A 144179-nucleotide genomic window follows, 5' to 3' on the forward strand; every position below is an offset into this window, starting at 1 on the left:
AGAGCGCTTAGATCATTGATGCTTTTTATCCGTAACAATGGATAGTTACAATATACAAATAGATCTCTTAGAATCATTTTACATCAGACAAGCATTTACTTCTATATTTCCACACGAGATATGTTGTATATTGCTGTCAATCGTTTTACTTCAAAGGAGGTTTTTTACTTACTCGCTGTAACGTCATATGTTTACATGCAATGACGTCAGAGTAGTCAGCAATGTATCAATATGGCTTTATTCATCCTTTCTATATGGGTTTACACAGATATACATCACGTATGAGGCAACACTCTCGTTTAGAGTATGTCATAATATCAGAAGGTATGATGAAATGTAGTGGATTTTTTTCGTGGATTTTTTTCAAATCCCGACAATTAGGATACTTGAAAAATTGGCATGGGTACTCAAAATGTCAACAGATCTGAAACTTCAATGAAAGCCCATTACTGTTAGCATCAAAGGAACGGCTAAAGAGAGCCACTATAAAGAATTAAGTAGATAGGTATTGTTTGGGAGAATTTCGACGGATGTGACAATGTTAAGAGAATATTTCACAATGGGATCGTTGTTACGCACCACAGAATTGAAAGCATCGGATGAAAATTAGTCAAGCATGTATTCTCGGGCGGCTGTCAAAGCATGAACACTTTTGACATTTTATGTCTAATAATCGATCAACATTCTTCAACATGTTTTTTCTTGTTTATCACTTATACGTTGGGATATTATACAACTCAAGTTATATTACATTCGATTAGACTTTGAAAGTTCTATTCACGACATAAAAATTTGATGCATATATTCAATGTTATTTCCATTTAACAGCGATAAACTGACTTCAAAGAATCTTCATGAAATAATGAAGGCATTAAATAATTAAAGTTTAATGACATACAAATCAACCTTTTTCCAAAGTCATCGCCCCGCCCCCTCAACGCGATGGTGTGGTCCCTTCTTCGCACAAAACGTAAACATTGTTACACATTCAGTGACGTCATACTATTGTTATCAAAGGCACAATCGCACGGTACACTCGCCGTATAGCGGCCGCAACGATTCAATACTTTGCAGGCCGTTGTATAAGCCCTCTGTGTTGTGAAATATGCCGCCATAGTGTGTACTGTTAGCCATGAAAAATTAAAACGGAGCATTGCAGAGGAGAATATCATTTCGCACGCTGTATGATCAAAGAAATCACCGATGAATGAACATGGACCAATAAATGGAACAAAGACAGACACAACAATGGGCCAATCAGACACGTTCTCATACGGACCAGTCTAATTATCCGCAGTCAAACGCAACGCGAAAAACGCGGTAAGTTGGCCAATTGCTATTTAACACATGCGTGTTTGAGCAGTTCTTTCCAGCGAAAAACACTGTTAGACGAGCTAACTGCTTGACGTATATTACCCGTGTTAATTTAACACCCATCTCCTAATTGTAGCGATATAAACGCGCTAAGGAAAGGAATCTGAGGTATTTACCCCTCGCGTGATAATGAACTAGTCCAACTGTCAATCACGTAGGTCGACCCCGCCCCCTCGTCGTGTTGTGAGTGAATGTGGTGGTGGTGTTGACTGGTGTTGAGCGAGACACTCGTTCAGCAGGAACTTACCCTTCTCAAAGTGCGATTTTCGGACTACTTCAAGTTGAATGAGTGACTTTTTATACTGCAAAGTTTGATGGAAAAGTGTGACACAGATAGCTATGGGAAAACTTCAAAGTAGACATGGTGAGTTTTGGGGGGAGAGTTTATAGCCTGACCTCTCCCGTGCATGTTGTTCATCGATCGAGTGAGTGACCGACCGCCAGTGTCCGAGATTGGACACTCATGGCAGAGGTTAGGTCAAGTAAATTGCCATGCCGTTGTGTTGCATGTCCATGCTGTAGACGTAGACGACGTCCCTGCTTGGTTTTGTTGCTGAGTGTCTTTGTTTATATTTTTCATAATCACGCCTACTCCCATCCCTCGTCCGGTCCAGTTTGTCGGAGTGTCCGAGTTCCACGTGAAGGTACATGCATGTTATGTTTTTTTTTATCACACCTTGCCTTGAGTATCATATGCTATTTACCTAGCATGCAAAAGTATCTCTTATTCTTTAACTTATTTTGGTTTTAGAACTTTAGTGTTTGTAGGTCTTGTAACGTGCATGTGGAACAAGTGTATGATTTTGATAACGTTCCTTGTCTTACATGTTTGTGACAAGCATTCAGCTGTCGTTGACAGCGTTGAAGTTAACAATAATGAATTTCCAGAACACTTCACGTTCTTTTAAAGTTACAAGAATGAAAGGCACTACACTGTGTAAATATTGAACCGTGTTTTAGAACATGTAATGATTCTGTAAGATGGCAAAGCGTTTTTGATTTACCATTTGGAAGGTAAACACAACTCAGTCTGAAGTCATTTTCCTAGATCAATAGCTTTTAGCATTACTTTGGTCGAGTTGAGATAAACGAAACGTCAAAGCATTCCACGTTTTTTTTTATTGAACTTATTATATCGTTTCAGCTGAGTGCTTCTTTGTGAATGCTCACCTCAACAAAGCACTTGAGGAGCAAATTTGGAAGAAAAAGACCGGATTTAATCTTGCCAACTATAACATGGACGAGACTATATCAGTAAGTAAAGATTAAATGGACATACATACCCCCTTTCTAGCAGTAAATGTGTACAACATTGTGTGTTGACACTTAGTACACAAACTGTTCTACATTGTTTTAAAGAGCCCCCTGCTGTGTGCATGTGAATTGAAACATTGTTGTACAAGTTAGTCCGGGCGCTACATCAAAGGATCGGTCTTGAGCCATGAGGCACTGAGAGAAATAAGGGTGCCCCAAGTCCTTGCGTTTAAACTTTCAGCTTTCTACAAGACGTGATTTTTATCAGCGGGAGAGCCACTCAAGACTTGTTTACGAGTTTTCCATGGGGAAAACATATTTACAATATGAAGCAGAGGGGACAGTTTGGAGGTGAATGAGAAAGGAGGGAGACAGGTGCTTGGTTTGGGACTGTTATTGACGGAGATGGTGGGAGGGAGGGAGGGAGGCAGGCAGGCTAGCCTCTGCTTACAATACGCGGGGCAAGGCCGCCAACTGAAAAGCAAGCCAGCTATGTCTCGGCTAAATTACACAGCAGAAAGAAGGTAATAGGTGCCTGTTCTGTTTGATGTTGGATAGAAATCTGATCCAGGCCGGGAGAAACCTAGCCAGGCCACTGAGGTGTCGTTCTGCTTGGCTGGTCTCATCGATCAATACTCAGTCCCTAGTGCTAGGGGATGGAGTCAGGGAAGGCCAGATTAAGGGGTACAGGGGGATTAAGGGAGAGGGGGAATTAGTGGCAAGTAGTGTGTGTTTTAGGGGGAGGGAGAGAAGGGGGATACTCCGAAGCATACCACAGAAGGGGAAAGTTGAAGGGGATTTAGAAACGGACAGAACAGAGAAGGATTGGGATGAGTAATAAAGGATCTTGGATGGGGACAATTTTTGTAAAGAGCAGTGTGAGAATTGATTCGCTTCCAAAATCCTAGCAGGTCTTGCAAGATCTGAGAGCTTGTTTGAAAGGGATATTATCATGTCTTGAATAATGTGTCTCAACGTGATGCCACAGATTTTTTTATCAGTAGATGCTGTATTGATTCAGGATCTTCAGATGATTTGTCGGGCTGTAAAGGGTTTTTTTCTGTCTCAGTTTTAAGTTTGAAGTCTTCAAGTACATGAGGTTAAAACAGTCGTGAGATGACTCTGGTGATGAAGGGAATTAGCTGGTATAAGGGTAGGGTGTCAGGGTGGGTAGGGTGTAGGTGGGTAGGGTGGATGGGGGCGATAAGTGTAAGGGTAGGTCGGAGACAGGGAAAAATAGAGGAGTGAATAAGGAAATTGATTTTAGGTGTCGGAGATACGTTTGATGGGACAAAAAAAATGTAGTGGAGAAAAAACGTTTTGTAGTAATGGGGCGTCAGATGACTTGTTGGTGTGGCTACTGGGTAGAGTAAGACAAATGCATTCAGTATGTGACTGAAGGTTTAATAAAAAAATTAGCACATGTTGACCACTAAACAAACTTTTAGGATACAATGTTGAAAGAATGTGCACAGAAATAGATTCCAACATGAATAGACAAATGTGACATGAGGTAGTGTATTATGTCCGAGGCGAGAAGTAATGTTTAAAAGGCGAATATGTTGGCTTAAGGGGCTTAAGTTTTTTAGTTTGTAAGGCTTATCATGTACGAGATGCAGAGTTGAGCGTGTACGTGGCTGGCTGTATAAGAACAGAGAGGTGTGTGCGGGAGGTGTGTTGTGAGTGAGTGACAGACGAGGGGAGATACCACACACAAGAGGCAAACAAGAAATCAGTGGTGAAAATATGGAGACCGAGATAAGACTGAGTGAGAAATAGTTTCATGTGGCTCCCATTTTAAAAAAATGGCGATCAGATGAATGACAAATAGTGGAAACCCATGGAAGAAAGCTGGTTATCTTCAGATTATTGTGTGACTTGCATTTGGAAGAGGGAATTAACTTCGTGTCAGAAATATCTATTGAATTAAAAAAAGAACTAATTTAATCAAAGTCATGCAATTTTTTCTAAACAAACTATCTAAACGCTTATCTTTGAATATAAAAAACAAGCTTTAACGAAAATGTCGAATATTGAAAAAAACATTGATTCAGGTATGTGAATGACAGCCAGTGGGATAAAAACATCCATCGATTGGAAATAGAACCGTTTTTTATGTATCTCAGATTGATAAAATAGAGTTTTTTTGGTCATGGATTGTCAAAGTTTGTTCAATTTCCTGGAAAGCGTGGTCCAAAATTGTTTCTCGTTAAAGCTTGTGGTTGCATTAGTGTTGTAACAATGGTGCTCGCACCCTGTCAGTAGTGCTGTAGTAGCAGGGCCTTCCAACATCATTAGGTCAATTCTCCTGTAATGGCTCCGTTTTGTGTCAGTTTGACGGACAAATTGACCCATTAATGGATTTTGTTACTGAGAGATAATTAGGCAATTATTTTCTGAACTTTTATGAACTGCGCATTGTCTTTTCCTTGTGTTGTGGGTGATTCACACCTTATAGTGTTGGTGGTAGTGTGTGCCATTTAATAGCTCTCTATTTGTTTGGCTACTAGTAAATGTTAAATCTCAATTTAATCAAGCTGTTATATACTTCAAAGGCAAAAGTACCACATAGGACACAAATAGTTGACTCAGTTGTCAAATAGGAACATTATATCCAAGATTAAGATTATTTTGTTCTCATACAACTTGCAACGTCTTCAATTAATTTGGCGAGGTAATGTAAGCTACAGTGTTGGTTAAAAGCTTTGCTTGAGTTTGACTCTCCACATGGGAACAATGTGTGAAGACCATTCATTGTGAGGAACCATCCTGACAATTAATTTTATGTCTTGATGCACCGGGACTCTGGCGCCTTGTACAGCGACATCCTTTGACCAGACAAACATCTCTCTGTTAGGATTCCTTGCACTGACACAATTGCCTCTTATAAAACCCCGAGAATCCGACGTTGCATATGGGTGACTGGACAAAACTAGCACAATGTGAAGTCTAGTGACCAAGACTAATTTGATAAATGTATTTAGAAGCCATTATGCTGGTCAGCCGAGGGGGGGCTCCCGTTATAGCTGAATGACACGGGGTGGCCTGGAGGCAAATAGCATTCCAGTGGGCTGTAGGAGGTAGGGAATGGGTTGAGAAATGCAAATCGGTGTGTTCCGATTGTGTGTCAGATGGGACAATGTGACAATCACGGAGGTATTAGTGAAGACGTTCACTGAACCGTAAGCTCCCTGTGCATATAAACCACTTCGTTTTATCTGGAATAAGCAATCGATGTTACAGGATTGAGCTGTGTATTCTTGTTAAAGGAATACTGGGTTGTTTTTTGACATTGTTTTTGAAATGATTATTGCCGTAGCTTTCTTCCCATACAATAATACTGTGTTTCGCCAAACATCTAAGGCCTATGTCACTTTCAGCTTTCCTCCAACATTAAACTAACTCGACTTGATGTAACTGAAATGCTATTTATAGCAGCATAAAACCAGATTCACTCACTTGCTCTTTCCCAATATTAAGACTCTTGGCAATTTGTGTCCGAAATTGGCAAATGTGTTGATTAAAGAACATGGTTCAAGTTGAAACTGATAAAACATGGTTTGAACAACTTTAATTTAATCATTCAAATTGTGTTTTCAAAATGCAACAAAAGGTTTCAAACAAATTAGTATTGAAACATGTCACAGTTTTCACACTTCAAATTTTACAACCAGTCTGGTTTTGACACAAAATTAATTATAGACCAGAGACGCCTTTTGATGTATACATCTGTTCACAGCTTGAACAATAAATGCAAAAATTAGATAATTGATTTTTGCAAGTTAGATAAATGAGAGGATAGCATGATGTCATATTTATTGTGGGGGTTATTGATTAACATGTGGTTATTAGAGTCATATAGCACACTCAAAGGTTTATAGGTATGGCTTGAAATAACACTTACTAGATACAGCTAAATCTTATTCACCAAAATCTGTCTTTCCAAGTTGTTGAACTGTTACATTGTTTTTTCAAAGGTGGCTGTATAGGGATTCCAGATTAGAATTGGTCCCCAGCAACTTATGTGAATTGTAACGGGTGACCAAATGGTCTGTGACTTGGATGATGGGATGTAATTAAACTGGACGATGTGGGTCGTTGTTCATAATATTGATCACTGGGTTGTCTGGTCCAGACTTGATTATTTACTGGCCGCCATTATATATTTCTGAATGCAGCGTTAAACAAACGAACAAACAAATACCCTGCAGTCCATATACAGTGGAACTCCATTAATCTGGTCGGTAGGATTCCTAGTGAAATTGTCCAGGTTGTCAAATTTCCGGATTACCTGTTTTATTAATTTCGGTATTGTGTACATATTATGTCCTTTGTATTCATGCAAGTTTTCCCAGTGGTAATCGTCCGAAGGGAGAGGTTCCAGATTAATCAGGTCAAGACTAAGAAGGGTTTACAGTTTTGTAAGTTTTGAAACTTATTAACTTTGATGAATATCTTCGAAATCATGCTGTCTAGACTGGAGTTTTACCTGACAATTAAACAGAATTGAAACAACATCAGTTGTAACTGTTGTTGACCGTTTATGACAATATTTGATGAGTAAGAATTTTTTTGAAAATTAGAAACAATATGAATTTGATTGATAAAGGGAGTAACCATCACCCATCACAACTTATTACATTTGTAATGATTATTCCCTTTGAAGTGCCACACCTCAAATTGAAGGCATCATTTTCCTGCAATTCTTTTGGCTACTTGAAATTGTATTGTTAATTTTCCTGTTTAGGCGGGGCCCCATCTAGCCTATTCAAACCTCAAGCCAGTAATGAATACGTCGATCTGAGGCTATATGATTTAATTATCTGAGAAATAATTGCCTAGCTAATGACACTCATATAAACATGTTGCCATTAATTCTGGTCCTAACTACCTAATATAAGTTGTTGGGGGTTCAAAAGAAATCACACATTTATGTTAATTGTCTGAGATAAAATAACTATTCTCTACCATTTACTTATATTCTGTGGCAGTTTGATATACGAGCCTGATTTAAGAATTGGTGATAAAACATGGGGTTAAGTAGTTAGCCACACAAGTGTTCGTCTCGAGTTCAAAGGGAAGGTTTGAGTTGGGGGGGAGGCTGGGTTTCACTAGTGAAAGAAGAGGACCCTTTCAACTTGTCCACACACACTAGGTGTGGAGTGCGGTTGGCTTGTCTGTGCAGAGTACAGAGTACTAAACATCTAGGTCAGCTGTTATGATAGGTTTTTGTTCTTAAAAGTATGTACCTAGAACTGTCATGTTCATATGTCTTGTATGTGACTCTTTTGTTAGGGTGGGTGTTTACTATTTATGCTACTTTCAGCAATGTATCAGCAATATTTCAGCAATCTTTTAGCACTATCTCAGCAATGTTTCAGCAATATTTCAACAATGTTTCAGCGATATATGTGCTGTGTTTTTAGTAATGTTTCAGCAATATATCAGCAGTGTTTCAGGAATATATCAGCAGTGTTTCAGCAATATTTTAGCAATATATCATCAATGTTTCAGCAAGATATATCAGCAGTGTTTCAGCAAGTTTTTAGCAATATTTCTGCAATATATCAGCAGTTTCAACAATTTTTTTAGCAATATTTCAGCAATATATCAGCAGTGTTTCAGTAATTTCTAAGCAATATTTCTGCAATAAATATGAGCAGCGTTTAAGCCATTTTATTTGCAATATTTCAGCAATTTATGAGCTATGTATCAGCAATGTATCAGAAATATTTCTGCAATGTTTCATGGAGCGGGATGCCAAGAATGGGCTTCACACATTGTATCCTTGTGGAGACTGGAACCCAGGCTTTTTGTGGTGGCAAGCTAAAGCTTTATCCACTAACCTACCCCTCTTTCCAATCTTTAACAGGAAAGACGCAGAACGAGGCTGTAGAACTTAAATATGAAAGCTACTATGAAACCACAGTCAAACCCTTTTTAGAAACATAGCGTGATACGAAGCAATGTCAAATCCAGCCCACTCACTCGTTTGTTAAAAAATGGAGTGAAATATTTGTCTTGGGAATAACTGCTCGAAGGCTTCACAGAAAGAACAACCCATGTCTCCGCTGGTGTTGTATCTTGGCTATGCTGTGCCCCACGTTGGCGTTACCTCACTATTCATAAACATGGTAAAAACCCACTCACTACCTCAACCATGGACATAAACCTAAAAATCAATTATCGGTCACTTTCACATTTTGTGGAATATTTGTTGCTTGACTCACACTGACTCACACTGACCGACTTCAGCTGACCAATATGTTTGACCACGTCTGAGTGTGTATTGACCAGCATGACCATCACATACGGTCAACATTAGGAACCACCGTCCCCAGCCCCTCCACCTGTTTGCAGACCTCGACATTGTACTGCCATTACGTATTATGACCACACAGACTGGTCCAAGGGACCTCGACATCATGCAGCCATTACGTATACCACACAGACTGATCGACGAGTACTGAGAGCTATTGTGACCATCTCATACTTTATCTAAGGATACTGAAGCTCTCTCAAGTAAACTCAACTATTGTCATAAGGCCAAACAAAAAAATACTGCTAACCAAATCTTAACCAAAATCGTGTAATATGGCTGGAATATTGCTAAAAGCATCATTTACTGTTTTCACTCACTCACTCACTCACTAATATCTTTTTGAGTGCTCGCATAACAAAGGCATGCTTCCTGTACGATGATTTTACTTTCAATGCTACATGAGGGAAAAGTGGTTGACTTTGACCATCCTCTTTTAGCAGGGAATATTTGATGTGGAGTTTTACAGTACTTTCCTTCATTTCCTGACCCAGCCCTTTCAAGGGTGGCGACACTTAACACATTGTAGGAAATAGGGTGTATTCCCACAGCTTCACATGCTTACACAATAGTAGGAATGTCAAGCCCTCTCTTCACAAGTTGGGCTGACCTCGAGGGGGACCTAATAATGAACGTTTAGTCAGACCTTTCTGGTTAGCAATGTACACGTTAAAAAGTCTTTCACAATAAAGTTTCCCGTTTTTCAAATACTAAGAGTCAATTATCTGTTTTTCACGCCGATCTTGTTATTGACATTTTCTCTATAACAAGATTGTCAGGATCGTATAAACTAGCGTGATGTTGGAATTAATGTGCCATTTCGGGTCTTAATGAACCCGATTGATTTTTGTCGTGTTCACTTCAGACGAAGAATGTTTTCTTGTGGGTGCAAACTTGTTATCATGTGGGCATCAGGTCCATGGTATTCCTGCTGCACAAGACCTGTCTTGCCCAAAGTCCCCATCTATTGGTTGGTCTTGTCAGCTTACTGTGGGTCGTAATTTTACATGTCAGTGAGTCAAATCTGTTCAAAATGGCCACGGTTTCATTCAAGCAACCTGAAACCTGTACTCGGTGAACTGTTGTGTTTTTATGACTTGCATTAATTAGAAGGTTATCTTTTGTTCTTAGACTGTCAGGAGAATTAATTATTTTATTTACATGGTTTTTCAAGATGAGGATGACTGAATAACTGTGGCACAACCAAACGACAAATAAATAAACTTTGAGATGTTGTAGTATCAGTGGGAACAGTTTGGACTGACTTCTGGACTTGAAAGAATAGGTTTTTGAGGAAGGAAACAGTGATTATGTATTCTCAAATTATTCATTAATAATGCTCAAAAGCGTTACATTACTATTAGACTCGTGAAGATCCAGGTTAGAATAGGTCTTCAGCTGCCCATGCTGGCTGTAAAAGGCGACTGTGCTTGTCTTCTGAGGCGACCAAAGGGGTGGATCAGGTGGTCAGGCTTGCTGACTTGGTTGATGCATGTTATCTTATACCAATCGATGCTCATGATATCCATCACTGGAATGTCTGGTCTAGACCTGATTATTTACAGACCGCCATCATGTAGCTGGAATATTGCTCAGCGCAGTTTAAACCACGAACATTATTTCCCCAGTCAATGGATCAGAGTGCTCTACATTTTCATTCTCAGCTCCCTGGGGAGTATACAACCCAAGACGCCTTTGAGGTACCCATTCACTGCTGGGTGAAAAGAGGCATGTTTCGAACAAAGTCACTTGCCTAAGGAGACACTATATGTAACAGTGCGGGGCAGGACAGAAGCTTGAGAAGCTCTAAGGGTAGAGTGAGTGAGTGAGTTGGGTTTAACGCCGCTTTTAACATTATTCCAGTTATATCGCGGCGTGTCAGCTTAATGTGGGAGGAAAGCCCGAAGTGATGCAGGTCTCAGACGTTTACCACTTCGGTGAAACCCACGAGCACGGGTATGGTGCTGACAAACCTAGAAACATAATCGGGGCGAACTGGGATTCGAACCCACAATCATTGGTTTCTGGCGTGCCCAAGGGACGCAACTCTGCACAGCGAATCGCGGCGCCTTAGACGACTGGGCCACCCGTGCCCCCTCTAAGGGTAGACCGTGGTAGACAGGGCAGATATTGCTGTGTGTCGATAGGGGTCATGTAGATATGCCCTCACCTATGTTCAGTTGTCTGTCAGATGGCATATTGCATGCCATTGACACTTGGGGATAATCCCACACATTGTGCAAAACTACTTTTTTATTGACACACATGTTCCTGGTAAGGGGCAGACTGTTTGATCATATTTTGAGGGGTGGGATATTTAAAAAAAAGAAAAGAAATCCAGAACAAAGAGCAAAATATACTAATAAAAAGAAGTTAGCACGGTTTGGACAATCTGATTAACAACGTAGTATGAAAGAATCGGTGGTCCTTATCTTCTTTTGAGTAGTATGGATTTTTGATAGGCTCCTCCTATCACAGACCATTCGTCTGGAGACTAAAAAAGTAGAATTTGTGTAAATGCGGAAAAGGAATGTTTTAGGCTTGTGGTTAGATAAGTGATGGATAAGAAACACAATAGTGGAAGATCTTTTGTAGTGGAGGTAAAAAGAGACGAGGTTGACTTAACAGCAATAATACATTTCTGAGCATGTAGCAATGCGTTCTATGTTATTGCCACTGCGCTTTGGTGTCCTTGCAGTGATGAACACAGCATAAAAACAGATCACGCACACAGGTAAAAAAGTGATTATTTGTGAATTGTGCGCTCGGAATCCAGGTTGTGGCCGCAGGAGCACGGATCAATTGTAGGAGTCAGAAGGCTGCCTTGCCCGGTGATTTCATTTGATTTGACTCACGATTGCAGAGCAGAAATGACGATATCGCTATTGCACAAAACACTGATCACATTGCCTGGTTGTGCAGGGACTAACAGCAAACATGGCAGCAGGACAAAATAAGACTTGTAATGATATCTGATACGTTTGAAGGTTGAGCTTCCTATTTAGCTTGGAATGATAGCACGGTATGGCTAGTTTAATGTTGTATTTAGAGTGCAATTTGTGTTAAAAGTTTGTCTACAGCATGAATTCAAAGCAAGGGGATTATGTAATTAGGAGTTCATTTATTCTGTTTCTCAATGGAACATTACTTGTGGACCGATTTCAAATTAACCCATCTTTTCATGTTTTAATTCCAAAACTGCCCAATAAATTGAACTCAAGTGCTTAAAGTATCCAGATAGTTTTTGATCAAGCTTATTTTCTTTTCATGTCTTTTATCCCTCCCTCTTTTGCATACTCCCCTAACCATGATAACCTTTCATAGTCTTGATTGTCAATCAGAATCGAATCCAAACTTGTGTCTTTAAGAAGTTAGTGTTTCAGATTTCTTTGAAATAATCCTTAATATTTGATAGCTTTTGCTATGATGGACTTTCTTTAAATATTTCCTTTGAAATATCAAATTAATACAAATACAAAGCAATTGTTTATTTTGTAATCTTTGTAAAATCAATTGGTTTTTGATACATTAGGTTTGTTCAATGAGAGTTTATCAAAAAGCAAATGATTATTTACTTTGTATTGTTCTTTGTTCCACTCGATCTGTCTTGTGATGGCTTTTTAATCATTGTGACGGCTTTCTTTAGAAAGATATTCCATAATTAGCTCAAGGATTAAACCTTTATGTTTCTTTGTGAGAAGAATCTAATATATGATATCGGTATACATCTTAGGCTTTCTTCCACAAGCTATCTGACTAAAATAAACAAAGAACTGGTAATAAATAAAATAGAAATAAAGACTTATACATGTTCCACCTACACGTTTTACTCAAATAATCCTATGACTCTATTCATGACTCATGTTCTTTTGCAACTTATAGGATAATATTAATGCATTTGACAACTCAGAAATGAAAATATTCCATAAAAGTGTGAAACTGATTTCTTCTTTTATTAATTTAACCGCAGACATTTGAAAAAATATAAATTACCCAAAGAATTATTGTTCCCAATCATTAGAATTCTGGGTAGGTATGTAGGTCCCCAGCAATGCATGCTTGTCGCAAGAGACGACTAAATGGATTGGGTGGTTAGATTTGGTGACTTGGTTGATTGCATGCAATCAAATCCTTGAGTTGATTGATGCCAAAGATGTTAATCACTGGATTGCCTGGTCCAGATTCAATTATTTACAGATATCGTCATTTGGTATGACTATTGCTGAGTGTGACGTTTAACAACAGACAACAATCCTACTAGGGTATGGGCAAGCTGCTCTGTGTTAAAGGATGTCTCAACATCACGAATACAGCATGTATCTCACCTTACAGTCTTGTTTAATATTGGTTGTGGAGTTTTCAAATTAAATTGAAAGATTAATATGTCGTTAATCATGTTAGATCTTTTAAATCTTTTCTTGTGAAGAACCCTAGTGAGAGACCTTGAAATAACTGCAAGAGTGCTTAGTCCCCTTTCTTTCAAACAAACTGATATTACGGGTTGTAGCAATTGTAGCGCTAAGATGATCGTAACTCCATACTTTAACATGGACTTACGACTGTCTTAGTGCTACAGTTGGTTTGTGGAAGGGGGCCCTCTATGGGTCAGTTCAGTGTTGTTGGTCAACCAAGCCAAGTGACAAAAAGTTGTTTGGACAGAAATGTGATAGATTGTTTGAACACTGTATGTATTTCATCGTTAGTCTAAGTGCTTTCTTTCCAATGGCATTGAAAACGGTGGGATGGGCTGGTGAGAGGATATGCCGGTTTGTATCATGCAACACATGTGATAGACTAAATGTGATGTACTCGTTTACACCATGCTTTCGAACTAAATGAAAGGAAAAGAATAATTCAAGTTTCAAATGCCTTTCCTTTCTTGAGAAGTTTGATTGTTACTTGAAAACTTGAAAACTTGAAAAAGAAATGTTCTTTTCTTTCAAAACGGAACTAATGACTTTTGCCAAACAGTCTATTTTCCAATTTGTAAAATTTAATTATCAGTAAAAGCCTGGAGCCTTCTGGTGATTGTTACAGGAATGTAATTAGTTACAACATTGTCAAGAAGGTTGAGGAAACATTTACAAACTTTCAGACAAGTAGAGATGATTTGTCATGGTTCCTGACAATCACTAAAGTTCCTGAAACTTGGAACAAATCAAATAATTTTTGTCTGATCGACCAGGGAGAAGAGACTTATGCAATTTGTGTTAGTAATCATTTCAGGATCAAAGAAACAATTCTTGTGTTTTATGTGGAAGTCCGCTGAGACCCTCGTCTCTGAGAAGAAGTCATGTAGTGTATGAAGTGCTGGGATAGGACAGTTGGGACGTTTTGTTCGAAACTCATCACGGTTCATACAATATTCATTCTTCATCACTAACGTTGTGTACAGCCCTTTATGTTATGATGACATGTTAAAACTGCCTAGGAATTTTACATCTTGCGGCACATCTTCCAATGAAATGTTCCTAACCCTACAAGCAATTTTTCATGAGTCTGATCAACTGTAGGATTAGAGGGGCACCTGTTGTAGTGTACTGTACAGGATTAGAGGGGCACCTGTTGTAGTGTACTGTACAGGATTAGAGGGGCACCTGTTGTAGTGTACTGTACAGGATTAGGTGTAGTAGTTGTAGTGTAGTGTTCTGTACAGGATTAGAGGGGCACCTGTTGTAGTGTACAGTACAGGATTAGGTGTAGTAGTTGTAGTGAAGTGTTCTGTACAGGATTAAAGGGGCACCTGTTGTGTACTGTACATGATTAGAGGGGCACCTGTTGTAGTGTACTGTACAGGATTAGAATGGTACTTGTAGTGTACTGTACAGGATTAGAGGGGCACCTGTTGTAGTGTACTGTACAGGATTAGAGGAGCACCTGTTGTAGTGTTATGTACAGGATTAGAATGGTACTTGTAGTGTTATGTACAGGATTAGAGGGGCACCTGTTGTAGTGTACTGTACAGGATTAGAGGGGCACCTGTTGTAGTGTTATGTACAGGATTAGAATGGTACTTGTAGTGTTATGTACAGGATTAGAATGGTACTTGTAGTGTTATGTACAGGATTAGAGGGGCACCTGTTGTAGTGTACTGTACAGGATTAGAGGGACACCTGTTGTAGTGTTATGTACAGGATTAGAATGGTACTTGAAGTGTACTGTACAGGATTCGAATGGTACTTGTAGTGTTATGTACTGGATTAGAATGGTACTTGAAGTGTACTGTACAGGATTCGAATGGTACTTGTAGTGTTAGGTACTGGATTCGAATTGTACTTGTAGTGTTATGTACAGGATTAGAATGGTACTTGTAGTGTTATGTACAGGATTAGAGGGGCACCTGTTGTAGTGTACTGTACAGGATTAGAATGGTACTTATAGTGTTATGTACAGGCTTAGAATGGTACTTATAGTGTTATGTACAGGCTTAGAATGGTACTTATAGTGTACTGTACAGGATTAGAGGGGCACCTGTTGTAGTGTACTGTACAGGATTAGAATGGTACTTATAGTGTTATGTACAGGATTAGAATGGTACTTGTAGTGTTATGTACAGGATTAGAATGCAGTGTTGGAAGGTCTAAAGGGGCACCTTCTGAGGTGTTCTGTACAGGGTACTAGAGGGGCAACCTACCACAGTGGTTTGTGGGATTAAAGTTCACCTGTTTAAGTTGTAATTGTCTAAACAGGGGTGTAAGGGCACCTGTTGCTCGCATTGCCTTATGTTGTAGAGGGTCAGCTAGATCTTGCAGTGCAGTACATATATATTACTGAACGTGTGGGGCTATAAGCTGCAAGGAGACATTGCTTTCAAAGAAGAAGATTTAATGGTTTCGGTGGAAGGCTGGGTATCGGGACGCACACCTCTGGTCTAAGCTTGGAGGTCTTGGTGTGATAGAAAATATACTGTTGTTTGCCACAGAGAGAAGCTGAGATGTGGGGTAGAGTTGCCGCAGTGATCACAGCCCTTTCATCATGAGGGTGTGTTACCTAGATAGGATCACCTTTCCCAGATTATCAGGTAGTTTGCATACCCCGGGTTATCACAGTAGGATAGGGTTACTCCAGTGAGGGATTAGTTGTTTGTAGCTGTTGTAATGTGTTACTGTGCATTCAGTGTTGGTGGATTTGGGGAACCCATTCATGCAGTGAAGTAGGGTAGTGTTTAACTAATACCCTTACAGATAATGGGTAGTGTTTAGTTCAGTGGTAGGGTAGTGTTAAACTAAGTCCTTTACAGATAATGGGTAGAGTTTAGTTCAGAGTGGTAGTGTTTACTTCAGAGTGGTAGTGTTTACTTCAGAGTAGTAGGGTAGTGTTTAGTTGTTCAGAGTGGTAGTGTTTACTTCAGAGTGGTAGTGTTTACTTCAGAGTAGTAGGGTAGTGTTTAGTAGTTCAGAGTGGTAGTGTTTACTTCAGAGTGGTAGTGTTTACTTCAGAGTGGTAGTGTTTACTTCAGAGTAGTAGGGTAGTGTTTAGTAGTTCAGAGTGGTAGTGTTTAGTTCAGTGGTAGGGTAGTGTTTAACTAATACCCTTACAGATAATGGGTAGTGTTTAGTTCAGAGTGGTAGTGTTTACTTCAGAATGGTAGTGTTTACTTCAGAGTAGTAGGGTAGTGTTTAGTAGTTCAGAGTGGTAGTGTTTAGTTCAGTGGTAGGGTAGTGTTTAACTAATACCTTTATAGATAATGGGTAGTGTTTAGTCCAGAATGGTAGTGTTTAGTTCAGAGTGGTAATGTTTAGTTCAGAGTGGTAGGGTAGTGTTTAACTAATACATTTACAGATAATGAGTAGTGTTTAGTTCAGAGTGGTAATGTTTAGTTCAGAGTGGTAATGTTTAGTTCAGTAGTAGGGTAGTGTTCAACTAATACCTTTTCAGATAATGGGTTGTGCTTCATTCAGTGTGGTAGTGTTTTGTTCAGTGGTAGGGTAGTGTTTAACTAATACCCTTACAGAAAATGGATAGTGTTTAGTGCGGAGTGGTAGTGTTTACTTCAGAGTAGAAGGGTAGTGTTTAACTAATACATTTACAGATAATGAGTAGTGTTTAGTTCAGAGTGGTTATGTTTAGTTCAGTGGTAGGGTAGTTTTTTACTAATATCCTTACAGATAATGGATAGTGTTTAGTTCGGAGTGGTAGTGTTTAGTTCGGAATGGTAGTGTTTAGTTCAGAGTGGTAGTGTTAAATTCAGATTTGTAGGGTAGTGTTAAACCAGTATTCAGAGAGGTAGGATAGTGTGTTTAATAGCTCATGATAGCCCAGGTAGTGTTTAAGTGGTTTATTCAAAGAGGTAGGGTAGTGTTAACTGTAGGACCAGTGTAGCATCAGTCCTTTCAGGGAAGACTAAGGTTTTAAATATTATTATCCATCCACTTAAAAATGGTACAACTGTATGACATGACTGTGTGATGATGTGTGTTCGATACAGACAAACTTGATTATTTCTGATCAACATGTTGTCATCTAGCAGCAAGAGAATAGTTGGCCCGTTGGGTTTTCTCACTGCATATTTTACCATAAAGCACTGTAATTGATGTGTTGAAATACCCGTTATATAATAGAATATTTTTTTCAGGTTTTGAGTTCCACATTAATCAAAAACCTTTCATCTAGCGTCAGTAGTTTAGCATTCAGAGTGTGGATAGAGACGTACTTGTGGTTTATACAAAATACTTAAGCCTTTGAAGTTTATCAGCGTTAAATCAACGTGTGAACTTGGTGCATTGAAGCTCTTGTTAAAAGAGGCAAGAAACCACATACAGACCTCAGCTTGCGGTAGTCTAAATGCCAAATTAATTACCTTAACACCTGTAATATTTCACCAATTTGAGAAACTCTATCCAAATTCGCCATGCTCGCGTAGCAAATAATTGTAATGAGACGACTTGAATGACATACTTTGGTAATATTATCTTTGTCTAATGGGTGATGGATTAGTGTAACACATGGCTGCATTACCTCCCCTTGTTTGTGCTGCTTTCTACATGACTGATTATAACACTGACTGAACACAAAGATAGCAGACTGAAGTGAAGGCGTATAGAGACCTGGGTGATTTATTGTCAGTCTTCAGGATAATATTACTTTATTTCAACACAATTGATTTTGCCCGGACAATGGAAGTTAACAAGGATGTATTTACAAAGCCGGTGGCTGGATAATCTTCGAAGGAAGTAATGTGATCAAACACTAAATCATCAGGTATTAGAACGCCCAATAAATACTTATGATGATTTTAGTTTTTCTATCAAAGTCAAGTCGGACCATTATTATTCTAAATATATATGGTGTGTACTTGCAGATAGGTTCAGTTTCGACATTTTGAGAGAAATGGGTATGGAAATGGACTGTATGAGAGAAATCGATATTACATGAACAAATGTTTTGTTGTTTAATGCTGCACTCAGCAATATTCCAGCTATATGGTGGCGGTCTGTAAATTATCGAGTCTGGACCAGACAATCCAGTGATTGATATCATGAGCATCGATCCACGCCATTGGGATACGATGACATCCATCAAGTCAGCGGGATCCCGTTAGTCACCTCTTACGACAAGAAAAGTCGCCTTTTACAGCAAACATGGGTTGCTGATGGCCTATTCTACCCCGGATTGATCATATGTGATGTTTGTTTCTAGCATTCAGGTTTCTGTGACTGCAAGAAGTAATACAATAATCATTTTGTAGTCTTGAAAACAAAATTTAATTTCAAATTAATGTTGCATTATCACCCCACTTAGACCCCCTCTGACCTTTTGTCACTATTTGATTAAAACTATAAAAAATCATTTATGACATAAACAATTCATATTTCATTAATCTCCAAGACAATAGGAGGATTCAGTACGTCAGCTATTGTAGGTTTATCATACAAGTCAATGTATTTACTGGTGATTGATATATACAGCTCAATGGATAATTTCTTTGTTTCTAAGAAAGTTCAACTTTGAAAAGTAACATACCCTCATCTAAACTGTCAAGCTTCTGCTAATAACTTTGCATATAGCTAGCTGTTCCCACAGCTTTAATATGGAATGAACATGGCCTATAGCTAATTTATCACTTGTCAACTGTTGTGGACGCATTGTTTGAAGTGTGAAATATTTCTCACTTTCTTTGCTGTACATGAGTGAGAACAACCCAATCCTTTGTTCCTAGCTGTTAATTGCTGATGAATAAGTAAGTACCCGGGTGCTAGTAGAGAACCAGTACGACATGTTTGCATGAGCCCTTCAGGGATTTCTGTAGACCTGCTCAGAGGCCAATATTCGGCCCCAACGTCCATAAAAAGTCTCGAAACTTGGAATTAAGATTTTCATGTTAATCACGTTAATTTAGCTTAGATAACAGACCAATAAAAGTGAAGGAGTGTTATTGCATTGGATGCAATTTTGTAATAATTATGAATTAATTAAACAAGGACTTTAAGAAATTCCGAAGTTTGTGCAAATTAATGATTTTTTCCCAATTTGCTGCCAAGGGCATTTAGTTTAGAATCCTAGATAAGTCCCTTCCCTGATACAAACGGGTTGACATTGGGAGTCATTTACAGAACAGATTGTGTCAAACAAGGGATTTCTGTATGGTAGAATGCCCGCAGTATATCCAGTCATAACATCCAATGAAGGGGTTACTGTGGTGTCGTACTGGCTGGGGTTACTCCGTCTACCCACGTTATTAAGAGAGCTTACTACACACTTCCCAGCTAGGCAGATTCATCATATATACTACCAACAATGTAGATATCATGAACAACTTTGACCTTTGAACCATTGTGAGAATAAATTTGAGAATTTGGAGATGTCACGTCAGAAGGTGGGTCAGATACATGCTATGAATACGGTCGACTTGTTTCACCATCACGATAAGAGGATTTCAATATGTCGTAAAAACAAGCCCCCTATCGATCCACATGTCCCAAACCTGGTCCTCAGCTTTGATGTATTTTATTGACCTGATATTAAAGTTGGCAGGTGACAAGTACCGTTATATGGGAGAGGGAGGTGGATCTGTGTCCGTATGCTCAGTGATCCCTGGATATTATTTACAGTAATTTGTAAAGATTTGTGTTAATTATTCTGTCAGTGACAAATGCAGGTGAAGCTTATGTTCTTCAGGTGTATGATTGATTGACCCCTCTGTCTGTCTGTGTGTGTGTTTGTTGTTTAACGCCACAGCAATATTCCAGCAGTATTCCGGCTTTGTTATGATATTTGAGTCTGGAACAGACAATCCAGTGATTGATATTGTGAGCAACATTCCATGATGTTGGAGTATGATGAGAGGCTGAGTTCACTGAGCCTGACCACCCAATCCCGATCCCCTTACAACCAGGGGGCACGGGTGGCCCAGTCGTCTAAGGCGCCGCTTTTCGCTGTGCAGAGTTGCGCTTCTTAGGCATGGCAGTGACATAACTTTGGGTTCGAATCCCGGTTTGCCATGATTATGTTTCTAGGTTTGTCAGCGCTCGTGGGTTTCACCACTGTGCTATAAGTCATCTAAGGCGCAGCGATTCGCTGTCCAAAGTTGCGTCCCTTGGGCACGCCAGAAACCTATGACTGTGGGTTCGAATCCCAATTCACCCTGATTATGTTTCTAGGTTTGTCAGCACCATACCCATGCTCGTGGGTTTCACCGAAGTGGTAAACGTCTGGGACCTGCATCACCTCGTTCTTTCCTCCCACATTAAGCTGACAGGCCGTGATATAATTTGAATATTGTTAAAAGCAGCGTTAAACCCAACTCACTCACTCACCTTACGACCAGCATAGTTTGGTGGGGACCTATTCTAACCCAGAATCCCCACGGGGAGACCAGCTTAGGCTGCTTGGGACCTTTTCTACTTCAGAATCACCATGGGATTCTTGTCTTCTGACTACATCAGTGTGGAATAAGATCGTCCACCTGTTGAATACCGAGTGGTATCTCAGAATACAAGACATATATATAAGGTCGTTATCTATGGTGTAGGATACAGTGGTGCACTCAGGTGCTATCTGGGAGGATGAATGGTACTGGATGCACCTGTATTAAATAAATATTGATGGAATGAAAGATTGAGGTTCAAGTTAAATTTGTGTTCTGTAGAAATTTCAAAATGATTTCAAAACAAGATCAAGTGATAGGTTATATTTCCATGAGCATTTAAAAATATTAAATATTTAATGTTAAATTTATTTAATTGTAAAGTTCATTATCAAATTAGTCTAGTTCAGTAAGTTTCAGAAATGGTTTTGTTATTGTTTTCTATACATGAATAAGACATACAAGGCCCCAAAATCATTAATATGTAAGCTGGTTTGCAAATGTTTCTGTTTGCTTGAAGGCAAACAGGTTCCTAGCAATCTCTTCCTGCTCGGCCAGATTCCCATGCTGCTAACATTAATGTCTCGTGTGTTTGGTGCTAGCTGGGACTCTATCTGTCCATTGGAGACTGTGGATGGCTAGACAGGTGGTGCCCATCTGCACGATGAGCGGAGCTACCGGGGCTCTCCCTACCACAGCGACTGCAAAGAGGTGGCCACAACAATACCGCGCCACTTTGGTGGAAACGGTTTCAGTGTGGGGCTAATAGCCTTCAGACATCTTGCTTTGTTTCAAAGCATTGTGAGGAATCGTACGTGATTTTAACCATATACAGTAAACACTGAGATGTTCGAGGATTCAAGGGAGATAACTAGAAGCAGGGTATCATGGTTGGGAAAGACATTTGGCATATGTGTTGCATTATGGGGGATTATTTTTCATATAGGCATCAGCACATATCTTGGACTACAATTCATTGAGTACAGGTCAGTTTTTCCACTCACTCGAATAACAGCCGTGGTTTTCTTATAAAGTGATCACAGAATTGTCATCCCATTTTAAATGTGGCAGCCATATTGAAATTGTCATTTTTCCCAATTACTCAGCCATTTGTGTTAGGTTTAAAGTCAGATGTTTGCAGTAGAGAAAAAACTGGCTTACAATGTCTTTGACAGTATTCAAGGGTTATTTAATAATAACTATTTCCTCTTAAAACTTCAGGAAATCTTTACTTATGTATATCCTGGTCAGTATACACAATACCTGTATTGTCTAGTGGGTGATACAAATATGTATAACCTAGCACCCTATACTAGGCAATTGAGGGTGCCTTTGTAGAAATGTCTTGTCTCACTGTGGGTGGAAAGCAGGTACAATGTCTAACCTTTACGGGCTAACATTTAGTGAGGTCGGAGGTCGGGTCGGAGGTTATCCTCCCCCATGGTTGCTCTTCTTTTGGACCCCATGCATATATAGTAAATTACCTCTGAGATGTTCCATTCATTGATAACAGGGGCACGGGGAAAATAGCAATGAACTCGTATCAGTTTTCAGTTGGGTGGGTTCACTCCGATGTCACCCAGTAGGGGTTGTTGGCTGGCTTCTCTGTGACTGCTGGAGGGCACTGAAACAGGCTTGAAGGGCTGGAACAGGGATGATACTGAATTCATTCTGCTCTAGAACTCATCTTCATAAAGGTTCAATAGCTGAAAAAATAACCTTCATCAATATTTTTCGTTAAAGTCTTCAGGGGAGGTCAGGGATTTTTGTTTTACCAAAAATAACCTGTTCCCAAAAGTACTGGAAATAAGTGTCCTCGAGTTTTTATAATGATATTTCATTGCTGGATGTTCATAAAAATTGTGTTTTTTTATTCAAACCTCCTTTCAGAAAAAAACAATTTAGGTCTTGACTGAAAAAATATTCTGTCTCTAACAAATGTAACCCCCCCCCCCCCCCCCCCCCCACACACACACACACACACACAAGAACACAGAACATATTACATGGTTAAAACCTTATAATTTCATACTTTAAAGTTTACACTGTTTCTTTCATGTTGATTGACTGAATGGGTAGTCACGTGATCTGATATTGGAGTTCACGCACCTGTGAACGGACAGAAAAGTTTACACGATGTGAACAGTTTTTTGTGAAATTGATTGTGTGAACTTTTGCCGGAACTACTTTCCTGGATGTCCCTGAATTCTCCATGGGTGTTTACGATCAACTGAATTAGAAACATTAAAAGTGTACATTTTATATGTAAGCATTTCCTTTTTGTATGAAGCATCACAATTATAAAACAGATGCGTGATTAAGGACCTGACCTTTTTTCAAAGTAAATCACGATGTAGAAATTTGTCAAAGATATTGTAACTGATCTGGGAGGCTTTTGGATATATCTGCCGAGTGTGGCTCCGATCTGCTCCCTCGGGCTCCATCGCACTGCTTGGTTTGGTCTGATTATGAGTTCGGTGAGAGTATTTGGTTAGAGAATTACCAGGTAGTCAGGAACCGCCATGAAACCAGACCCATAATTCCTCTGTGAGTCTCTCACTAACGTTCCATTGTGTACAGGAAGATAAACTTTACCCCATGCTTGAACCAGACAGAGCCTAGGAGGTTTAGACAAGCAAATACGAACTGAACTGGGCAAGGTCGACATGGAGAAATGACTAAAACAGCAGAGGATGCTTCGAAGCGAGGTTCACAGTAGGATTGTTGCGTCTTTCAACAGATTTCTGTTTAAGACGGAACAATTGACAGAGATACCTGAAGAAATTAGAGCTTGTTTAATTGGATGGATTACGATCTACCTGCTTTTCTTACACCTGTTCTGCTGTGACACGAGCTTATCGAGCACTTCTCTTCCTTCGCGTCTGAATAGCATGGATTATGCTCTCTTCAAATGATCATGCGTGATTCTGTGTTTGATGTCTGTTTCAAAGGGAATGGTCGACCAAATATACCTGTTGGAGATAGAGAGAATATTCTTGGCAGCAGTGTTGCTAGCTGCATGATAAGAACTGAACTTCAATGTCAACAGCTAAATCTAATTTCATTTGGATTAGTGTCTTGTAATTTACCGCCATCCAATAATGTATTTAACACATTCATGTGTTGCCAAGATACATTGCCAATGAGCTTGTACTTACACTGGACAGTTAAAGGAGTGCTAGACTGTGTGCAATTGGTTAATTCGAGCATTTCAAACCCAGTATGTTTGTCTGCTCTTGTCAAATTATCTATCAAATTATACATCAAATTGAATATCAAATTAGCAGGCAATAAATAACCTCCCTACACAGAGACAATGTCGCAGTTTCGACACAAGGCGCTAATTACAATATCTAGTCCAAGACTGCAAATATTAGGCACTGCAATACTTAAAGGGACAGTGCTTGCTATATTTGTGTGTTGTTAATGCTGCACTCTGCAATATCCCACCTATATGATGGTGGTCTGTAAAAAATCGAGTCAGGACCAGACAATCCAGTGATTGACATCATGAGCATCGATCCATGCAATTGGGATACAATGACGTGCATCAACCAAGTCAGCAAGCCTGACCACACGATCCCGTTAGTTGCCTCTTACGACAAGCCTAGTAGCTTTTAACGGCAAGCATAGGTTGTAAGACCTATTTTACCCCCCCCCCCCCCACCGATCTTTATGCGTCAACACTGCTTACATTGAGCAAGGTCATTGTAGAATATTATTTCAAAAGTCAGCTTGATCTTTAGAGCAAACAAAAAGTATTTTCCTCATTGTCATATGACTGATGCAAATGTACTTCCCCTGTTCCCATGCTTTTGACACTTTCTTTTTGTCAACAACTGTCCATCATGGTATATCTGAACTTGACAAATTTGAGGCAGATATTTCCATAAGCGTCTCTTAAAACCATTCCATTGTATGTCTGTTGTCTAAATATCCAATGCATGAAAGAATGTTTTGATACTGTGATGAAATTGAGATAACAGCCCCCTTAACAAGTCAGGAGCATTCTAGTGTGAAATTTTATGACCAAGTTGTGCGGTCAGGCTTGGGTGACTACAAGCTATCAAAGACAGGTCTGGGATGGCTCCGCTGAGGTGTTCGTCACCGTGTCAAGAGGGTGAGACTAGCCCCAGCTCCGAAGCATCCATTTCCCGGCTTCCACAGGTTCCGAGTGTAGCTATGTCTGAATTGCTGTGGGCGAATAACAAATCATTTTACTGTCGGCCGCATACCCTAACCGTGTCCCCTGACCTCACGGACAGGTAAAACTCTTTGATCTTTCGTAGGTGAGACAACGAGTCCCAGGTGAAACTGGACCTTGAAACATGAGACAGCTACCAGCACTAAAATATTACCTCTTTATAACAACAACACTTGCAAACATCAAAGGAAGCTCCTTAATAAGGCCAGTTTTGTAAATTTCAGAAATGTGATAAGTATGTACAGTGTTTTAAACACAATTTATCACACCATTTGGAAACTGTTGCTCAATAATGAAGTGCTGAAACATTGTTTCCTTGCCATGTGGTGTTGACCCTTATCATGACTTTGAATGAGTTGTTTAATTTTATGCCAAATATACTACTCAAAAAAAGTTAAGGACCACCTGATTCTTTCATAGTGCATAAGTTAATCTGTCATGGCATGAAAGAATCGGGTGGTCCTGTAATATTAACCAGGGTTTTAAGCGATGCACAAATTTGTGTCCAGACTGCACAGATGTAGAGAATGGTCGCAGAAGAAGAATATGCTGAGTTCCTAAGGGCACACAACAATATTCAAGGTACCTACAGCGCAGTTATCAGGAGCAGTTATGGGTGTCTGTTATTTCAGCCATCAATCATGACCATTGTCCACTTGATCATTGATTCATTACAGGCTTCAAAGTACTTATCAAAACCATGGCTGTAGTTAACTTTTTTTGACAGGGGGGTGCAAATATTTGTACAAGTATCACTTGTCCCCAACTTGATTCAAATAAAACTGTTTTCTATAAAAAATTCCAGGGGTGGCCCTTCAAATTAAATATTGTGGGTCCACTGTAACCCCACATTTGTAAGTCAAGGACAATCCAGATTAACTATAGTAATATGAAAGAATGGGTGTTCCTTAACTTCTTTTGCGTAGTATATTATCCCTTTATCATGTCCAGAGTAGTTACCCATCTGACAGTCACAGCGGAAGATTTCTCTGCGGTCCGAGGTCCTAAGCTAGTTATTTTGGTCTAGTTACACTTGACTTCCTTTGCTTTTTCATCATTATTTGATAAAATATGCTTGATAACAGAATCCTTTTGATCATTGCCTCTTGGATATCATGAAACCAAATTTGTTAATAACACAGCCCCCTTATGACAAATACTGTATCTTCTTTTAAAGATATTCTGCTCGTGTGTTTATTCTAATATTTCTTAAAGATTCAAATGAGCAAAGTGTGTAAGTTTAGTCAAAAGGGTAGAGGTAGCACCAGGGGTTGTGTGTTTGCTTACTACATACAGGGTTTGGGTCTACATGAGTTTAGGCCGCCTCCGTGGTCTAGTGGTAGAGCGTCCGCCCGGAGAGCGGAAGGTCCGGGGTTCGATCCCCGGCCTCGTCATACCAAAAGACGTTAAAAGATGGTACTTGTTGTTACCCTGTCTGGCGCTCGGCATTAAGGGGCTAAAACAAGGACTGGTCAGCTCGGAGTCAGTATACTGTGTCTGAGTGGGGTATTCATCTTAAACTGAGGCATGGTATCTCAGTGTGCTAGCACTATATATCGACATCAGTCCGGACTAGTACAAGCAGCCACACACACACACACACATGCATGCACGTCACTATATAAGTGCAATAATATTGGACGCGACGCTAAACCCCATTTCACCTCACCTCAACTACATGAGTTTATGCAAGATTCAGTGTTATTACCCAAACATGTGGCAGCAAGACGTCCAGACATTTCTTACTGACTCTGTGAGAGCAGTTACCCCTAGTCACATAGTTATGAGTTATTGTTTAGACTTATAGTGACCAAAACAAATATTCATTTTTCATCAGTAGGCTACCAATGCCAACAACCACCTGGCTTTCACTTCTGGTGTGTGTGTGTGATCAGAGTTGTGTCCCTTAGGTGCCAGGATCTGCTGATTTAACCTGATTATTAACCATGTTTGTAAGCTCCTTACCAATGGGCCTTCGCCAGTGTTAATGCCAACATCCACCTGGCTTTCACTTCACAGGTGTAATCAGAGTTGTGTCCCTTAGATGCCAGGATCTGCTGATTCACCCTGATTATGATTCCCATGTGTTAATACCTACAACCTGCATCACTCCAGGCTTTCATCAAGCAGTAAGCTGACATTCTGTGATTCAACAGAATAGTGTTCAAAGCATTAATAACCCCAAATTCACTCACTCACTCCTGGAGTGGAAGGCATGAAACTTATCAGTTGTATGTAACATGCTGGGGATTACAAGGCACTTGAGGTGGTTCTACTAAGCCTGTATAGCCACACGGCTACTACAGACAATCCCTAACTGTTTCGCCAGTGTCTATAACCTGCACACAAGCCACTCCGGTCTGCGCTTGCTTTGTAGGATAGCTTCAAAGGCTATCATGTGTTATGTTGATGAGGTGTTATGTTAATCAGAAAATGATCACCTGTCTCAACTTTGTCAGGTAAAAATTATTCACTCCGAACTACATTAACCCTTGCAAATGCATTGAAGGCGATTTGGGCTTGTTCATGTGTAGCATATAGAATTAGACACATTTTTGTTGAGGGATTATCTAGATTCATATATTAGTAGTACCCATATCCAAAACATTACAAAAAATGTATCATTTTTTAGAAGCAATTTTGGGTAATATTTCTAGATACAGTATTTTAAAAAAAAATATTGTCATACTGTTATCATATAAGGTGTTAATATATAGGTCATACTATGAGGGAATTTAATATTCAAAATTCAAATTTCATTCGGTATTAGAGGACCGACCACCCAGAAGTTTGAAATCTGCAATTTTGTACCATGATACTTGACAGCAAGCAATAAATGCTATTCCTTGGCAATTTAATCAATCTTATAGAGTAAGAAGTCGAACAGAAACTACATTGGAAAGGATGATTATTTCATGATGATTGCCTCGTGGGTGTCATGAAACCCCCTGTATAACAAATACTGTATCTTCTTTAAAGGATATGCTGCTCATGTTTTTGTCCTAATATTTCTAAAAGATTCAAATTAACAAAGTGTGTAGGTTCAGTCACAAGGGTATAGTTAACTTAAGTTTTATGAAAGAAACAATGGCATGAGTGACCGGTCGTTTGACGTTCATTGGATGTAGTGATCAAGTGGACTTAATTTGATGAAAGATCAAAGCCTGGTCGATCCTCCAGGGCATCAGGCTACCTTTGGTTGACATCAAAAGTTGGAAGAGAAAACCTGCGGACAGGGAACAAAACAATCAATTCTGTTGGCATGTTCCGTTTCCCTGTGCCTGGCTATACAAGGATGCTCTGGTGGGTCAGCAGGAAAATGGACACCGATTTGAGGGGAATATTTGATCTTTACCAAGCAGATGGAGAGACAATCGTTTTGATGACCTTGCAATTGCTTTGAAACCCTATCGGGCATGTGATCAGAGAAGAAGTTGACGGACGGCCTCCAGGGACGACACTATCAGGGGACAATTAACTCCCTTTTGTGAGAAACTCTTTTGTAAAGGAAATCCATTTGCATATTTGGAAGTTGTTTTTTTGTTGGCCTTGATTTCTTCTTTACTGTGGATTAATTATGACTTCCTGTTCGACAAGCTATCTCAGACAGGGCTGTTTTTAATGTCACCCCCAAATGAGCTCAGTTGATTAACAGAAATAATTTTCTTTTGACAAAAAATCACACATGCAAATGGACATATTGTTGTGAATTTGAAATAATTATTTTCTGAACCTCTCTGCAATTTAAATATTTAACTGAGAATTCTATTAAGATATTGCCTTTCAGCAATTAACCAATAAAAGAAACAAGAATGTCAGATCCCTAATCAGTAGGATCAGTGTTATGAAGTTGCATTTGATGGGGTGGGGGGGAAAAAGATATGAAAACGGGGAGTATATTGGAAGGGGGAAGGGGGTGAAAGAAGGGACTGGGGGGTACTTAGGAAGGGGGATAAAGTAGACAAACCCCTCAGGGGTTCATGTTAGTTCTGCTTAACTGTTTGAAGCTGAAAGTTGGCTTGGAGACAAATCTTAATCACTCTTTGGCTAATGAATACCAAGCAACGTCCCATATATCAGAGATCAGCTTGAAATTTCAAAAGTCACAGAAATACCTCAAAGTAGGATTGACTTTTGATGTGCAGCTGATGGATTTGATGAATGTTTTGTTGTAGTCGCGAGTCTAGTTATTACAATCCTCATCTTTGAAGCTTCAGGTCGTGTGCATCACAATAGTCAAGTGGAATCAAGCCCTTTTGGCGGAACTAGGAATGTTACGAAACAACTTTTCGTTTCAAAAATAAAAAGTTTTGTTCGGCTTATTTTTCTTATGTCACTGCATCTCATTTTGTACTTGTTGTTATTAAAGTGTGGAAAGAAAAGCGGTCTTATTTGAGCCCTCTACCCAACCTTGTGTGAAAGAAACTTTATCTATTATGAGCAGGTTGGCAGCTTTGAAACAGTTTTTAAGAGCTTTATTCTGCATTTTTAAGAGGTGATAAAAGTCTTTTGAAAATCCATCGTCTTTATATCTGAAGAGTAAAAAGCTGGATGTCAAACGGGTTGACAATAAACTGTTTGAAATTAAGAACAGACTATGATGCAAAAAGTACAAATGCTGGCAGTGATCCGATGCCCTGTACAAGTACTTGCTTTGAAATTGCAAGCTCTACAATTACTCTCCGTAGATTCTGTTCAAGGAGAACCTCTATTGAATTTCCTTTAATCTTTTTTTGCACGAGTGCTTTGACATAGACAGAATTAGCTAAACTTTGACTTTTTCTGGGTTTTTGGGGTTTAAGTTGAAATAATGTCCAGTGATTTGTGAATTATCAATACTAGACTTCTAAGCATTACAGCAGTTTGGTTTTAAAGAATTAATTATTTTTTTCAAATTCCTTGTATATGTGAAAAAATAGCTCATAAAACACTGCTTGTTACAAAGGTTGTGTATGAGCTTGGTGCTTCTCTGATGCTTGATGTAAGATGCGGCAGAACAGAGTGAATCTGTGTGGCTCCCTCTCCCGAGCATTACCCCTCACTGATACCCCTTCAAAGGACATCCCTGGCTTTTGATATCTGTCTTCACTGAGCTAATGGTTATCTTCAGTCTCAGGAAAATAGTATCTTCAGACAATCCCTGAGTTCAACGTTGGCAGACGCGACCTGCCAAAAAGACAGTCTGCTCCTGGCAATGGCTTTGTGACTTCTTTGAGAAGAGTTCTCAAAGATTTTGTATCATTTTGTGGCGTCAAAAATTTAAGACTGGAAATAATTTTATTTTCTTGATAACCCCAGATCTTAGGAATGCTATTATGGAGTACCTTCTTGGATTAAGCTAAATGGGCACAAGATGGGCTGAGATGTGATAATTACTTTGATCAACGATCAGAAGCATCCAATGGGTAGCCCTAACAAATTGATCACTTGAAAGCTAATAAAAAGAAATCATTTTTTTGCCCACAATCAATTCCTTTATAGTCAGCTGGCGATTTTTTCTGATGATGAACACAGCTATTCATGTCATGTCCGTGTTGAGCAAGAATAAGCGAAGACCCTCACAGACTTAACTGAACACTTTGGTGTTTGTAATCTTTAAGAAGTGCTCAAAGCTTCCTACAGTATTGAAAGACTCTGTTAGTGTTCCTTATTAGATGAAAAGCAGTTGTCGGGTAACAGTCTCGGAACATGCGTTTGACATCCTTTTAGACAAAATCTTCCTATTGATGATTTGATTATCCCAAAAGGAAGAGTAGTTGTTAGGTGAATATTTTCTTTCATTTCCAAAGTCTTGGACCAGTATGACTAGATTAGCCTATAATTAGACCGGCTAGTGTATTTACTCCATAGCGAGGTTGTAATAAGAAGCCTTTGATGATTAAAAGGACAGTCCAACTTCAAAAGATAGAGATACTCCTGTATGGTAGATGTGATCTTGTTTGTTTAACGATCAGTTCAATTAAAGTAAAACATTGGACAGACGATCCTATATATTCTTGATAAGTCATCTCCATGAAACTGCTCTCCTTTGATGAGAATACAGATAAATAAATTCAATATATTTTTTTCTTGTTTTCCACTGAGTCAGTTTTAAACATTTGATAAGATCTATATGGGGTTCTGTTTGATCTGCTTGAAGGTTTATAACACAAAGGTAAGTGATGACTTTAAAACAAATAATAGATCAGGGAGTTTGATATTTATTTTGCAGTGTTTATCTCTGCGATCTAAGGTCGTATGTTGCTTGTCAATACAGAGATTCTACCTGGTTTGCAGTCCATGGCTTACGTCCGTTGTCCATATACATCCATCAGTACATGTCAATAACAGGCAGACTAGACATTTATTGATGTGCCGTCAAAACGGGGTTAAACTTTGACCTTGTGATTGTCATCAAACAGAGGGTCCGTACTTTCTGATAATGTGTTGTAAACAAATATTAGTTTAACCTTAGAGGATATACGTGTTTGATTTTTGAAGTCTTTACAGCTATTTTCTATGCTTTGATCATAAATTAAAAAATCTTTTTATAGATGAAAGCTCAATTAACATATTGATTGATTTTTTTGGGTTATGTTTATTTATGATTTGTTTTCATACCGCTATTTTTCCATTGATTTCTTTTTAGGATTAACATTAAATTGGAGTGATATTGTATTTAACGAGCTTGTTCCATGAAGTATTTATTTTATTCAGATCTATAAAGTAAGAATATTCAGCAGTTAACCAGAATGGGCTGATTGACACATGATCAAAGACAAACTAAACATTATGTCCAGTTGTGAAATAGTTTTACAAGACATAATAATCGTGACCTTTGGGAAAGGATGGAATTCTATGTCATAAAATCTGTCAAAACTTCATTTTTGAAATAGATGTTTGAATTATTCATCAAGAGGAAAAATCGTTATGCTTAAAGCACCCGGGCAGATAACTTTCGTGTCATGTCTTGCAGGGGAGATAACTGTATCAAGTCTCCTTCTCCTGCATAAGTGAATGTGGAGATAAGAGCCATGGTGAGAGATTACCCATGATCCTCAGCATTTCAAATTAGCAGGATTTTCCTTCTTGAAGGCAGACAATTAGCTCGACTTCTTGCCTAAGGGATCTTTTACAAGGAGTTGTCGATACACAGAGGGAAGTTTAGGTACAAATTAGCAGAAACATGAACCTTGAAGTACAAGCTGGTGGTACCGAGGTGCATGGTCTTCATTACTGCCTTGTATCTGGGTGTATTACATCTTCAGGATAAGATCATAATTTATGAAGAATGTGGCAGATTTTCAAACAAGAATTGTTTTGACATTACATGATTGGAATATTTGACAGTTTGATGTGTCAGTTTAAGGGATTTGGGTTGAAGAGAGTTTGTTGGAGATTGTACTTGTTTTGTTGCCTAGAACTGTTTGACATTCATTGCTGATAATAATAATAAGTATAGTGTGCACTTTGTGATACAGGGGTCTATCTAGGATTCCAAACCATAAGTGTCCTTAGCAGACAAATTTGAAAAAAACCCAAACTCCTTAATTTCTTAAATTGAGGGGTATTTTAATATTTCTTTCAGACGCAAAATTGTAAAAACTTATCGGTTGTTATCAGTGAACTGAAAGTCACCTCTGCAATCAATAGTATTAGATATTACTATAATAACAAGAATTGTTTTATTGACATATGCTTCAGACTCAGGGCTGAATATCGACCTCTGAGAAGGTTTAGATGAATCCTAGACTAACATTAACAAGTCTCAAGTCTCTGAAATGAACATATTTTACAGTTGTTATAGTTATGAAGTATAATAAAAAGGAGCCCAGAGACTCTCTTCATTTTCAGATACTGCAGTAATCTAGACTTGCCAAATATTATAGACTTGCATGGGCTGTATTGGATATATTTGTTTCAGAATCTGTATAACAGATTAGATGAATCCCAGTGATATCAGAGAGTGAGTGAGTTAAAATTTAAAGTCACATTGGCAGTATATCAGCCATATCGTGGCGATAAACATTGTCTATATAAACATCATTGTCTGTATGTACATGATATATCTGAAGTGGGTGTGTGCTGGACAGGGTTGGAGAATGAATGAATGAGTAGTGGTTTATGTCACTTGTAGCAATACCCCAGCCTTATTTCACCAGGCAACACCAGAAATAGGTTCACACATTTGTACCCATATTCAGAGTCAAGCTCAGACTTAGCATTACAGGCAGCTTCAACCATTAGGCTACCCGAGTGAGTAAGTGAGTGTGCAAGTGAGGATTGGTGGGTTTGTGGGTGTTTGGAGGATTGAGTGATGAAGTGAGTGAGTGAGTGAGGATTGGTGGGTTTGTGGGTGTTTGGAGGATTGAGTGAAGAAGTGAGTGAGTGAGTGAGGATTGGTGGGTTTGTGGGTGTTTGGAGGATAGAGTGATGAAGTGAGTGAGTGAGTGAGGATTGGTGGGTTTGTGGGTGTTTGGAGGATTGAGTGAAGAAGTGAGTGAGTGAGTGAGGATTGGTGGGTTTGTGGGTGTTTGGAGGATTGAGTGATGAAGTGAGTGAGTGAGTGAGGATTGGTGGGTTTGTGGGTGTTTGGAGGATTGAGTGAAGAAGTGAGTGAGTGAGTGAGGATTGGTGGGTTTGTGGGTGTTTGGAGGATTGAGTGATGAAGTGAGTGAGTGAGTGAGGATTGGTGGGTTTGTGGGTGTTTGGAGGATTGAGTGAAGAAGTGAGTGAGTGAGTGAGGATTGGTGGGTTTGTGGGTGTTTGGAGGATTGAGTGATGAAGTGAGTGAGTGAGTGAGGATTGGTGGGTTTGTGGGTGTTTGGAGGATTGAGTGATGAAGTGAGTGAGTGAGTGAGGATTGGTGGGTTTGTGGGTGTTTGGAGGATTGAGTGAGTGAGTGAGTGAGGATTGGTGGGTTTGTGGGTGTTTGGAGGATTGAGTGATGAAGTGAGTGAGGATTGATGGGTTTGTGGGTGTTTCGAGGATTGAGTGATGAAGTGAGTGAGTGAGGATTGATGGGTTTGTGTGTGTTTGGAGGATTGAGTGATGAAGTGAGTGAGTGAGTGAGGATTGGTGGGTTTGTGGGTGTTTGGAGGATTGAGTGATGAAGTGAGTGAGTGAGTGAGGATTGGTGGGTTTGTGGGTTTGTGGGTGTTTGGAGGATTGAGTGATGAAGTGAGTGAGTGAGTGAGGATTGGTGGGTTTGTGGGTGTTTGGAGGATTGAGTGATGAAGTGAGTGAGTGAGTGAGGATTGATGGGTTTGTGTGTGTTTGGAGGATTGAGTGATGAAGTGAGTGAGTGAGTGAGGATTGGTGGGTTTGTGGGTGTTTGGAGGATTGAGTGATGAAGTGAGTGAGTGAGTGAGGATTGGTGGGTTTGTGGGTGTTTGGAGGATTGAGTGATGAAGTGAGTGAGTGAGTGAGGATTGATGGGTTTGTGGGTGTTTGGAGGATTGAGTGATGAAGAGATGAAGTGAATGATGAAGTCATCAGACAAAAAAAATGTGATTCAAATGAAATCCAGCGTGTGATGGTATCATCTTGATTTGTTGAACCCACACCGGGTGGCATGTGGATTTATTATCCCCGATAACCATAATCAGTATTGAATCTTAATGAAACATACAAGAATGTGGTTTCTGTCAAATATCAGGACCTGAAATATGTGGGCAATCCTGTCCTGGGGCTAATATTAGATTGTCTGTGCTCTATCTGCCAATCTTGTAGGAATTGAAGACAGTATCAGTCCCCTGGCTAAACAGATACTGCTGACACTATTTTCCTATGAACTAGTTAATTGGATTAAAGCAGCTGATGTAAGCTTGATTCGGTAATTGTCTCAAGTGCCATATTGATGTTTATTACTACATCACATGAGTTAGGAATATAGCATTTCTGACATGTGGTTCGTGTACATGTAATAATGCATAATATTTTTAGATGTTGAGTTCCTCTTTTTCTGATTATATGCAACAGTTCGTGCTGTTGCTTTCTCTCTTTGTAACCTGTTTTCATAATTTTACAGTCTATAATTCTGATAATCAGATGAGACAATGACACATGATTTACTCCTGTTGCTGGCCAGGCTTATATTCAACCCACTAATGATCTAATATTACTTATGTTTAGTCGTAATCAGAATAGGATTTCCTCTGTGGTTGTCTGACGGCCATATTTGTTCTCCAATCTCCCCACAGGGTTGGAGACAAATCACATGGTCTTTGATCTGGGAAAACAATTACAGGAAGCCCAATAAGGTGAAGTTGGAAATCTGTGAAGTTGTAGACAATTTGGCGTGGACGGGCACTCCACTAGTTCGTCATTGTCACAAGTTTAATTACTTCATGGACTAGTGGGTCTTTTAAAAAATTTAAAAAGTTCGGTTTCCTGATTGACCAATATCATTGTCTCTTGTTTTGTAAATCTGGAGGCAAGTTTATTGCCTTTGCAGAGTTCGTGTTTGCAATAGATGCTTTTTAATTCTTTAAATGGAATTATTTCATGTTTGTGATAACTTAAAATATTTGTGTTTAACTTGAATGCAGTGATGGGGAGGTGGGTACAGGGGGTTCTTGGTGGCGGTGAAATATTGCTAAAAGTAACGTAAAATCTTACTCACTCACTTGCTAGAAGCCTTACTCCAAGACGGTACCAGAATGATAAGTCCATGGATGTATAGTACCGTATTCGACGTAATAAGCGCCCAGGGCACTCTCAAAATTAGAAATAGGGGGCTCTTATTAGAATATTATTTTGGTGGAAAAAACAGAGTTAAAAGATAAATTTCGTGGGTTATGCTGACAGTCTGAAGTGTTTATATACGACAGATATATTTTTTCGAGAATTTAATTGCCCATAATTAAGGGTGCATATATAACACACTAGGGCGTATTATACACGAATAAATAAGTCTTGTATACTTCCGATCAATCGGAAGAGATGCTAATTGGGATTGTTCACTTGTCATATATTTTCAAATAACGCCATGGGCGCTTATTAGAGCGGGGCGCTTATTACGTCGAATACGGTAATTCTATTATTATAATAGGCAATCTAGCAGTCTAGGTAAGCGGATAGTACACCAGTCTTTTATAGGGACAACTTTAAAGACATATTCTTATTATTTATATAATCTAGGAATTATGATTTAAGCATAACTGCCTTACAGACTTGAGCAAGTCTAACTGACTGGGTGTGTGGGTGGCCAAGTTATGAGTGTGAGGTTTTTAGGCTTTCTAGACCTTGGCATCATATCTGAAATGTCTTCATGCTGTCCACAAAAATAATACACTGCAACATAGTCATGTCGGTACAAGTAAAACGATAATATATTTAATCACTGAATTTTAGAGACAACATATTTTTTAGTTGTAGTTTGATGTTATTAGATATAATGACTAATGTTAATGATTTGTGACACTTAAAGAAGCCTATTTGTGGTATGTCAAGATTTAATCACTATATTTAGTGAAAATGACGAATGTTTATGATTTATCAACCCGAAAGGATGGTATGCTGGTATGTCTATGACTTAACGATCAGAGAGCTTCCAGTGTGCTCTCGGCAAGCAAAGGGTTGTCTCTCGCAGTGTTCACCGGGGTCACCGAGTGCAAGCCTGTACTTGGGGAGACACCAGCCAACACAACAAATTGTAGCAAACTTGGAAACACGAAGCACATTGCTTTGTACTGTGTTGCTATCAAAAGCCAATGATATGGTATTTGTGTGGTATTTTTATTACTGATGCTGAGGCAATGAAGAGTCCACTGTGAGCTGGGGGTGGGTGGGGGGTGTCATGTAATATATTATAATTAATCAAATAGGATTCAGCATTAAGCAGTCTTTTGACCAAATTACAGTCAACTATAAGGTTACATAAAAATAATTCTGGATAGAAACACTCAAATATTAAGGAATCTTCCAGAGGTGGATGTGTATAGGCTGCTTGAGCTGAAAAGGGGATGAGTATCATAAGACTACTTGATCTGAGAATGGGATGTGTATAGGCTGCTAGAACTGAGAATGGGATGTGTATAGGCTGCTGGAACTGAGAAGGGGATGAGTATAGGCTGCTAGAACTGAGAAGGGGATGTGTATAGGCTGCTAGAGCTGAGAATGGGATGTGTATAGGCTGCTAGAGCTGAGAATGGGATGTGTATAGGCTGCTAGAGCTGAGAATGGGATGTGTATAGGCTGCTAGAGCTGAGAATGGGATGTGTATAGGCTGCTAGAGCTGAAAATGGGATGTGTATAGGCTGCTAGAGCTGAGAATGGGATGTGTATAGGCTGCTAGAGCTGAGAATGGGATGTGTATAGGCTGCTGGAACTGAGAAGGGGATGTGTATAGGCTGCTGGAACTGAGAAGGGGATGAGTATAGGCTGCTAGAACTGAGAAGGGGATGTGTATAGGCTGCTAGAGCTGAGAAGGGGATGTGTATAGGCTGCTAGAGCTGAGAATGGGATGTGTATAGGCTACTTGATCTGAGAAGGGGATGAGTATAGGCTGCTAGAGCTGAGAATGGGATGTGTATAGGCTGCTAGAACTGAGAAGGGGATGTGTATAGGCTGCTCGAACTGAGAAGGGGATGTGTATAGGCTGCTCGAACTAAGAATGGGATAAAATGAGGTGAAAGTTTTATTTAAGCAACCCATGCTTGTCGTAAGAGGCAACTAACGGGATCAAGTGACTTGGTTGATGCATGTCATCGTATCCCAATTACATAGATGATGCACACGGTGTCAATCACTGGATTGTCTGGTCCAGACTTGATTATTTACAGACTGCCATCATATAACTGGAATATTGCTGACATCGACAGTAAACAACAGAGAAACAAACAAACACATGAGCGGACACAGAAATGGACTTGAACCACGTGCAGAATCAAACCTGTGTCTTCAGTGATACAAGGGGGCACGGGTGGCCCAGTCGTCTAAGGCACCGCGATTCGCTGTGCAGAGTTGCGTCCCTTGGGCACACCAGAAACCTATGATTGTGGGTTCGAATCCCGGTTCGCACCGATTATGTTTCTAGGTTTGTCAGCACCATAACCGTGCTCGTGGGTTTCACTGAAGTGGTAAACGTCTGAGACCTGCGTCACTTCGGGCTTTCCTCCCACATTAATCTGACACGCCGTGATATAACTGGAATACTGTTAAAAGCGGCGTTAAACCCAACTCACTCACTCACTCAGTGATATAAGCCAACGCTTGAAGCCAAGGCTTCCTCACTGCCTCCAGCCACTGAAGGGATGAGTCCTTATCCTCAACAGCCGTTCTAAGAGTGCTTCGCTCACTGACATCCACCATGTCAGCTACGGGTTTCTACTCTCATATTTCTTACATCAAGTGCTTGAGTTTCTGTATCAAAGCTTGTCTCCACCAAATTTATGGCTCCATAAAGTATGACATAATGTCATCCTATCGGCATGGACATCAAGGCACTTTCAGATCTGTATGGTTCAAAAACCTCCCCCAGCATCGACTGATCTCTTTCTTAAAAGGCTGACATTGGACATATGCCATTGTCGTTGGCAATTTATTGCTCCTGAGATTATAATAAGTATCAATTCATAACGATGATACACTATGCTTTTTATATTGTTTGGCATATCCTCTTTGGATATGTTGTTAGGTGACATTGATACAGATTTATATTCTGTCAAATAGCCGATATCACATGGCCGAGCTTTCTCTTGACAACAAAGAAACCTACTTCAAGTTATAAGAACTAGCCTGTTTAATCAATGTACATAGAACAAACTGCCCATCTAAAGGTTGAAGGGATACAATCTTGAAAGATTTCTCATATCCCATAAAGTGATTAATCCTTAAAAGTTCAAGCAACAAGGGCTGTCTGTCATATGGTGGGATAATGGCTGCCTGTATGTAATTAAACAACTATACCATATTGTCAAATCATTCATAACATACCATCTATACTCATAACAACACAAACATAACTACAGAAAGCAGATTAAAAGTTTATGTTTAAGAGACTGCCTAGATTCTCATGCAGACCGCAGAACACATATTAAGACCTATTCTGCCTCGAATCTTCATGGGTCAACACTGCTTGCACAGCTGTACATTTAACAAGGTCATTGTAGAATATTGGAATATCTGGAATAATAAATAAAACCCAACTCACTCACGCAAGTAAAATATTTGAAAGATTACTGAAATATGCATAATCATGGGGGGAAACCACTGACCTGTACTCTTCTAGTATTTTCACTTTTGAGGTTGTATGTGCCAAGGTAAAAACTGTTTTGTACTGAAAGAAGTTTGAGATACCAAAGTTTGAGATTGTTTTAGATGCTGAGGTTTGAGTTACCAAGGTTTGAGATTCCAAGATTTGAGATACCAAGGTTTGAGATTGTTTGAGATACTGAGGTTTGAGATACCAAGGTTTGAGATACCAAAGTTTGAGATTGTTTTAGATACTGAGGTTTGAGTTACCAAGGTTTGAGATTCCAAGATTTGAGATACCAAGGTTTGAGTTACCAAGGTTTGAGATTCCAAGATTTGAGATGCCAAGGTTTGAGATTGTTTGAAATACTGAGGTTTGAGTTACCAAGGTTTGAGATTCCAAGATTTGAGATACCAAGGTTTGAAATTGTTTGAGATACCGAGGTTTGAGGTACCAAGGTTTGAGATACCAAGGTTTGAGATACTGAGGTTTGAGTTAACAGGGTTTGAGATACCGAGGTTTGAGGTACCAAGGTTTGAGATACCAGGGTTTAAGATACCAGGGTTTGAGATACTGAGGTTTGAGTTAACAGGGTTTGAGATACCAGGGTTTGAGATACCAGGGTTTGAGGTACCAGGGTTTGAGATACCAGGGTTTGAGGTACCGAGGTTAAAGATACCCAGCTTAGAGAAACCTAGATTCCCAGACTGTACAATGACAGCAGAGTTGACTGTTTCAATAATAGGATAAAAGGAACACAACATTTTCCTGGGTTCTTTATGAATCCGGATGTTAATTCAGAGAACAGATAAAACTGCACGACATTATAAATGAGTTAAATGCTTTTAAATCAAGGAAAGTGTGATATAATGGCATCACAGCTGGTTTGTGTATTTTCCGTGTAGGGATGTGGTGTCATGTGTTCACAGATCCTCATACACAGGTAGGTGAAAGTCACACACCTTCAGATTGGCCGCAACCAGCCAGGTAAATCTCACCTCCTTACATCAAAGGGTTCTGTGGAATGTGTGTGTTTACTTTGGCTAGGACTGTCAATGGGAGCTTGATTGATAACAATTCCCCTGTAGGAAACATTGCACAGCCAGTACATTAAACACACTTATGTAATGAAGTGAGGGTGGCATATGTGATTGAAATATTCACAGATACAATTTGATTGAAGCTGGCGCTGAGGCTGTGTGTTAGTCATTGTGGTTTTCAAGCTTAATCATTGCAATATATTTTTTAAATGGGGTCAGGTTGTGTTATTATATGTGTCAGTTTTGTTGACAAGGTACCCTTTTGGGTATTCAGATTGTGAAGTAGTATCAGCTTTTGAGGATTTGGGACATTTGGGATCCAAATGTTTCTTGTTCATTGTTGAAATTTGTTGTTTTTGTTTTATCTGTACAAGCAATTAATCAGGTAGTCTGTGGAGAAAAAGAGACAAGTAAACATGTATAGTATTTTTTATGTGTGAATTTTGTGGAAATAATCTTTCCTCATTGTTTTGATTTCACTGTATGCTTCTGTTGTTAAAAATATTTTTGCTTTGACATTCATGTTGTGTTGGTTTGGCACTTCCTTCTGATAGAGATCCACACAACTGCCTTTCAGTGAGGGTCCCATCTCGGTAACCAGAGCCTCTCTCTGGTCATAAACATCTATTTTCATTCCTCTTCTTTTAGAGAGCTCTATTTGCCACACATCTGTTGAGTGAGAGCCAGATGCTGACCCACAGACGAAGAGGCCCACATAATTCTCAGTCTAGTCAAACCACTGTGTATTGGGGTATGGATATTATTTGACAGGCTGCATGGAAAGTAAAATGCTCTAGCTTCTTTCTGGAGAGTTATTTCTTTTCTACCTTCAATTATGTGAGGGTCCTTGTTTCAACCTCCTGTGTGAAGAGCCACCACTTTTTCACCTTCTCATTGAAGAGTTCCTGGTTTCATCAGGCATAGAAGATGGAGAGTTGCTGGTGCTTTGTAAAGAGAATACATAACATGTGGGATTTCGCCTTTCGGGTGGAATGTGCCTCTCTGACCTTCTAGGCATACTTATTTGCTATTTGTTACCATTCATATTATGCTAGAAAATATTTTACAATAAAAATATGGGTTCTTGTAAGCTGAATTCAAATTTAACGATGGCTCAAGAAGCTAGCAGTAAGAATTGCTGATCTTGACATTAACAAAAGCCATATGAAAATATTGGATGTTCTTAACTTCTTTTGAGTAGTATACCTTGATAATATGATACTGTTTACATCTCTACCCAATGGACTGTATTGTGATAGAAGTTCAATTATGACTTCCCATGATATTGCCATGAATGAGGAAATACAGAGGTATTTGTCTGTTGTGTGTGATGCGAAGAATAAAAAATGACGTTAATACACAAATTGGTTTACCCTTGCCCCTTGCCATAAAACAAGGCAATTTTCCACACCATCTTGTATATAGATAGATGTCGAAACATGTGATGGCCATCTTTGGATTCACGATTAATTACACTTGCGGCTTTGTCACTTCAAAGCAGTTGTCCAGTAGAATGCCTCCATACAAACTGAATTGTATCTACAATGAAATGATTTTCCATCAAAGTTGATGCCAAGGGTCTGACTGGGTTCCAACAAAGGGAAGCGCTATCCAGGCTATGAGTCTGTGTCAGGACATTTCTCAGATCAGTCATGTGGAATCACTTTGTCGAAACTTGAAAGAATATATCACGGTAAACATTTACATGTGTTTCGCCGCTACATGTTGCCGCTACAGTTCTATTCAATGTGAATACAAGGACATTATATACATAATGACTTGAAGTTTGCCTGAGATTTTATCTGTTTACGGAAATTTCCAAGTTGTGGAACTGTTGTTTTCATGTTGTTATTTTTGTTTGAAATCGGAATCAAACAAGTTTATTACGTTAGATCATTTCTTAGATATATGTTAAAATAGGATAAGGTTCATTTTTGTTTTGGGATCAGAAGCAAAATGGTTTTCCACAAGCTACAAAGGGTATTTGGAACTGTATCTTCCGATGCTTTTATATTCAAACTTACATGACTGAAAAATCACAGACACAGGCACTTGAAACAAGAATGCAGTTCAACCATGAGCGAAACTGCCAAGATGTACGGCATACTTACACAGCAATCTGCTCATTATTCATATTTCTTTTAAGAATAAAGAAGACAAAAAAAACTTAAACCAACATGCATTAATGGATTGTCTTAAGAAATAATTTACTTTTTATATCATCCAATAATTACTCAAGCAGTTGGATGAGTAAATAAGTGTTTTTTGCCATAATGATTTGATGGCCCCCTGTTGTTTGAGGTAATGGGCAGATGTGTACTGTGATCACTTGGTGTCATAGGGGGCAGAGATGAAAGGTACGAGGGAACACTGCTCAGTGGTCTGATGACCGTCATTAGACCCAACATGACAGCAGATGGGATAGATCTACCTGCATTTCTTCACGGTAATAACCCTCATCAAACGTAACGGTTATATCATTTCTGGGGCAGCCATTTTGTTTTGTCAGTTTTCACTGATAATGATGAGGGATACCTGGCATGGCAAGAATTATATTCAGGAAATGTATTGCCAAAAGGTTATGCACATCTATGTGAACATGCATAAACATGCAGGTGCGTGTGCATATGCATGCATACACAGGTGCATAGACTAACATGTGCGCAGAGAATGTTCCTTTGATTATGGAATGTTGTGGTTTTGACGTGAGCGGTATTTGTACCGTCTTCAATATTTTTGTAATCAGTTAACATGGAGAGTGATGGAATTTGGCTAGACACCCAGGTAGAATTCAACAGATACTCACTATGGTTAGACCAGTGAAGAGCTGTATGACAACCATTCCCATTGTCCCTACTGGTTAACCCCTTGTCTGTCACTGATAATGTCATCACTGTTGTCTTATCCAATCAGTTTGTTTCCTTGGCCAGCGTAAGTTGATTAGTAGTCTTGACAGATGGCGGTCCTAATGACTAACACTATTATCTGTGTCCTGAAAGTCTTGTAGACAGTAGCTGCCTGTATTTACCACTGAAGCATTGGAAGCACGCCTGCGCTCAATGGTGGAATCTCTGTAAGGTCTTGTCTGAGTTCCCACTGGCTAGATGACTAGTCTTGATAGATTGTATTAAACAGCTTTATGGAAAAGGCTTTTATTGAATGCATCATTTCGGCCTTTCCTCACGCATTAAGCTGGCACAGTGTGATATGAGTATCACTTGCTCACTCACTCACTCACTCACTCACTCACAAATAGGTTCATGTCCAACAAAGGGGCTGTTGGGTAGCCCAGTGGTTAAAGCGTTCGCTCATCACGCCGAAGACCCGGGTTCGATTCCCGACATGGGTACAATGTGTGAAGCCCATTTCTGGTGTCCCCCGCCGTGATATTGCTGGAATATTGCTAAAGCGGCGTCAAACCAGACTCCCTCACTCACTCACTCACCCCGGGTACGATTCCAAATATGGATACATACATATCCTGGTGTCACCTGCTCTGATGAAGCATGTATATTGCTAGAAGTGACCTAAAGCCCTACGATACATTCAAGTGAGGACTGACAAGCCATGCAGCCACACACTGCCACCAGCTGCACTCAACTTGTTTCATTTTTTACCTCAACATATTATGTAGACTCTCTCAGTATTGTACTCCATCAGATACTAAATTTGTTCTTGGCACAAAGGCATACAGTTTTAAGATTTAATCCAATGCTTGTATTTCCATGCCATGTACCCATAAGGATGCCATAAGGACTTACTCATGCCACATTTTGTATGATTATTTCCAAGAAAACACCTTCAACATGAATGTTTCTTTTTCATATGAAATATATGTGTTACTGGATATGCTATTGGTCACAGTTTTGTGATTTGAGTAAAATGTGTCGATCAGGTGTCTGGGATGTAGTTATGTACAGTGAAGGCACTTAAAGTGAGAGTAAGGTAGGTAAATGATAATTGTGTTCATTTAGGACATAATAATTCTTGAGTTTGATTCCGTGCCTACCATCAGTTTTTCTGTTAATAGTCCCAATTAACGGTGTTGGTTTTATGAGATACCGGTATTTTAAAAATGGAATTAATATTTAACCAAAATTATCATCAAAACTTTCTAAACACAATTTTGAGGTGAGACCATTTGTGAAGAATTTTGTGAAAGATTGCATTTATGCTTCACCAAACTGACACAGAGATAATAAGTGAAATTCAGTTGAGCAAAAACGTTGAAAGCAGTTTTAAACACAGGCTTACCTACAGTTGACTTGGCTGTCACTGTGACTGTCGTAGATGTTGGTGGTGAGGGGAAACGGTTGTTACTGAAGCAGATGGTTTGTGTAGTCGCTGTAAGATGATTATAACAGTCATGTTGATGGGAGAAGATTTCACTTGTCAAAACAGATCAACTGGATTACATGCTTGACTGGTCGCCATTATAGCTGTGAGGTGCGATTGCTTGGCTGGAGTGTGGACCTTATCTATCTATCTATCTATCTATCTATCTATCTATCTATCTAACTATCTATCTATCTATCTATCTCTATCTGTTTGTTTATTTATTTATTTATTTATTTATTTATTTATTTATTTATTTATTATGATGATGTGCATTTCCTTTGGGATGAAACCCTTTTGATCTCTTTTTCTACAAGCTTATTGTTACTCTGTGGCTGAGATGTTGTGAATGCGACATTAAAATTTAACGAGCAACTCGATAGAGCTGTCAGCACTAGTCTGAACAGTACAGTTTCTGCCTTAGAGAAGAACCGTTACTTTCAAGTTAATGTTGACCAAACTCCTTTCATGTTTTAGCCTCCACTTAACATGCTTAAGATGTTGATATATTTCTAAAAACATGGAGTCCAAAACAATTAAACAGACGTGGAATACCAGACATTTAGACTTGATTTAGTAGCTCCAGTGTACAACAAGTCTGTTTGATTACTACAGAATTTGAATGGAAATATGAACTACACCGATATCGGTTGTTTATGTTCCAGCCGTGAAGCGTTTGATGATAGCAAGTTTTTGTGCAGATATCAAGCTTGCCATACTTTTAAGTTGAGCCAACTCTTTAAGATGTTCTACTTGAAAGTTTTTATCGAGACTGAAGAGCTTGTTTGATAGTCAGTTAAACATTCGGAGTGGCTCAACTTAAAGGAGGAAGAGCTGTCTGTATATGCAATATTGAAGCTGTTTTCACTGAATACACTTGTAAAAACAAGATTATTTCGACTGTAATTTGGAACGACTGGAACATGTATGGATGTACCTGTCTTGCAGTTGTGATATATTCCAGATAACGTCAGACTCAGGAGATTCCGCAGCTTTTTCATCTAAACATGATTCCCAGTCTGTCCCTTTGTAGGAGTGTTTGATGTTTGCGTTAATTGTGTGGAGCTGCGTTTTTTGTCAGAGTAAATGCTCGTCTCGGTGGTCAATATGATAGCGATAGCCTTTGAATTGTTAAAGTATTTATCGCCAGCGATATGGCAGTTGTGTATGATCTTGTGATCTTAAATGATGCGTTGTGGCCATCTTGTTCCGTCAATAACTAATTCGTGGCCCAACACTGATCTGGGAGATTACTACCACCGTAGCCGACCGGGCTGCCCAACTATCCCTCCACGGCTCCACGGCTCCACGGCTCCACACACGGAATAAAACATTTGAGTGAGACCTGCGATTTTGCTATTCCACTATGGATTACGCTCTTGTGTTGCTCACATAGAAGAAATCTTCAATGACGGAATAACGTCTGACTTAAAGCAGGGAGTGGTTGGAGAGAAATGAGTTTACAGATGCTCCTCGTACGACCCTGCTTCAAAGGGAGAGGCGATCAGACTTTTCTAACATTGACGGCCCGACACGGGATGTGACTCTGCCCTCTGCGATCAGCTCAGTGGCTATAACGGTCTATAAGAGGGCTATTCTTCCCATGTTTAGAGCCCTATATTTGCAAGTTTGAGAGATCTATTCACAAGTTGTTGCGGCCTTATAACATCTCTGTTCTTGCTTGTTTGGGGGTCAGAGTGAATTTGTTTGAAGTCCTAGCCTGAGGTATTTGTAGGTTGAATAGGTTTTGAAAATAAAGTTGTTGAGAGGTTTAGACTGGATGTTCACTTGACAGCTGACTGAATGACAAGCAAGAGGGACTATTTTAGGGCAGTGTGTGGTAGTTGCACAGTGATACAATCATTTGACAAGCGCTTTGGGCAAAATAATAGGGACTACTTTAGCCATACATGAAGACACCTGTATGAGTATTTGCCCTTTATAGGAGAAAAGTAAGGGTGAATCAGTCATACTGAACGACATGGAATTTACTTGAACTTGGCGAACGGAGTTGGTTCACAGAGTTTATTTGACAAATATGCGACCTTTGAAAACGTTTGTTTTAGCCTGTTGCAGAATTTAGGATTGAAATGAAGTACTTGATGAATCAGCCAAACCTGATATCACAGGTATCATTTATTTATTTATCTATACATGATATATGAAAAAAGAGGTAAGGACTTCTATATATTTTTTGTTGCTTTACGAGTCCAACTGACCCCTCAAAAAAATATAATTAGAATAAAAAGTTATGTTTTGACAATTATTGTTTTGGCAGACTCTATTTTACAATTACAGAAATGAAAATATATCACAAGACTTTATCACCACTGTGAGTAAAAATGGGGAATAGAATTAATAAAATCTTAATTTTTGTCCAAAAAACTCAATTATTTATCTTTTGGTATCTTGCCATGTAAAAACTTGTTTGTTTTTCATTCATTAGTAGTGGTACTAAGTTTAATGGACCATCTACAATGAAGATTAGGCCAAATATTGTGATGATGTTTGGGTGGTGTAAGGATTGTGATGGTGTAAAGATTGTGTCGGTGTAAGGATTGTGATGGTGTAAGGATTGTGACGGTGTAAGGATTGTGACGGTGTAAGGATTGTGATGGTGTAAGGTGTAAGGATTGTGATGGTGTAAGGATTGTGACGGTGTAAGGATTGTGATGGTCTAAGGATTGTGATGGTGTAATTATTGTGATGGTGTAAGGATTGTGATGGTCTAATGATTGTGATGGTGTAAGAATTGTGATGGTGTAAGGATTGTGTCGGTGTGAGGATTGTGATGGTGTGAGGATTGTGATGGTGTAAGGATTGTGATGGTGTAAGGATTGTGTCGGTGAAAGGATTGTGATGGTGTAAGGATTGTGTCGGTGTGAGGATTGTGATGGTGTAAGGATTGTGACGTTGTTCGGGTTGTGATGAAGTAAGGGTAAAAGTTTTGCTATCTCCCACAGGGCCGGGATAGTGACAACGAGATGTGTGTTTGAAAGGTTATAACAACATATTGCTGCATTAAAAAACATTCTTGAAATGAATCCGTGAAGCTGATATGCCTTGACATGATCTAACCCTGATGAAAACAAGGAGGAGATGGCATTTCTTGTTGTAGGCTATCTTTTGTGTGAACTCTCACAGCGAGAAAATAAATGTATATTTGTGAAAGTGAAACATGTAGCAGGAGAATGAAACAGAATGGTAGAATTAATGAGGCCGTAGTTGCACCTGACTAGGGGCTGATGGGATGTAGGGAATGTCGTCAATGGTGGGGCTACGCTGGTGGCCTACCCATATCGAGGGCGAGAGACACCAACAGATTTTGGTGAGAGAAAGAGAACCAGTCTGACAATCCTACCTCCAACTGTGTAGAGAGTACTGCGTGTTAGTGCTCAAACTGGGGGCATTCTTGTTACTGGGATGATGTATGGGAGATGGTGGAAAGCCTGATAGATGGGATTATAACTTCCCTTCTCACTTCTGACCCCATACAGTACAGGGAGGGACATTTGTGAAAATAACAAGTGCTGGCAGAAATATTTCAAGAGTGTCTGACTTTTGTGACTTGTTTTTCGGTATAGCTGATCTGTTTTCCTGATGTAGAGTTTGTGAGAGATTTGATTTAAATGTACAGTCATATTACATGTCTTGTACCACAATATCTGGAAGAAGTTTTAAGATCCCTGTTTATCTTAAGACAGATTGATTGAAATATGAAATCCTCTTACTTACATTTAAGTACAATATGTCGAAAAGTCGTTGATGAGGATGGCAGCGGGTGCGATGTAGTTGTACCCTAACCATTATTAATGGCTGAACAGTTGGTTGGTCAACACAGAATTTTAAAATTTGTGAAGAATACACAAGTACAGTGCATTTGATATATCAAGTTATTCCTGCAAGCGGACTGACCATATTGGGTCTGTGATTTTAAGGTTTAAGATTTTAATTACTTACATTTAAGTACAATATGTCGAAAAGTCGTTGATGAGGATGGCAGCGGGTGTGATGTAGTTGTACCCTAACCATTATTAATGGCTGAACAGTTGGTTGGTCAACACAGAATTTTAAAATTTGTGAAGAATAAACAAGTACAGTGCATTTGATATGTCGAGTTATTTCTGCAAGCAGACTGACCATATTGGGTCTGTGATTTTAAGGGAGCCAGAAAGGTTCACACCATTATGTTCCTAGGTTTGTCAGCATCGTACACGTGCTCGTGGGTTTCACGAAAGTGGCATCACTACAGGCTTTTCTCAGACCGCCTCCGTGGTCTAGTGGTAGAGCGTCTGCCCGGAGAGCGGAAGGTCCGGAGTTCGATCCCCTGCCGCATCATACCAAAGGAGGTTAAAAGATGGTACTTGTTGTTACCCTTTCTGGCGCTCGTCATCAAGGCGCTAAAACAAGGACTGGTCAGTTCAGAGTCAGTATACTGTGTCTGAGTGCGGTATTCGTAAAACTGCGGCATGGTATCTCAGTGGGCTAGCACTTTAAATCGGCATCAGTCCGGTCTAGTACAAGCAGCCACACACACACACACGTGCATGCACGTCGCTATATAAGTGCAATAATCTTGGACGCGAATCCAATTTCACCTCACCTCACCTCACAGGCTTTTCTCATGCTGACACAGTGCTATAACTGGAATACTGTTAAAAGCAGGATTAATCCCAACTCACTCTCACTCACTCATGAAAGTAAACATAACTACGACAACGGGAATGGATATTGTAAACAAATGAAGTTTCTCCAATGACGGGGACATACTAACGAAGGGAAGTGTATTTTCTTTGCACCAGAACTGTATGATGTAGGGTGAGATGTGACAAATGCATGGTACTAATGACTTAACCATATTGTCGCAAAATCCTCAAACTCTCATTAATGTTCTCCAACCCCCAGTGCATCCTGGGTAAAGTTCCATGTGGTAACGTTCATGGACTGTCCAATTATTTCAGCTTCAAATTAGCCTTCCCTTTAAAAGGTATCTGTTTCATGGCAAAGTAACAGATCTGAGGGAAATTGTCTTATCTTTGGTATTTGGAATTTTTGTTACAGCAGTGAAATCCATTTATTGTCATTTATCCTCCTGATATCCAGGGTCTGACAGACACTGGTGATGTGTCTCAATGTATGTGAAGGGACCCCATGGCGTATGCTGCCGTAATGACAAGATCGCCATTTGCCAGATGCTTCTACGCGACCACACCTTCCTTTTACATCCTTCACCATTATTTTGAGTTTATTTATATTCCTGAAATGCCATTTTGAAACGAGGAATCTGTCATTTTTCATAAATCTTGGATAAAATGTATTGATATGCTGGTAATTGTCAGGGTTGTTAATTCTGGAAGATCAATGCCTCAAGATATTATTCTACGATATATGTTTCAGTATCTTTGTTATAATTATGATACATTTTGGCATAATATTGATGATGAGTAATAAATGTAGGATACAAAACATGCACAAATAGACTTACCGTATTTGACGTAATAGCGCCCGGCTCTAATAAGTGCCCATGACCATATTTGCTAATATATTGGCTAGTGAACAATCCCAATTAGCACCCCTTCCGATTGATCAATGTACACAAGACTTATTTATTCTTGCATAATACATGTGTTATAAGCATCCTTAATTATGGGAAATTAAATTCTGGAAAAATATATCTGTCGTATGTCAACATTTCAGGCTGTCAGCATAAACCACGAAATTTACGATCTTTCAGCTCTGTTTTTTTCACCAAAATAATATTCTAATAAGAGCCCCCTATTTCTAATTTTGAGAGTGCCCTGGATGCTTATTACGTTGAATTCGGTATTTGTAATAACCAATCCCTTCTACAAACTATTTAGCGATTTGTTATTCAACCATTTTTAATAAATGCTCTGTGACTGGTCGAGAACAGGTCCTAAATCTCATACACCGATGGTGTGGATCGTTGCTCACAATATCGATCACTGGATTGTCTGGTCCAGATTTGATTATTTACAGGCTGCCGTCATATAGTTGGACTGTTGCTGAGTGTGGCGTTAAACAACAAACAAACGATAGGAGATCGGCATGGATGCTAGGGTGGAGGCAAGGTTGTGGGCTGTGGGCTGTGGGCAGTTTCTCCTCCTCTGACGAGTCTGGTAGCCATTACAAGGGGAGGGCCGATGGAGAACTTACTATTGAAACTGTATGAAATTGTTCTGAGCTTTTCATGTATAAAGGCTAATATTTGTGTCAGGAGTTCAATCATCCCAGCATGGCAAGGGACTTCGCCCATGCGATCCCTGAGCTTTAGTTGTTCTTGAGTCTGGCTGTTAGAAGGCCCACAATCGCCGCGTTCTGTGGGTCAGCATCATCTAGTGAAATAATTATTGTTGGTATACTTTGTTTTGAATTAAACGAGAACACATTTAAGCGTTCTCACATGGAGAATAAGGAAAAGAAATGATTGGCAAATAGTATGTTTCATGGCATTTCTGGATTACAATTGAATATTTATATTTCTTTATGAAAATGTGTTTCTGTTTTAAGCTGGTTCGTAAGAGTTCTATAGAATACTGTATTTGTGAGGCTGAGAGTATTAATCCACATTTGACCTTCACACTTGAATTGTGATATATTTATGCATGTATATCTTTCTAAGAATAGAGTAATATAAACATAAAAAACCTATGCACCCTGAAGATTTAGTCTATTGATGACAGGGGTATTGTTTCATGTTTGATATTAGTTGTTAGGAAACATGTTTATGTGGGACACGGTCTAAGCCTAGGCATATATGGTAGTATGTGTCACTGCATTAACCAATCAGAATCAAGACTGAGCTGAATATTTTTTAAGTAACTAAAAACCATGTCCACCCATTGCCCATTGAGGCGATTGAATCAAGTAAGACAAAAAAAGTGTTGATACAACTTGCAAGGCCCTTTCTATGTGACCACCTTACCCCACCCCCATTGGTCTACCTTACCCCCGACTCATTGGTCTACCTTACCCCACACCCATTGGTCAACTTTCCCCACACCCATTGGCCTACCTTACCCCACACCCATTGGTCTACCTTACCCCACCCCCATTAGTCTACCTTACCCCACACCCATTGGTCAACTTTCCCCACACCCATTGGTCAACTTTCCCCACACCCATGGGTCTACCTTACCCGACACCCATTGGTCTACCTTACCCCACACCCATCGGTCTACCTTACCCCACACCCATTGGTCAACTTTCCCCACACCCATTGGTCTACCTTATCCCACACCCACTGGTCTACCTTACCCCACACCCATTGGTCTACCTTACCCCACACCCATTAGTCTACCTTACCCCACACCCATTGGTCAACTTTCCCCACACCCATTGGTCTACCTTACCCGACACCCATTGGTCTACCTTACCCCACACCCATCGGTCTACCTTACCCCACACCCATTGGTCAACTTTCCCCACACCCATTGGTCTACCTTATCCCACACCCATTGGTCAACTTTCCCCACTCCATTGGTATATCTTACACCACCCCATTGGTCCACCTTACCCCACCCGTCATTTGGTCATTATCTTACCCCACCCACAACCCCTCTTGTGACAGGGTCTATGTGGTGGAGTTGTCTGCTCCCTACACGTGGCTTTAAAACAAAGTTTATCTTGTTCTAAAAGCTTTTCAGTGTTTCCATAACCTTTAGATAACACCGTCTTTATCCAGGTTTAATCATGCAGATGTTGCTTGTGGGGGCTGCACTATAAATATTGGAATCTCGTCACTGTAAGCCAAATGCTGTCAAACACTTATTCATGTTAAAACATTTCTCAAGGTTCTTCTTTTAGAGTCTCTCAACGGTTTGGATTAAAAAATTAAATGTCATGTTCCGCAAACAGTTTCTTCAATTTTAGCATCAAGGGATGGATTTGAATTGCATCTGCATGGATCTATAATCTGTTGTGCGTTATCTCAGGTCATACTTTGTGGTTAATTTCGCTCTGTGACGCTTTTACTCTGTGACACTCAATCTTAAACATGTAATTGTAGGAAAATTAAGTCGGGGAACCAATTTCCTGATTAAAGAAAAAGCATGAAATGAATATGCTGAATAGTTGTTTTACTCGACCACTAGCACTGCCGATCTACAACGCAAGCACATTAATAGATTGAGTGGTTGTTATTACAGCAAGCTGAGTCTAATGAAAACAGAGAAAACAGTGGCGACCTGCATCAATGCTATTGGATGTCTTATCGAACATTTGTGTTTGATAGGGAGCATGTATGGATTGCATGTGTGTGAACTAAATGGGTGATAGCTCTCTCCTACTAAAGGAACATACACTGTGTTAAGTTCGGGGGCTGTATAATCCGTGCAAGTGTGGCGTAGGGATAGGGTGTCACTCGCATGTTTACAAAGGTTGTTAATCCGGGAAGTGACATTGGCGGAAGAAACGTGGGGTTGGAAATGTAGCATCATCTAACCAGCTGCAGTTCAAATGCATTTCCGAAAGTTAACATAATACCCAAGCAGTGGTAAAATAAAACGATGTGGCCAAATCCAATATGGCTGCCAGGTAGACTATTGGGAGGCAGAACTCTCACAAATGTCAGATCTCTGGCAACAGAATCAGGTGAACACATTTAGACCTTCGGGAACGGGAGATTGCTTTCAGAGCAGATGATGGCTTTCCGTTCTTTGATGTTGAGAAAAAAAGATCCAAGCCTTTGTAATACTACTTTCTCAAGAGAAACACAACTGTTCATCACATTGTACATGTGGATTCTCAATATGACCAATGCACTATATTAAAGATAGGGAGACACAAGTAACTGTCATTATTCTGGAAGGTGACATCAGATGTGGACATGTTTTCTTCTAATCTGCTTCACTTTAACAATAACTCAGCTTTTCATGTGATGAATGTTCACTGCTGGTTCGGACAGAGATAATGTGATTGCAAATGTCTACTGAGATCTTTCCCATCCAGGAGGTGATAACAAATATTGATAATATAAACCAACTTTGGATACATCTGGAGGATTATTTCATTACATCAAGAGCCTTCTACCTACATTAACTGATATCTGACTTCTTGACTTTGCATAGTCTTTTTGTGTAATCTTTTCACAATGTATCACCCCCTGTCTATATGTCAATTCTCCCATCACCAACCCCAACCCAGCCAATGCCCACCAAAGTCAGAAAAACTCCCACCCTACCTACCCAAATAACTCCAATCCCACCCAAGCCAAGCCCAGCTAATCCCTACCCCATGAACTCGCCTACTCCCAACCCAATTCTAATGAAGAAACATTAAGGTTCTTAATTTAATATATACTCCTCAACATTTGCTTAGGAACACACCTTTGATGACTATTTTGGCCCTTTGCAAATGTTGAGTAGTATACAAGCTGAGTGTCATGTTATCAAAGAAATATATGACATTTCGTAAAAGAATATGTTAAAACCGAGTTAGAGTTTAATCTGCAAGGAGACTCACATAGACCAATAATTTAAGACTTAAACTACGATGGACGCTGTACCAGTTGATACTTGCTGGGGTGGTATGGATGACTCCAGCCCAATCTTCTGATTAAGATTAAAGAGGCAAGCTCTCGAGGTGAGCAGTTGGATCGCCTACTTGGTTTGCAACTTAGAGATTAGGCTCTCCTTCTCTGGGCTTTTATCTGATAAATGTATAGGCTTGTGAGGACTGCTTGGATATCAACAACACTACATAGTCAGGCTTCGGAAACTTAGCAGAAAATTGCTAAAGATGTCGTTATTATCATCCTGGAGAAATTTTATGATGTTGGTTACCAATTTGACTTTGAAGTATGGTTAAGGGAGCACTTTATTGAGAAGAAGCTCTTCATGGAACAGCTCAGCCAATCGGGAGGAGGCAGGCCAACAGTTATCTCCTCTTTGGTGAACATCCTGAGACAGCAGACGTATTTACCTTCCTTGGTTGCCTCGCTATGCTCTGAGCGTCAGGCCGTTTGTAACTACGTGGCGCGTTTTATGGCAGTGTAACGATGGTGGAGGGGTTTTATGATATTTCAATTACGGTATTGAATTATATTTGCATATGTTTATAAAAACAGACCTGCTTTGATGTGTGTGTTTAGAAGAACCAGCATTTACTGTGTGAAGGAGAAGTGTTTTGGGGCCCTCTTTTAGTGCTCTTAGCAGGCACATTAACACCTCTCACCGAGTTCCCAGCAGCCTCTCTGATGTAGAGAAGGAAGTCGTCTGCTGCCTGCAAACTTCATTAACCAGTTCACTTGAAGATTATGGCAATCTCGGAATTAGTGTAGATGCCTAACTTTATCCTTCGCCCATTTGGTTGTAGGCTAAAGTAAGCATAAGTTAACAGCTTCATGTCAGAGATTGATGACCATTTCTAAACTGGAGATCTTTTGTAATTTGTTGTAATTATGAAACGTGATATTGTGGAAGAATAAGTTTCGGAGGCGTTGTAATGTTATGAAGAATTATTTTTTTGAGGCATAAAAGTACAGAGGCATAAAAGGTGTGACCTTTATTATTGTTGGGGTGTCAATATAAGTGCAGGGGTGTCATTGTAAGGTGTCATTAGTGCAGGGTGTCATTGTATGGTGTCATTAGTGCAGGGTGTCATTGTATGGTGTCATTAGTGCAGGGTGTCATTGTATGGTGTCATTAGTGCAGGGTGTCATTGTATGGTGTCATTAGTGCAGAGTATCACTGTATGGTGTCATTAGTGCAGGGTGTCATGGTATATTGTCGTTAGTGCAGGGTGTCATTGTATAGTGTCATTAGTGTAGAGTATCACTGTATGGTGTCATAAGTGCAGGGTGTCATGGTATCTTGTCATTAGTGCAGGGTGTCATTGTATGGTGTCATTATGATTTATATTTTGACTTATAGTTGACTTCAATAGTTTCCTCTCCGACACTTGATGTAATGTGTATACAATATAAACTACTCAAAAGAGGTTAAAGAACACCTGATTGTTTCACGTTACTATTGTGAATCTGTCATGCCACGACACCTTCCATTAACTTCTTATGACCTAGGAAAATATTGTTTTTTCATCACCGGGTAACTTCTTTTGAGCAGGATATAATGTGTCAATTTTAATTCGATAAATGTGAAGTAAGTTAAGTTTTTTATTCAAGGCAAACAAAACATTGATAGCCTTTTCAGAGGTTATCTGATACTAGTTCCGCGGGTAAAGAGAGCACGATGTTCACCCGGAGATAATAGATCTGTGTTTATCTACCTCAAAGCTCAGTCAATACACAAGGATTAATTCCCAGAGGTTCAACAGCTACAGAAAGAGCACATTGAGAAACATATGTAAACATTGCATGGAAAATATTGACATTTTTCTGTGGCTAAGAGAGGTTACGTCTTTGTTGGTATTTAGACAAGGGCCATATTGAATCGGTGACGGTCTTGCTCCATACATACGCAAGCATAGATACAAGCCTCCCTCTAATGTCTATTTACATCAAGGATCCTTTCATTCATAAGTATAAATATTATATATAAACCTTTGAGATGTTTTTAGATATTTTTTTTTTTTTTTACAATTTATCAGGTGTCAGTAACTTGTACAGATGTGTTGTATTTTGTAGCTGCCACTTTGTGTGGTGGTCGGGGCGGTCGGGTAGCCTAGTGGTTAAAGCGTTCGCTCTTCACACCGAAGACCCCGGTTCGATTCCCAACATGGGTACAGTGTGTGAAGCCCATTTCTGGTGTCCCCCGCCATGATATTGCTGGAATATTGCTAAAAGCGGCGTAAAACTATACTCACTCACTTGTGTGGTGGTATCCAAAAACAAGTTTACAAAAGATGGGGAAGTCTAGATTCTTTCAGTCTCTGAAAATGAGGAAACCTACAGGGTATTTGTATTTTTTATCAAAAGACAACATAACACAACAAAATCTGAAAATATAAACGTTTAAGAGACTAAATGTTTAGTTTTGGTGCAGCTTATGGTTGTTATTGTGTTGGTTTGTCAAGACGACTCTGGTTCTAATCGGCGATGTGTTATGTCTGGATTATTGTAAAATGCTGTGTGAGATCAAACTACCTGATTGCCGAACCAAATCACTCACTCACTCACTCACTCACTCACTCTGGATCGATATTCAGACATGCGACAGGAGCATTCTTTTTCTCTTCTTTCAAATGTATAAAAGCATCTGCGTGCATAAATGTGGATATATACTGAACAAAAAAGTCAGGGATCCTAAATATATTTTGGGATATATTTTGGCATTGAAGACTGAACACACAATTTAAAAAAAATATCCCCAAATTATTAATGATCCCTAACTTATTTTGTTCAGTATATAAGAACATCCTGTAGTTGAAATTTTGTTTGTTCATCGAGAGGAATGGAATAAGGAACATATTATCCACTACCTTCTCTGCATTCTATATGTCACATGCTTTAGATAAGACATCCTATTAGATCAGGGAAAAGACCTTCTTCGTCTGTCATTGCTGTAATCTAAGGAAGCAAATTGCTTCTGTCCAGAGTATTCACTGATGACTCTACAAGAGTAAGTGCAGCCATACTTGCAAATGGGAATTTGAGCGCCTGACTTTCAGCTAACAACATTTGGACACGATTCTGAGTCTGGGTATAAACATGCGCCCATCAGACATGGATGTTAAGTGGTTTACGACATGTTTATAAGCAGGTACTGATTTACATGGGGCAAGATAATGAATTAAAATCACATTCGTGTAGTCAGGTTGCAGCTTTGGAATTCTACATGTCGCCTTAACTTTAGCTACTGTCATTTGATCGTTACCAAATGTTTGCCATCTCAAGTGTGTAACATGAAATATGCTATAAGGAGAAAGGTGATGTAAGGGTGTTAAGAAAATGAGGAAACGTCCAACGTTTCTTACCCACTTTGCAATTTTTGGGTTTGGTTGTGAACTGCACATCCCAAAGTGAGTGAGTTAAGGTTTTACACAGCTTTGGAACTATTCCACCATTGTCACGTCGGGGGGTGGGGGGACACCAGAAATGGGTTTCACACATTGTGCTCTTGCAGGGAATGGAACCCAGACCTTGGGTGGGATGGCAAATGCTTTAACTGCTTGGCCACCTCACCTCCTGCACATATATGAGATCAAGGACAGTAATTGCTAAACACGTCGTTATTTGTCATTGGTTGAACTACCTAATGTTAAGTATTAACAAAGGCTGACTCATATTATGTTTGTATTTTTAAAGCATCACCTCCCCAAATGTTTATGAAGTATTAAAAAAAACATTCTGCAAGGAGTCCCAGATTGAGGTGAATGGAGTTTTATCGTTTGGGAGGCTATTGAGAATTTCTCGGTGAATGGACAATTTGCTCCTCGTACTGAATGAGTGTGCGGATCTGTGAGACAGGAGGTGATTCATCAATTGGGCTTCTGAGCAAACTTGTACACAGCGGCATGGATGTGTTTACATCCACCATAGCTGCTGCGCTCGCTCGGACACCACACGCAATATCAGGGTCATTGTAACACTTCATGATAAGGATGGTTTCATTCGAAACCTTGAGTACGACATTGCTGATGTCATGGTACTTATTCTTTGATGACAAATACTGTTAGAATATACTACCCAACATTGGATAAGGATCAAAATAATCATCTTTAGTCAAATGTGTGGTCCTTTGCAAATATTGAGCATTATGTCACGAATTAGATATCTAATTACATTTGATAAAAATATTTTAAAAAATTCCAATCTAGAGTCAATGTCATATCTAATCGTTGTCTACAAGATGGTTCTTTTTATGAACATGTTAGAGATAATTTTGGACACCGGTTTTGTTTTTCCAATTGTGAGAATGTATTTTGTATGCAGAATTACCCTTCACTAAAGGACATGTGTGCCATGGTATCAATTTAACAACAGTATGAACATGACAGACAAAGAGGAATATTTGGTTACACCAGTAGGCAGATTTTAATCCCATCAGGCCACTAACCCAGAAGGCATAGTGAAAGCAGACAACACAGGCTGCAGTGAATATAAGATTATATCACCCACACATACTAACAGTATCTGTGATTGGGGAAGCAAGCTGCCACAGTGGTTGTTTTGTCTCCCGACCCGGGTATGCTACTTCCCTACTGTGTGACCACCCTCAGCAACTGAAGGGGGGTCATTCATCCGATTCCTCCCCTAATTCCCTGCCCTCTCAGCCATGGTATGTACACAGTCTAGGGGAGGGAGTCACCTTTATTGTACTGGAACATTCTTCATTGCTACTTGAACTTTCAGGAAGGGGCACCTGCCCATGATGTGTAATTGCAAGCATGTAGAAATGTGTGTGTCTGGAGGGTCATATTCCCAGTATGCGTGCTGCACGTGGAGGACTTTACGTCATATATTGCCCTTCGCCAAGAATGTTCATGATTTAGATGATGTCTCGTTCATGATGTTATTTCTGTTGCAGGAGCTTTCAATATGCTTAGAGGATAAAGACAGTGGAGTACCTTTAAGAGGTAAGTGCTGTTTTGTTTTATGAAATGATTTTGGTGTATTTTATTTCACTTCTGACATATACTGCTCAAAAGAAGTTAAGGATGACCAATTCTTTCATATGACTATAGTCGCCCTGTCTTGCATCTCCCCTGATTCTTTCATTTTTAAAAAGTAAATCATGACAGATTAACTATAATATGAAAGGAACAGGTGATCCTTAACATCTTTTGAGTAGTATATGTTGAATGGGGAATGAATGGTATTGCAGGCATTTGCTCTGGGAATGAAGGAAATGTGTATGCATTTTTCAACCTAGCTAACCTAGCTAACAGCTATTCAGTAAATTGGGCGGTCTAGACTAACATTTAGTCTCTGAAATCTTATATTACACAATATCCTTCTTGACTCTAAAAAAAAAAAAAAATTCCCTATGCTGATTTCAGAATAGAGCTAGCTTGAGCTGGCTAGACTTGCTTTTGTATGCATTTCTAGATTATGTTTTTTTCCTAAAATAAATATATTCCACGGTCATGGTGCAGGACTATGGGCGGTCATGCTTACAACTTATGTGAGTATCATCCTTGTAATGTCACAGGTGTCCTGTCGTGGTCATTTCAGCTCCAAGTGCGGTGTTATTGTTTAAGGGTGAAGTGGGCCAACAAGTTCGCTATTTTTGCCTACAGTTCACTGTGAAGAATTGTAGGTTTGAATCCCAGATTTGACCTGTTAATGATTATGATTTTGTTTTGAATAAGATAAGATGTAACAGCCTTACCTCCAACCCTACTACCCATCCCCTTTCCCACCCCTCCCCCACCACTACTAACCACCCCCTCTTCCACCTGTACTACCCATCCCTTCTCCAAACCCTCTCTCCCACCCCTTCTCCCATCCCTTTTCCCAGCCCCTTTCCCACCCCTCTCCCACCCCTACTAACCACCCCCTCTTCCACCTGTACTACCCATCCCTTCTCCAAACCCCCTCTCCCACCCCTTCTCCCATCCCTTTTCCCACCCCTACTACCCACCCCCTCTCCCACCCCTACCACCCATTCCTTCTCCCACCCCCACTCCTTTCCCACCCCTCTGCTACCCCTTCTTCCACCCTTTCTCCCAACCCCCTCTCCCACCCCTTTCCACCGCTTCTCACACCCCCTCTCACACCCCCTCTCACACCCCCTCTCACACCCCCTCTCACACCCCCTCTCACGCCCCACCCCCAATCCAAACTTTTCTTAGTGTAGGACTATGTGATATAATTTGATGAATATAGAGATGTTATAAATGTTTCTGTTTCAAAGTACAAATGTCATGCCTTGTCTAGCACTAATGCTGTAGTGTTAAACTGATTAATTTCAGTAGGGAATAACTGTGACATTTATGACAGCCTCATAACAGATAGCTAACAAAGTGTCAAATGTGTCATTGTACCACTTCTCATTGCTAATTGCACAACAGTGTAACAAATTAGCAAAAAAGGCTTAATATCTTGTAAGAGGTCCAGTAATTGCATTGTCCGATACCCCTGTCAGTGTCACACAGCTCCGCCACTCAAACTTGTCAAAATCACTCCTGCTCTTGTTAACACAAATTACACAATAAAGTTTGCTGGCTTGGACCTAACAGTAATTAGAGGGAGCCATGTTAGATAAGGTAGTCTTAATCAGCTTGTACATGCTGCAACTGGCAGCTGTTGGTTATGTAACTGTGAGTGTTGACGGATGATGTAACTGGCTGAAGCTCCCTACAATCGCCACTGGAGGAGGATGCAGCAGAGTTTGGGGTACTTTATGGATTGCGGTTGTTGTCGTGGAGACTGTGTCCTGTAAGAGGGGGCATTTTCAGTGGGGGGGGGGGGGAGGTTTTGTGAATGATATGTGCTTTCTAAGGGTGTGTGTGTGTGGTAAGGGCATGGGTGAGTGGGTGTGAGGGGCGCAAGGGGGAGGGTCTGTTCATGAGAGGGGGTGGGGAGGTGTATTGGTCGGGAGGGGTGGGTGTGAGTGGCGCAAGGGGGAGGGTTTGTTCATGAGAGGGGGTAGGGAGGTGTATTGGTCAGGAGGGGTGGGTGTGAGGGGCGCAAGGGGGGAGGGTCTGTGTATGAGAGGGGGTGGGGAGGTGTATTGGTCGGGAGGGGTGGGTGTGAGTGGCGCAAGGGGGATGGTCTGTGCATGAGAGGGGGTGGGGAGGTGTATTGGTCGGGAGGGGTGGGTGTGAGTGGCGCAAGAAGGATGATCTGTGCATGAGAGGGGGTGGGGAGGTGTATTGGTCGGGAGGGGTGGGTGTGAGTGGCGCAAGGGGGAGGGTCTGTGCATGAGAGGGGGTGGGAAGGTGTATTGGGCGTAAGCAGTGGGTGTGAGGGGCGCAAGGGGGGCGGGTCTGTGAATGAGAGGGGCGCAAGGGGGGAGGGTCTGTGCATGAGATGGAGTCGGGTGGTGTATTGGTCTGGAGGGGTGGGTGTGAGTGACACACTTTGTGTGGGTGTGGGAGGTTCTATGAGGGTGGGTGGGGGGATTGTGTGTGTGTGTGTGTGTGTGTGTGTGTGTGTGTGTGTGTGTGTGTAATGCAGTTACTAGGATTGGCTTGTGGGGATAGAGATGGACCTGCATGATTTCGTTGATTGGCTGATACAGCTGCAATAGCAAATTTCTAAAAGTGCATTTCTGTGTTTTTAAAGAGTATTCATTTTAATATGGGCTACCTGCCAAGTTCAAATATCGAAATATTTTCTAATACCCTCATTTAAAAGATTAGAAATTAAATTATCACAAAAACATAGTTCTTTGAACTTTGATAGAATCTGTCCCTTGAAACGCTTTTGATGTACAATATGACATTTTAACTTGTTCCAATTTTGATTTTTCATACAACCACTATATAATTGCAAACAAATGAAGTGATCAAAAACACCATCAGCTTACACACTGTCAAAAAAGCAATTGGATTCAGTCAATGTATGAAAGGGAAATTGTTCGAATTCATTTTTTTGGCTTTTATCATAGCTGGGTTTTTTTCCTATCCATCAAGAGTGACTTTGATGCCATTTCAGTGAATTTAGCTTCAACTGTCAATACTTTCCACTCCATGAAACACAACAGTTAGTTTAACTGTCCCTCTTTGGGTGAAGAGGATAGCTGTCGCAATTATTGTTTTCCATTTGAAAATGGGGAATAATTTTTCTGTAGCAAAAGCTTTGGTAGGAGTAATGAGGGCCCTTGATGGTGGAACAGAGAGCACTTATGCTCCACCGGTATGGAAGGGATATGCCTCGTTCACAGGCTGAAAAAAACTCTTCATGATGTTGCATGCTTTTGATTGATATACTGTAAGTGTCATTTGAAACGTCCTGTGTATTTTCCAATATGGTGATTTCATCGCGCAGAGGAAGTGAGCTAATTGTCAGTCAGAAATAGACCTCGTCCACTATTGATGTGTGAATTAATATGTTTTAAGTGGGGCTAGGATGCTTTATCAGGAGAAGGAGTTAAGGAGCATCTCCTGTGTATATATCTCAAACCTGCTTCGTTTCTTGGTAATAGCACAGTGGTTCATGTGCTTGTTTGTCCTTCACTAGTCCTGGGTTTGATTCCCAACTTGACAAGGTTTTGATCTAAGGCCTCCTCCTGTTTCCATGGTAATTGCATGTGTTGGGGGAAAGCACAGTGGTTCATGTGCTTGTCTGTCCTTCACTAGTCCTGGGTTTGATTCCCAACTTGACAAGGTTTTGATCTAAGGCCTCCTCCTGTTTCCATGGTAATTGCATGTTTTGGGGGATAGCACAGTGGTTCATGTGCTTGTTTGTCCGTTGGAATTCTGGGTTCGAATATAGATCCCCAGCAATCCATGACAGATGAGTAAATGGGAAGGCTCATTGACTTGGCTGCCTGCATGATGTCAATCACAGGATTGTCTAGTCCAAACTCCATTATTTACATAAAGCTGAAATATTGGTGAGTGTGGAATTAAACATCAAACCAACCAAAACATTAGATATGGTTACAGAATAATTCATTATGTGCAAGAGATGTAAAGATTGTTTTTGTTTAAAAAAATAAATATTTAAATTACATTTCCTGTGTATCAGTAGTTTAAGCCATAAACAGAGACCATTATTTCAGCAACGTGTCTGAAATTTGATGTCCTGAAGATACCATCATAGCAGGTTCATTGTATGTCCTTGGAAGAAGGGGCGGTGGGGTAGCCTAGTGGTTAAAGCGTTCGCTCGTCACGCCGAAGACCCATGGGTACATTCTGTGAAGCCCATTTCTGGTGTCCCCCGTCGTGATATGGCTGGAATATTGCTAAAAGCGGCGTAAAACCATACTCACTCACTCAAGAACATTAATGAATCATACACAATAGCTGCTATAAAAGGCATGGCATTAATGTGATTTTGGACACTATTTATTTCTTCAATCCGTTTCAGTTTTCAGTTGTTATCAAAACATTTTTTAATCTGATTGTATGAAATGTAACTAATATCGTTGAGAACCTGAGTTGTTCAAAGGGAATGCATGTTGTTATGACATCCCTGCATCTGAAACAAAGCTCACATAGGCTGTGTATTGTAAGAACTGATTGTCACGGTAACACGATGCTCACTGACACTTGTGATAAAAGCCGAGCTCCATTAGACAAATCCGCCACCTTTGAAATATGTAACATGATATTTGGTCCTAGATGATGATTTAGATTGTGTTTGTAATGTTTGGTCTAATCAATCGCCATTACCGATAGCCGATTATCACCACTGATGGACTGCTGTTTGATCAAATAAATGCAAAGAGACTTTTGTTGTCAATTTTATTAATGGACAGAATGAAATATGGTTTATCTTTCCATGACGGTATTGATATTCAGGGACTTCTATGGTAACAAATTTGAAGGAATTCCTTGATTGTCTTGATAAGTAATGTAGTAATGTTGTGGCATGGTGTCTCGAGAGTATGTTGTTTTGAGTGGTTGTCAATATCCTTTTATCATTTGTCCTGTAACATATGCACATAAATGTTGTTAATCTCTATGGTATTCGGAGTAAAATCATTATAAGGCAACAAAAATAAGTTTTTAGATTTTTGTCCAAATTTATCAAAAATAAAGTGACGGAGAGGTGGGAGGCATTATACATTTTTTGTTTTGTTTGTTATTCCATTAGTTGGTGTACAAAACAATTAGCCAATCATTCAATGTGGTGGTCGAAAATAAGTTTTAAAAATTCTACTTCCTGATTAGTTATTATGAGTGAAAAACAGCTATTAACATTGCAAGATATTGAAAGATATTTTTGTTAGAATGAAGATTTTGATATTATTCACCATTGCTTACAAACAACTGTGATAAAATCTCATGGGGTTTTTCATCTCACCAAATTGTAAAACAGAGTTGACCAAAAAACGAATTGTCAGAACCGGCCTTATTTTCTCGTGTCAGGGCATTTTAGTTGATTGGTCTCATAAATCAACTAAAAATATCTAAGGCCTTATCTTTCAACATATCTGATTCACATGAAACATAAATGTTTGGTTGGATGTGGTGTATGGTGCATTTCACCCAATAAACAAAGAAGAGAAAACATGTAACAATTTTAATTGTGTGTAGGCAGGCACTTCAGGACAATATATGGATGTTTGGTAGTGAGGATGCAGCGATGAAAATATATTAATTCCCTACTATGAAAGTGAATCCCGTAGATAAGCTGACCCCTTTCTACAGAATCCTTTTTCTGGTCCCAAAATTCGGCTTATCTGCGGACATATAAGGTATTTCAGCCTAAGGGATAGTATTCATCTGGATATTTATGTGTGACCAGATTGTAAAGGAGGCAGGATTTCCACACTGACTGGTGTCTGGACCAGCAAGATACCGTATCCGACGTAATAAGCGCCCACGGCGATATTTCCTAATATATTGGCTAGTGAACAATCCCAGTTAGCACCCCTTTCGATTGAGCAATGTGCATAAGACTTATTTACTCGTGCATAATACTTATTTACTCGTGTATAATACCCACTCGTGTTTTTATGCAGCCTTAATTATGGGCAATTAAATTTTTGGAAAAATATATTTGTCGTATATAAACATTTTAGGCTGTCAGCATAAACCACAAAATTTACGATCTTTCACCTCTGTTTTTTCACCAAAATAATATTCAAATAAGAGCCCCCTATTTCTAATTTTGAGAGCGCCCTGGGCACTTATTACGTCGAATACAGTATTCACTGTATATCTGCAATTCACACGATCATTACTATTACCTTCCATGTCTTAATGTCCCTGAAATTAAGATCATTGGTGTTCCTGGCCTTGACTCCATCATCGCGACTGACAATCTTTCCTTCTGTAAGGGTATCAATGGTTGTCTTACTCTTGTTCTTGATATTAAGTAAACATTTCAAAACATGGACCATCATTTGCAAGAAGGCATATCAGTCATTTAAAGCATCTTGTTTCCAACTGCAATCTGAGGTATCAAATCAACAGTTAATGTGACTCAATTCAAGGTACTCCCTTACTGAATTATGTTGCAGATTATTTACTTATTGAAAAAAACGTGAAATGATATATTATTAAGCTGATAATGGTTGCACTGCTGACCTGTTTGCAATGTCATAAATTAGTCTTGGGATGGGAGTGTCAGTATCTGATTTCAGCAGCCCAGCACAGGATGCTTGCGATGAGGTAACTAAGTGTTTGGAAGATGTTACCAAACACATGTATCAGCGCTCTCATACATCACCATGCATTTTGGGACCTCCATTGCAGAGATAAGCATGGTCTTAATGCATTTATAATCATCACTGAATGTTTGTTTACTTGTAGCTGTCAAAATGTGTATATTTGGAGGACCGGCAGGCCCCGCTATCAAGTCGGCTGTGCCATCTGCTACAACACCTCTGTGGTGGTTTTTCATTGTTAGATATACAAATAAATACCTACGTCAGTTATCTGTCACTCGTTAATGTACATCCATGGTTAGGGCTAGTCAGTGGGAGTGTTTAGCCCTGATCGAAGATACAACATGTACCTGCCAGAGTTAGTTATGGCTTCGAGTCCTTTATCGGTTCTTCTTCGAAGCTTCTTGGAGAAAATTCTTGTACATTAAGGTATGTTTGGATGCTGTGTTGGGTAGAATGAGTGCACTGCTGATATAACACAGTGGTCTAATGATTAGAAAAAGATAATATAATCTTGAATGGTAGCATAGTTGAGAATTTGATTACAGAGGAAATGTCAAACAATTATGTTTTCAGTGTTTACACACACTTTTTATTCCATTTTTTAGATTTTTGTTATTATCAAAGTGTCAAATTAAAGGCAAAAAATGAAATATTTGAAATAAAGATTATTTACATGTCAGGTTTTTTTTCAGCTTCTGGCAGGTCTAAACGTTTTGCATTCTTGTTACATTAAGATTAATTACTCCTGAATGTGTCATGACTTCTCTGTATGGGGCCCAGATGGAGGTATGTCCGACCACATGTTCAGGCCATGTTGATACAGCTCCTTACACCCCTGAGGAGGTGCTAACAGAATCAGCAATGTGAGGAACTCTGGCTCCCACCTGCCACAAATTCGGATATGCTGAACATCAGTGAAATTTCATAGAAAACCACAGTCCTGCACCATGACTGTGGAATTTATTTATTTTATGAAAACAAAATTTATAATATTCTATATAAAAGCAAGTCTAGCCTGCTCTATTCCACACCGTGAAATCATCATCAGGAAAATTATGTGTGTTAATTTTAGAAGGGCGAAATGTATTGCGTAATAAAAGATTTCATAGACTATATGATATGTGATGGCCTTGTTAATTTTGATCAATTATCTATGTAATGCCGTAATCAAAAATTGGGGATGGATGGCCTAGCCGTCTAAGACACCAAATTTGTTAAGAATTGTGTCCCTTAGCTGTGCCAGGATCATGTGAGAATCAGGACTTGATCTGTCAGCACCATGCTTGTACTAGAGATCCGACAGGTAGAAGAGCATCAACTCAACTACCATTGTCTCAAAATCCATCATGAGTACTGAATGTCATTTGTAATATGCCATACTGTCCATTTTTGCATGTAAGTTAAACAAATGCATCCAGATACTGTATCGTTTCTCTTCCATGTCTGCAACATGTGTAAGAAAAGTGCTGAGTTATCTCCCCTGGTCTGGTAATCAAGTCCTTGACATTGGACTCAAATCTCTCTAAACCGACCCATGTGTGACTACCTGTAAGATCCTAACTTGTACACCAGGTCAACAGCCTACCTTACTTCGGGATGAACTTCCATCTGAAGGCAACATTCCATTATTGAGTGAGTGAGTGAGTATGGTTTAACGCCGCTTTTAGCAATAATCCAGCAATATCATGGTGGGGGACACCAGAAATGGGATTCACACATTGTACCCATGACGGGAATCGAAACCGGGTCTTCGGCATTACGAGCAAACTTTAAACCACCAGGCTACCCGACCGCACCATATTCCATTATTGATTTAAAAAGCTGTTGAGCCATGTTCAGCACGGTAATCAGAAGGCTGTGCCTCCAAGGATGAGTGAGTGAATGAGTGAGTGAATGTTGATTTACACAATAGTTGTCATCCTGTACATTTGAATAAAATAGCAGTTGTAACAGGACACAGTAAGAGATATTCCACCCCAGTGCGTATTTGTAGGGAAACATCTTTTTGTGAGACAAGAAAGCTAAACTTAGCCAGTTTATGATGTCACTTCACGGCTGTAGTTGATGTAGGAGGCCATGGAAGCCGAAAAAATGGATTGTAGATAAAATAAATTCCAATAAAAAGTCGGTGATGGTAAGGGTTATTTGTATCTGGCATCAGGAGGAAAGAAACAAAGAGAGATAACTCTGATAGGGGTAGACAACTAGGACCATAAGAAACTTGGTAAATGGGAGAAAAGTTTGTTAAGACATTCTGGTAACAGCTGCAGGATTGTGATATACTCCAATGTCAGCTACCTCAGCTGGTCTAATCGAGGTGCCTTTAGGCCAAACACATTCCAGTACCACCAAAATAGATCAGTCTTACGTCTGTAGATAGGGAATGTGATATGAATAAGTTATGATATTGAGGCTAGTTAGGCAAGCTTGGAAATTAGCAACTTAAATATCTTTTCTAATGTGTCAAAAAGTAAAAATAGGATGAAATGATAGCATTTGAAGGTTATTTAAATCAAATGTTACGCCTTTTGTTACAGTGAAAGTTTCCAGAAATTCTGATTTCTCACTCACTATATTAAAAGGGGTGTAGACTCGGGCAAATAGTTGTCCTACATGTTTGAATGAAGATGCTCAATCACCATTCTATGAGTCTATTATGTTGGGGGCGTTGGGGTTGCCTTGTGGTTAAAGCGTTCGCTCGTCACGCCAAAGACCCAGGTTCGATTCCCCAAATGGGTACAATGTGTGAAGCCCATTTCTGGTGTCCCCTGCCATGATATTGCTGTAATATTGCTAAAAAAGCAGCGTAAAACAATACCCACTTACTCACTGTTATTTTAAATTTGATGATGTCTCTATACCAATTAATGACAGCTGTAACATTACATCGGGATAATGTCTCTCACAAATTACAAAATTAAATCTCAAGTCGGACATGAGCATAGTCATTTTTTAAACATTTCAATATTAGTTGGGTCTGCTTGAATACTTAAGAATCAAAGAATATAATGTCATTATTTACATCAAGCCATAACAACATTCAATGGTATTCATCCCGAAGCATTGTTCCCTTCTATTGCCTATTGTTGAAGTGATAAGCCCATTACAATATACGCTATTCAGCTGTGTCATAATATCTCATCTGCGAACCCTTTTATCTTGTCTAGAAGATCATGATTCAGTGTAAAAGCTCTTCTTTGAGTGTAGACATAGTTTCAGCAGGATGGACTGCCCTCACAATGCAGTTACAGGCTGTGTAATTCATGCTTGAAAGGAAATCAGTTATGAGGAATATTAGAAGAGCAATAACTACTGCATTAAAGTATTCAGTGTCGTGTCTAGCTTGACTTGTGTTTGTGGGCCAACAATCATACCTCCGGGGAAGAAGAGTCATAATTGAGGGGGGAGGATCGTCTCCCCTTGACAAGGGATAATGACAGATAATGGCCAAAATACATATGTTTACAGATAAGTTTCATCCTCTTTGTGACTGAAGTCGGAACCAGTAACCATCTCGCCTGCTTCTAATTAGACTGGGTATATGGATATTATGTGGGGCATTCTTTTGTGATTGGAGGCTGAGAATCAATTAGACGAAGTTAATAGCCAGTGGGGAGAGGTAACATTGGAGCTGGCTCTCAGTGGGTCACAGAACAACTTGGGAATATATTGTTGGCAGCCCTTGTGCACCAGGTCCATCACACCATCATTGTGCGCCAGCTTCATCATACCACACAAGGGGCGGTCGGGTAGTCTAGTGGTTAAAGCGTTCACTCATCATGCCAAAGACCCGGGTTTGATTCCCGACATGGGTACAATGTGTGAAGCCCATTTCTGGTGTCCTTGCCATGATATTGCTGGAATATTGCTAAAAGCGGCGTAAAACCAAACTCACTCACTCTTACCACACATCATGCACACCCATGGGGCGGTTGGGTAGCCTAGTTGTTAAAGCGTTCGCTCATGTGGGGTCTGATTCCCGTCATGGGTACAATGTGTGAAGCCCATTTCTGGTGTCCCCCCACCAGTGATTTGCTGGAATATTGCTAAAAGTGGCGTAAATCTATACTCACTCACTCACTCACTCACTCACTCACTCACTCACTCACTCACTCACTCACTCACTCACTCACTCACTCACTCACTCACTCACTCACTCATGCACACCCTGTGGATATTCCGGGTAAGATTAGGTCCTGGCAATCTTTACTTCACTTTATTTTCATCAAATAATAGAAGGGTAGCCTAGTGGTCACATCGCTCACTCATTGTGACAAAAGACCTGCGTTTGAATCCCCATTCTTGGTATTCCCTGCCACAATACCTTCAAGATATTTTAAAAACGGGGAAAAAAAACTGACTGGTGCTATTACCATTCCTGGTATTGCTGCAGTGAAGGAAAGGTTGTGTTGTACCAGGTGGGACTGTGTATTGAACTTCAACCCAGCTGGTGTTTGGTCTCGGCCTGTAGTAATATTGTGTGAAAAGAGACACCACAGGAAGTAGTTCACTGTTAATATGATATTTGTTCCTCACTCGGGAACTCTCTATTTTCAAACAATATATTCCTGTGTTTTTCCACAAGCTAATATTTTCTGCGAGACACATATGGACAACAAATGGGTGCACTTGGGATTGTCCTTTCAGAAAATGCCTTGTTTATATTCATTTCTGATTTGCTGTAAACCTAATCCTCAATGTAAACATACAATTGACTTAATATATTTGTTGTTATCACATGAAAAATGTTGCAGTACTGGAAGGTTTACGTAAACCATTTCGAATGCACAGTCTCAGGTGTATGGCCGTAGGCTAGGGGAATACAGATGGCATGGTGAGCCTTGCACTTAAGACAGGGATATGAGACAGGCTGAAGAAGTCTCCAATTGTTTGATAATAAAATGTCAATAATGTATCGCAGTACCTTTGAAATAAAAAATTAAAAAGAAAAGAATTACCGGGGTATGTGACACACTGTTCTAAAAAATGGAGATAAAACATTTATGCATTTAGAACACACCAATACGAGGGAAAACATGTGCTTCTTATCTTGTATGGATGTTTTTATGATTCATATTGAAAACATGGACAGCTTCCGATCTAGAATATGAGACTGTGAGGTTGTTCTCACTGCTTCTTCTATCTAAAACTATTCCTTTTGAATTGTTATTGTGGCCAACCAAGGAAATCTTGAGTTTGTTGTAGTTATGCTTGATGACATTGGATTTAATGGGGATTATTTTTAATTCATTTCAAACTGACAATTCATTTCAAACTGACAATTCGTTACAGGTTTTAGGAGAAATGTTGCATCAATTTAAGCATACATTACATATGGAGTTATGCTCTTAAAGCAGACTATTATTATTGTTATTATGTACAAGTTAGATTAATCCCCACCTGAAATATGTATTTCTCACAAACTAACCTATAACCAGTGTTTTGTGTAATCTGTTGTGTTTTGAATAAAACTCTTTCATGTGGGGAGGCGTTAAACAAATCAGCTTCCCATCAGATAGAGAACTTATTCACTATAATTGGACAAAAGTGTAGTCTACTGCTAAGAATCACATTACAAGTAATAAAGGTTGTAATGTTCATAGAAACACATTTACGTCCAACTGGCTTTGAAGTCTCTAACTTTGACGGCATGCACACACAGAGCTTTCATTCAAGATCTGCAAAGGGACTGCTCCAAGCTTTATCCTTTGAACTTAAAGTCGACAGTGCCACCCGAAGAATGAGAGTTTCCATCCTCCTAATGAAAAGAGTGTAATGAGGGCAGCGACTCTGTCTCGAGTTAGAACAAATATACACTGGAGAGGTGAGCCATGGCCGATGTATAGATAATCACCCAGACCAGACAGCCAGCTAACTGCATTGTAACCAGTTGTGCCCAAGCAGTATTTAGTCTAATAGGACTAAGTGGCAGCCATTTTGATATACTAGATTCTTGAAAAGAAACTTGAGAAGTTTATCCGTTAAATCAGTTCTGATAAGTGTTCTGAAAAGGACTATGTTTGTAGTCTGATATTTCATGTTTCATTTGTTTATTTTGTTTCAATTAGTTAAGGGATGTAGATATCAAGTTGAAAACAGAGAGTGTCTGTGTCATGTATATATACGTTAAATTGGAATAGTTTGGGTAAGGAAGTTTGAAATTTAAAAAACAAATTAAGGATGTGAATTTTCAGAGATTGTAGTATAGTCCCAAAAGCTTAGAAGTGAGAAGTGTAGGGATATTGTTGCAGGAGCATAATCTGAATATTGACACTGCTCTAGACTATAATTACCCCCTCGTTTATTGAAGTCCTCGTGTTCCGGGGATCTTGTGCACTGTTCAGTGCAGCTGGACACCAGTCACTGTAATTTAGTTTGTGTGGTCACATTGTCAGCCACCATCTAAATTGCCATAATTTGGTGTCGTTGAAGGAGTAATTACGGGTCTCTAGCAGGATTGCTGCTATTTCGAGTGATGGTATTCACATTATGGTAGACTCATCTCGATTCTTGACAGGACTTTAGTTACAGACACTCGCAAAATATTTGGCCGGGTTGTATTTTTATAATACTAGGCTGTTTAATGTGCACATTCTTAATCTTTGTGTGGGCTTTGACTTCGAAGGGAATTCTGCCAGCCTATATGTCCCCATATAAGGGTAATGCTATTTTTCAGGGCATTATCATTTGCAGAAGTCTGAGGTCTTCCATGAACTGCCAGACGAAGGAGGGCAGTTGAAAAAACCCGAGGGTTTCTGCAAATGATAATGCCCTGAAAAATAGCATTGCCATCATTATAGCTAAAATGGATGGAATTTGTTATCAAATGAAAAGAAACAACAATATCGGTTTTGAAACATTAACTGCAATCAATACGAATGTCACTTACCCTCTTTTACAAATATGGAAACGTCATAGATTAAACCAGATGACGTCACTATTGAAGATGACGCCACCTAGCCCTATCCTGTGACGTCACCTAACAATGGGCGTGATAATGGCCCGTCGTCAAGGAATATTAGGGCATTATCAAGTTACAGTGGCCCATTCATTTTTGACATTTAATGATAATTCTATCCATTTTAGCTATAATGTGTGATATACTGGAAGAGGTTTGTTGTAGAGTTTCTGTGTGGTCCCTGGATGATGTGATTAACGTCCCCATATTGGATCTCTGTATCTTATGGATGTTCAGTGATTGAATCGGCTATATCAGCACTAGTGTTTGGACAATGCATCGGTGGATAGTTATTTTTTTTACTTTTCGATACAAGTATCGATCACAGTCACACAAAGTAGAGAGTATCGATTCTTACCCTAAATGTATTCTTTAGTAAATGTTCCACCAAACACCAAGTACTGGTGATAATGCTTAGTGAAAATGTAAATATTTTTGTCCATTGCACCATACTGTAAATCGGTAGTGTGCCAGGTGTTTGGCCATCCTGTCTAAGAAACAGATGGCGTCCACTCCACAGATAAGAGCACATGCAAGTATCGCCATACATTTTGGATCGTAAGCAAGGTATTTATTGCACCCTTCTATTTCTTAAAAAACACAAGTTTGTGACCCCAGATATACCTGCCTGAAGACATGCTGGCCCCCTCTAGGCAGTAAGTCTTATGTCCAACCAGACTTCCCCACCTTGCAGCTCCCCCTCCTGGCAGCTCCCCCTCCTGGCCTCAACATTGCTCCAGTAACCACTTCCTGATCAACTCCTTAAGGTCCCCATTGAAGGAGAACACAAAAAACAAACCCAATTAGAATCTTTCTGCCAGTTGTGACCATGTTAAGATGTCTTCTGTTCTCAAAGGCCTTGCAGGCAACGGAGACCAAAGTCAGAATCTCCCTGACACCTAGGGGGACATGGCTTCTTCTTTGTTTATTCCTCTTTGATACATTATGAAGGTCAAGTCGAAGGTAAATGGTCATCCGTGGGGGTATAAGTGCACATGATACTATCTCACCATCACTCAGCTTCTAAGACAAGCTGCAATATAACCCTCATGAGATGGGCTCCTGTTCCTCTTCTAATTTGAGGTTTCTTTTTGTTCCGACATGGCGTGTATAAGAAGCAAAGGTCTCTTTCAGAAACACGAAGACTTGTGCTCCCTCAGATAGAAGTTCTCACTGTCAAGTTGCCGTTGTGTTGACATCGATGAAAGTGGCTTGGTGTTTTGTTTTGAGTAAAAAGAAAGAAGCCCTTTATGAGTCGAATACAAATGTCTGCAGGGGAAGGTTTCATATTGGCATCGCTGAGAAATATGCTGAAGTCATGAACACATTTGAGACATGAATACATTATTCATGATTTGATGCAGGGTAAATATATACTACTCAATAGAACACCCGATTTTTACATATTACTATAGTTAATCTGTCATGTGATGACAAGTGCCATACAGATTAACCATAGTAGTATCAAAGAATCCAGTGTTCTTAAACTTCTTGTGAGTAGTATATATGTATATATGCACGTGGTCAGGTAATCAGCTGATTCAACCCCTGATTATTCAAGTTTTGTCAAATGAGTGAGTATATTTTTACGCCTCATGTAGCATTAATTATACATATCATGGCAGAGGGAGACCAGAAATAGACTTGACACATGTAGGGAATCAAACCCAGGTCTTGGCATGACGAGCCAACACTTTAACCACTAAGCTACCCAACCTCCCCCTTTGTCGGATGATGACAGTCAAGTGGCTCTTCACATTTAAGATCTGGTTTCTTTCAGACATACCTGTGAAGATCCGCAGTAGAATAGGCCTTCAGCAACCCATGCTTGCTGTAAAAGGTGACTATGTTTGTCGTAAAAGGCGGCTTACAGGATTGGGTGGTCAGGCTCTCTGACTTGGTTGATGCATGTCATCGTATCCCAATTGCGTAGATCAATGCTGATGATGTCAATCACTGGACTGTCTGGTCCAGACTCGATTATTTACAGATGGCCGTCATATAGCTGGAATATTGCCGAGTGTGGTGTTAAACAACAAACAAACTTTCAGACAATATCATTACAGATTTTTGGAGTCGGTGGGTCGAAAAAATATAAATAAAAAATCCAATTTAAATATATATTTTTTAATCTTCTCACGATTCCTCATTATTGGTTGTTTTGAAGTTTTCAACAGGTTTAATTATAGTATTTTAAATAATTTATTTATGTTGATAGTGCCAGTAAATGAGTTATTTAATTTTTTTAAACATTTTACTTATTTGTGGTTGGCAGAATAAATAACCCGCTGCTTTTCATTTTTTTTTTTTTTTTTAACATTTCAATTTTTTGGAGTCTGTGGATTTGTTAACCACATTTAGAAAAAGTCTGGCTAATTCACACTGCTGACGACAAGCAAGACTATTGGGTGTGAAACATTCCGAACATAGCTGTTAAACAACCTGAATTATTGAAGCCCACTTGCCTGTGGTTATGTAACCCTGTGTATCACAGATATCAAGAAATGATCCACAATTTCAAGGGAGATGGTGTCTTAGGATGGAATATTCCCCCCCACAGACTGCCCGGATATTTATACTCAGATGTATTTTCAACAAACTCTTTCCGCTTATGTTTCATTAATGCGTTTGTATGACAAGACATAGCCACACTGTCAAGATGGATTGTGAATAGCAAGAGTAACCACCACAAACACGTTACATGGTGAGCTTTGTACTGTAACCGACTGATATTGATCACAATGCAGTATTTGTATTGTGACTGGCGAGGCTGCTACATCAACGGCGACGTCGATACCTACAACAGTCGTGCAAGGAGAGAGACCGAGAACACTCAAGTGGTTTCTAGGCTTCATTGACAGGTATTGAACGTCATAATTGTCAGCACTGAGGCCGTGTTATTTGAGATAACACGACAACTAGGTGTACATAAATTTCATAGTGAATCATTACATGGGACAAAATTTGTCTCCAATGGCTAATGACTCAAGGTCAGCGCGACCTCTGATGGAATTTATGCAAATCAAATAATGTGTTCTCATTAATCGGCAACAGTGTGTTACATGTTATTACAAATTGGAATGATCAAGTGTAAAAAACAATCTTAGAAAGACAAATTTTGATTTATATACCGGTTTGTTGTGTTATGAGGAGTTTTATGTTATGGAAAGAGACATTAAAAGCAATCCCCTTTCTGGAAAATAATTTATTTACAAACAATGATTGATATCGACAAAGTGAGAGAACAGGCAGAATGAATGTGTTTTCTTGAGATATGGATTTTAGAGTGTCTTCAGAAGCAGAGATTTATTATTGATGTTGATCGTCAGGGACTTCGCAAATGAAACATCTTCATTTAACACTTCAGACTAAAACTTATTCAAGTTCAGATTCCTACGGTAATCAGCCATTGAACTTCAGAAAATTCTGTTCTAAAAGATATCTCACTGAGTCGGGAAAAAACACAAGGAAAAACTTAAGTGGATGCATTTGAATTATTGATGAATCTTTCTTTAAATTATGAAAGGCATCTAGGAGAATTGTGGAAGAGCGCTGGAGTGTAGCTGTTTGGACAGACTGGAGAAGGCAGAAACAGTGTTGAGTCTTTGGTTAGCGTTGGCATGACATTAGTTGAAGACGTGAGGGGGATACCATTCTAGGAGGAAGCAGGCTGATGAATCTAAACATGTTGACATTGATTGAATTTTAAATTTTGACAGCTCCATTAACTGTTATTACAGTGGAGGGGTGAGCCAATATGGCTATATCGCCTGGAACACTGAGCGGAATATAGCTATTTCACCCCCAACACTGGCGAAGGATGTGTGCATGCCCGTCTTTACGATAATCGTTCATGTGACCATTCATCTGATACAATCTATGTCCTAATGGAACTTCCATTCACTTCTGAATGGTTCAGCTGTCAGCCATGTTGAACTACAGCCAGGCAGGGATGGGAAGGAGGGATATTGTGATTGAACAGTTGTGAAGTCAGCTCGTGTGGGTTGGTTGGGCTGTACGTGGTGGATGGTTGATACTGCAGAGAGGGAGGGTTACTCGGGGAGGAAGATAGTCCTGATCCGGCTGTACCGATTCTGTACTGGTTCCACCACGAGTATGGCAGAATGTCTGGCGCTTCTGTACCGCTGTAACAGTAAGAAGGAATTATATAATCATATAGTGATATTACTTCATGCTTGTGGCGTTGCATGTGAACACCGGTGTTGTCGGAGGGCTGTGAGAGTGGCTTTATAGCAGCTGTGGGAGCGACTGTTGGTATCTGTTCCTGTGCTCCTGAGTATCATGTGTTTAATATTGGCCACTGATGATTGACAAGAGTTGGTATGCCATTTCTACACATTCATTTGACAGTGATTCCATGGCCAGTTTTACAAACTGCTCTCTATATGTTTTTTGTTAAGTAATAAAATATGTAGAGGATATACAAGTTTATTGTGAGGCCATTGAGATGTTTTTACAAGGAATACTACCTTGTTTGTACTCTTTGTTTATGGAAAGGATGTGAATATTTATTATGTAATTTGAATTGTGGGTCGGCATTTCAGTGCATTCGACGATGCGGTAATTCCTCTTAACACAACATTTTCACTGTAAGTCAGTCTGATCTGTTTCTCTTGTATATCGCAGCAAAGTAAGATAGACTGGTATTATGTTCATCTGGGAAGGCTGGCAAGAATAGATTTATCAGTTCTGTAGCTGTGCGGCAGACATGTTATCTTTGTACGTATTTGCAATGTAAATATATTATGTTGTTTGTGTACACAGTATCTTAGTCAACAAAATCACTCAAGCTGTCATGTGAAGGAGTGGATTTTCTGAGTTCGTTTTAAATTCAGTTAATTGCCTCATTCCATTTAATCAGTTTGACACCCTCCACTAATATTCTTAAAAGAGGATAATTCTCTTGGAAAAGGAATGTCGTGAGAAAATATTTCAAGTGGCCTTGATGATAATTGTGTTTAGTGCCTATGCAAGGTATTATCGATATCGCTGTTGATGTAGATGTCCAATGGCGGCATCTGCTGTTGGAGCTTGTATTGTTCTATGTCTAGGTCAAGTGACAGATGCTACTTGTATGATGACACAGTCAAGTGATTTCGACATCAGCGTTCATTGACTCACTCACATACAGGCATGTTGATATAGTTCCGGTTGTGCCGTCCTTTTGAAGCTTCATATTAAAATTTTGTTAGTGATTCCATTTACATATTGATAGAAAAGTTCAATCAGTAGTGTTCAATTTATCGTAACTTTGTTATTTTGTGTTATTTTGTTTTAATTCAGGAGTTCATATCAGTGAAACACAGATAATCATCTCTGATTAATATTTCATTGTTATGATATTGAGGTTCGTTGAGTAATACTTATTATTCTGATTTGGACGCTTTTGTAGAAGTGTTGATAGTTGTTCTGTTAGTACTAGGTCATTATTTCGCGACTAAATTTCTGTGGAATTCTGCTGATCATGTAAGTATTTTTATGATAGTACCGGAGGTATTGTTTCCTAGTGACCTCATGGTAAGTTAAATTAGGGCAGAATAGATCTCATGTACCTCATGCTTTTCATAAATAGTTCTTCAGCAACCCATGCTTGCTGTTAAAAGCAACTATGCTTGTCGTAAGAGGCGACTTATGGTATCTGGTGGATAGGCTTGTCAGGCTTGTGGACTTGGTTGATGCATGTCATCGTATCCCTAATCGATGCTCATGATGTCAATCGATGGATTGTGTGTTCCAGGCTTGATTATTTACAGACCGCCGACATATAGCTGAAATATTGCTGAGTGCGGCATTAAACAATAAACAAAACAACAACAAAAATCATGTATGAGTATGGGTGGTGGGTTCGCCTAGTGGGTAAAGTGTTCGACTCGGGTTCGATTCCCCACATGGTACAATGTGTGAAGCCCATTTCTTGTGTCCTCAGCTGAAATATTGCTAAAACCAGTGTAAAGCCAAACTCACTCACTCACTCATAAATGAGCATTTGATGGAAACAATGTAAGACCTGATTGATTACATTATTGCTTGTTCTGTCAACCACTGATTACCCCGTAAGTTGGTCGTTTCCAGGGTTCAATTGCACAAAGTGATCTTAGTGCTACAATGATCGCAACTCCCATACTTTCATATAGACTTACGACAGTCTTAGGGGTAGAATCGCTTACAGCAAGTGAACCTAGTTTGTCCCGACTCATTATTCACTCACTCAGCCGTCCAGCAGTTTCAGAATTGGAAACAGTTCTTCCTGTATATCTCAATGAGTAGAGGTCGGTCTGAAGTGTACCATTGTTGTGTATAGGGATGTTGTGCAGCGGGATGTTGTGCCTAGCTCTAACAATAAATTGTGACTATGATTCATATCCTCAGTGAATCATTGTGTAAGTCTTGTTAGAATGGGTTGTTTTGCCAGTACTGGTCGTGTCGTGGCTGGTGAGTACAGATATTGCCGTCTTTGATAACGCCTATAGAGGACATTGGGGTTAAATGCTGGGTTGTCAGTAAGTGCATGATACTTTATCCATTTCTTTATTTCATGAAAAGTAGGATGGAGTTGTGACTGTCATGGAGGTCAGTGTTACAGTGTAGTGCATTGACATTGTCACAAGTCTATGGCGATATGGAAGTTACGACTGTCGTAAGTCTGTGTTAGATACGGAGTTACAACTATTGTAAGTATAGGTTATGGTATTGGAGTTACGACTTTCATAAATGTATGTAATGGTACGGGGGTTACGACTGTTGCAGGTATGTGTTACGGTACAGGAGTAATGAGAGTCGTTAGTCTATGTTATGTCTAAAGTATGCAATTCACAGTACAGAGTTATGTCCCTTACTATTTCAAGGATCAGTACAGAGTTATGTCCCTTACTATTGGTTCAAGTCTCAAGCAACATAAGCATGCATTTGCTGCACCAATGTGCTACACTTAAGGTTTTTCCTCACATATGAAGGTGACATGTTGTCATATAACTGAAATGCTTCACATGAAGCTTACATACCATTATATAACTGAAATACTCCACACGAAGCTGACGTTCCATTATATAACTGAAATACTCCACACGAAGCTGACATACCATTGTATAACTGAAATACTCCACATGAAGCTGACATACCATTATACAACTGAAATACTCCCACATGAAGCTGACATACCATTATATAACTGAAAGAAGCTTACATACCATTATATAACTGAAATACACCACATGAAGCTGACATGAAGCTTACATACCATTATATAACTGAAATACTCCACATGAAGCTGACGTTCCATTATATAACTGAAATACACATGAAGCTGACATACCATTATATAATTAAAATACTCCCACATGAAGCTGACATACCATTATATAACTGAAATACTCCACATGAAGCTCACATACCATTATATAACTGAAATATTCCAACATGAAACTGAAATACCATTATATAACTGAAATACACCACATGAAGCTGACATACCATTATATAACTGAAATACTCCACATGAAGCTGACATACCATTATATAACTGAAATACACCACATGAAGCTGACATACCATTATATAACTGAAGTACACCACATGAAGCTGACATACCACTATATAACTGAATTACTCCCACATGAAGCTGACATACCATTATATAACTGAAATACTCCCACATGAAGCTGACATACCATTATATAACTGAAATACACCACATGAAGCTGACATACCATTATATAACTTAAATACTCCTACATGAAACTGACATACCATTATATAACTGAAATATTCAACATGAAACTGACATACCATTATATAACTGAAATATTCAACATGAAACTGACATACCATTATATAACTGAAATACACCACATGAAACTGACATACCATTATATAACTGAAATACTCCACATGAAACTGACATACCATTATATAACATACCATTATATAACTGAAATACACCACATGAAGCTGACATACCACTATATAACTGAAATACTCCTACATGAAACTGACATACCATTATATAACTGAAATACTCCACATGAAACTGACATACCATTATATAACTGAAATACACCACATGAAACTGACATACCATTATATAACTGAAATACACCACATGAAACTGACATACCATTATATAACTGAAATACTCCTACATGAAACTGACATACCATTATATAACTGAAATACTCCACATGAAACTGACATACCATTATATAACTGAAATACTCCACATGAAACTGACATACCATTATATAACTGAAATACACCACATGAAACTGACATACCATTATATAACTGAAATACACCACATGAAGCTGACATACCATTATATAACTGAAATACACCATATGGCTGTTTACTGTGTTGTTATTAAAATGAGACATGGCTGTTTACGACTGAAGACTGATGATACATGGGTATTGTCAGCCCCACCTGCAATGCTTCCACACTAAACACACTGTAAGTGTACGACCTCATAAACTTGCATCTGATGAACTGTGTTTTGTATTGGCCATGACTTAAAGAGGTTTAAACATCACCTCCCCATCTCAGTGCTTTTATCAGGGGAAGTTTATGACGGCTCTGGTCTCTTATCATGGGCTGCTTGGTAAATGATGATCATGGTCTAGTCCAAGGATGGTTACAATCTGATTTATCATGTTGTAATAACTGTCAGAAGAGGCAATATTAATCTGCATATCTTAAGCCAAGCATCTCAAGTTGCACATGTCGTCTATATCTTTGTAAGTTAATACTTGTGTCTACAGATGGGTGGTCGGCAAATAAGGAAACTTCGTCTTCAAAGCTGCATTTAGTTTCATAGCCATTTGATGAGGCATTCTTAGGAATACCTATTTTTGTTTATTTGGAAATCAGTTGTTAGGAATAGGTAAGAGATAATAAGTCCAAAATAATGCGTCAGAATGCTCCTGGTGTTTCAGTGTTATTACTCTATTCTTTGGATCAGTGTGCCCTCAAATTTCATTCTCAGCTCCCTGGAGAGTATACAGACCAAGTTGCCACATGAGCTGCTAGAATGTATTTAGTCACTTTACTGTCTCATACTACCAGGTACCCATTCACTACCGGGGGAACAAAGACATAATTCAAGTAAAGTCTCTTGAAACACATGTGACCTGTGTCAACCTATCCCGAAGCTATGGTATGCTGTTTATAACAATCACTGGTTTGTCTGGCTCAGACTTGATTGGATGCAGTATTGCCGAGTGTGGCATTATTAAAAATACAAACTATTAAACAAATTATGTTTTGACACAGGGTAGCCTAGTAGTTAGATCCAGGTTCAATGTTTCTCAATTTCAGTTAAATTTCTTTCAGCCCACATCAATATTCATTATTCACTCACTCACTCACTCACTCACTCACTCACTCACTCACCCATCCGCTCGCTCACTCATTCACTCACTCACTCACTCACTCACTCACTCACTCACTCACTAATGACATGACTTACAAGGACACAGTTTTATGGGAACTTTGTGGCTCAGTGATATGTTCACATGCAATCAGGATCCATAATACATATGATAAATGATTGTGTCACCGGAGACGTTTAGACTATATACTCACCAGTTTGAAGTTTAGGAAATCCCTGTGGAGGTCGCCACGGAAACATACATTTCCTGTTATAATATTTGATGGAGTTGAGTGCTAGGTCACATTATTGTAATCAACTACAACTGAGAGGACTTCCTGCATAGAAAACTGTACAAAATTCAGAAAGGGAAATTGAAAGGTTTAAATAAATGAGAACAAAAAATGTGAAAATCCTCAAAATATGTCTCCTAGTTTACTTCATAAAGATCTCAGAGTAACAATGTCAGTAAAAGAATTATCATCATCATCATCATCATCATCATCATCATCATTGCAACAGTAAAGATGTATTTAGTAGCACATGAAAAGTTTTAAATGATCTTATAAGTATTTGTGAGGGCGGTCGGGTAGCCTAGTGGTTAAAGCGTTCGCTTGTCACGCCGAAGACCCGGGTTCGATTCCCGACATGGGTACAATGTGTGAAGCCCATTTCTGGTGTCCCCAGCCGTGATATTGCTGGAATATTGCTGGAATATTGCAAAAAGCGGCGTAAAGTCACACTCACTCACTCACTCACTCACTATAAGTATTTGGACCTTCATTAAACCTGAAGAGAAACATCATGACTCATATAAATCATATATGGAGTGGCGATATTGTATCTAATTAGTGCATGAGGTGTATGTGTTAAGTTCTTTTACTCCATAAAGTCTTGGAGGCCAAGTGTAAAAACTGGGTTCCAAGAAATGAATGTTATTTACTGCTAAGCTTTGACAGCGTCATCTGTGTGTTATGTCTTGTTAGCTGACATTAGGTTTCTATGAGACGAATTATGTGGCATTTATGTCATTTTCACTGCTAAATACATCCACAGGAATGTCTTTGATATTCTTAAACTGTTGACTCTCATTATTTGCCATTGTGTAATATGTTTGTGTTTATATTTTGGGCTTCACAGAGGTAGAAGAGGGGGCAATAAAAGTAAACGTTTATTACCCATTCTCCGAACTGTTGAAACAGGGTGCGGACATTCGACTAGAGATGACTGGTAGCTTAGTTTTGTGCAACGTGTGGTAGTATGTCTATTTATTGCATAAGTGGGTAGTATGTGTATTTATTGCATAAGTAGGTAGTATGCGGATTTATTTCATTAATAGTTTTCTTGTGTATGTATTGCACAAATAGTAGTATGTATATTCAAAACCCTTTGTATCCTGTGCTCAACAAATAAGTATTTTTAGGGTGTTCAGAGTAAACAAAGTACATTTTATGTCTCTTGAACGTGTGTTCGGTTTTAGCCATTGATTCATAATATGTGCCGGGGAACTGTCTACTGACTTACCCCTACAATATATTCATTTCTTGAATTTTTGCTGAAAAATATTAGTTTTTGCATGATGATATTTAAATAGAATTAAAGACGAGCAATATAACTGAGTCATGAAGCAATCAATTTTAAATTAAGAATAAAATTATTTTATATCCCTTATCATTTGTCAAAATACTTGAACAAAAATGGCAAACCTTTGAAATCAAAATCAGTTGACAATGTTAGATTATGGGGTGAGTTCTAAAACAAAATAATGGTCGTATTTGTCACCAGTCATATTTGTCACCGGTGATCTCAAAATGAACGTACTTGTGTATAAGAATGAATTGATTATTGTGAATATAGCGCTACGGATGATTGTGTCGTAATCTGATGGAATGTTTACATCAACTGACTCAGCACTGATCAATACTACGGAGCGGACTGTGCTGTAAATACAAGCAACTCAACATTACTCACCGATCCCTCCACGCTCACTCCGCCGTTAACGATGGATCGATGAACGGCGTAATCGCCAACGTTAACCTTTGCTTTGCTTAAATCTATGGGATTTTTTTCACAGCGACATTTGCATTAAAGAAATGGGCATTTGTGAATGACTGTTGACCTTTGTTTGTGGACGACTAGCTGTTTTGTCACATGTGTGTAATGATTTATCAATAGTGTATTGAAATGAAAAATCAAGCTATTTTCGCAACAGTTAAGATGGCGGTAAATTGAGACGATGTTTCAAGAAAATGGAAATTCTTTTGTGGGCAGAACCATGGATTATCATTGAACACTGTCAAAATGAATCAAAAACTGTAATTGGTTAAATATGAATAAATATTCATATCATGAGCAGCTTTGTCTTTGAAAACTTGACCAGATTTGAGAATTTGAGTTAGATGTTCTTGAAAACAATAAACACCCTCTTTCATGTGAAATACAGATGATGCAAAGCAAAAAATATTTGGGAACCAGGGACAATATGAAACATATAAAACATTTAAACGTCTTAAGAATTATGTAAACGACTGTATTTTAATTGTCATATTTTGTGTCTTTTCACAAAGTTTTCCTTTTCTTCAGGCCAATTCCCCACCTAGTAAAGCAGATGTTAAAATGGCATTTTGATCTTTATGAAGACAAATTTTCCTGCATTTGGCTGTTAGTGTTTATTTGTGCAAACAATGTTCTTTCCCCCAACACAACTAAATACCAGTATTGTGAAAGGCGACAAGATGTAGATAGATCTTGTTTGGCCTGCGGTAGTTTTCCTGGGGGTTCTGTGAATAGCAGAGTAGTCAATTACCGCGTGCACGTGTACGGCGATGCATCTCCTCTTCAGCATCAACGGTAGCAGCAACAGCAACGGTTACACTGTGCAGATGTGGACATCCTACTCAGCACAGCTTACATCATGCACTGCAGATTTGCTGGCTTGTGTTTAGGGCGTTAACGTGCATTGTTCTCAAAACGTTGTTTGCGTTTTAAATTGCAATACAGTTGTGTTTTTTAAAAGCCATGTTTTTCACATGTGACAAAGATATTGTGAGCCTTTACAGTCACTTTTGTTTCTGTCTGGTGTTGAAGTCAAGGGATATCCTGTTTATTCAACCAGATCCTTTTTTTTAGATACATGTTAGATATTGCACTGTGTGTTGGATAACACAGACGATGTATTGAGGATTATGCAAGTACCTAACAGGCTTTGATACAAGTGGCGATTGGTTTTGTTTCTTCATGATTGCCGAGGAAATGGATTTATTCTCAGCTATATGTCTGCTTACTATTGTGGTTGAGGTTATGGGGACCTGTGCATGAACTTTTCTGATGCACCTTGCACACTTATTAATAGGCGTTTGATTATTTTGACCTTTGCCGAGGTTCATATTGTTGATTGTAGTATCGCTTCAAAGTTTCATTTCAGAGAATGATACCTTTGATCTTTGCCATCAAACAATAGTATTAATTGTTTTTACTTTGCAGCATTTTATTTCCAATATGATTAAGAGACATTCTTGTACTCGTACTGTATCACTGAGTAATGAAAGTAATTATTTCTTTTGTTCAGATGATTTCACTGGCTCTTGAATAGAATTTTATGATTACACATTTAACAAGCATCCTAGAAGAAATGTATCTCATTGAAGATCTGCATTGTGAATTCATTAGTTTTGAAAACAATTACAAATGTTTCATGTTTCAATGATAAGAGTGCTTTTAACTACGGGAACATAGGGATATGTTTGATGTCCTGTGCTGAGAGGCGATGTTTTTCATTGGACAACAGGCAGAGTGAAGGACAAGTTGACATGATTGTCCTAATCTGCAGACTATATTTGCACGTGTTTACGTTCTTTGGATTCAATAGTGTTTATGGTTTATTTCGGTTTGATTGTGTTGGGTATGGGTGGTCCGGCTTTCTAAGGTGTCCAAGTGGTTATTTTGGAGTGAGTGAGCGAGTATGATATTATGCCGGTTTTAGCAATATTCCAGCAATATTGCTGCAAGGGACACCAGAAATAGGCTTCACTCATTGTACCCATGTGGGGAATCGAACCTGGGTCTTCGGCTCGACAAGTAAACACTTCAACCACTGGGCTACCCCACTGCCCCGGAGGAATCCAAGAATCGCCATTGTTATTTTCCTAGATCTGTCATCACCTTTACCACTGTTTCTGGGTTTCTTTGATAAAAGACAATGTCCTGTATCACTTTAAACTTTCCTCCCACATTAGGGACAAACCATTTGATATTTTACTTGGATAAATTGTTTCAGAAACTGATTGAAAAGGGGTTTTTTGGACAAAAATATCTTTTGTGACGAGAGTGGATTTGTTCTGATCAATGTTCTGTGTGTAACTGGATTAGAAGGGGGCTCAAGTTGTTGATTGCGTATAATCGTACCCGAGTTGCGAAGGATGTTGCTCATAATATCCACCACTGGTTTGTCTGGCCCAAAATCTTTGTTGTACAGGCTACCCTGATACGGCTGGAATATGTCAGATTCTGGCATAAAATAACAAATAAACACGTATTGTGCATCAAACAAATGTTGATTCGCAATGTGAGATGTCCATCCTGTGCTAACTTGTCCTGTCTTTATTACAGTGGAGCTACCACCCCAGAAGTCGGAGACTGAAACGTCCCGGGTGCTGAAACTGGACCAAATGGCAGAAGAGGACCAGAAAGACAAGTCTGGGAAAATGGAAGACATCAAGGGAGATTCACGGCTTAGTATTGAGGTAAGGATGAGTTGTGATTCCCTGCTCCCTATCTGTGGGGTTGTGTGGCAGGAGAGGTCCTACATTGGTTCTGATAGTCAAACACTCATCTTTACAGTGTTCCCGTTTACCAGTAATTACCAGTTTTGTACCGGTAGAATTAGGCATGGATCAGTAATTCATGTGACTGTCAGTCCCTGGGGGCTGGCAAATACAGTACCTTATAAATCTTTGTTGTTGAACAAAACATTGACGATATTTTTCGAATGAAGTCAGCTTGCCTGGTCCCATCAGGGTTTCCCCATGTCTATTTTTAGTGCAAGGCAATAATAACATTTCGCTGTACTTAAGTTGAAATATATATTTGTAGTGATTTAGTCATGAAATATTTTAAAAAAATAAAAAATTGTGACTGAACTTTGTATGAATGATGTGTAGATCTTACTAAGTTACTTCAGAGATGACTTCACTGCATTGAATATGATGTTGAAAGAATTACCAGTTAATTTTCATACGTTTTTTTTTTATTTGTTGAAAGTTGGGACTGACAAAAGTTAAAAGGGGACTGGTAAATTTTAGACTGGTACCCCTGATGGATCAGTCCTCAGACGGGGACACGGGTGGCCTAGTTGTCTGAGATTCTGCAATTTGCTATGCAGAGTTGCGTCCCTTGGGCACGCCAGAAACCTATGATTGTGGTTTCGAATCCCAATTCGTCCCTATTATGTTTTTAGGTTTGTCAGCACCATGCCCATGTTCTTGGGTTTCACCAAAGAGGAAATTGTCTAAGACCTGCATCACTTCGGGCTTTCCTCCCACATTAAGCTGACACACTGTGATATAACTGGAATACTGTTAAAAGCGGTGTTAAGCACTCACTCACTCACTCACTCACTCCTTAGGATGATGGTGATGTTGTGCCACTTCCACACTGTTCCACTTCCTAGGTTCCGTTCCACAAAGCGATCTTAGTGCTATGATTATCATCAAAGTATCTGAGTTATGATCACCTTAGCGCTAAGATGGCTTTGTGAAACAGAGCCAAGGAATTGTGAGAGAGTGAGGAGGTGGAAAACTATCACCATCAGCCTGATCATGACTTTGTGTCAAACCTCACTCCCTCACTCACTCACTGAGGCTGTGAAATGAAGCTTGCCCTTGATGTGCACGGAAGTAAATTCATGATGGACGCTGAGACAGGTCGTGGAGAAGAAGAGTCCAATTAGCAAAACAGACCTGGAAGTTAAATTTGATCAGTCATAATCATGTCCCTTGAGGAATTTAGAGACAGAACTTTCTCAAAGAGCAATAAAATTTTCCAAGAAATCTTTTTAACAAACAATTGCCCCCCTTAGGGATTCCTGGTCATAATAGGTCCCCAGAATCCATGCTTGTTATAAGATCCAAGTGTTGAGAGGATCAGGTTGTTACTATTTGTGACCTGGAGGAATGTGTGTGATGGCGTAGATAGTGGCTCATGCTATTATGGTGTTCATGCTCTTCAGGGCTATGTCTTGCCCTTTCTAAATACCTGGCAAAGACTTGAGTTGTTCATGCTTTTGGGGTTTGTCACAATGGTAAACATCTAAGACCTGCATCGCTTAATTTGGGTTTTCCTCCCCCTCAAGCTGACAAGCAATGATATAACTAAATTACTGTCATTCACTTATTCAACGTGCCATGATATAACTGATATACTGTCACTCACTCAATCAACGTGCCATGATGTAACTGATAAACTGTCACTCACGCAATGTGCCATGATATAACTGATATACTGTCACTCACTCACTCACTCTCTCACTCAATGTGCCATGATATAACTGATATACTGTCACTCACTCACTCAATGTGCCATGATATAACTGATATACTGTCACTCACTCACTCACTCACTCAATGTGCCATGATATAACTCAAATACTGTCACTCACTTACTCGACATGTCATAATTGACATACTGCTCTCACTCACCTGACATGTCATGATATATCTGAAATAATGTCACTCACTCACTCACTTGACATTTCATGATGTAATTCAAATACTATCACTCACTCTGGCATAAAACAACATTCACTCACTTCGTCTGGCATGCAGGTCACAAGTCTTGGACACACTAAGTATGCTAGTGGAACAGCAAATGACATAATCAGTCATATGTTTCTCTCAAGAAATACGTTCATCACAATGGCAATCACCTCTCACATTTCAACAGCCTCAAAACACCACTCCAATCAAACAGCAAGTAATACTATGTAAGAATGTCCTCATGGCCTTTAAAGTCATGTTAGCTGCAGGCAGTAAGTATGTTTCCTGTTGATTTGGATTGGACTTAAAACAGATTTTTGACATCATATACCAGACTGGCCCAAGGGGAGATTACTCTATCGATGTCTATCTCCCACGTATGCTCAGCTATGTGGGAAGGTAACCGATACAATGACATTATGTCAAGGCCGTGATGTAATATGTGTGATAACATCTGTTATCACCTCTTCAACATTACATATCAGCTAGTTGAGAGACAGGGCTCACGGGCCATGACCAGTTCTTTTGTTTTCTTCCGAACAAGAATGTTGTTTACAAAGATGGACAAAGACGATTGTGTCGCCTCATGATTTAAAAATGTTGATTGTCATGTAGTATTCATGAGAAAATAATGGAAAAGGTTGTCCATCGTCAGGTTAAACTTCAGCTTGACAATACCAGGGGTCAGATCGATGGACAATAATATCTCCTGTGGTTTATCTACCCAAGAGTCCGAGACTTGCTGTGTTTTTGTTGGATGATCACATTTTACAACAGTAGTCTGGTTTTTCCTTTGTTAATCTCATGAAGGATAAGAACTTACCGTAGTCGACGTAATAAGCGCTCCGCTCTAATAAGCGCCCACGGCGATATTTGCTAATATATTGGCTAGTGAACAATCCTAATCAGCACCCCTTCCGATTGATCAATGTACACAAGACTTATTTATTTGTGTATACTAAGCACTTGTATGTTATATGTACCCTTAATTATGGGCAATTAAATTCTGGGAAAATATATATGTTGTATGTCAACATTTCAGGCTGTCAGCATAAACCACGAAATTTACGATCTTTCAGCTGGGTTTTTTTCACCAAAATAATATTCTAATAAGAGCCCCCTATTTGTAATTTTGAGAGCGCCCTGGGCGCTTATTACGTCGAATACTGTATATTGTGAGTGGCATTTTGATAATGACTCTATGTTAATATATCACAGAAAACTTATGTAATTAAACCATGTATAGATCAATGATTTCAGTTACCCCCGGTATTGTCTTCTGTAGTTATTTGTCTATATTGTTCTGTCCAGTGTAAAATAAATACCAGACTGGCAATTTATTAGACTTGCTAGTTCAATTGCCTGACTGGAATTTACCTGAAATTTTAAACCTATATCTTCTGTGACAGATTAACAGAACGTTCAGCAAAAACAGGTCATTCCTATATAGGTATGTAGACTCTGTAAAAATAGTGTACCACTCAGATTCGTGATTGAATAGATACTACTCCACTTTTGATAGAGATATTTTCGTCTTTCCATGATACATGAAACTGACTTTCATAATATGTCAAGTGTATTTTTGAAAGGATGACATATCCTATGATCATTATCAAAAGTTGTGTATCAATAAAGGTTAAATGCCGGGATAAGGCCAGAATTATGTGTGTTCTTGTTTTTGGCAAAAGTTAGGAAAAACATGATGGCCTGATTTGACAACTATCAGCTGTTCAAATATCATATCTCATATCAAGATGCATGCTGAATCACAACCAGAAGTCTTGTTTTAGATTTTGTAAATAGTATCTAGTGTTTTAGACATGTCACCTCTGGAATCCTGTGCTAAATAATTGATAGATTCAAATGTTAAAGGCTTGTCAAATTAAAGACCATTTAATGAAAAACATGTCTGCATTTTGCTGAGTATTAATTTGATTAGCAAATGGCACATTTAGTTCATCTTACGCTGTGATACTTTCTAAAAAAGAGTTTTTGTAAAACTATAAAACTGAGATGGTTCAAACTGCTCATAAAGTCGAGCATGTGAATACTTATTAAAATATTTCTGCAGCTTAAAGAGTGTGTTTTATGACTTAGTAATTCTAATCATTCGCGGAGCTGATTACATAACAATAAATCACCCAAGTTGTCCGAGTTAAAAGCCTGATCAGACCGGTGTTAAGAAAAACTTGTGAAATTGATATGGTAATATCTGCTGTTTTTCCTGGCCCTAATGTACGCCTCTGTTGGAGGCCTGATAATTCCTGTAGCCATTCAACATCAAAGACTGCTTAAACTTAGTTTTCCCTGAAAAAATGCAGATGTTCTGTGATAAATCTTTGTTCTGATATTTAAATAGAAAATGAAGTTTGTGTGATGGACATTCTGGTCAACAGCTTTTCTCTTCACAGGTTTGAAGAAGTATTACTTCCTGAACTGATCAAATAATAAAAAAATATCTGATTTTTGATATCGGGAACCACCATTTGCCTAATTCAAGAACAAATTTCTCTTTAAACTTCAACCTATTCTTAATATGATGTGTGTGGAATCTCTTCTAAATCTGTGATGTCTAGTCTGGCCTCGTTTTTTCAAGGTGGATTTGTAAACACACAGCAAATAATCCTATAAAGAAGTCGGAGAATTTAAGCAAGATTGATGTAGCGTTCATTAAAGGCCAGTTACAAGCCTCTCTGTGTATCCATGACATGCTAGGAGGCTAGCCAGTCCTTACACTTGTTATCAGGGCAAGTTATTCCCAGAAAATCTGGCATGTATAGTTTAATCGAGCGTTTCACCATTATCAGTTTCGTTCTTATTAAATTTGTGCCCTCTTATCTATTTTCTTATTACTATCGGAGTTATCTACCCTTGTTGACATTAATTCATGAGAGTTGTATTGACAATGATGACGTACTGAGATCTCACTCACTCACTCACTCACTCACTCACTCACTGGAGAGTATTTGCTTGAAAGTACTTGGAAATTTAACTGAAGTTAGGAAGGGGGCACATGTGGCCCAGTTGTCTAAGGCGCCACGATTCGCTGTGCAGAGTTGCGACCCTTAGGCACGCCAGTAACCTATAATTGTGGGTTCGAATCCCAGTTCGCCCTGATTATGTTTCTAGGTTTGTCAGCACCATACTCGTGTTCTTGGGTTTCACCAAAGTGGTAAACGTCCAAAACCTGCATCACTTCGGGCTTTCCTCCCACATTAAGCTGACACGCGATGATATAAAGGAATGGAATAATGTAAAAAGCGGTGTTAAACCCAGCTCACTCTTATTAGGAATTCAGTGATCAATTGGATGTTTTATCAAATAACCTAATCATCTTGATGTCTAGGAAATCCTAAAGGTACTCTTCACGAGATGGGGAAATGATTGAAAGTAGACAGGGGAAAGTATTGGAGACGTTAGAGGGGGATATATTTGAGGTGTATGGGAGAAAGTATTTATAGTTTGGGGTAGTGTTTGAAGGTAGAGGAGAACAGTATTTAGAGGCAGCAGTAAAGTATTTGAAATAAGAGGGGGTGGGTAATTTGTGGAGGTAGAGAGGGGAACCCGGAAGGTACTTGGGAGAATGGGAAAGAATTGGAGGTAGTGTGAGATAGATCCCAGGGAATAATGCAGTATTATAGAGAAAAAAACCTCTGTCAGCTGTGCTCAGTAAATAACTGCTCACAAGGAGATACTGGATATATATATCCTGGCGGGAGATGGGTATTATGGGAAGACATTCCGATCTCATCACTTCCTGTACAGCGAGCACAGGGATATAATCTCAAAACCTGACACTGCTCCACTCAAGAATTTCTAAGTCAGCTCTTCACACATAAATTGCTATTTTTTTCATCAGGTAATTGTTTTCTCCAACAGAGAAGTAAAAATTCCTGATTTTTCAATATGTTGAGTGCTGCACTAGAAACTATTTGAAGCACACTTCTTTTTCTACTTCATATTTTTTAACAATGTTTTTGAATGATAGCATATTTCATGAAATTTAGTTGCTCAAATTCATTCTTAAGGTACTCCGAATATCACAATTACATGCAAAAGAGAAATGGAAAGATTATTTGAGAAATTTTCCTCTGAAAAATATTTCAGGAAAAGTCCTCATAAGTTAAACATTGTCCATCAGTTCAACATGTTTGGGACCCAATATAGGTAAAATTCATGAAACCACATCCATCGACAAAAACCCATCGCCTATGAAATCTTTTCAGTCAAGCTGTAGGAGAATGACAGGACTGCCATGATTGCTAAAATTCTGCATGAAATCCTTTTCGCTCACAAGGATTTCACAAATGAATGGCATGACGAAAATTTAACCTTACAAAAAGGAACTTGCTTGACCGAGGAGGGTAGCGCCCCCTATTCACCAACTGCATTGACTAACACCGCCAGTCCAAGCCAAAGCTGCTGGAAACAGAGAAAAGAACCTATTCAACCTTTGGAATCTGCTGGAGAGTTGTCAGGGAGCACTTGTAATTGGTATAATTGGATTTGTTTAACTGGTGTCAACTAGTTCTCTGTGAGTGATCTCTTGAACTCTTACATGCACAATTAAACCAGGGTAAGAAGGAATAAAAACACTGCCAAATCTCCCTGTCGTTGACCTTTACATGCTCCTCTGCCGGCACGAGGGAAACAAGCAGTGCAGTCCAATTTGAAAGGATTTAAATATCATCTTAACAGATTTATTCAATTTTGAAATTTAAATTTCAGATTTAACTAATTAATAAATTATGATGGTGTGAGTCATAACATATTTGTTATGAAAATATTTCTGCTTTCAATCTGTTTTTTATAACATGAATGTATTGAAATAATATTGTTTGTCGTTATGTTAATGAATCATTTATATCCAGTACAAAACATACGTTTAGTTGGACGAGAGTTTCAACACAAATATTGATTTATTGACTGCTCCAAGTCCCAGCAGATATGTTGCTTTTGCAGAAACATGGAAAATGTGTTGACTTAATCAGAAAAGGTTTTTAATGCCGTTGAAAAGGCATGACTGTTGTGTTAGCAGTATGAATGATTTCCCTCTGTTCTGACATCAAAGGTGCAGTGTACCTGCCTGTTCTGTAACAATGTGCTATTGTGTGGACGACTGATATACCACGGCTAATCATTCGCCTCAGACAGAAAACAAGTTCATTGTCATATGAAGTAACATACCCTCGTCATATTGTGTGAACTAACAGTAATGTGACTTTTGATATTCCCGGCCGACCAAGTCATTCAATTTCCTCTCTTTGATGTTAGATGATTATTTTCAGGATATTAACAGACTATTGGGAATGATTGTCCACTGTTTGTTTTTGCTAATTGAACCCTTATCACAAAGCGCAATGTTTGCCGATATACGAAGTATGATTTGAGACGGGGAGATGTTGCATTATTGTCCGTTCTGTGATCTATCCAGGAGACCTACGGGCCATCCATCGTCTAGAATAGCAAACAGAGCGTAATTAGTGTGGCTTTCTGTGTGGATTGTTGTTGATAGGCCCTAAATTACAATGGTATTAATCTGTATTGAGTAGAGATGAAGTTAAATACTGCACATGAGATAATGTAGTGTTATTTCAGAACAGCACTTGTGTAACTCTTTTGTTCCTAGATGTAGATTTACATCAGGGCATGCTGGGGATTTCAAAGAGAAATTAACACCTGTGTATTAATCCTGCCTTAATGCAATATATTGTGCTGAGTCAGCACCCTCAGGGTTAACGATAGCTCCCAGGGGTCTGTGGGTGGGGCTTGGTCTAGATGTTGCCTATGGGCCAGTGGTTTTATTGTGCTGGTCGAGGAGCGGGAGGAGGTGGCTGGGAGCTGGATATCAGTCATAGCATATCAGGAGTTGGGATAGCAAGGGTTAATGTTCTGATGAGCCCACGGATGATAGAGGCCAACAGTTGTCCAGATCTACCAATCTAACCCCCAAAAATGAGGAGCCATCGAAGGAAATCATATATACAAAGAAAAGTAAGTTTTTGTGGACGAGTCTGTTGATGTGACAAGTTGATGGATGGTAGAGGTTCGCAAGGGCTTTTGGTCGTTAATTATGGATTTGTTTGAATACAGGGTCTTTGATCAACTCTGACTTCATGAACTAGGGATGTACATTGTTTCAATGGGAATTCTGATCTATGTGTGATCGTTGGAATTTCACTGACACGCAGAGCTAATCAGCTTTTTTTTTGCATCTATGTGTAAATTATTTGACAGGCTGTCAAATTGATTCTGGGAAACAAATGTTATAGATCAGCCTGTTGGATGATTACATGCAACTTGTCGTCCACATGGACAATTATATCACCTTGCATTTTATTGTCATGAATTAAAGATGATTCGGTGATAATGTTTAAAAAATTCTTCTTGATGTTAAGTTCAAACAAATCTGTTTCCCTAGTTTACCGGACTATACACTAGGATGATTAATGAAACTGTCATCCGACGCTGCGGACATTTTATTTGGGGTGAACTTTTCACAAGCTCGACTATAGTGTCGTAAGAAACAGATCTGTTATAATGATAAAATATTCAGGGCCACTTCAAAGTGAATAGCTAACGGTTTAGCAACCCGTGGGAATATCTAATTGAATGAAGTGTTATTATGTATGAGGCCAATTATAGTTGAAAGTGTGAAGCTATTCAGATGCATTCTTTTTGCTGTACTGTCTTTATGAGGAACAGAAACTGGTTCTTGATGTGCAATAACACTGGAACCTATCTCTTCTTGTAATACAGAAACATATCACCCGTTGTTATACAGAAACATATCACCCGTTGTAATACAGAAACATATCACCCCTTGTAATACAGAAACATATCACCCCTTGTAATACAGAAACAAATCACCCTTTGTTATACAGAAACATATCACCCCTTGTAATACAGAAACATATCACCCCATGTAATACAGAAACATATCACCCCTTGTAATACAGAAACATATCACCCCTTGTAATACAGAAACATATCACCCTGTGTTATACAGAAACATATCACCCCTTGTAATACAGAAACATATCACCCCTTGTAATACAGAAACATATCACCCCATGTAATACAGAAACATATCACCCCTTGTAATACAGAAACATATCACCCCTTGTAATACAGAAACATATCACCCCTTGTAACACAGAAACATATCACCCCTTGTCATACAGAAACATATCACCCCTTGTCATACAGAAACATATCACCCCGTGTAATACACCATCATATCATTAATGTGATATATACTCACTGCCAAAAGAAATGCAGACCATAGAAACATATAGAGAAGTATGTACATTAAGAAGAGATGTTTCCAATGTGTACCAATGAATGACAAAACAATCAGTCAAGTGTTACCACAGCGTCTCTTTATTCTTATCACAATATGCCACACATGTTTTACACGCTAATCCTGCACGAGACAAATGGTGCATCTCGAGTCATGGATCTATGACGTTATGTACTGCGTTCATGAGTGTAGGGACCGCCTCCATGGTCTAGAGTGTCCGCCTGGAGAGCCGAACGTCCTGGGTTCGATCCCCAGCCACGTCATACCAAAAGACGTTAAAAGATGGTACTTGGTGTTACCCTGTCTGGCGCTCGGCATTAAGGGGCTAAAACAAGGACTGGTCGGCTCGGAGTCAGTATACTGTGTCTGAGTGGGGTATTTATGTTAAACTGCGGCATGGTATCTCAGTGAGCTAGCACTATAAATCGACATCAGTCCGGACTAGAACAAGCAGCTACACAAACACACACGTACATGCACGTTGCTATTTAAGTGCAATAATCTTGGACGCAATGTTAAACCCCATTTCACCTCACCTCATGAGCATAGGTTAACACAACATACCTTTCATTTGTGCATTGCACTAATCTAATATCTCTCGAATATGATTAATTCTTCATATATATATATTTATAACCAACACGTATGGTATTCGCGTTTCTTTTGGCAGTGAGTGAATATAGCACCCTTGACAGTGCAGTATGTATCATAGCCCCTTGCACATCGCTTGATATTTCCGATCCAAAATGGTCACTGTGAAATGTCCACAAGATCATGATGTCATCCGAAATTGAACACTACAGAACCAGAGCGTGTAAAAAAAAAATTAGATTTCGTTCAATGATTAATGACATGTTTGATTGTCTTTATCATCTGAAGTTTATTGATTGATAAGACAGCCAGGGTTGTAAATTATGATAATTGGAACGGCATATGCTTGATTGGCTATGACAGTGTTTTGATAAAGAAATATGCATTATTCATGAGATCAGTTAACAGTTGTATAGGGATACGGGCCAGTTTCATCTTCAGCTGTGTCGCAGATTCGCTTAATGCGAAAATAAAGTAGGAATGTCAAATTACTTTAATCAAGAACCTTTAAAATTTTGTTCAAAGAATGTTTTTATTTAATTGTCTCTGTAACTTGAATACATATTAAACAATTTCATATTTGAATTAAGTATGAATCTTTAAATGTTAAGCTTTTATGTTAATATGTCAATCATCTATTTAAATTTAGAATTTAACTACATGATGGAGTAAGATGTCCAGAACATATAAATACATTGCAGTCACGATCCTATTCAAGTTCCCATCATAATGGCAGGGGAAGTGACTTTCACCCAGACCAAATTTGGATGTTATAAATATTTACACGGAAGTAGGAAGCAGATATGTGCGTGTTAGGTTCTGCAGAGGATTGTGGCATATCCGATATGTCATATTAATCAAATCAGGATAGTAGCACATTTTTAAAAAAAAAATTGTGAGCGAAACCTACACTGTTCCCATGCTATGACAAAAGGGTTCTGGGTAGAGAGAGAGCTGTAACGTATGAGAGAAATATTGCTTCTTCTACAATACTTTGGTGAAAAATGGACCAGTTTCATTAGAAAATTGGAATCTGCTTCCTGGGCAATAAATAAATAACCTGAAACAGGAAATGAAGAAAAGAAATATTTTGATAATATCACCGAGGTTTATACGTTCTTATAATTCATGGGGAAGAGCTGAGAGGCAGGCGAGAGAAATGTGTTTTTCATCGTTACTGGAGGATAGAGATGTTTTCATTGTGTGGCCTGTGCGCCCCGAGGCAGGTCTCACTGATTCACTTCGGTGATGTAATTTACGACTGTTTAGTTCCAGGCAGAGAATAACGCTCACCGCACCACTGTTTATGGAGCAGAAATTATGCTAATTAAAAACACTAATTAGAATTGATTCAGTTGAAAGTTGCCGTCGTGTGATTGCTTCTTAGTGGAATTGTTTGGAGAAATTTTCGCGAACATTTAAAAATTATTTTCAATATAAACAATCTTATTTTTGAATATGTGAAAAAATATTGCTGTATGATTTGTATGGGTGGAAATATTTAGTGTGATAATTTTTTTTATTAGCTCAATCATATACCTGTCATTCGTAACAATCTAAGTGATTATCTATTAATAAGAATAAATCTTCATAGAAAATTTAGCAAGTAGTTATGATAGTTTTAGTTTCCAAATCAAATTTGGCTGCAATTTATAATCTCGTAATGTTTTTATATCTGTGATTTGCATTATTTGCATATGAGCAATTCATATTTGGCTAGTGAATAATTGTGCTTTAATGTGGTTATCTGTGAGTTTTGGCTTCCATTGGGCTGGAGGCAAATAGTCGTAAACTGCACAACACAAGAATATCCCCCGAAGGGGAAAACAGTTCTGAAGGCTGCCATGTTGTTTTATTGCCAGCACTGAGATACAGAAACTTTGAACTCTGCTCATGTAGAGGAAGTTGAAAGAAGACTACAAAAGAGAGTTATGCTTTATGTAGTATGATACGCTTAAAAAACAGACTTTACTGATGATATCTAGATGAAATTGGCTTAATGGAGTACATCAGTCAAAGATGTATCCTGGTATATATAGACTTAATGGACAAAACAAGAATAGGTTGTCTGGCTAGTAGTATATTTGGAGAGGTTCAATTCAGTTGGTTCACATATGGAAAATCGAAATGTTTCTCGTTAAAATTGAAACCCTTTTCAGAACTTTGATGAATATAGTTAAGTATTGTTAAAATAAGTTTTAGAATGTGATTCACGCCAAAAGAAGTCGCAAGTGATTTATGGCTTATGTGAAGTTATAATTATGGCCTTTGAGTTCATTTGGGATTGTCTTGAAATTGTTACATTCTATCATTGCTGTAAAGATGTTTAATGGTAGGGAATTTCATTATATGTTTGTTCTTCAAATACAAGTTGCAAGTCATAAAATATTTAATTTGTCACATGACAATTTTCATTTGTGTGATTAAGACATAGGGTATTTTATAGCACTTCAAGGAAAATTACTTTATGTAAATTTACAGACTAGAAGAGAGAGATGTTGTGATTTATCATGCAATAGCTGTTTAGGTCAATTATTGCATTACACAATCATAATTGTCAGATTATCACCCATTGTTCTTTTACGACAATGGCAGCAATGAACAAATTTGGTGTCTGATTCGTTTAAGATTTGAAAGATCCTGACCTAATCCAATTAACAGAGTGTTGTTTGTGTGTGAGAGGAGGGCAGATTGATGGAGGTGTTTCCAAAGAGGCAGACCTTCGTTCGGGTATTCTCTGACAATGATGCAAGTGTGCCGGAAAGGGAGAAATATGGACTGGCTTAGATTGTGACTCATACTCCTCAGCACCATGATCGGGCCATATGTAATTAGATTTAGGCGGAGGACTTGACTAAAACAGGCATAAAGACCTGTGAAATAGGGGAGTGCAATGACCAGAGCCCATCTTCACTGCGGAATTGCCACAGTTACTGCAGGATTGTAATGGTGGCTGTATAATGGCTGCAGGCCCAGCATGGGGCCAGTGCCCATAGAATTAGGGGTCATTAGGTCTTTCACCAGCTCAGTTGGCCAGAGTTGGTCATTTCTCCTGCTGAATCTGATTTATTCAGCGTCCATACATGCCTTCGATTCTATCAGTGGGGCTCCTCGTTTTAGGCTATTTAATCATCCGAGTTGGTAATAATTGGTTTTATGAGCGTGACCAGCTTGTGACTAAGGGAGCCCATCCCCACATGGCCATAATGTATTTCCCTGGTCAGTACATATGCATTTATAGCCCCCATCACAGCAACACACTACTGGGTTTTTTAAACCTTTGATGAGGAATAGTCCTTTTACTTGTAAGACAATATATCCGTTCTTTATCAGGATTACTGACCTTCGGGTTTTTTAAGATTAGGGGAGCAGTTTGGATTTATTTCAATACCAGTTGTAAAGTTTATTATTTTATGGTTTTATCCATTCAAATAGTTCCACGGTATGTGAATGTACAGAGACTGCTGCCTCGGGAATGGGTGATTGTAATGTTATATAATTCTCTTTGATGACTAATAACAGTCTCTGTATTTACCGTTCACTCATTACAGGAGTATTTTGAATGCTGAATGTTTTTAATTTTTTGATAGAAATGTTATATTATTCAATTTTGACAAAAGCTGCTTGTGATTCAGCTCCTTAATTGCTGTGTCTAATGACTGGGCAGCCCTCCATCTCTATTCACAACAAAATGGCAACTGCCGTCTGCTTCAGTGATGCCGTCTGCTACATCTGCCTTCAGCAGACAACAGGACTTGGGTGTGAAATGCTTCAATTTTTAAAGCTTCCCAGTTCTGCAAAGTCCGGAGTGTTTTCTGTTGCACAGTTGCTCAGTGTTGTCAATCAGTGTGTAGGAAGTGCTTGTAGCTGCAGTCATGAGCTCACATCACCAACAAACTTGAACTTAATCATGTCCGTTCCATGTTTCAGGAGTTTGAATGCGGGGTGCAGTTTGAGGGCTCTGAAAATTCCAAACAAGAATGGTCCTTCACGTTATACGACTTTGACGGGCATGGCAGAATCACTAAAGAGGTATGTACGATGTGCTGATGTGTTGTTTTTAACTTCATTCACTTGCAAACGACCTCCCTGTCCCACTAACAATGATCCGTCTTTGTACTTGTCTGATGCTTGTGAGGTCTGATGCATGTGAATGAATGATTTCTTGTCTGGGTAGCGTCCAATTTAGAGCTCAGAAATCTCGAGAATGATTCAGGTTTTATTTCATGATCTGACAAATTTCAAAGTACCAAGGGCTGGTGGGGTAGCCTGGTGGTTAAAACCTTCATGCAGAAGGCCTGGGTTTGATTCTCCCTATGGATATAATGTCTGAAGCCAATTTCTGGTGTCCCCCTGTCATTATATTGCTGGAATATTGCTAAAACCATACTCAACGTACCAAGCATTGCCAAATGAAGTTACTTCCACCATGCTGAGAATAGACTTGCACAAGTCTCTAAAGAAATGATTATTAGTTTAAATCATAATAAGATGATATAAATTCAGAACAAGTTGTCCGCTGATCTAGACTTGCTTATGATGAAGTAGCTGACTATGTCAAAGTGTAAATGTCTCACATCAAGTCAAAAATAGCAACTGAGTAAGGAGATTGCACAAACAGTTTCTTTTTTGAGAAAAAAGTGTATTCAGACAGAAACAAAACATGAGTAAAAATACTCTTTTTCAAAGCAATTCTTCTCAAACCTTTAAGTTTGTTTGTTTGTTGTTTAACGCTGCACTCAGCAATATTCCAACTATATGATGGCGGTCTGTAAATAATTGAGTCTACAATTGGTGTTGTTTGAAATGTACCAGTGCTGATGTAAAGTTAATATCAAGTGTTTAGTTTCCGAGATGGAATATTTCACCAATTTGATATAAAAATGAAAACACTTTACATTAGGAGGCGGGAGTGTTGCAGAAGCCTTTGTAGTATTTGAAGCAAGATCAGGTTTACATACTTGTACTCAGCGGTAACAGAAATGATTATTATTTTTTATGTCATGTTTCAAGTTGTTCAAAGATTCATCAAATGTCAAAGAACTCTGATATATAAAAACAATTAATTTCTATTTTACAGTCAATCTCACAAATTCAGTATTATTTTTGATAATCCGACCCTTTCCTTTGAAATGTTAGAAATGTTTTCCAGTGAGTTTTTTGGTAAACATATCTCCTTTTTTTTATTGCGATAATTATTTTGATATCAAAGAAAATCTTTGAGATCAAAGTACTGTATGTCACAACAGATATAATCTCTTAATACTATGATTACTTCCAGTATGTGCTAAGACTCCTAAGAGATCAAAGAATAAAATCCACTTTGTATTCACATATTGTTTGGTAGACACAAAGCAGTACCATCGACCAGACAAGACGAATACAGCTCCTTTCACATCAAGAATAACAAAGTACAACACATAGAATGGGTTACCAGTAATTCTTCTGGCTAGGAAGGACTTAATTGTCATCCCGTAAGCTTTCATCCAAATACTAGGTTGGGAAATACAGTAAACGAGTTTGTCTGATAACGAGCTTCATAAAGACAGCTTTACCCAGGAGAGAATAATATCAAAGGATGGATATTGCTACAACTTTCTCCAGATAATGTGTCTTCATATCAAATTTGGCGTAGCTGATCATTCCTATTTGGGTATAAGGGATATTGATAGGAAGCAAATTACAATGTAAACCTCTGGGGTTTGTTAGTGTTGGTACTCGCTGGAGGATCTGATGTAGCCATCTATATTATGGAAGGACTCATCAAATACAAGCTGCTGAAGCTGTTGTTGTGGGACTGGCGAGGTAAAAATTGCTGATGTCATACACTGGAAGTCAAGTCTAATCAAGGCCGTGTTCATTACAGAAAATAAGCTTAAAGGGCAAGTTCACACGGAAATGAACCATTTTTTCTTGTACTTTTTCCACATTAAAAGTGTTAACATAGAAGTGTCATAGACAAAAATATGAAAACATCATATTTAATTAACATATTTTTTGCACTAAAACGATTTATATTTTTCACATTTACCAAGTGTTCTATTTCCATAACAAAAACACCATGGCTTATGCCCCTTGCAATATGACGTCATTGGTGCCAATTGATAAACATTATGACGTCATCATGCTTTGTTAGAGCCGCTTCACGTGGTGTAGGTACAGTTTTGTGATTCTAGCATCTCAGATGCCAGCCAGAATTGTGTTATGCTGAGTCACCACTGCGCCGGAGTGTGTCGTAGACCATGTTGTTTTACCGCAAACTGGTCCTTGATATCTTTTGCGTTGAGAATAGACAGGGACCCAGTTGAATTGGCACCAATTACGTCATAATCTAAGGGGGATAACTCAGGCCTATTTCGCTCGTAAAACGAAGGCCTCATAACGGCATATCACTTTCACACTATTGTGAGCTTCCTACTTTCACTGTGAAAGAAATGAGTGTATATTTTCAAACACAGATACTAACTAATTCTAAAATTGCGTTTTGTTTAGAAAAAGAAAGAAAGTGATTTGTGCGTGTACACTTCCCCTTTAACATATTTTATTCAATTGAGCTGGGAGTGTTGGGTAAACAGCCTGACTGGCTTATGTAACTAAAGCTCCCTGTTACATAATTATGTTTGTGTTGACATCAAAACTTGAAGGCCAAGCAACAGTACAAATTATATGAGTGACCAGTGGTCACTGACCACTCATGTTAACAAGACTACAGTCATATGCATATAAGCCTATTGTATTGGTCAGGCTCGCTGACTTGGTTGGTGCATGTATTGTGTCCCAATTGCGTGGATCCATGCTCATAATGTCGATCACTTGATTGTCTGGTCCAGATTCGATTTTTTGCCGACCGCCGTCATATGGCTGGAATATTGCTGTGTGGGCGTTTAACAACAAACATACGAGCAAAACTCAGTGTAAACCATCCTCATGTATAGTTTTACTTTGGAACATTGCAAATGTGAGGTGAGGTGAAATTGGGTTTAACGTCGCGTCCAAGATTATTGCACTTCTATAGCGACGTGCATGCACGTGTGTGGCTGCTTGTACTAGTCCGGACTGATCCCTAGCTAACTGAGATACCATGCCGCAGTTTAACATGAATACCCCACTCAGACACAGTATACTGACTCCAAGTTGACCAATCCTTGTTTTAGCCCCTTAATGCCAAGCACCAGACAGGGTAACAACAAGTACCATCTTTTAACGTCTTTTGGTATGACATAGCCGGGGATCAAACCCGGACCTTCCGCTCTCGGGCGGACGCTCTACCACTGGACCACAGAGGCTGATCCGAACATTGCAAAGAGATGAGGTCGATTAACCTTCCACTATTTTCTTTGAAATCTTGAACAGTCATAAGTATGTTGTGGTTGACATCTTGTTAAATTCCTGTTACCATACAATACTGTCTTGAGATAATCCCCTTTGTGTAATAGTAGAAAAACGTTGTAATTCTATGTTAAAGTGTGGGAGTTACAATCACCTTAGCGCTAAGATTTTTTTGATGGAACAGGAACAGCTCTAGACATGACCGTCTCGAGAGCTGTGAAAGTCTGACTTCTTGCTTTTGTTCCAAACATACTCATATCAAATAACAATCCAAAATGAGCAATGGTCTGGTTTAAGTTTAATGGACTAAATTTAGTCTAGGATGAACTCCTTGTTAAGATGTTCAACGAAACAAGATGGGTTTCCTTCCATTATGACAACTTGTTATCTGACCGGCACTACTGCTAAGATGGCCGGTTCAGCCCAGCTGCAAATTGGGCGGAAAAATTGGCAGGATAAAATGGTTACTCCTCCGTCAAATAGAAATGAAGCATGCTGCAAGCTATCTCTCCTGCGATCACAAAGTCCAACTTTGTTATACCCCTTATCGTCCCCGTCTCTTTGCAATGTTCCAAATAACCCTAAATTACCCCCAAAATGGACTGCAAATATGTTCTTTGGCTGCACCAAATCGCTTCATCTGCTGCGAGGATAGCAATGCTCACATTTCTTCTCCATTTGTGTTTGAAGTAAGAGGCCTTCCTTGTCAGTTCGCACTCATGCTTACCAAGTTAAAACTGATATATTATAGGATTTGGCTTTTAGACACACAGATCAGGAATCGGATATCAACTGAATAGAATATAAACACTGGGGATCTAAGATTTAAACTTGTGTTTCACTGGGTAAGGTATGTTTGATGGTATGTTCTGAAACTGGGAGTGTCCAGGCGAGATTGGACGCTTTCAGGATTCAAATGGCTGATTAGTGGAAAGTAAGGTCCAATAAGATTCACAAGTGGCCCTACTCTTGTGTGTAACAAATCGTCATGGTAATTGTGTAGACACAAATCGGTTAACAAATAATGCAACAGTTTGGAACAGTTGAAGAAAATTATGTATTTGGGGCTTGTGTTTTATAAGACAACAGCATACTGTATTTGCCATGGTTCTGTAACTACCATGTTTCTTTGTGCCAAATATTTTCTATTACGTTTTGTTCGTGTATATCAAAAACAGGTAGACATATTGTATTAGCCAAACAGAATTTTTAAAAATAAGTCAAAATATTGTCCAACATATCGTGCAACACCAATTTTGAATCAGACTCTCAATATGTATTCTTTTGGCCTTGTCATACTAAAAGTAGTAGTAGTAATAGAATTAATTTCATAAGATTATTAAATTCACATTTTCGTGTTTGTCACACAGAAAGGTATTAGCCATTAATAATTATTTATCCTTCATACTAGGATTACAGGTTCATTAAGATTTGATTGTGTTTATTTAAATCTACATATTGCTGTGTCGTTGTCTGGTGGTGTAGGGTGTACATTATGCCATCAACCACTGGCGGGCCTTGGTCAGACTCGACTGTATGCAGGCTGTCACGATATACCTTTTATGTTGCTCGCTAACTGCAGTTTAAAACAACAAATAAACAACATACAAGAAACTTTGGATAAATTTGTCACTTTTTGTCAAGCAATAACTAACTGTAATTCACATTGGATAATTAAGAGTAATTGTTTCCGACATAGTGTAATCAAATGCAGCAGTGAAAGTGTTAATCAGATTAGCAACCCATCGGCATGTGTCTCTCAACATCAACACATAAGAAACCGATTACAATTCCAAGTGCTGTAGGAAACCCAGAACGTCTCCCTCTGCTATGTGAGTGAGAAGACTTGGGTCAGCTTGTATATCTCAACTGGTGGGGTTGTCTGTAGAAGGCTAGGCCAGGTCCAACTGTTATCACATGTAGGGTGAAGAACATCAACACTATCAAATACCTTGTATTCCCTGATGTTCCTCTTCTCACATATGATTGGCTGGGAGACAGGATGAGGGAATCATGCGAGTAGACTGGTCATCCACAGTTGGGGCCTTGTAAAGGAGGAATATAGGTAGGGCCGATGGGGGTACAAGGGACACCATCAGGTAAATCAGATACTTTAGGTGTAAGAAATTCTGCATGAGTAGAGTTTAATACAATGTATAGTATCTTCAAAATACAGAATTTTTTTGTCCTCTAGGATACACAACAATATTTTACATTTTATTTTTTGTGTGTAAATTTAGATTCTATCGGGTAACTCTACTGTGTTATTTGTTTGGAAAAGTATTCCGTCGATTTTATTCAATTCAACACTTTAACAGCAAGTTATCACCACACAGCTGTGACCTGAATCATTCACATAATTTGAGACTAACGGGATCGAGTGGTCAGGCTCGTTGACTTGGATGATGCATGTCATTGTATCCCAATTGCGTGGATCGTTGCTCATGATATCTATCACTGGATTGTCTGGCCCAGACTCGATTATTTAAAGACCGCCGTCATATAGCTGGAATATTGCTGAGTGCGGCATTAAACAACGAACAAAACAAAAAATCTGAGGAAGCCTGATCAATCCTTCCAAACAGGGCATCTCTATGTAATATTGGTTTAGATATTAGTACACATCAAAGTGGGATAGCCTAGTGGTTAAAGTGTTTGCTTGTCATGCCGAAGACCTAGGTTCGATTACCCACATTGGTACAATGTGTGAAACCCATTTGTGGTCTCCCCTGCCTTGATGTTACTGGAATATTGCGAAAAAGCGGTAAAACAATACTCACTCACTGATTACGCAGGACTAAACTATGATGGTGTCAGTGTGCTAAACGTCTCGTAACAGTTGATCCTTCACCCCACCAGGGCCCATACACTGTGTGTATTCATGTACACTGATGATACATCAGTTGTTGTGCTATCTATAAGGACAGGTGATGAAAGGCGTGCTCCCATCTCCGCTGTTAACGTCCATTCTGTCAGGAACTTCTAGCCTCTGCTGATGTGTAGCACATTTGGATATATTGTTCACTTCCTGCTTGAAGAGTTCCATGCGGAATCAAGTCCAGCAGTTCTAGCTGATGAGTGTGAAAGCCTCACATATGAGGTGTTATGAAAGTGTGCGTTATTGACTTTTGCAGCATGAAAATATACTACCTTATTTTCTGGAGTATAGTGCACACTTTTTTTCCCCAAAAACACAGCTGTGTAGAAGGGGGATTGTGCATTATACATGCCATAATGAGTTTTGATGTTTTTTCTCCAACATAATTACACTGTCTGGTTATAAAGCGTGTTTATTGTATATCTGGACTTACGTTTGCAACTTATTTCATTAATTTTAGTCAAAATTCCTTTAATATTTTTATAGTATATGTAAATACTGAGGTTTGGGGGATATTGGACAAGATATTTCACCATCAGAATTTGTTTGAATTGTTGTTTAGATTTTTGATTGTACATTTTAACTTTTGAATCGGAAAGAGGCTTGACCATCTGTTTGCATCAAACAAGACTAGACTTATAAAAGTTATTAAAGGGGATCAATTTGTTTGTTTGTTTCTTGTTTAACGCCACACTTAGCAATATTACAGCTTTATGACAGTGGTAAATAACGGAATCTGGACCAGATATTCCAGTGATTGAAATCATGAGTAGACATCTACGCAATTGGGATATGATGACATGCATAAACCCTGTAAGCGAGTCTGACCACCCGATCCCGTTAGTCGCCTCTTACAACAAGCATAGTTGCCTTTTACGGCAAGCATGGGTTGCTGAAAACCTATTCTTCCCCGCATCAAAGGGGATGGAAACTAGTCAATGTATCCCGTCCAAAGAATGGAAATAAGTCACATGGTTATGATAGATACTAATCTACATTTGCTAATGACCGAAATACCGTATTCGACGTAATAAGCCCTGCTCTAATAAGCGCCCATGGCGATAATTGCTAATATACTGACTGGTGAACAATCCCAATTAGCACCCCGATTGATCAGTGTACACAAGACTTATTTATTCGTGCGTAATACTCACTCCTGAGTTATGTGCAACATTAATTATGGGCATTTAAATTCTGGAAAATTTACTTTTTTTGTATCATATTAGGCTTTCAGCATAAACCACAATATTACCGATCTTTCAGCTGTTTTTATTCTTACCAAAACTATATTCTAATATAGCCCCCTTTTTCTAATTTTGAGAGCGCCCTGGGCGCTTATTACGTCGAATACGGTAGTCATCTTTAGTCAAAGGTGTGGTCCTTAGCAAATGCTGAGTACCCGTACTATTGATTATCCATATGATTTCAAAAGTTAGAATTTTCTTTATGCATTCTTCTAATATCTCTGAAATTATATTTTCAGGATCTAGCCAGTTTACTCAAAGCACTGTATGATGCAGTTGGATCGTCGATCAAGTTGCCGCCAAATGGTACAAAGACGCTGAAGCTACGTCTCACAGTGGGGCAGGATAATACTCAGATTCAGGTACAGAGGGCGTCTCCAACAAAGGGCAAGGAGAATGGCAAGGCCAAAGAAAGTAAAACCAAAGACTCCATCAGAATCAAGGAGTTGTCCAAACTGAACAACTTGATGCAGCCAGGCTCTGCGAAGGTGAATAACGAGACACAGAGTGCAGCGGCTGTAACTGGAACAAAGACGACAACAACTACGACGACGACGACGCGCAACCAGTTGAGTCTGGAGGATCAGCAGCAGTTGGTGGAGCTGGTGCAGGAGAACATGGAGAGGAACCACATTAAACAGCTCAGGTACGTCACACTCTGATCAGTAGGATCACATCAGACAGCTCAGTATGTTCCATGATAGAAGGGGAATCACGTGATTGGTAGCACCTCATCACACAGCACTATTGGGGTATCACGTGATCGGTAGGATCACATCAGACAGCTCAGTATGTTTTATGATAGAAGGGGAATCACGTGATTGGTAGCACCTCATCACACAGCACTATTGGGGTATCACGTGATCGGAAGGATCACACACACAGAAATCAGGGGCGGCACATTAATCATCTTGGGTATGCCACAAAGGGTATGTATTTTGGGTAGGATCATATCTAACTTGTGGAGCAAGCATGATTGTGGAGATATGTAGCATTTGTGTCATAGAGTTCAGTATGAATCACCATTCTCCATGGTTACGTTAAATCAAGCCACATAGTCACACGATCTGTGATGAATGTCGGTCACACGATCTGTGATGAATGTCGGTCACACGATCTCTTATGGGTGACAGACTAAGACTCGAAGAATTACATAAGTAACGATTGTGTGGATGATAGGTGATCAGATTGTGATCAGATTGTGATCAGATATGCCACACAGGTAACATGATGAGTGAGAGGTGTTGGCAAGACACAATGCCAGTAGTCAGAGAACTCTCATGTCGTCTCGGTCACCTGATTTCTGATCCCTAGGGATGGGTACTAAAACTAAACCTAGCTGTCTTCAGTCAGGGAGATTACGTTCGTCTGCTCAGCTTGCCAACTTGGAACTAGAAGTTCATTATAGATCTTGACTATTGTGGATATATGGAGGTACAGTTTTCTTCCTTAGTTCTACTTATAATATGTATGATGTCTTTTTTTTCTATTCTAACTACTGTGTTAGTAAGGAGATAACTGATAGTTTCTTTGGGTTTTCTTTTTGTTTAACGCCGCACTCAGCAATATTCCAGCTATATGACGACAATCTGTTAATAATCAAGTCTGGATCAGACAATCCAGTGATTGACATGAACATTGATACACGCATTTGGGTGAATCAGAGTGATCCTGTATAACCATCAGTGGGGTGGTGAGGTAGCCAAGTGGTTAAAGCATTCACTCATCACACCAATGTTCTGGGTTTGATTCCCGACAGAGGCACAATGCATTGAGCTCATTTCCCTGCCAAGATGTTGCTGGAATATTGATGAAAGCAAGGATAACCTCAACTCCCTCACTTAAGTCCTTGTCGATATTCAGACAAATTTCCTTATTTATCGGTACCATAGATTTATCAATGTCCATTCGCAGGGTTAGGGATATTGTCAATATTTAACCTGACACTGATTGTCACCATTCCGAAACTTAAACTCAAACTCACTCACTCCCCCATGTGTTGTCCCACCAGCAGCATGTATTTAGTCTACAACATGTGGTAGATGATCAGCTATTTACAGTGTTGCCACCAAGGAAAGATCACCCTTGTAAAGGCTACTTGAGTTATCGCCCCTTCCCCCAGATGTGTATTTTAGTCCATATCATCAGTAGTAACCTTTGTCTGTGGTATCCCTGTCTGACCACTAGAAAGGTCAGGAAGTGGTAGTCTTTACCCTTATTCTAATTGTCTGCTGTGTCCATCTTTATATTGACTTTATTTATGTTACTTTATCACTACTATTGAGGAGTATAAGCCAGGTGATACATATTGCCAGTTCATTGAATTTAATTATTCAAACACCCAAATCATACTACAACAAAAAGAGCTAGTTGGTCACCTGTCTTAAAATAATCAGTAATTATATAAAAGTTACATATCAACAAATTTAAGTTATAAATCTACAAACACACAGGCTAAACTAGAGTGATTAATAACATTAGAAGCTTATGTAGCATAGGCTAGTCAACTCAAGATATATTTGTCTCTTGGAAATAAACTACAATCTAGACCAGCTAATACGAAAGGTATTCAGTGGACTGATGCAGAGTGTTAGGTTCATTGTTGGGCCTCGTTGTTTGGTCTTGTTAGTGTGGCTAGACATTGCCGCAGCTGAGGGAGGGCTAACGAACTCCCCTCATTAGACAGTGCTGCTAATGAGGCAGATGCTGTTACAGCCGCTGTCACACTAACCCTGCGAGGATTGCTGGTGGAGCAGGGCAGATGAGGCTGTGATGTAATCAGGCTAAAGAACAGGCAATTTCTAGGATGATAGGCACAGCATTGATTTTAGTTTGGGTTGAACTTGAAAATTAAAATCTAATCATGCGATTTTATCAGTTGAGGAGTGAACTTTAATTCAGACACATTTCCTTCACTATTAATACCATAGATTTATCGATACTCATTTGCAGGGTATGAATATTCATAGAAAGTAGTGTGATTGTTACGCAATGAAATTTATCCTTAATATTCTATATAGCATGCAAAAATGGTAATTATTTATTGAACCTTAAAAGTGCAAACATGAGGATTTGTATTTAAGAGTAATAGAGGGCAAAAATATCTTGGCACATTGAAGATGGTTTAATGCGCCAAGGCTAAGTTAAGTAATCCTAATTGATTGTTTATGTTTATGTGATGTAATGGCATAGCATATGGAATATGTGTGTAGCTTCAGCCATGTGTTATGACACGTGTCACACATCCATATGGTGAGGACATGTATGCAGGCTTATATCACATATGTTTCTGTGTGATAATGTCTGTATCACATGTCTGCTCATGCAGTTGTTCTTACATCCTCGTTCCATCTGTTATAAGATACACAGAACAATGTGCTGATGCAATCACTATACACATAACTATCCTCAGTCAGTGTATTAAGGCAGGAAGGCTTTGCCTGTATATCTCTCTGGGCTGCTGGCTTTGTTTTGTCTAGGTGGCAGCAATGGTATGTCCGACTGGCAGACACCTATCTCATCTGGCAGACATTAGTCATTAGAGTCAGTGTCCAGTTGGCACTAACCTTTGGTCAAACTTATTGGTTTTGTAGTGAAATACGAGCTATGGTATATCTTACCAGGGGGTGTTGTTGTGACATACGAGCTATATTGGACCAGCGGAATGCAGCTATATCTGACCCGGTGAATGCAGAGAGAGCTATGGTATATCTTAGAAGGGGGTGTTGTTATATCTGACCAGGGGAATGCAGTTATATCTGACCAGCGGAATGCAGTTATATCTGACCAGGGGAATGCGGAGACGGTACTGGTAATGGTGGGGATGTTGTTGCCACATCTTGAGATGAGGGATGGGTGTGGTGATGAGGGCGACGTCGGGTAGAAATTAGTCCTATACTGGAACAGTAGTAAAGAGGATCAGATAGCCGACACAGATCGGGTGACATTTCAACATGTTTACAATATTTGATTATGTCTTTAATTTTATTTGAATGAGAGTCTGAATTTATTTAAGGCGGGCTAATTTAATTTACTGTTTTACAAGTTTTCTTTCTCAACATGGCAAAATGCAGGAAACAGAATAATAGAATAATATATGTTTGTCAGGGTTAGATGTATGCTTAAATATAAGAAATAGAAGATTATATTTGTTTTATTTTATAAATCAAAATATACGTGTATAGCTTGTCTGAAAACAGGAAATCAAATTTATGTGGCTTTATTTTGAAAATATTGTCTCAAGAAAAGAAATATTTGTGTGATAAACTAAATCAGTATATTACAGTTGTATCAATATTTGGAAATCATGTTGCTGATGAAGGTAGAAATGTACTGTTTACTGACAACAGACTCGAACATTGATCAGATAAGACAGATTGAAACTATGGTTCAAATTATAACATTTCCTGTGGTTAAGGAAACATGTTTAGGGAAGAATCATCAGGTATGCAACCCCTAGGGTACAGATTTGTTGATCAAAGACAGGAGGGTCAGGGGCAAGCATTACACAGTAGGGAGTTGCATGTGGAGGATGTTGGAATGTTGTCCGTGGGGGAGGGATGGCAGGGGAGTGTATATTCCGGGGAGGGGAGGGGGTAGGTATGAAGGGGACAAATGGGAGAGGGTTGTCGGGGTGGGGTAGGGAGGGCAGGGGAGTGTATTTTCCGGGGAAGGGGTAGGTATGAAGGGGACAGATCGGAGAGGGTTGGCGGGGTGGGGTAGGGATGACAGGGGAGTGTATATTTCAGGGATGGGGGGTAGGTATGAATGGGACAGAATGGAGAGGCTTGTCGGGGTAGGGTAGGGATGACAGGGGAGTGTATATTCTGGGGAGGGGAGGGGGTTGATATGAAGGGGACAGATCGGAGAGGGTTGTCGGGGTAGGGTAGGGATGACAGGGGAGTGTATATTCCGGGGGTATGGGATGGTATGAAGGGGACAGATGGGAGTAAGGTTGTTAGTGGGGGTGGGTTGTGTGGGGGTGTAGGATGGCCTGTAGGGGAGGGGTGGGAATAAGTTGCTCAGGGAGAGGGGAGGGGATGATCTCTCATACAGACCCTTGAATAAATAACTGTAAACTCAAAACAAGTTAAGTCTTTGGCAAGTCTATGAAATCTTTTATTACAGAACACAATGTTCTAGTCTAGATTTCATCTGTCTCTTTTCTATCATATATTAAAAGACAATTTGAAAACATCAACTTGAAATATTTCTTTTCTGAGACTAAATGTAAATCTAGGGATGGGGATGCAGTGAAGAATAGAGTTGGAGAAGGGGGAGATAGTTGAGGGGGGTGGGGGGACAGGTTGGGATGTATGCTCAGCATGGCCTGTGATGCCTAATGAGCATTCCTGTGTCTGCTCCTACCACTGCTACACACTTGGTGGCCGAGGGAGAGAGTTCAGGCCAGTGTTGTTGATGAGCTCAGGATGTTACTGTTCCTCTTCACTGACAGCCTGCACTTGTCCAAGTCTGCTGCCATCAGGAGATAGGTCTTTCTAGTCAGTCAGACTTCCTCACTTCTGACAGACAGGTCACACAGTTCTAGACTCTGATATCTTCACTTGTTGGCGCTGTTTTCGCTCATTTCTCTGAACAGGCATCCGACTTCAGGATGCTGGTGTAATAACTCACTGAGGATGAGATCCTTGTACGTATATAGTTTTGGGTACTTTTGCAAATGAGTTAATCTTTTTAATGCTGCATCTTGTTTCTTCTTTTAGTCTTTGTTTGCTGATATGATGTTAAAATATTGTTGTTGTTTTTCAGACGTCACCATAGCGACTGTCGCAACATGATGGATCATCAGCACCATCACAAGCGTCGTCATAGAAACCATTGCTCACACGAAGATCGGCCAAAAGAGAGTCAGGACCGAAGGAACTACTACCTTGACCTTGCTGGGGTGGAGAACAATACGTCAAAGTTTCAGAATAATCCTACTGTGCCCACAGCAGGATCGGGTTTTGTGCAAACTGGCCACCACAGGTCAAGGTCACACGATGTGACCAAAAAATTTGACAATGTGAAAAGAGAATCAGAACGTTTAGCGAAACATTTAGAAGGTTCAAAACCAGACCACCCAAGGTCGAGGTCATTTGACCCCCAGGAAACAACGGCTGTATGTTCCCCAAAAGGACATTCGAAAAACCCCTCGTCCCCTCACAAGCACAGCAGCAAGTTCCGACCAGTGAGTTTACCAGCACATGTGCCCGCCACTGTGTCGCCACACTACCATCGGCGCCATCGGCACAGAGAGAAGGATCATGGACTAGCAATGCAACAAGTCGCAGAGTGGATTGAGCGGGAACATGCATGGGAGATGGAGGGAGAGCATGTGATGGTGCAGCGTCATGAACATCACCACATACATGAGCATCACCACCATCATCACTACCATCACTATTATGAAGCATGACAACCAACCCGCCCACGGAAGAGCACATGCAACAGACTCAGCAAGAATAAATATTTATTTTTTTTGTGCATTTAAGCACTGCCATATTGGCCAGTGAGATCTTTGAAATGAGATCACATGCATTTCTTACTACTTTTCGCCACAATGCAACCATTGAGTCTCTGTACAAAAACACTCTGCCAGTCCTCAGTAGGGCAACATGAAATCCCATGATGCATTTGTAAAGTGACATCACTTCCTGTCTGGAACAGGGAAGACTTTTTGTGTTGTCTTTATGAAGTGGGTTACTGCCTTCTTGATTCTGATTGGCCGAAAGTGACCTTGACTTTGGCCACTGCTTGTGTTCTGGACATGAGCAGAATGGCTCAATCTACCTCTTGCAAGATTATGTTTCTATTCTCGTTTGCTATCATTCACGCCAGTTGTACAGAAACCGGACTTGTGAATATTGTATATTATGTATGTAGTCTATATTTATGCACTTGACTTCAGTATCAACTATACCTCGGCCTATTGCTAGTCAGGGTGTATATTTTCGGCCGAGATCGTTATTGGACAAAATGTTGTGTGAAAAATGTGCATGTACAAAGGACTGGATATTTGTGCAGCCAATCCCTGGACGATACATTGTGAACTGTTGTAGACTAATTACAAAGGTTCTGAGGGAAATCCAATTTTGTTGATTCATTTTCAACAGGTGTAGATTGCTTTCTGAGTCTGAGACGGTTTTCCTGCAAGTTTGATCATTTTGTTAAGATAAAATTTATTTATGATATTTGATGAACTTGTTTACTGCTGTTCATTAATGGTTTTCAAGGCATAATCCAAATTGTTGTGTAATCGTTTAGAAATACACCTTTCCATATTGGAAACGTCATGAGGTTATATTTGTTATAGAGTATGTTCACGCAAGCTGAAGAAATGTCCAGTAATTGGATTGTGAAGTCGGTTTTAATCTCAAGAGGCCAGTCTTTTGTTGTCCCAGTGATAACAAAGTTGTAATGAACTGAGATTCACAGAATAACAACTACAACCCGTTGTGAGCTTTATGAAAGTCATATTTCTGCTATTTTCACAAATGTTACATCACCTTTGCTTTCTGGATGTAGACTGTTCAGACCCCTGTATAATATTGGGCCGCATCTAATTATTGTGTTTTCATCATTTTCTTCATTAATTTAATCAGTTTCATATTTCCAAGGTAACAAACACATTGTGTGAATGCTGTACTTCACTGTAACATTTGAAACTGACCTATACCAGCCTCCTACTGTAGATGCATGTGTTGGAGATGAGATTATTTAAGTGACTATTTGAGAATTCCTGCTCAAAATTGTGTTGTCTTTGTATCAGAAAACTGACTACATTCAACAGGAATAAAAACAGGCCAACCGAAACACTGTAATTTCCCAACAAGCCCACTTTTGAATTCTCTTATTGAACTCATTTTTTCTAATTCAAGTTAATCTAGGCAGAAATGCTATGGCTCGAAACGAACATTGAAAACATTTCCTCAGACATAGATGAGAAATTATCTTGATTGTTATTTAGTTTTCACACATTTTTTGTCTCATCTGACAATCTGTAACAATGGTCCTGATTGGCTGACCACTAAGTGAATAACTAGAGTGCTCTTTTTCGGTTGGCTGTTGTTATGCCTGATCTATATAGTGATTTTTCTGCCTGGTTTGAAAGGTACGTGTTTTGATGCTTAAATATTGGTTCCAGACAGTCTGGTTGTAAGCACAGGATGTCGTTCTGTGTGTTGGTGCGGGGTTCTCCATCATCAGCTCTAAGTGTACTCTTATTAATACTTTAAAGAAATTCAAATTATTATCCTTCCATTCTGGCCACAATAACAGAATAGAGCCTGACATATTTTGAAATACAAGGACTAATTAATCAGTCTTATATAAATTTTGAGATGGTTTTACTAAGCATGAGAAAAAGCCTCTGTTCATATTTTAGTTCATAATTGTAAAACACACACCTGAAATTGTGTATTTTCAATATTTTGTAAATTATTTTTCTTGAATCTTTTGGGGGTAACTGATAGAAATATCAGGTTGTGTTGAGGAATTACTCATTTCTGAGAGCTATCAATTTACCTGTGTAATGATGTAGGAGTTTGTTGCTGCTCATGGTATAGAATTGATGATGGAATACAGGTGAGTGAGAGGCATCTCCCAGGTTTGTGTACTGCAGACTGTTTATACTACCCTTGTACTCACAATCTACCAGAAAAAATAAAAGGTTTTGTTGACATCCAATTCTGTGTTTACTTTGATAAATGTGACAAATGCGAGTATGTATGCTGGACAAAACCTACAATCAAAATACCTACCACGGTTCTCAACTTTCTGTATGACAAAGCCAGAAGTCCTTGAAACAGGACAGCAGCATCATGACTGTAGTTCTTGTCAGGAAAGGTGCGGTCGGGTAGCCTAGTGGTTAAAGCGTTAGCTCGTCACGCCGAAGACCCGGGTTCGATTCCAACATGGGTGCAATGTGTGAAGTCCGTTTCTGGTGTCCCCCGCCGTGATATTGCTGGAATATTGCTAAAAGCGGCGTTAAACAATACTCACTCACTCACTCTTGTCAGGAAGTAACTAATGTGTTCGCTTGTCATGATGAAGACCCGGTTTTGAACCCCCACATGGGTCCAATGTGTGAAGCCCATTTCTGGAATATTGCTAAAAGTGGCATAAAACAATACTCACTCACTCAGGATACAGATTAAGGCTAATTGTCACAAGACTTGGATGTATTGTATAACTTAGATATACATCAGGATATGTATTAGGGCAACTGTAACTATACATCTGTTTATCATATTTATCATACAATGTGGTCACGATATGGCGGAAATATGTCAAGCATTAACTCACTCACTCAATATCATACAATGGGTAGGATAAAGCCAATGGATAAAAACGATATCCGTTGGAGTCATATGCTGATAAAGATTCAAATATCAAAGGTCAAGTAGGAACTACTTTCAGTGTTTATAAACAAACATGGCGTCGCCCTGGTCATTTGGCGATCGAGTCAGAACCATCGGGAATGTGACTAAACATTAAATTACAGGGATAATTGCTATCATTATCAAAAGAACAGTCTAATATACTGACAGCACCATACCCGTGCTCGTGGGTTTCACCGAAGTGGTAAACGTCTTAGACCTGCATCACTTCGGGCTTTCCTCCCACATTAAGCAGACACGCTGTGATATAACTGGAATACTGTTAAAAGCGGCGTTTAACCCAACTCACTCACTCACTCTAATATACTGAAAAGCATAACTGTGTAACTGGCAAAGGCATTTTATAAGTTTTGGCAACTTTGGAGATATAAATTTCCAAACAACTTTGCGAGGGCACTAGGCCTAGCCAAGAGGGATCAGTAGCCATATCTGTGCCTTTAGACCTCTGTGGCTTGAAACCTTTTCCACAAATTAAAAAGGTTGAACATACATCAGGATTCGTATTAGGGCAACTGTCACTTTACATGGACGTATTGTATGAAATGAGATATATATCATGATACTGATTAGGGCAACTGTCACTATACATGGACATATTGTATTACTCAGATATGCATCAGGATACTGATTAGGGCAACTGTCACTATACATGGACATATTGTATAACTCAGATATGCATCGGGATACTGATTAGGGCAACTGTCACTATACATGGACGTATTGTATAACTCAGATATGCATCGGGATACTGATTAGGGCAACTGTCACTATACATGGACGTATTGTATAACTCAGATATGCATCGGGATACTGATTAGGGCAACTGTCACTATACATGGACGTATTGTATAACTCAGATATGCATCGGGATACTGATTAGGGCAACTCTCACTATACATGGATGTATTGTGTAACTCGGATATACATCGTGATACTGATTAGGGCAACTGTCACTATACATGGACGTATTGTATAACTCAGATATACATCGACGTACTGATTAGGGCAACTGTCACTATACATGGATGTATTGTATAACTCATATACATCGGGATACTGATTAGGGCAACTGTCACTATACATGGACATATTGTATAACTCAGATATGCATCAGGATACTGATTAGGGCAACTGTCACTATACATGGACGTATTGTATAACTCAGATATGCATCGGGATACTGATTAGGGCAACTCTCACTATACATGAATGTATTGTATAACTCGGATATACATCGTGATACTGATTAGGGCAACTGTCACTATACATGGACGTATTGTATAACTCAGATATACATCAGGATACTGATTAGGGCAACTGTCACTATACATGGACGTATTGTATAACTCAGATATACATCAGGATACTGATTAGGGCAACTGTCACTATACATGGACGTATTGTATAACTCAGATATACATCGACATACTGAAGAGCAACTGTCACTATACATGGATGTATTGTATAACTCATATACACTGGGATACTGATTAGGGCAACTGTCACTATACATGGACGTATTGTATATCTCAGATATACATCGGGATACTGATTAGGGCAACTGTCACCATACAACTGTATATTGTATAACTGGGATAGCCCTTGGGCTATATTTATATAGGCCCTAGGGCTATCCCAGTTATACAATACATAGGGTCCAATGTATATATTATACACTGGACCCTGTCGCAATAATAGCTTCGTATTGAATCTAGTTCCATGTGACACAATCTTGAAATAGCAGTCCAATCAAATAACACTCAACTGCGAAAGAGATTTCGTGAAGAGTTACTGATATTCGAGGTCGATACATCACTTCCCAAAAGAAGCTCTGGTAGCAAATCGGCCCAGAGTACTTTACAGGATAGAATGGAGACACGCGAATCTCATAATGAATTTCATAATGAGACATATAATACTTAATACTTTTCATCCCAAATTGGCTTCCACAGGAGATACCGCATGGGAGATATCAAGCGAAATCTCTCAGGAGATAATGCTCTGCGGACCAATGTGACGTTATCAGATACCACGACGTCACAGTCAAATGGCATCACTAACATGCCTACCGCGCTGGTTAGCTGAACTTTTCACACTCAAGGAACTGGTTCTAGCTGTTGGCAAACTGAAACAGTTTGAAGGATAATTTTGGAGGATACTAGTAAATAGAATCTCGCCTGAATGTCTTCTGATATCAAATATTGATCGAGACGCCTCCGAAATATTTTGTTTGTAATACAAGACACAAGTGTGAGATTCTTGGTTTCGACACTATCACGAAATGATTGTCGAAATGTCGATCGCTATGGCTGGAGAGGGAATCTGAATAGGAGTAAGTCAAAACATGCCATGTATGTGACGCCATAGCATAGCAGTGCCACAAAAATGATGTCGCTCTTCAGTAGGGGGCACGGGTGGCCCAGTCGTCTAAGGCGCCGCGATTCGCTGTGCAGAGTTGCGTCCCTTGAACACGCCAGAAACCTATGATTGTGGGTTCGAATCCCGGTTCGAACCGATTATGTTTCTAGGTTTGTCAGCACCATACCCGTGCTCGTGGGTTTCACCGAATTGGTAAACATCTGAGACCTGCATCACTTCGGGCTTTCCTCCTACATCAAGCTGACACGCCGTGATATGACTGGAATACTGTTAAAAGCGGCGTTGAACCAACTCACTCACTCACTCACTCACACTCTTCAGTAGTGTCTCATAATAGAGCTTCGCTTCTCTGCGGCATTTGTGACCAAAGAAAGATATCTGTGTGACTAAGGTTTCGCCATGACGTACATGTTACCAATGTTGTTGAAGGTATATTTACGTGTTGTAAGTTATCATTGCTGATAAAACATTGCCTTATCGGCCGATGAACAGAAATAGATATTGCTGGGCCCAACCAGGACTTGCGATCTCGGCGTCCTTGACCTTTCTTGGTAATTAGTGATCAGAAATATGATCCAATGGCCACATCTCTTGAGCTAAATGTTTAAATGTTAAGTAAATATTCTGAATTTATTTCGCACGTTAATCTCTAAATTTATTTCAATCTCGTTTCCATGAAAACACCTTTTGGAGGCTAAGTTATATTACTTTGCTTTTGTATTCTAATCATTCAAAAATAGTCATCGCTTTTAGGGCATTAATATTCACGCGAATTGTGTTTTGAGCTGTGGCCTATAAAGATCCCTTGACGTTTTGTGCGTCTTAATATTTAGGTCCCTATACACAAGGGCTGCAGCAACCAACAGCAGAAATCTCACACAACCAGATTCACCCCGTTCCTAATCTCACATGCCCAGATTCACCCCGTTCCTAATCTCACATGCCCAGATTCACCCCGTTCCTAATCTCACATGCCCAGATTCACCCCGTTCCTAATCTCACATGCCCAGATTCACCCCGTTCCTAATCTCACATATCAAGAATCTCCATTCCTAACCTCACATACCAAGATTCACCCCGTTCCTTGTCTCACATGCCCAGATTCACCCCGTTCCTAGTCTCACATAACCAGATTCACCCCGTTCCTAATCTCACATGACCAGAGGGTCAGGCTCGCTGACTTGGTTGATGCATGTCATTGTTTCCCAATTGCGTGGATCAATGCTCATGATGTCAATCACTGGATTGTCTGGTCCAGACCGCCGTCATACAGTTCTAGACAGGAGACAGACCTACAAGATGTGTACAGGAGACAGATCTACAAGATATGTACAGGAGACAGATCTACAAGATGTGTACAGGAGACCGACCTACAGGATGTGTACAGGAGACAGATCTACAAGATGTGTACAGGAGACAGATCTACAAGATGTGTACAGGAGACAGATCTACAAGATGTGTACAGGAGACAGATCTACAAGATGTGTACAGGAAACAGATCTACAAGATGTGTACAGGAGACAGACCTACAAGATGTGTACAGGAGACAGACCTACAAGATATGTACAGGAAACAGATCTACAAGATATGTACAGGAGACAGATCTACAAGATATGTACAGGAGACAGACCTACAAGATATGTACAGGAAACAGATCTACAAGATGTGTACAGGAGACAGATCTACAAGATATGTACAGGAGACAGACCTACAAGATGTGTACAGGAGACAGACCTACAAGATATGTACAGGAAACAGATCTACAAGATATGTACTGGAGACAGATCTACAAGATATGTACAGGAGACAGATCTACAAGATATGTACAGGAGACAGATCCACAAGATGTGTACAGGAGACAGATCTACAAGATATGTACAGGAGACAGATCTACAAGATGTGTACAGGAGACAGACCTACAGGATGTGTACAGGAGACAGATCTACAAGATGTGTACAGGAAACAGATCTACAAGATGTGTACAGGAGACAGACCTACAAGATGTGTACAGGAGACAGACCTACAAGATATGTACAGGAAACAGATCTACAAGATGTGTACTGGAGACAGATCTACAAGATATGTACAGGAGACAGATCTACAAGATGTGTACAGGAGACAGATCTACAGGATGTGTACAGGAGACAGATCTACAGGATGTGTACAGGAGACAGATCTACAGGATGTGTACAGGAGACAGATCTACAGGATGTGTACATGAGACAGACCTACAAGATGTGTACAAGAGACAGACCTACAAGATGTGTACAGGAGACAGACCTACAGGATGTGTACAGGAGACAGATCTACAAGATGTGTACAGGAGACAGATCTACAGGATGTGTACAGGAGACAGATCTACAGGATGTGTAAAGGAGACAGATCTACAGGATGTGTACAGGAGACAGATCTACAGGATGTGTACATGAGACAGACCTACAAGATGTGTACAAGAGACAGACCTACAAGATGTGTACAGGAGACAGACCTACAGGATGTGTACAGGAGACAGATCTACAAGATGTGTACAGGAGACAGATCCACAAGATGTGTACAGGAGACAGATCTACAAGATGTGTACAGGAGACAGATCTACAAGATGTGTACAGGAGACAGATCTACAAGATGTGTACAGGAGACAGATCTACAAGATATGTACAGGAGACAGATGCACAAGATATGTACAGGAGACAGACCTACAGGATGTGTACAGGAGACAGATCTACAAGATGTGTACAGGAGACAGATCCACAAGATGTGTACAGGAGACAGATCTACAAGATGTGTACAGGAGACAGATCTACAAGATGTGTACAGGAGACAGATCTACAAGATGTGTACAGGAGACAGATCTACAAGATATGTACAGGAGACAGATCTACAAGATATGTACAGGAGACAGATGCACAAGATATGTACAGGAGACAGATCTACAGGATGTGTACAGGAGACAGATCTACAGGATGTGTACAGGAGACAGATCTACAGGATGTGTACATGAGACAGACCTACAAGATGTGTACAAGAGACAGACCTACAAGATGTGTACAGGAGACAGACCTACAGGATGTGTACAGGAGACAGACCTACAAGATTTCTACAGGAGACAGACCTACAGGATGTGTACAGGAGACAGACCTACAAGATTTCTACAGGAGACAGATCTACAAGATGTGAAGAGGGGAAAGATCTACAAGATGTGTAAAGGCGACAGACCTACTAGATGTGTACTGGAGACAGATTGTGAGAGATGGAGCTCTTCTTAACTAGTGCCTGCTTACAGTCGTGTACAAAGAGAATTGTTATTTGATCCTTTCATACATAAGATAACGACATCGCAGCAACAACCGCGTCCGATATCAAACCTACGTCTTCACACGGGGAGCGGGGAGAGGAGGGGGGTGGGGGGGGTGGGGGGGGGTGGGGGGGGGGGGGTGGCTGTAGATGTGGCCCTGCAAACAAACATGGGAAACCTTTGATGGTTTGATGGGTTGGAACACACTCGCCAAACTACCAATTCCCTCTTTTTCTGCTTTATGGTAGTTCATTTGTTTTACAAACAGACTCTAATTTGGGAAACAGACGATTGCGGGATAACGCAGTGGTCGATGATGAGTCGCGACTCATGGTCTCCGTGTTTGTTTATCAACTGACTCGACTGAGTGATTGCAACACCCCAAGTTGAATGTACAGTGGCGAAAAATCACGACTACAGCAGTAAGGTGTTTATCTACATGACAAGACCCAATCAGACGAAGTAAGTTCATACAACGTACATGCTAGCTAACTGCTGGTGTCTGCCCATGTGAAGTTGATGGTCGTGCGCGTCGCTTTTGTGAACGTGTTAAAAGTTTATGTCTCGGAGGCAGTGCTGCAGACATCATCGTGCCGCTTTAGAGACAGGCAATGTCTGTATAAGTTGCTTGAGGGGTTTCTGTACCACAGGAACTCGTTATTGGTTTGTAAATAAAACGTGTATCCCCTATATGTAAGCACATATACATATTTTACTTACTGACCAATAACGAGTTGTACATTTGCTTTCATATATGGGATACATATTTTGTTTACTGACCAATAACGAGTTATACATATGCTTACATATAGGGGATACATGTTTTATTTACGGACCAATAACGAGTTATACATATGCTTACATATAGGGGATACATGTTTTATTTACGAACCAATAACGAGTTATACATATGCTTACATATAGGGGATACATATTTTGTTTACAGACCAATAACGAGTTATACATATGCTTACATATTGGGGATACATATTTTGATTACGGACCAATAACTAGTTATACATAGGCTTACATATAGGGGGTACATATTTTGATTACGGACCAATAACGAGTTATACATGCATATGCTTACATATAGAGGGTACATGTTTTATTTACGGACCAATAACGAGTTATACATATGCTTACATATAGGGTTACATATTTTGATTACGGACCAATAACGAGTTATACATATGCTTACATATTGGGGATACATATTTTGATTACGGACCAATAACGAGTTATACATGCATATGCTTACATATAGAGGGTACATGTTTTATTTACAGACCAATAACGAGTTATACATATGCTTACATATAGGGGATACATATTTTATTTACAGACCAACAACGAGTTATGCATATGCTTACATATATCAGGAATTGATAATACATTGACGATTCGAGTGAATGAGTGTTTTGAGCTTCATCAGTATTCCGGTTATATCCGCAAACCGATGGCAGAGCAGTGAGCAGTGATCCACGCCGTAGTGTAAGATGGCCTAACAAGCTCGCACAGTTGACCATCTGAGCCCCATTGAAGTTGTACTACCGGTATATATACCAAATGTCATAAAACTGACAAGTCATACAGAAAATGTACGAAACTAAAACCTGACAGGGTGAATACTGCTTCACGCCGAAGTTAGCAAAATTCAAACGGCCGTATTTCCTCTATTAGACCCACGCGTATCCGTTGACCCGGCTTCTATTCTGTTTAATGCTGGCACGGTGGCAACTCACTACCTTACCGAATACCATACTATACATTCATCCAAGGCGTACTTTTGCAGGAAACGGCATGTCTTGGAGGCCGGTGTAGGAGGTTCAAATGACTCCCCAGGCTCAGACGACTCTAGAGTCATTTGTGCCTATGCCCATATGACTCTAGTCAAATTTAGGGGGAGCCGTTTGAGCCTACTTCACCGGGCGTCTAGTTTAGTAAATACGGTATGTCATCGCGGCCCGTAAACCAGTGCGCCAGGCAAACGAAGAGCAACGTTCATCCAACGCCATTGTGTACGATGACACACGGCCGGCAAGTCTTCAATATTACCACCCGGTGTTCATGATGGTCAGTTCTTACAACAGACCCTTGAAGATCCGGGGTAGAATAGGTCTTCAGCAACCCATGCTTGCCATAAAAGGGGACTATGCTTGTCGTAAGAGGCGACTAACGGAATCGGGTGGTCAGGCTCACTGACTTGGTTGATGCATGTCATCGTATCCCAGTTGCGTGGATCAATGCACATGATGTCAATCACTGGATCGTCTGGTTAAGACTCGATTGTTTACAGACCGCCGTCACATAGCTGGAATATTGTTGAGTGCGGCGTTAAACAACAAACAAACAAACACTCACGCCGAATACCCTTAGCTTGTTCGACTGAGATATCCGTAGCTCCTATGAACAACGTCAGAGATCCTTGAGGAAATGATCATGCTGTATAACCCCGCCCATACATACTACAAAGATATGATTTGATTGACGTCCTCTATGAACCTGTTTCAAGTCTACACGTATGATCAAGGAGAGTTAAAACTACCTAAAAAATAATCAGCCCTCTCTTGCAAGTCTAGACACAGTAGTTTACGTAACACTATGAAAAGAAAATATCGGATCACCATTCGTTTCCGTAAGACACATAGCAATTCGTATTTTCATATTACAACTTTGAAATAGTATATTCCCTTTGATAAGGGCGGGAAATGGCGGAACTCTGTTGATTACAGATATAGAAGTATTTTGATGATCTCCCAGATCCGCTCTTTGATGTAACTTTAGATTATAACGACAATGTGTAGAAATGTCTAGCGTATTGCGACTAAGATTTCAGGCGACATCTCATTCAGTAACGTTGACGCGTTCTTTTGAAATTCATACTAAATTACCTTGAAGATGTGTCATCCTACTATAAGTGAAAATCACATTCCTGATTAGATTTCATGTTATACTATCATAAGGTTAAAATCTTAGAGGAGAATAAAAGTGTCATTTTGATTATCTGACTAGGTAGAATATTTTACAGAAATCTATTATCTATGAAAGGTCTACTAAAATGACATACTTAAGGATGAGAAAATATCTAAAAGTAGGAACGAATCTGAGTGTTTTGTTATGAAGCCCCTGTAAGGTCCTTTCTAAGGGCCTTTATAACCTTTTGTGTACCAAGTATTTAGTTTTAAAATAGCAATCGTCTATAACGAGGGAATTATATTTCTACATTTCAACCCATAAAGGTATCAGTGTTACACCTGATGAGAGTTGATCGATGATTCGTACCGTGAATTAACTGACTACTACACGATGATCAAGGTGCACTAGCGACCCAGCGGCTAGTACAGTCAGAATTAAGGCCGAAATGTATCATGTTTTCCTCAGGTTTCCGTCGACTTGTGTCCCCTGCCGAGATATTGCTGGAATATTGCTAAAAGCAGCGTAAAGCCATTCTCACTCATTCAGTTTTCCGTCCACGACATTACTGCGCGTTCGAGTCCCACCGACCCCAATTATGAGAGAGTACGTGAGTTAGGTTTCACGCCACTTTGAACAGTATTCCAATCAGGGCGTGTCAGTTTGATGTAGGGGTGAAAGCCCAAAGCCCACTATGGTGAAATCCACGAATACGGCTGATAAACCTACAAACAATTTCGGGGTGAACTGGGATTCGAACTCATGATCATAGGTTTCTGGTGTGCCCAAGGGACGCAACTCTGCACAGCGAATTGCGGCGACTTAGACGACTGGGCTATTTGTGCCAACCACTAAATTATGAAGAATGTGTTTCTGACAAACTCTTCACACCCCTCCCCCTTCCTCCCAATTTGGCACTGGTTTGTCTGACCCAGACGCAAGTCACCATGATACTTGGAGTTCAGGCCTCGCTAACCGAGGGCTAACATCATGAGCAACAGTCCACGCCGTCGGATGACATAAAGATAAGTCATACAGCTGCCCTCTTGAGCCTCGTTGATTTGTTTGTTTGCTTGTTGTTTAACGCCGCACTCAGCAATATTCCAGCTATATGACGGCGGTCTGTAGAAAATCGAGTCTTAAACCAGACAATCCAGTGATTGATATCATGAGCATCGATCCAGGCAATTGGGATCGATGACATGCTTCAACCCGGTCAGCAAGCCTGACCACCCGATTCCGCTAGTCGCCTCTTACGACAAACATAATCGCCTTTTACAGCAAGCATGGGTTGCTGAAGACCTATTCTACCCCGGAACTTCAAGGGTCTGAGCCTCATTGAAGTTGTCCTATATTGACTAAGTCATACAGAAATATGTACGAAAAGATAACCTGAGTGAGTTAATATTGGTTTACGCCGAAGTCAGCACTAATGACATCTGGTACTTTGGTTGATTGTTGAGAATATTACCGATTAAGTCTTTTAGCTGGCTTATAGACATGCAAGTCTCCGCTCCACCTTCCTACCAACGCCACTAGGAACTGATGCACGGGAAGCTATTTCAATAATAGATGTATTACCTTGAAATACCTCAGGGGCCCCGAATGTTTTTGCTATAAGGTGTCTCCTAAAAAACAATCTCTCGCAATCTACCATACATATGTATGAAAGGTTTATTAAGACTGAATTGAAACAATTTGTTTAAAAAACCATCAACAAAAAACAATGCTTCTCTTTCCAGATAGGCGCAAAGACAGAAATGTATTTTTTATTAGCCTGCCTTGCTGAAGCAAAACTAAAGCCCCGAGAAGCCATTTCCCATCTGACTCACACACTGGAAACAGTTGTGTTCCAAACAGCTTCTAGCTCTTCTCTGATAAGTAAATAGATAAAAGCCAGCTAAACGGAATAAAACGTTAATAAAATTAACCAAGGGTACTGTGCCTCTCAGTTCAGTCAGTCTTTTTCAATTGTGTGATGCGAGAAGACAGATAGACAGAAAGACCAAGTAACGAGATCCCCCAGATTGCATCAAAGGTTTCTCCATCAAAGATTGCAAACCGCCCTAGCTCAACAGGATACAATGCTTTAGGCAGATTTTTTTAATAACGTAATTAAACTTTAGCTACGTTTTATTCAAGTACAAGGCTTGGCAATTAATCCCTTGTAATAAAACATAAGGTATTTATAAAAAATGAAAATATAATTCATTTCGACATTTGATCGCAGATATAAAAAAAAGATGTTTGATCTGGGAGAGACGTTCAATTTTTTTCAAAGGGCCCTTTTCTGCAGCCTGGTTCACTGGGTAGGCTTCGCTTGCGCAAGCGCAGCCTGCCCAGGGAACCAGACTGTCTTTTCTGTTGTTGTGAGTTATCTCCCTTCCGTAAAGTTTAACTAAAAGGTCTTTCTGTGTAATCATCACTTTAATAAACTTCAGAAGCAGAACGGCATTTACAAACATGATGTTGGCAATTAATTCAGTTCACTCTATTGTATTCAGAGCCATTGGCCACCTACCATGATACACATGACCAGATTGTTTAACGTGAAATTAATGTTACCAAATTTTGACAAAACGTCTCAATCAAACTAAAATCTCCATCGGGATCGTGAATCTCTCGCACTGAAGCCAAACAAAACTGATACAGATATTGATGATCATGTGAATGAATAACAAAGATATACAGTATAGTTTATTGCTATTTTCTCTTTGAAAATATTGTCACATAACTACAAGTGTGTCCTTAGGGGACATCGGACTTGTTTGAAGTGGTGAATATCTAAAGAACACCGTAGCGATGTAGATTATTGATGCGGGGGTACCTTGAACAAAGGGTTTTATAGCAGCCACGAGAGCTGTTCGGCAGTGATGTCAAAACCTGAATTTCTGGAGGGTATGTCGGATCGCTTTGTAGTAAATTTCATGGCGTTTTATCGCCAGTACAGGGAGTAACATCAAAAATATATTGTGAACATCTAATGAAGCATATTCCCCACTTAATGGTGGGAAGTGCGGAGCGCCAGTTGTGGAACGCGAGCAATCTCCCGGCAGTGGTTTGGGTTAAATGTCAGAATATCTAAACGAATGTTTCGTAAACTAGACTCAGCCGATTCGATTGGTGTTATAATGAGTGAGTGAGTTGGGTTTAACGCCGCTTCTAACAGTATTCCAGTTATATCACGGCGTGGCAGCTTAATGTGTGAGGAAAGCCCGAAGTGATGCAGGTCTCAGACGTTTACCACTTTAGTGAAACCCACGAGCACGGGTGGCGAACATAATCGGGGCGAACCGGGATTCGAACTCACAATCATGGGTTGCTTGTGTACCCAAGGGACGCAACTCTCCACAGCGAATTGCGGCGCCTTAGACGACTAGGCCACCCATGCCACGGATTAGTGTTGTAAGTGACAACATGTCGAAATATTTTCCTTGTATTAAAACGACATTATCTTATTTAATCGACGAGTGATTTAATGTCTATGCATTTCATGGTGAACAGTTTCTATTCCCTAAACTCTTGGTTAAGACAGTGACATACTAGTTTATTATGTCCGAGGTATACTATTCAACCTTTGACAGGGGTAATCACATAAATCATTATATTTAAATATACACTTGACATTTTATGACGAGTTTGGTGTATAACGGAGGGATCAACACTGGCGTAGTATACAATGTATACTGGTATATGTAACGTATATCAATGAACCATTAAGCGAGCACGTGTGGCCCAGCTGTCCTTCGTGGTAGGTTCCCATGGGTTCGAATCCCAAACTCGCCTCGGGTTTGATCCCTGGTCTGTCAGCACTCATACTGAGCGATTCATCAAAGTGAGTAAAGTTTACAACCTGTGTCATATTTAGTCTTTCCTGAGTGAGTGAGTTGGGTTTAACGCCGCTTTTAACAGTATTCCAAGTTATGTCAACTTGATGTGGGAGGAAAGCCCGAAGTGATACAGGTCTCAGACGTTTACCACTTCGGTGAAACCCACGAGTACGGGTATGGTGCTGACAAACCTAGAAACATAATTGGGGCGAACCGGGATTCGAACCCACAAGCATAGGTTTCTGGCGTGCCCAAGGGACGCAACTCTGCACAGCGAATCGCAGCGCCTTAGACGACTGGCCCCCTTCTCCGAAGCTAAGTACAATAAAGGTAACTCTGCTTAAATCGAACGTGAATCTTACTTTATCGTACATCATAAACGTCACGGGATTCCCCCTACTAATTGGTAGTTGTGACTGGTATATTTTGCAGAAAGGAAATACCATTGTTACGCATTTAGGTCTCGTGGTATTTTAGGTTTTCCCCTTGTTGGTATCGCTCGATGACACCCTTATTTGTTCAAGAGGTTCGAATCGGACTTTCAATATGGTCGCTCTTTTTTCTCACATTGATATGTCCCCTTTTGAATTGACAGACATAAGGAGGTGGACTGTGTATTTATATCTCTCCTTGTAAATGTCCGCCGTCATATAGCTGGAATATTGCCGAGTGCGACGTTAGACACCAATGAAACAATAATTTATATGTTGTTCACATGGTTAGATTTTAGTGTTAGCTTTTAGTATCTATGCAGAAAATAATTTTGCAAAATTCCTCAAAGAGTAATCTTTTGAACTTCTCGCATCGGATACTACACGTCACGTGTCATACTACACGTGCGTATAATGCTAACCCACCCACTGAGATACCGTGCCACAATTATCACACCCCACTCAGACACAGTATACTGACTCCGAGCCGACCAGTCCCTGTTCAGTACCTTAATGCTGAGCGACAGTCAGGGTAACAACAAGTACCATATTTTAACGTCTTTTGCTATGACACGGCCGCAGATCGATCCCCGACCTTCCCCTTTTCGGGAAGGCCACAAGGACAAGAAGTTTATCTAAAGTATTCCCCTTCAGCCATATTACTATATTGTATGTGCGTGTGTGCGTGCGTGCGTGCGTGCGTGCGTGCGCTTGTATGTGTCTGGCTGGGGTGTAAATGTTTTTCTTTCTCAAATTCAAATGGGGTGGGAGGGAACAAGGAGTGTATTCTGTATACCGATACATTATTTATTTGTATTTTAATAATCCTGGACGGGCCAATGTCTAACGCACCCTTCTGATGCTAACAAATATAATTCTTTCCAAGCACATCCTCTTTGAAATCTCAATCCTTGCAGTTACTTCATACGGGGCTTTTATTTAATTGAACTGATGGCACCATTGCGTGTTCGAGAGGGAGGCCCTTCCTCCTTTCAAGTTTCAGTTTTCACTTACAACAAAAGCAGTGTAATGGTCACGTGTTTCATTTCATTATCCATTCAAACGGAAACTGGTGAAGCGGACGCGCCCAACATGGGGTGGTTATATCGAGGACTACATCTGCAATTATGTTTTATTTTGGCATTAATTTATCTAAATACGAGCCTAACCTATAGCGTTTAATCACTGCACGTAACCTTGTCATTGCATTAATCTTTCTCGGGTTCGGTGGCCCAATTTGCCTGTCATATGCTACTGAATCTGGAACGTGGGCGACTGTGAATGGTGTTTAACGCCGTAGTCGACATTATTCCAGCTACATCACAGTGTCATGTCGAGTCTGGACCCGGAAACCAGTGGCTGAAACTATGAACAACAGTCCACACAATCTAAGTCATCGAGTCTCGCCATTGTTCTGACATGGAATCCCCATAAATTGTGTTGGGTAGCTGGAGAGAGCTTCCCTCTGTGACTAGAGGCCTGAGCTGACTGCCAGACTTGTGTCGACATCTAATTGGAGAGACCTGCTGCTCTGTGACTTCTGACTAGAGCTGACTGCCGGACTTGTGTAGACATCTGAATGGAGAAAGCTGTCTGGCGGACAAAAACGAACGAACGTACAAAATATTTCGCGAACGGAGTAAGGGAAGTAAAAAAACCCGTATCGCTGACTGACGATCGGAGAGATTTATCTCGATAACGGATAAACGAAGAGTACTATATCGATGACGGACCATCTTCCCGAGGCAAGGATGTTAACTGACTATAAAAGTCCAGTTTCCACCCTTGTCGAAGTCGGCTGGTATTTCCAGGCTCTATCGTAGCGCCAACAGTGGATATTAAGAGTTATGTCCCTTCTACGTCCCTCCTATTGACCAATCAGATTCCATTTCTCATATCACTTGCATTTGCTTCAAACAAAATGGCGGTGCCCTGTCAAGACAATCTGATCGAAAATCAAGATCTATATTGTAATATAACGGGTCTTACACCTCGAAACGCATTAAATCACTGAGCCCCTTCACTAAACGCATGAAAAGATTTGCAAAATATCTGTCAACGCCCAGTTGACGGTACATATGCTTTGCAAATACTACAGTCGATCGAAATCTGCACGTTGAAATCCATGTTGTTTAAGAACCGGATATCTAGTTCGTTAAGCGATTTTGATTGGACTAATACACAGCCAAAATATAACTCCGGAATTCCAGCCTAGTTCGGCAAGGGTGGAAACTGGACTTTTATAGTAAGTTAACGCCCTTGCCTCCGAGAAGATGATGACGGACTAACGGACCTAGCTAGATGACAAACGGAACAAAAATCTCTGCGTTAAATCTCAATAACTAACGGACAAAGTCTCTATGTTAAACATGTGAGACACAGATCCTTGCCATTTGTTCCTGTAATCTTCATTTGGAATAATAAACGTGTACCGAGCGGAACACGGGGTTATCACAATGGCCATCTAAAAACGAACACATTTTCAAAAACAAACGATTCGTTTTAGAACGTTTGTCCATGCTCTAAATTCATTAAGTCTTTATGGAAACAATGTCAGTGACAATAGGTAACCTGATATCCATGGTGATATATTTATTTCTTTGAGTCATGACCTTAACCCTGTTCCCAACCTATACCTAAACATATCTGTCATGTGACCTTTGTGTGCGTCTACACAACACAAATACCATTGCAACCCAACACCCACTGATGACACTTAAATGTGTGAAAGGTCCTGCCTCTGCCTCAAACCACTGAGATGATGGAAACTGAACCCCGACGATGACGTCGCCGCCGTTGACGGTATCTCCATATCTCAGGATGATGTATAACGTCCCCGACTTGAGCGTAGCTCCACCTCCATCCCATCCCAATCCCCAGGATGACGTCCCCGACGTTGGATATACCTCGAAACCCCCGGAGTGACGTTCTCCACATCTGGAGATGATGTATGATGTCCCGGACGGCTAGGTCCACCTCTACCCACACCTCCCATGCCCGACCCCAGGATGATCCCCACACCCACCCCCCACCCCCCACCCCCACCCCCGACGTTGAGGGTAACTCCTAATCTTGCTCTGTCTGTTATATGAGTTTATGTCATTAAGGAATATGATTACGTTTAAGGTCTTAAGACATTTTGGAAGGTTTAGAATCGTACCTTAGGGGCAACCTTAGACTTGCACAAGTCTCGAAGGCAATAATTATTACTTTAAATCATATTTTTTAGATTATATTAATAATAAGAACAAGTTGTCCCTATAAGAGACTGGCGTCCTGTACTGTCAACGTATCTAGACTTGCCTGTTATAGGGATAGAATTAAGATACACCATTGGACTTACCATTCAGTTCGGCCTTGGAGCAAGGCTAGGGCCACCTATACAATGTTTTAAAGAAACATTACTTGTTTAAGCCTCTGTAGCGCCAGGGATAAACTAAGCAAAGGGCGCTTAGCAACACTGCCATTTATCATTCTTGGAGAAACCAGAAATTGGTTCACACATTACATTCATGTTGGAATCGAACCCGGCTTTCGGCATGAAGACGGAGATCATTGATTAGGTAACGTTAACAAAACTCAAAACCTCCCCAGCTTATGCTGTGGTGCGAATATATAGGGTAATATATGTGTGTAGTGTCCTGTGAATAAAAATGCACAGTACATTCGTAACCCTTAGGTTCTAGAATTCGCCTTGCATTACCTTCTAATATCACATGCAGACCGCCTCCGTGGTCTAGTGGTAGAGTACACCCGGAGAACGGAAGTTTCGGGGTTCGATCCCCGGTCACGTCATACCAAAAGACGTTAAAAGATAGTACTTGTTGTGACCCTGTCTGGGGCTCGGCATAAAGGGGATAAAATCAAGGTTTGGTCGGCTCAGAGTCATGTTAAACTGCGGCATGGTATCTCAGCGGGCTAGCACTATAAATCGGCATTAGTCCAGACTAGTACAAGCAGAGACACACACACACACACACACACACACACACACACGTGCATGCACGTCGCTTTATTAGTGCAATAATCTTGGACACGACGTTAAACCCAATTTCACCTCACTTCACATTCTAAACCACGCGGACGGAGGGTCTGATATATGATATACCCACGCTTCATTAGTCCAATGCTAGATACAAATACATGGAAATACGCTCTCCCTATCAATATCGGGGAACTCGTTGGTCAGCGTCTCCACTAACAAATAGCGTTATAATTCTCGTTAATACCCACGATTCCATAGAGAGAGTAGCCCCACAGATGAACACCTCGCGCAACCATCCCCCTCGCCGTTGCGAGACCCGGGGGAAGGTGTAATGACAGGGAGATGAGGCTATGAAGCATCTCATTGTCACTACACTTGGGTCATTCTCCCAGGCAGAAAGACGGGCGTTCATTCAGTCAAATTATCGCTGATTTTTCCGTGTCCGTGCAACTAATTCTGCCGGGACAGTCAATTTTAAATCCCCAGTTGATGATGCGTTGCCCAAGAGGGTCGTGTGAACACACATACCTAACGGTGCAAGAAGGTAAGGATAGCTGCGGACCAATCACAGCCTACGGTTTCTAATTGTTCGGATGCAAGGGATATTTTCTCTCACGTATCACTGCGCTTTGTGCCATTCTCCGGTGTATTCCGGGATTAACAACTTCTCCCATCTCATATGTTTCTGATTCAAATATTAAACGCATTCACTTTGAACTAAATCAGATCAGATTTCTGTCGACATTTATGAAATAACAACAGGGAGATTGAGATAATATTCTCCTGTTAGCCTCCAATATTAATCATTCGGCTACCAGCGGGCGCGGTGGTTATCTGAACGTACAAACAATATAGCTTTATCGGATATCTACTAATAACACTATATAATGTAACACTTGATAATACTAATGATACTATCGCCAGTATTCTAAACGGTCTACGTGGGTTTTCTACTTGCAGCTGTCATGATAAAAAAAAATAATTAGCAACTTAAAATACTAAAGATATTATTTACCATAAACGACCACTCGTCAATAGACCATTTACTGTCGAAATAACCCACATAAACATACTCCCGGGTCTTTTTTATCGATTTCAACCGTTGACATTCGTGAATATAATCCTTGGGTTGCGTGCAAAACCACACGGATTTCCGACGTGTTTGAACCGGTGTGGGAAACGGCTGAAGAAAAGGAGAAACAAGTCCAAAAAAATCATCTGTTCCCGAAAATGCTTGAAAAAATGAGGTAATTACCAAAGCCAAAATTCGTTCAGTGGATAGCCTCCTGCAAGGATGCTCTGAAAAATTTGTTTTGTGGGTCCAAATAGAAACTTGTTTTCAGAGAAAAAGATTCATTTTTCTCTTTGAGAGCATGAAATAATACTTTATTGCCTCCAACAAATACTCCATTAAAGAAGGGCTATGCTTATCTCTTGATCATCTCGATTTGATGCATTTCGCGAGGTAGGACCTGTTGTTTGCAATATAGATCTATCTAGAGATTATCTATCAGATCGTCTTGACTGGGCGCGGCGGAAAGTCGGGGGTTCGATCCCCGGCAGTGTCATCCAAAAGACGATGAAAGATGGTACTTGTTGTTAACCTGCCTGTCGCTTAGCATTAATGGGCTAAAACAAGGACTGGTCGAATTGGTGTCAGTGTACTGTGTCTGTGTGGGGTATTCATGTTAAACTGTGGCATGGTATCTCAGTAGATTAGCACTATAGGCACGCACACGCACGCGCACGTGCACACGCACACGCAGACGCACACATTACACACAAGTCGCTATGTAAAAGCAATTTTCTTGAACGCGACGTTAAACCCTATTTCATCTAACCTTAATTTGTGGTCAGTTTCTTTTAAAGTTATTTAGGACGATGGTCGATTGAGCGACAGTTATAACGCCGCTCCGAACAATATTCCAGTTATATCACGGCGTGTCAGCTTAATGTGGGAGGAAAGTCCGAAGTGATGCAGGTCTCAGACGTTTACCACTGTGGTGAACCTCTCGAGCACGGGTATGGTGTTGACAAACCTAGAACACAACGACTTGCTGCGTCTTACAGGTGACACAGAGTCATCCGTTCTCTAAGTGATTGAGTGAATTAGGTTGTAACCTGCAACACTACAACTATATAACGTAAGCCCGTTAATTATCGAATCTGGACCACATCAGACTTGCCATTGATTGATACGATGAGATACAATTGACGACGGTGTATGTCAAATAGACTGAGTAGATATTTCGTGTTTTGGGCAACAAGGTTCAATAAAATGTTTCAACGTCTTTCATTCTTATAAGAAACGTTAAGAAATATTGCCAATCGTTTACGCCTGAAAGTAGGACATTTCAAAGACGAATAACCCAATACCATTTTGGTTATTTGTTTCGGCAAGTCTCGAAATTAGATTTTAGATTTCTGGAATCACTTTTCTCTTCTTCGAGCTACAAAGAAAGAGTTCTGCTAAAATCAATTCAGAAGAACAGCAAATTATGTTTTTCATTCGTTTCTCTTATTTCTTTGACAAGCGTTTGAAATTAAATTATAGACATGAAAACAGAGATGCGACTAGCGGTTATTACTAGAATGACATTGCAGCTCTTGTAATGGATAGCAAGGAGAAAAGAAACATCGACTGACTTGTCTTTCAGGGAAATTAGAAACTAAAGAAAATTGGAAGGACTTATAATCGGAAAAAAGTTAGGTTCCCGTTTAGGTCTTCAGCCTCAGGATACAATGTTGCAGTCGGAAGTTCTAACCAAGGAAATTAGGCTTTTAGGATTGTTGGACCAGCCTTTCCCAATCTAATGAATAGATGGTATTGATTCAGCAAAGAAGGTCGACCCCTTCTTCACTTTACTGACAGCCTGCGTTCGCCTTTTCACTTATTTCTCCCCCTTTATTAAAATTTCCCTCAGCCCCCGGGGGCTTGGCATTACCATCGCGCGGCTTCCCAACTGGTCAGTGGAATGGACGCGAGATGTAAACCCTTGGGCGAGTCTCCTAAATTCTCGTACTCAATTCGGAAATGGATTTTTGTAGTAATGAAATTTCAGGGGAATCTGTCCAAACCCAACACTCGTTAGGTTACAGTCAATCTCGATAAATTTCATCAATCAAAATGTACGATAGAGTTTGCTTGCTTGTCATGTAACGGTGGATTCAAGAATTAGTTTTTTGGATCAGAAGGTCAAGTTAGAGATGATTGTTGGTGCTGGGAATGGTGGTGGCAGGTGGTTGTTGAGACAGGGAGCGGACTCGGAGACAAGCCTCTAACACTTCTCTTTGTGGTACAAGACTTTACAATCGCGCCCTGTAGATTAAAGCCTACAATGACATCTATCGACAACATCCTCAACGGCGCTCACGGCTCCGATCCATACGCGGCCGTCGTTGCTTTTGTTGCTGCCCTCTTTATCGGAGTTGGGCGGGGATATGCTTCCCATTAGGAAGATTTGAAATGTTTATTTGGGGCTGAAACTCGATCTTATTAAAGGGGAAGTGGACAGGAAGGTTTGGTCGTATTTGCTGTCAAGGAGAGTGTTTTTTCTGTCCTCTTGCAACTTTTTCTAAAAGGATTTTTTTCTGATTCAAGACTGATTTTGACTCGCAGATTATCTTAATGGACGTCAGACGTAAGAAATCATTGATTGCCGAGAGTTTTGAAAACGTGAGCTGGTTTTTTTACAACAAAATATGTCGTAGCTGTCTGTCATACTGACACATGTGTCACCTGGTATCTGTCATCTCAGTGAAGAATACAATGGGTTGTCACTGGTCATTCTATCCCCGCGGAGATTTAAGGGCATCACGAATCTGTCCTCACCACCCCGTGTTTGCGATAAGAAACGACTAACTGCAGGGGCTCTGATTTGTTTGTTTGTTTGTTTTGATTGTTTGTTTGACGCCACACTCAGCAATATTCCAGCTATATTTCGGCGGTCTAGTTCGAAAAATACGAGGCTGAACCAGACAATTCAGTGATCGACACAGGCATGGATCTACGCAGTTGGGATACGATGACATGCTTCAACCAAGCGATGGAACCTGACCACCCGATCCCGCGAGTCACCCCTTACGACGAGCATGGATGATGGAGATTAATCCTAACCTGGATCTTCACGGTATCTGGTATGAGTGTGAACGAGTTTTAGTAAGGGAGACCCGTTGGTCACAGACACCACAGACTGCTCTACACACTTGTGGTCCTTACTAATGCCAGGAGTCCGCGGGGATTCCGGGAAATAAAAGACTATCCCGTCCACGCGTGTGACCAACAAGACGACAGAGGATCAGTTAGTCGACGACGGCGACGAAGACGACGAAACGGAGACTTTGGTAGTCACAACGTGTGACTACTAACAGCGTGAAGAAGGAGAAGCTGTACTCCAGGAGGAAGGGAACGTATTATCTAACAATGAGTGGACAGCGCCCGGCCGCAAGTGACTGTGAGACAATACGATCCGTGAAGATCCGGGGTTGAATAGGTCTTAAGCAATCCATCGTTGCCGTAAAAGGTGCTTGTAAGAGGCGACTAACGGGTTCGGGTGGTCAGGCCCGCTGACTTGGTTGATGCATGTCATCGTATCCCAATTGCGTGGATCGATGCTCATGGTGTCAATCACTGGTTTGTCTGGTCCAGGCTCGATTACTTACAGACCGCCGTCATATAGCTGTAATATTGCCGAGTGCGGCGTTAAACAACAAACAACAAACAAACATACATGGTAACGTAAACACACCCACCATTTTGACCTTTTATGATCTATACTGGAGTTTATTATAGAATTTGCACATTTGTTTTCACATCTGTTTGAGTTCTACAACTACCTCGTCAAGTTTCAAACTCTGAACTTGCTGCTGAATTAAATCAAAGGCTGATCACTCCACCAGTCACGTGGCTATCTGGGAGGCCATATCCCGGTTATCTTCAATCTTGCCTTGACCCTGCCGGAATTAGCCGAGTATGTCCGAGCCGATCTAATTAGGCTGAGACTGGTCATTACAGCCTATATTGCCACAAGGGCCGGAGGGACTGGACATGAAAGCTGAACGAGATTACCCGCTGACTAAGATTAAGTGCTACAGTGACCGGACAAACAGTACTGTCAGACGATTGGACACTGGGGCATATACTGTGGTCGCTCTATTGGAGTGGTCAGAGTCGAAATGTAGCCAACGAGGCCGTTTCGTTCGTTATTACTCTGCAGCTTCCGGTGAGCCTGGGTGACTATTGCCTACTGACGTGGCTGGTTCCAGTAACCGGAAGTTGCCTCCAGTCCGGCTTTAAGCCTAGCTGACACTGTAATTATAAACGAACACTATTGTTAAAACCATGCTGTCAAAGTAAAGCCAGTGTCTTGATAGAAATTTAGGACAAGGATAATTGTGGGCTGAGGTTGACGACTTTTGGGCTTCTTGTCCGGGAGACCGGAGCCTCGCCACGTACATGCTGACCGTTAAAGGGGCTCCAGTGGTACTGAGATACTGTTATTTCTATTTCTATTTCTGTGATCTTTGTGGGTACAGATATCGGGGTCTCATTCCTTCTTCCCTCCACGGAAAGCTTAATACACGAACAATTTATACGACATTGAGCTTCTACTTTACCAGGAATGCACTGAATGTTTTTTGTGTGTTTTATTTGTTGTTTCACGCTGCAGTCAGCAATATTCCAGCTATATGACGGCGGTCTGTAAAAAAATCGAGACTGGACCAGAAATTCCAATGATTGCATTGATCCATACAATTCAGATACAATGACATGCATCAACCGAGTCAGCGAGCCTGACCACCCGATCCCGTTAGTGGCCTCTTACGACAAGCATGGGTTGCTGAAGACCTATTCTAACCCGGATCTTGACGGGTGCACTGAATGCCTCACGACACATAGTTTATATCTATATAATCAGGAGACACTGTCTTTCTATATAAAACTGGAGACACTACATATAGCTATTCACAGACTATACATTTGTCTACATGTTTCTATAACAGAGATTTACGAATGCCGCTGAATGAGAGTATCAATAACACATGTCATGACATTTATATTTTCTAATTTCTGCAGATGGAGGGACGATCGGTTCTTCTGATTCTTAACGTTTCATTAATTATCTGACTTATTCCGAAGCTAGTTTCCAAGCTATTAATGTTCGCTATTGCCTTTGAAACCCAAGACTATGGCTCTTCTACGTAGATGGGGAATTACCAGTGTACATAAAGGCGCTGGTGTGATTGACGACGAGTATATTGTGACTGATTAATCCATTTGTAAAACAATACATCAAACGATCACTCACGTCACTCGGTGACATCTCTTTGGGTTTCTTCAGTAAATGAGGTATCACTTATGGGCCTGCGTCAGCTGTAGGTGGCGTTTATCCCTCAATTAATGTCATAATTCAATCAGGTTCACAGTCATAAACTCTCGCAGAGTTGAGTGATCAAAGTTGGAGGACGTAACGTTCAAGTATTTGCCAATATTGGGAAGCCTCGCCATCTGATCTTTCGCCTCTAATGACAAGATACGGCCGGGGACCTATTCTATCCAGGTCCCCAGGTCTCCGGAGCGGCTGAGTGAGTGGGAGATTGAGAAAACCATTTGGCTTAACACTTATGGGTAATAAGCCCGAAATATTATTTTTTTGTTTCTCGTTTAACTCTGCACTCAGCAGTATTCCAGCTATGTGACGGCGGTCTGTAAATAAATCTGGACCAGATAATCCAGTGACTGATATTGTGAGCAACGACCCGTGCCGTGGGTGTATGATGACATGAAGTGGACCAAGTCGCCGAACCCGATCACGGGATCTCCCAATCCATTAAGTCGCCTCTTACGACCAGCATCGGTTGCTAGGGACCAACTGGAATTCCCCTCTTCCCTTGGCAAGAGCATCCACTGGCCGTTTTTTTTCCTGTGCTAAATATGATTGGACGATCGCACATATCGATAGTCCAATCAGAGAACGTTTCACAAAATCAACCTCCACGACTGGTACACCTTCACTTCGTATGAAAGTGATGTGGCGCTGCCTGTCTTTGTTGACACGTCTTTTTCAACTTTTAAACCTCCCAACGATTACCTAGTATGTTTTTGTGTCAGGGATGAAAGCGCGAATGTTTTCGTAATCAGGTCGACTAGGTCGTCGCCCATGGTAGTCGCCATCTTTGTGAAGCTATAGCATAGAAGAACAGCGATCTGATTGGATATCACGTTTCCATTACAAGGGGCATCAGGGTCGAGCCAAAAAAAGTGGCCTTGACACGGCAAGGGTAGAAACTAGTCTTTGATACAGGCAAGTGGACACACTTACCCCAGGATGATGGGAATTCTACACACACACACACCCTCCCCCCCCCCCCCCCCCCCCTCCCCCTCACGATATGCTAATATAACGATATGCTAACTTGCAGTCACCCAAGCATGTCAGCCAGGCCATCCGATCCACTAAGTCGCCACAAATGACAAGCAGAGGTTCCTGGGGGCCATTTCTAATCCGTGTCCCCGTGGGGGTAGAGGGCGAATAGCAGGACACGAACAACGGTCCTCTTCATCGGGCATGACAGGCATTCAATCTTGTCCGGGAACCTGACTAACCGATCCTCTTTCGTCTTGGTTGTCACATGCATGGACGGGATAGTCTTTTATTTCCCGGAATCGCCGGCATTAGTAAGGACCTCAAGTGTGTAGAGCAGTCTGTGGCGTCTTCGACCAACGGGTCTCCGCTACTAAAACTCGTTCACACTCACACCACATCCCCTGAAGATCCCGGTCAGAATTGATCTTCAGCAACCCATGCTTGTAGTAAGGGGTGACTCACGGGATCGGGTGGTCAGACTCCTGACTTGGTTGATGCATGTCATCGTATCCCAGTTGCATAGATAGATGCTCATGATGTCAGTCACTGGATTGTCTGGAGGCTCGATTATTTACAGACCGCTGTCATGAAGCTGGATATTGCTGAGTACAATACGATAAGCACAGTCGCCTCTTACGACAAGCATGGGTTGCTGAAGACAAATTCTAACCATCATTACAATGGAACAGATACAAAACAGGTAGACAATCGATGTGGGTGTCTGTAATTCAAGGAGTATCTTTTAGGAGCAAACTAAAAACAAATGTGTTTCGTCAGAAAATGAATACACTATTCAATTTCAAAAACTGGCTATATGATATGGAAATATTTGCATATATGCATTTGTTGTAAGCGTTGCTTAGCTTCCATGTGTGCATATGTCCCCCGTAAATATACTACTCAAAACAAGCTAAAGAGCACCCCCCAATTGGAAGGCTGTGTTGCAATACCCACCAGTCAGGACAGAATAACTAATATGAAAAGATTAGATGTCCTTATTTTGAGGAGTTTATATAAGTATGAAAGCGAGTATGTTTTAACGCCGCTTTTAGCAATATTCCAGCAATATCACGGGGGACACCACAAATGGTATTCACACATTGTACCCATGTGGGGAATCGAACTCGGGCCTTTGGCGTGACTAGCGAACGCGTTAACCACGAGGCTTCCCCCACCGCCCTAGTATGTAGACACACGGTAGGCCTATATAGTTAAGAGGAAGTAGGTTCGGACATATTGGCAGTCCAAGTTAATGGATATGAAATAATTCCACCAGATTCAAATTATGTCTAGCGGTACATGATTAAGCTTACCACCAGGGACAATGTCTCGCTATCACACATGGCACTAATTACCACGTCTAGATCCACACTGGATATTAGGTCTAGGTCATTGAGATCAGTCCCTCTTTCAAAGTAAGATAATCTTCATTTTCCTTGGTTTGCCTAAAATCCTGGATTTTGGAATAGTTGAGTGCCAGCCATCGACATTGATACCATTTTTTCTCCTAAAAGGATTCGTGACGTCAGACGCCAAGACGGGAACTCGAGCCAAATGTTTGTTCTACATGCCAGCATTCTGTCTGGTGTGCCGCAAACTGGTCGTAAGGAATTACGACATAGCGTCAATTAGCACCATATCCTGTGTGAACTTCTGAAACATTTTACAAATTTCCGTTTATCGCAACCATAACGCTGCCTCTTCAAACAGAATTCAGTTTTCTGTGATTTTCGCTCGGTTGCTTTATACGACAATGGACGTTAGCGGTAATTCCGAGTAATTATTTCTACTTCAAAACCCTCTTTTCCTTTGTGTGAGGATTAATTGCAATGTGTCGACGGGAGATTATGAATTTTTTATGGTTCTGCAAGCGTGGGTATGATATATACCTATTTCGACGTCGAGTTGAGGGCCTTATTAATTGCAAAGTAACACAATTACAACGCGGTTATGGACGTGTGTGTCATGCGCAGTGAAGCCAAAGAAACGCCACTGTCCGAAATATGCTCAAGGCAGACGTTCTCGCGGTCATAATTTTGTCCACTTTAAAGATAATCGTGGTCACTCCTTTACAATAATGAGGGTCATCATTATCACCCTTCCGTCTTAAGGACTGGTCACTTCGTGTCGCGTGCCTACGGGCCACCGATTGGACTTTACGTGCCCACGTGCAACATCAAAGGCACCGCTACTCCAAGATGGCTGCCAAACCGTTTGATGACGAAAGACATGACTAGGCTATTGCTTTGATATACCGAATTAGCCGCAGTGATAGATTTGTGCACGACAGTAGGATCAGAAAAACTACCAATAATGGTCAATCCTTGTCACTTTGCAAATCAGAGAGGTAATAAAAAGATGCATTTTCCGAGGACAATGAGTGATCACATATCTATCAAATCCAGGAAAAGTGATTATGATAATTGAGTTTCGGGAATTGTCGTAAAGATAAAAGCAGTTTGCGATGTGTTATGATGCCCG

The 144179-nt window shown here is 39.9% G+C and overlaps 1 protein-coding gene across 4 annotated transcripts; it reads left to right on the forward strand.

Moving 5' to 3' along the window:
• The first annotated feature begins 1544 nt into the window (after positions 1-1544).
• Positions 1545-116770, forward strand: LOC139454358 (protein naked cuticle homolog 2-like). Of its 4 annotated transcripts, XM_071235999.1 has the most exons (8): positions 1545-1738; positions 1989-2018; positions 2519-2628; positions 58956-59004; positions 86606-86739; positions 100574-100675; positions 108334-108740; positions 113864-116770. In XM_071235999.1, exons 1-8 carry the CDS (start codon positions 1714-1716, stop codon positions 114510-114512), a joined length of 1506 nt encoding a protein of 501 aa, XP_071092100.1. In that variant the 5' UTR covers positions 1545-1713; the 3' UTR covers positions 114513-116770. The 4 variants fall into 4 exon arrangements, with proteins under 4 accessions (XP_071092100.1, XP_071092101.1, XP_071092103.1 ...); XM_071236000.1 differs by lacking the exon at positions 1989-2018; XM_071236002.1 differs by lacking the exons at positions 1545-1738; positions 1989-2018; positions 2519-2628; positions 58956-59004 and adding an exon at positions 76625-76768.
• Positions 116771-144179: the final 27409 nt, after the last annotated feature.

The sequence above is a fragment of the Haliotis cracherodii genome, unplaced genomic scaffold (assembly GCF_022045235.1).
Source record: "Haliotis cracherodii isolate W230 unplaced genomic scaffold, xgHalCrac1.p SCAF_10, whole genome shotgun sequence".
Classification (NCBI taxonomy): domain Eukaryota; kingdom Metazoa; phylum Mollusca; class Gastropoda; order Lepetellida; family Haliotidae; genus Haliotis; species Haliotis cracherodii.

Excerpts from the sequence above, each read along its gene's own strand:
- LOC139454358 (XM_071235999.1), top strand. The coding sequence starts at position 1,714 with ATGGGAAAACTTCAAAGTAGACATG. Across the intron at positions 2,629-58,955 it reads ACATGGACGAGACTATATCA|GAGCTTTCAATATGCTTAGA; the intron begins GTAAGTAAAGAT and ends TTTCTGTTGCAG. Across the intron at positions 108,741-113,863 it reads AACCACATTAAACAGCTCAG|ACGTCACCATAGCGACTGTC; the intron begins GTACGTCACACT and ends GTTGTTTTTCAG.